We start from the raw sequence: 144,179 nt of genomic DNA on the forward strand, positions 1-144,179 counted from the left end.
CATCTTAAGTGCTAGGTCCTATGTAATAACTGTGTAAAAAGGAACACTTTATTTTACAGTCCTGTTTCCATGCAGTTACCATAGACTTACTAGTGAATGTACCCAGTAATTAATGCCTATGACAGTCAATGGTTGGGTTTGCCTCACAGTGACATGTATATGATGCTACATCTTAGGTGGTAGGTCTTATGTAATAACTGTGTAAAAAAGCAACACTTTATTTTACAGTCCTGTTTCCATGCAGTTATCATGGACCTACTAGGGAATGTACCCAGTAGTTAAGTACAGTAATGTTTCTCGTTAGTTACAGTATACTTACACTATAAGTATGTATCTGTTATTACCCAGTACTTACCTAGAGTTACATAATACATAACTACCAAGTATGTACTACTGGTAAGTACAGTAATGATACCAATTAATTACCATGTAGATACCTAAAAGTAAGTACCACACATTTGTCGTAAGTACAACTTATTTAGCATATATGTACAAGGTAAGTACAGGTACTGTAAAATAAAGTGCAACCGTATTTTTTCTTTCCGTCTTATCCTCGATCCAGGACAATTAAACAAACAGGCCTAGTTCCTGCTGACGTGCAGGTCATCACACCGGTGATCTACTGGCCTTACTTCAATGTGATGCCCAGCCGATGTCTGACCAACGACCACTGGCTGCCCCCATTTCTAATCGACTTATTCGTGTGTATATATGAAGAGTTTGGTTCCAAAACACAATAACTCCATTTTGACTAATTTCGGTTAAAACGTGTTTTCTATACAAGTGACAAGATGAAAACCACAATTTTCTGATACAAACTTTCACATAGCATCTTTAGGTTAAAAAACATTTGATTTTCAAAGATTTTATTATAAAAACTGATTATTTTTCCACAAAATGCAATAAATGCATGACAAGTTTTTTTTTCTCCAAAATGCTATAAATCCATGACAAGTTTTTTTTTCTCCAAAATGCTATAAATCTATTCAATCAATCTATCAATGCATTCATCTTTGCCATTTTATATTCATTTAGCTGTCCATCAGCTGAGTTACAAAGAGTTAAAAGGGGTCAGATCTTACTGTGTGAGGTTAAAACAATGTTAAAAGGATGACAAACAAGTGAAATGAAATTAAATAAGTGTATTTACAAGGATCACAATGAACTTAAAACAACACATTAAAACTTAAGACTGTTAAAAGAAAGGAATACAAGAAAACCAAACCTAAAACAATCTAAAAGTTCAAGCGTGTTAAAAGTCCAAATGTGCAAAGTGTTCTCCAGTGTATATACAATCCAGTTATAGTGTTAATCCAAACTCTGGAAAGGTAAATCCAATAAAAGCAAGTCCACTGACCAGCAACAGTTGAGCTTTAGCATTAGACCCCCATGTGCTCTTTGCTACTTCCTTTTATAGTGTTACTTCCTGTTTCCTGTCATGTGATCACTCACATGACAGGTAGGACATATCAAAATAAAATACATACACACAAATTAAGAGATAAATGGCTACATGTAAAACCTAGTTAAAACTCAAATATACATAAAATCATAAAATATATATATTGAGCGGTTAAAACATGTGTCTTGTGTGGCAGTCTCACAAGTTGACTAGTGGTACACTGATTAAACGTTAATGGCATTAACCAAAACACTTACTTAGTCATATTAATAACACTGTCATTGCTGCGGTTATACTTAGGACGTCGTCGCTGAACTTTTTTCACAACGATCAGCTGTAAAATGTTTTGGTCCTGCACGATTTTTGTTGGCTTCGCGTAAAAACGTTTTTCATAAGATCCCCTGGGGTCAGTGTGTTAGCATGAGATAAGCTTGATGCTGTCCAGTGAAAACAAGCAACCGGCATTTTTCCGTCTCCCGAGTGCCTCTCGCGTTTAGTTGATGGTTTACGTTTTTTTCCTGTCACAAAAAACACCAAGTTTATCAATGCCATCAAAGTATTATTATGTTTGTGTTTATCCAGCAACTTCGCACAGCCATTAAGGAGGAGTGGATCAACATTCCACAGGCCATAATCAACAACCTGATCAACTCTATGTGAAAGAGATGTGTCCCCCCAAATACAGTAAAACTGCACATTTTAGAGTGGCCTTTTATTGTGGCCAGCCTAAGGCACATCTGTGCAATAATCACGCTGTCTAATCAGCTTATGAAAAATATGGGAAAAAACTTGCGGTTATAATTTTGTTCAGTGTAGGAACTTTTATTTATTCATTTATTTATTGTTTGTTTCGAGCAACATCTATGACACATCACAAAACAAAAACAAAACAAAAGCGAAACACATAAATTCACAATACAGCAAGTAATCATCTTACTCACAGCATAAAACCCTCTATTGCTCGAAAAGGAGTGTGTAAAAGTCAAACTTATTTAAACCGACCCCCGTGAATTACAATTTAAAGGAAAAACATGGTATGTGCTTCTATAGAAGTTAACAAAACCCTAACATCAAAAAAATATATATACATATACAATAACATAACCCAAAAAGTACACACACAAAAAAAGGAACAAAACAAAAAGAAAACTAATGCAGATACCACATCCATTACAAATTGCACACGCAATTGACAATATTAATACCAGCAATGGTAAACAGAATACCTGTACGGTAAGATATTACAACCTCACAATACACAACCATATCAGTACACTTCTGAAATACCAACAATGGTAATCTAAATGCCTAAAAGGTAAAATACACAACCTCATAAAACCTAAATACTTCAGTACAAATCTCATAATACCAACAATGGTAAACCAACTATCCATAGGATAGAATAACATAACCTGAAACTACCAGAATGCTACGCACACAATTACACCCCACACTCCTTGTAATTTGTTAAGACCATTTTTAATACAATACTTAATTAAATTGATTTATTCTTTGACATTGTTTGTATTCAAGCCCGAGACTGTTCCATAACTTAATACCTCATATCGTTGCACAGAAACTCCTCCTAATGGTATTAATCCTTGGTATTAAAAAATTGCCGTACCTCCTCAAGCTGTGCAATCTGTATAAATAACTTTTGTAAGTTCGCAGGTAATAGATTGTAATATGCTTTATATGACAATTGTAGTGTATGTAATTTAATTAAGTCCTGTAATTTCAATAACTTTGTTTCAATAAAAAGTGGATTTGTATGATCCAAAAATTTAGCTTTATTTCTAATACATATAGCCCTTTTTTGTAACATACATTATGAATAGATTGCATTTTTATAATTATTTCCCCGTACTTCCACACAATAACAGAAATACGGTAAAATCAGGGTACAATTAAGCAATATCGCTCGAGTAGGAGTGTGATATAGCTCTATATCATCACGGCTGTGATTAGGCCAGAGGCACGTGGCCGTAGGCCGAGTGCCGGAGGCCATCACAGCCGTGATGATATAGAGCTATATCACACGACTCCGAGAGCGATATTGCTTTTATACAACAGTTCGACGGCACACGTTTGAAAAACGAAAACTAGAAAACAACAACGGAGTTATTTTAAAAGCCTTTTTGTTTGAGAACTACTTCTTCCGCCATGGATTTGAGGGCGGCCAGAATAACAGGTAACACTTTCGGCTGCTTTGAATCTCATAATAACTCAATGGACGGATAGGCGTTTCTTTATATTAACGTTTCTTGGTCACAAAGTGTAGTTTTACGATTAGTTCAGTCGAGAATATATATGTATTATATTTAAATCTACAGTCGATTAGTAAAGATAGCGCCTGTTTGAACGTTTGCTTAGTGCAGTGCTTCTCAATTATTTTCTGTCACGCCCCCCCCCCAGGAAGAAGTAAATTTTTCGCACCCCCCCAACTCTCCGCCGCGACTGTAAATAGTATAATTTGTCTATAAAATGACACATCTGCAAAGCATTGTATCCTTATTAACATTAAAGAAAACACAAAAAAAGAAATATCAATCAACTTACAACAAAGAATAACTTTATTAACATTGTTTTTAGTCTGTTACAGAAAAGACTTAAAATGCATCAATTTGCCTGAAATAAAAAATCAATCCTTATTTACAGTATATTTTTTGACCATTTGATACTAAAAAATTAAATTAAATATAATAATATATATAAAATAAATAATAATAAAAAACTTAAAGCGGCTTATCAGCGTGATTGGGGTGTAATGTCTTTAAGTGACGGTGAAAAAAAAAACACTTTCTGAAAAAGTATTTTCCCCCTGGTGTCGCTTCTAGCCCCCCCTGGGGGTCCCGCCCCACTATTTGAGAAGCACTGGCTTAGTGAGATTCGGTACGTATGAGAACCAAAGCATGAGCGGACGTCAGTGTTCACTCGCCCCGCTGACCACCGCCCTCTCTGGGCTACATCTCTGACAGGGATTCCCTGGCTCTGATATTCGCCTTGTTTGTTTCAAAATGAGATCAAATCAGCAGTATTTGGTGTCATGATAAAACTATTACTTGTTTTCTTATTCATATTTAGTGTCTTTTGTGTTGTTATTGTTTTGGCGCGAGGTAAAAGTTAATAAAACTATACTTATATAATTTAACTATTGTTTTCCCATTTACTCTTAACGCGATACGAGCACTCGATTATTATTAAATTTTGTTCTTGTCAGTACTATATAAAACTGTTTTTTATAAGTGTCAGAGAGATGTTTTTGCATGCTGCTTATAAATATAACAGTGGCGATATCTCATAACATGTTTTAATAGTCACGTCACGATTAAATAAATGATCAATGTCCACATTTAAAAGCTGCGGTGCTTACCTGTAGTTCCACGGTGTTTTTGCGTTCTGATAAGAGATATAGCTCCAGAAAAAAATGAGTGTTTACATTCCTCTTTCCAAGTGTCCACACGATGTGACAAGACATTAATCCCATTAAGTTTAACGTAACATCCAAGAGCGCTGATCTTTAACGGAACAATAACTTCCGATTGGGATTCATCAACTGATTTACGAGCTAGTGAACTAATAAGACACACGGAGAGTGTTTAAAAACAGCGCGTCTGTGTTTTTCCATTCAGAGATGAGCCTGTTTAGGACCTCCATTCACTAGGTGGCGGAATGATACGAAAGGTGAAGAGGTTACTGTGCCGTTATCAGTACAATATCGCATAGCTCTTAGCCAATCAGATTCGAGAACCAGAAAGAACTGTTGTATAATACAGTGTACGTAGTATATTGACATCAAGGACCTGTTAGGGATGGGCAATATAAACGATATGCAATATAAACGATAGAAAATTGGCATACGATAGAGATTTTAAATCTATTGCACTATCGCGATAATGTGTGTTGATGACACAATCTACCCGCGAACTTTAGAGCCACGAGCTGCAGCCGAATAAACATGGATGAAAGCGTCAGCGAAACAGAGGAACTCGTAAAAAAGACCGATGCAACATCTATTTTTTGGATTTAAGCCATAAGTTACATAAGTTAACTGCTGCTCCAAGCGCGAAATTAGCATTATGGTCTAGTAATTGTGAAACATGCAGTATATATATATATATATATATATATATATATATATATATATATATATATATATATATTCAGTATAGTCCCCACAAGCATTTAAAGTGTTTAGTGTTATAAAAATAATTAACTGTGTTTTTTAGCAGATAGACCTTGTCGGCTTTATCATTTTAAAAGTAGATCACCACACAAAAAAGTCTGGACACCCCTGCTGTAGAGTGTGCCAGGCAAAAGTTCCAGCTAAGAGAGGTAACAAGACTAATCTGGCCATAACGATTTACTTTTACTTACTTTTTTAGCAGTTTGGCTTTTGTAAGGGTCTATATAACCTGTTCTGAAACGAGTCTATTGAAATTATTATATCGCAATACTGTAATGACTTGTAAGAGACGGAAGCAAACGCAGATGTAAAATGAAACAATGTTTATTAAATATAAACAAGGAGAGAGTATTCAATGTCAAATGCGGAAGTATCCAGTCCGGTGTTGTTGCTGGCAATGGTGACGATGACTACGGTGGAAGTTGGTGTCTTGAGTGCGACGTTGGTGGAGTGGTGAGCAGTGGTGAAATCCAGACTGACACGGAACATCCACACGAAGACGACGACGACAATACACATCCAAACTGAAACACGTAATCCAATGCACACGGAACAACCAAGCAACACGGAGACTGAGCAAACAATAGAATCTGGCAGGGAACAGAAAGTCAGGTGAGTATATATGGAGATGATGTAATGATGAACAGCTGGAGCGAGACAATCAACACAGGTGACAGGGATTGCTCTAACGAGCACATGGCAGGGTAAGTGAACAACACACACATACATACAAACATGACACGGAGGAAAACAATGGATTTTCCTACCGTGACAGTACCCCCTCCCCTAGGAACGCCCCTCGGCGTTCCCAGCCTGCTTTACCTGCTGATTGAATTCATCAATAAGGCGGTGATCCAGTATGTCCCGAGCAGGAACCCACCTTCTCTCCTCCGGACCGTAACCTTCCCAATCCACCAAGTACTGAAATCCGCGTCCCCTCCGTCTGGAGTCCAGAATACGGTTAACCGAATATGTGGTCTCCCCATTAACGATACGAGGCGGAGGGGGAACCGGGACAGGCGGATTAAGACGGGAAAAAATCACCGGTTTAATTTTGGAAACGTGAAAGACGGGGTGAACCCTCCTGTACGCAGGAGGAAGGCTAAGACGCACTGTTACCGGATTAATGATCTTGGTAACAGAAAACGGGCCAATAAATTTGGGAGCAAGTTTATTCGAGACGGAACGCATCGGAATATTCTGGGTTGAAAGCCACACTCTTTGACCGACGACGTATCAGGGAGGCTTCGACCGGTGGCGATCGGCCTTGGCCTTGGTGCGTGACCTTGCCTGGAGCAGAGCTCTGCGAGCTCTGGTCCAGGTGCGGTGGCACCTCTGGACTAGTGCGTTTGCGGAGGGAACCGACACCTCGGATTCAGTACTGACAAAATTAGGTGGTTGGTACCCTAAACTACACTTGAATGGAGACATGCCCGTAGATGACACCGGCAGAGAATTGTGTGCGTACTCCACAATTGAGAGTTGCTGACACCAGGACGAAGGATTCTTGGAAACCAGACATCGCAACACCCTTTCGACGTCCTGATTGGCTCGCTCGGTTTGACCGTTGCTCTGGGGATGAAACCCGGACGAAAGACTAACAGTCGCCCCTAGCAATTTGCAGAACTCTCGCCAAAATTTGGACACAAACTGGGGACCCCTGTCAGAGACCACGTCTGTCGGGAGGCCATGTATTCGGAAGACGTGGTCAATGACAGCTACCGCTGTTTCCTTGGCTGATGGTAATTTGGGCAAGGGAATGAAATGGGTCGCCTTCGAGAACCGGTCCACTACGGTCAAAATCACCGTATTACCCTTAGAGGGTGGGAGGGCGGTAATAAAATCTAGCGAAATGTGGGACCAGGGTCTCGAAGGGACAGACAGCGGTAAAAGTAACCCATCTGGAGGACGATTGGAAGTCTTACCAACGGCACAAACCGAACAAGCCAAGACGAAGTCGTGGCCGTCACGAGCCATACCAGGCCACCAAAATCGTTGCTTGACTAGAAACCTAGTTCTACTAACCCCTGGGTGACAAGCAACACTGGAACCATGACCCCACTGGAGGACGTCTGACCGTAACCCTTCCGGCACAAATAAACGGTTCGGTGGGCAGCGAGCCGGGGGCGTTACCCCTTCTAAGGCTGTCAAAACCTTCGATTCGACCTCCCATCTGAGCGCGGAGATAATGATTTTCTCCGGTAAAATGGGCTCGGGAGTAGCAGTACGATCGGAACGCTCAAAAAGACGGGATAAAGCATCGGGTTTGATGTTTTTGGAACCCGGCCGGTAAGAAAGTGTAAAATCGAAACGACCGAAAAACAATGCCCACCGAGCCTGCCTGGAGTTAAGTCTTTTGGCAGTTCTAATGTATTCGAGATTCTTATGGTCCGTCCATACAATGAAAGGTACACCCGACCCTTCAAGCCAGTGACGCCATTCTTCCAGTGCTAGCTTGACCGCCAACAACTCTCGATTGCCAATGTCATAGTTAACTTCCGCAGGAGATAAACGATGGGAATAATACGCGCAAGGATGAATCTTTCCGTCTGAGGATGCGCGCTGGGACAACACTGCTCCTACCCCCACCTCTGACGCGTCGACCTCCACTATGAATTGACGTGAACGATCAGGGGTAACGAGAATGGGAGCTGAAACAAAGCAGCTTTTCAGTTTGGCAAACGCAGCCTCAGCTGCGTCTGACCACCTGAACGTCAAACCAGGGGAGGTCAAAGCAGTCAGAGGTGCGGCTAGTTGGCTGAAATTGCGAATAAAACGCCGGTAAAAATTGGCGAACCCCAGAAATCTCTGCAGGGCCTTGCGAGACTCTGGGGATGGCCAATCTACCACAGCCTTAACTTTCTCAGGATCCATGCGAACACCCTCAGTCGAAATGATGTGTCCTAAAAAAGAAACAGACTGTGCATGAAAAACGCATTTCTCCGCCTTGACAAAAAGCCCATTCTCTAGCAACCGCAGAAGCACTCGTCGTACGTGTTGCAAATGTTCCTGGAGAGACGAAGAAAAAATCAATATGTCATCCAGGTAAACATATATGAACTGATCTACCATGTCTCGCAACACGTCATTAACGAGTGCTTGGAAGACTGCCGGCGAGTTCGTTAGCCCGAAAGGCATCACGCAGTACTCAAAATGGCCACGAGGGGTGTTAAACGCAGTCTTCCATTCATCCCCTTTCCTGATGCGAACCAAATGATATGCATTACGTAAGTCCAATTTAGTGAAGACGGACGCTCCCTGCAACCTCTCGAAGGCTGAAGACATCAACGGCAAAGGATAGGTATTCTTTACCGTGATGTTGTTCAACCCTCGGTAGTCAATACAAGGCCGCAAGGATCCGTCCTTCTTACCCACAAAAAAGAACCCCGCCCCCGCTGGAGATGAGGAAGGGCGAATGAACCCCGTTGCCAGAGAATCAGAAATATATTTCTCCATGGCCTCCATCTCCGGAACGGACAGAGAGTATAACTTGCCCTTAGGCGGAAACGTACCTGGCAATAAGTCTATCGCACAGTCATAGGGACGATGAGGAGGAAGAGAATCAGCCCGCGACTTACTGAACACCTCCTTCAGGTCGTGGTACTCCGCGGGCACGGTAGACAAATCCACTGCTTTCCCCTGAAACACAGACTCAGACACAGAAACACAAGCAGAGACAAGACAGGACTTATGACACTCCTCGCTCCAGCTGATAACGGAACCCAATTTCCAGTCGATCCAGGGATTATGGAGATGAAGCCAAGGATGTCCAAGAACTATGGGGGCGAGAGCAGTGTCAGTAATAAAAAATGAAATTGTCTCAGTGTGATTCCCAGATGTGATGAGTGTAATGGGTGCAGTGGTGTGCTTGATAGTGGGTAATGGATGTCCATTGAGGGCGAAGGGCTCAATCTGGTGGGTGAGTGGAATGAACTGTAGCTGAAGCTTACGTGCCAGAGAGCTATCGATGAAATTGCCCTCCGCCCCCGAATCCAGAAGTGCGTGCCCAGTGTGTGACTTCGTGGACCACCGTAGTCTCACCGGGAGGAAGGTAGATGTCATAGAGGTCCTCTGTGCGGAGATCCCGCCCGAAAGTAGCCTCTGCCTGGCTATCGGGTGTGGTCCTTTAACCGGGCACCGCGGACATTGGTGACCCAGCTCGCCACAGTACCTGCAAAGTCCCAGGGATCTCCGCCGCATTCTCTCCTCCCGGGGTAACCGAGCTCGACCCACCTGCATGGGCTCCGGATCTGAGAGACCGCCGGCGGACACTTCACTGGATGGACCTGCATCTTCCCCTCTCAACTGGGACGTGGCGTGAGTCCTTCTTCTGACTGAAATGGACAGGCGTGCGTCAACCCGGATCGCCAAATCCACCAGCCCATTAAGAGAGGTGGGTAACTCCGCCGTAACGATCTCTCGCTGAATCCGATCCGCCAACCCATGCAGAAATTGATCCCACTGCGCCTCCTCGTTCCACCTGCACTCCGCCGCCAGGGTACGGAACTCGATAGCATAGTCTGAGACCGACCGCTCCCCCTGCTGGAGATCCGTGAGGAGACGGGCGGCCTCCCTCCCGGCGACGGAGCGGTCGAAAACCCTTCTCATTTCTTCAGAAAGCGAGGCGAACGAGGAACAACAGCTGTCCTTGTTTTCCCATACCGCCGTCCCCCAGAGGGCAGCCTTGCCCGAGAGAAGTGAGAGCGTAAATGCTACCTTGGTTTCCTCGAGGAAGAATGTCCGGGGCTGTTGGGCGAAATGTAAAGAACAGTGAGAGAGAAAAGTACGGCAATAGTTGGGCTCACCGGCGTATTTCTCCGGGATCGGAAGTCTCGGTTCCGGGATGAAACTACCCCCTGGAGGTGAAGATGGTGCGGGCGGCATGGGTGGCGCAGTGGGAGGCGTGATGTCCGGAGATCGCTGAGAGAGCTCGGAAACCTTCGCCACCATTACCTGGACGGCCTTCCGCATATCTTCGATGGTCTTATCCTGATGATCCATACGAGCCATCGATCGCTGGAGAAACTCCTCCAACGCGGAGATTGGTTGACCACCTGCTGCTTCCATGTTGGCCAGATTCTTCTGTAATGACTTGTAAGAGACGGAAGCAAACGCAGATGTAAAATGAAACAATGTTTATTAAATATAAACAAGGAGAGAGTATTCAATGTCAAATGCGGAAGTATCCAGTCCGGTGTTGTTGCTGGCAATGGTGACGATGACTACGGTGGAAGTTGGTGTCTTGAGTGCGACGTTGGTGGAGTGGTGAGCAGTGGTGAAATCCAGACTGACACGGAACATCCACACGAAGACGACGACGACAATACACATCCAAACTGAAACACGTAATCCAATGCACACGGAACAACCAAGCAACACGGAGACTGAGCAAACAATAGAATCTGGCAGGGAACAGAAAGTCAGGTGAGTATATATGGAGATGATGTAATGATGAACAGCTGGAGCGAGACAATCAACACACAGGTGACAGGGATTGCTCTAACGAGCACATGGCAGGGTAAGTGAACAACACACACATACAAACATGACACGGAGGAAAACAATGGATTTTCCTACCGTGACAAATACATATCGCTATCGCAAGAGGCTGCAATGTATAACGCAATATGGATTTTAGGCCATATCGCCCATCCCTAGGACCTGTTTAGCTTTATTTATTATTGCAAAGCTTTTGGAGACTTTAGTTTGTATGTGTCTAATGTGCGTTTTCCAAGTTAGTCTATTATCTATTGTAACTCCTAGCAATTTAATCTCAGAAACATATTCAATTTGTATCCCTTCTATCTCAATTGTTTTGTCTGTTTTACTCGTATAATTACCAAATAATATAGCCTTAGTTTTATCTAAATTTAAAAATAGTTTATTACTATCCATCCATTTTTTATGTTACTTAGTTCCGTATTCATGATATTAATGTCCTTGTCATAATTATCACCACAATAAAAAATGTTGGTGTCATCTGCAAACAAGACACACTTAAATAATTTAGAAACATTAAATATATCATTGATGTACACATTGAATCATTTTGGGCCCAATACTGACCCTTGGGGGACACCACAGGAAATTTCACAACAATCTGAGGAGAATTCACCCATCTCTACATATTAGAGCCCGACCGATATGCATTTTTTGGGGCCGATGCCGATACAGATATTAGGGAGTAAAAAAAGACCGATAACGATATATCGGCCGATATTCTTTATGTGCATATTATAGTACAGTATATACTACAGTATATTATACTACTACAGTACTGTACATAGAATACACTATACATTAACAGAATATACTATATATAAATACTTTTTTGTAATGATCACATCACTCACAAATGTGGTGAACAAACACTTAAAATGATGTGATAAAGATATGTAATATAGGCAGGTGTGTTTTACAAGTTAACAATAAACTATATTATCCAAAATGATTCTGATATAAGTGCACAAAACAGTAAACTTGACTTATTATAAATAACTTTAAAACACAAACAAAACAAAATACATATAACTTAAATAATTGTCAGTTTTGATGAGAATAATGTTATATTGGGCTTATTTTAAAAAATAGAAACTTATAAAGTCATTGTTTATTAGCTTTACAGTAAGTTATACTTCACAAATTAAATAGAAACTTACCGTTCAGACGACAATGCTTGACTTACTGACAATATAATGATGTAGGCTTATGTTTAATGTACTGCACAACGTTTTTATAACACGAACCAACAGTGTTCTGTCGGGACTTTAAACTTTTATAAAACTAAAGTGTCTACACCCTCGCTAAATAAAAGAGGCGGAGAGCAAAGTTGCGCGAGCTTATTTAATCAATTGCATGTTCAGTAACAACACAAGCAGCTGTACTCCCACAGATTGCGCGTCAGTTTAAGCGCGTCCTTTCTCCGCCTCGCGTCATTTCTTCCGCTTGCGTTTTAAACAACTCGCAAGTGGACAAAAGCGACGGATTAAAAACACCAAATGTAAACAGGAATGTGTCTCTCTCGCAAACTCATAATCCAATCGACCAAAGTGCATCTTAATACCAGGTGTAAAATGTTGTAAAGAAACCGCGTGACTGCCGCCACCTGAACTGACTGAAGTGAAAGGGGTGGGGGATTGGCTGGTGTCACTCCAGTGAGTGACCTGGGTCGCCATTAGCAACCAATAGGGCGCGCTCTGCTGGCCAAACAAGTACTTGCATCTTTCAAAAGCATTTAATGTTTTTTGAAAGGGACGTTCATATCGGCTTCATATCTGCGGCTTATACGCCGATACAGATATATCTGCGACATGCTCATATCGGCCGATAAAATCGGCAAAACGATAAATCGGTCGGGCTCTACTACATATTGTACTCTGTCACTCAAGTAGCTTTTTATCCAATTTCCAGCCACCCCACGTATTCCATATCTTTCTAATTTCTTAAGTAGTATGGCATGATTGATAGTATCAAAGGCTTTTTTCAAATCAATAAATTTTCCAATAGTAATTTTTTTGTTGTCCAAAGCCTTTGATAATTCTTCAGTTGCATCAATTATGGCCATAGATGTAGACCTTTTATTTCTAAATCCATATTGACCTTCATAAATCAGATTATATTTTTCAAAAAAAAATTCTAATCTAGTATTGAATATCTTTTTGAGGAAGCAGTGAAATTGGTCTTTAATTAGTAAAATTGTGTTTATTTACGGTTTTAAATAATGCAATAACTTTTGCCATTTTAATTTTCTTCGGGACACAATCATTTGTGAGGGACAGATTACAAATATGTGTTAATGGTGTTTTGATGTCATGTATCACTTTCTTTATTATAGCCATGTGGATGGGATGGCAGTCCATAGAATAGTTATTTTTGGACTTATGGACAATGTCCACTAACTCTTCTTCACATACTATTGAAAGAATGATGGTATTACAATTACTCTCAATTTTTTCTATATTATGCTCAATTTGTACGTCTGGGATTCCTGCTGCCAAATCACGACCGATATTTACAAAAAACTTATTGAAGCTATTGACTATCTTATTCTTACTGCTATATTCACCATGTGCATCTGTAAAGTATTCAGGGTAGTTAGTTTTTGTTAAGCCTTTATTAAAGGCGGAGTGCACAATGTTTAAAAAAAGCTTTGGAAAAGGAGACGGGCCGACTACCAAAACACAGTAAGGAGCGTGTCTACTAACCGACATCCTTGCCGGGTTGCGTATGTGTGGGGCGGGTCTTTTAAAAGAAAAGTCCAGATTCTATTGGGGTAGGGGCGTGTTGGTTTAGGTGATTTCAAATATCAACATTGGCTTTCAAACATTGTGCACTCCGCCTTTAAGAATACAGTTTAATACATCCCAAGTTCCTTTTATATTAGATTTATTATCAAGCAATAATTTCGTATAATAAGATTTCCTTACTTTTCTTATTATATCAGTTAGCTTATTTTTATACAGTTTATAATTTTTCTCTGCTTCTATTAATTTCAGTTTAATGAATAATTTATATAAATTATTTTTCTTCTTACATGCATTTATTAAACCTTTGTCAACCATGGACTTCTTAAATATTTGTTGTGCTTGCCGTAAACAGAATGCTTTTCATAGGAATGTAAAAATATATGTAGTAAGTTATTATAAGGCCCAATCTGTGTCACCTTCTCTATAAACAGAACTCCAGTCTTGTAGTCTCAGGTCGTCATTAAATGGATCAATTGCTTCTTGAGTTAGTAATCTATTACGTCTCACATTACCGATTTCCTTACAATCCTTACAATCATACACAACAAAAACAGGTAAATGGTCTGTAATATCACAAATAAACAAACCCGCAATTAACTTACTAGACAAATCATTTGTGAAGATATTTATGGTTGCACTGTGTGATGTGATTCTGCTGGGTTTTGTTATAATTGGAAATAAGGAAGGACATTGAGTACATTCTTTCAATAAATTCATCAGTTGGTTTATGTTTGTTAGGATTTAAGAGGTCAATATTAAAATCCCCACAAATAAATAAAAGCTTGTCACTGTTACCCTCCTCAAGTCTGGTAAGCTTGAGGGAGTAAGTTGAGGGGCTGTCCACACGGAGACGCGTATCACTGCATACGTATAAATTTGTTATCGTATTGGCGTTTCATCCACACGGATCCGGCGTTTTGGGAGACTGAATCCGCTATTTTTTTAAACCGGGTCCTAAAGTGGATAAATCTGAAACCGACACCCTTGCGGTTTCGTCTGTACAGCCAATCCGTATATTTTGTGAAGCGAAAACGTCATCACATCACGTGTTGGAAGCGTTACACGTAACAGCAACAACAATAACGGCGGACTACGTGATTGTGTTCGTGCTACAGAAGCTACTAAAGCCTACTAGCTTTATTACAGCAAAATCTATTGCTTTTATGCAATTGTGGTGACCAACAATCGATAATAGACAACACCATACGTTGGTTATGCGCATGCTCAAAGTCTTCTTCTCCGTGTATAGTGTATATCTGTGGCAGAATTACAGCGCCCCATACTGGTCCGGCATATATACTACACCGCTTTCAGTCGGTTTCAGTGGTTTCGTGTTTACGGATTATTTTTTTAGAGCAAGGAAAAAAAATTATCGGATAGGGAATGCAGCGGCTTCGTGTGGATATAGCCTGAATGTACCACACTGGCCAGCACTGTAAAGTAATAATAAGAGACGCTGTAAAACCAGAGTACTGGCTGCAGTCATTGACAATGTTTAATTGACTCTGATAGAAATATTGTTAATTAAAGTCAAATATAAAACACTTTTATGTACGTCGCCATTTTGGCCCTGACTCAATCATTCTTACGCAGCCATTTTGGCTCGAGATACTTTCAGTTGCAAACGCATTTTAAACTCATTTAAAGTTTCTCATCCGATAACAATCAACATTATAAACTCTTTTAAAACATCCATGAACACCTTTCACATGTATATTTTATCATATTTCACTTCACATTCATCTATTCATCCATCTTATGTCTAATACATAAACCAGTAACGCTGAATGCGTTTTAATAACAGTATTTCTCAGTGATCTAACAGAAATAAACACATACGTCTTTGAAGCACAGTGTTTTACATTAGTATAAACCAGTTTTTGAAACAGTTTTGCTCACCTATAAAGTAATAACAAGAGACAATGAAAAACCGGAGTACTGGCTGCAGTCATGTTTAATTGACTCTGCCCGGTTTATCACCTAGAAGCAATAATAGCGCTCAGCGCCCTCTACAGGCATCAATTATAAACAGCAACATAGCATTCTTTTTCTACCCAATGAAAAGATGCATGAAAATGATGAATTTACATCAATTTATATCAATAAAATGAACTGATGAATGAAAATGATGCATTTACATCAATGTATATCAATAAAATGAACTTAAAGGAATATTCCATTTTCTTAAAAGAAAAATCCAGATAATTTACTCACCACCATGTCATCCAAAATATTGATGTCTTTCTTTGTTCAGTCCAGAATAAATTATGTTTTTTGTTGAAAACATTGCAGAATTTTTCTAATTTTAATGGACTTTAATAGAACCCAACATTTAATACTTAACTCAACACTTAACAGTTTTTTTCAACGGAGTTTCAAAGGACTATAAACAATCCCAAACGAGGCATAAGGGTCTTATCTAGCGAAACGATTGTCATTTTTGACAAGAAAAATAAAAAATATATACTTTTAAACCACAACTTTTCGTCAAGGTCCAGTCCAGCGCGATCTAACGTAAATGCGTAGTGACGTAGGGAGGTCACGTGTTACATATCTAAAACGCACATTTGCGGACCATTTTAAACAATAAACTGCCACAAAGATATTAATTAGTATCAGTTGACATACAACAACGTAGGAACGGTCCTCTTTCTCAACACTTGTAAACACTGGGGCGGAGTTTCGCGTTCGTCCTTTGTGACCTCTTGACGTGATGACGCATTGCGGTGACGTAGTGGGGTCAGCTGGCGCATCACAACCGGATCTACACGACGAGAAGTTGTGCTTTAAAAGTGTATATTTGTTATTTTTATTGTCAAAAATGACAATCGTTTCGCTAGATAAGACCCTTATGCCTCGTTTGGGATTGTTTATAGTCCTTTGAAACTCCGTTGAAAAAAACTGTTAAGTGTTGAATTAAGTATTAAATGTTGGGTTCTATTAAAGTCCATTAAAATTTGAAAAATCCTGCAATGTTTTCCTCAAAAAACATAATTTCTTCTCGACTGAACAAAGAAAGACATCAACATTTTGGATGACATGGTTGTGAGTAAATTATCTGGATTTTTCTTTTAAGAAAATGGACTAATCCTTTAAGAATATGATGAAAATGCTTTAAACACATAAATGCCACATGACATTTACATTTTAAAGGGGGGGCGTCTTTTTTCTTCCTCTCTACACATATACACATGCATTTTATTTTCAAACACATTCATTTTCATCCAACCCACTACATCACCAACTGTTGAAAACAAATTCTCCATCTCTCCATTGAAACTATCAATACTTGACCCAGGTGATCTATAAACACAACTTATAATAATATTTTTTCCCTTTTGTTACTGATTTCTATAGTAATACATTCCATTACATTATCGAGTGCAATTGACCTATTAATTAGAAGAGAATATTTTATTGTTTTATGCACATATAATGCAACCCCACCACCTGTTTTATTTAGTCTATTCACATAATGCAGATCATAATCATCCATTTCAAAATCAACTCTTTTCTCTTGTTTAAACCAGGTTTCTGAAATGGCTATCACACTGAAAAAAATCACAACATTTTGTAAATATTCTCTTATTGCAATAAAATTAGTGTACAAACTTTTACTATTTAAGTGAATAATTGTCAATTTAACATTATTCATACAGTTATTGATACATTGATCATTTGTATAGTAGTTACAGCTGTTACTAGTAGAAAGGAAATTGTTGTAGGGATCAACATCCGTCTCTAAATCATGCATACTGTTCTCAGTGAATTCCGTAGCACTCAAATCCGTTTGACGAAGTTGTTCAATTCTCTGTAATAAATCTGATATATTTTAAGATATGTCAATACAAGGTGTTTTTAAGGCAGCTCAAACATGCATTTTAGTTTGGGACTAATATAAGCCTTGTGTGGAAAATCGCCCCTTCATCTTGTAAATCATTCAGGGCACACTGTTCTAAAAAAGCAATTCTGTAAACTGTATAAATACATTTGTGTGCTGAACTTTTTCACCTTTATTCTGTATCTCATGCTCACGATCTCAGAACAACACGTGCCAAAGAACAATCCCTTTTAATATTAATAAGTAATAATAGAGGCTTTTAAGAATTAAAGGGACCCTAACCTAGGTGTTTTCAGCAATATAAAAATAGTCTCTGGTATCCCCAGAAAGTGTCTGTAAAATTTCAGCTCACAGTACACCACAGATCTTTCATTATACGATTTGTGGCTGCAATGAAAAACATGCTGAATTTGTGTGTGTGTCTTTAAATGCAAAGAAAGTTTCTGTTCCCCTCCCCATATGTAAAGTAGGGGGTAGAGCGCTTACACATGTGCTTTGGACTACATCAAAACATGAGGCAGAGTCTGTGAGCGGTTATGGTTGGGGCGTAATCAATGTGACATCAACCTGTTTTGTGTGACTGTTGCAGTTAAAAGGAGATTACACAAAGATTAAAAAATGGATTTGTATAATAACGGTATGTTTCTGCACACACACATTTTTTTATAAAAACATTTTTTTTAGGTTGGGGTCTTTGTTTACATCTCTGGATTACTTTGATCTCCTACATCATTTGAAATCAGTTGATTCAGTTTTTTATTAATTTTTAAAGTGCCCATCTTATGACTGCTTTTCCACAAGTTAAATAGGTGTATGAGTTCCATAAAGCATGTTTCAAAAGTTGTTTGCTCGAAATAGCTTGTAGGAAAAGATTGTTACCCATCTCTAGGAGCCTCTGTTTCAGGACAGCAGTGTTGCCAACTATTTTCAATGGAAAGCCGCTAAATGTCGCTAGATTACGTCATTGCCTCATTAGCATACCAGTGACATCATCACGTCGTATTTGCATTCTTACTACATTGGCTGTTTCACGTTTCTCTTTCTCTATGAACTTTCACAAATTTAATTTAAATACACATAAATGCCTAAAAATGTTTTCTCGTTCGTTTATCTGCTTCTGTTCTTATAAAACAAAACATTTGTATGTTTATATTTAAATGTCCAAACAGTCCAGTTTTAAAACATATGAGGATACGCTGATAAATGATGAAAAACTTTGGTACATAGCTCAATAACGCGTTGATCAGCTCCATAACAGTTTGTCTGTTCTGAATGTGCTGCTGCTCAGCTCACTCAAATACATTTATTTTTTTGGTGCGGTGATTTTTTTTTATTCAAAGATCATTTTACATTTACACCCTGCCATAAATGTAAGTCATTGCGGGATCGGCCAGCTCCGGCTTCCCGCATGCACGATTATGCCATCTGAACGCAGAGAGATTAACCACATCTCCTGCCCTGACTGTATGCAGCTTGGAAAGAACTGGTCTGCTGCGCGAGGACTACCCCGCCTGTGTGCTTTGGGATGGGGGTGGAGCATTCGGAAGCTGCGGCAGCTGCTCGTTGAGAAGAGATACGACACGCGCTTTCAGGTCAATCAAAGTCTCCAAAAGTCTCCAACAATGCCAGAAAAAGTCACTAGATTTGTCGCTAGTCGCTTTTTAAAAAATAAGTCGCCAAGGGGGTCTGAAAAGTCGCTAAATCTAGCGACAAAGTCGCCAAGTTGGCAACACTGCAGGGCAGTTCAGATTGTGCCGTTTTGAGCTAGTCATTACATATTTATGAGCTGCTGCTCCTTTGATCACGCCCCACTAATAACGTTGTGTGCGCATGCATAGTGATATCGTGAGCAGTACAGACCATACTGTGTTATTATTTTATATATTATTATTATTAATTGTTTATGTTGCCAACAGACAAATCATCCTGAAAATTATCACTAATAAGTACACTACAGGAGAAGAAACTCATGACACACAATGATTCCAGAGTCAATTGTAATGTAGCAGTTTCAACAATACACTCGTTTTCCCTGGACAATACTAACATATTCCCGTTATAAAACATTTTCAAACGCATTATTTTAAGCTAGCGGGAGGTCCGGACCGTAAAGTTATAAGAGGCTCGGGGGTTAGCCTCGTCAGAAAAGCCGGGGCGGTAAGGCCCGGTCTCGGTTAGTTTGGCAAAACACTTTTAGTTTGGCAAACCACTATTACTTAGTTCATGTAGAATTGTAAAATAAAGCCGTTAAATATTTTTTAACTTTCGAAACCACGCTGCAAACTATATAGCCTGTAAAAAATATCTATACGTTACTGTCTAAAAACAATAACATATACATTTAAAAGGTATAATTTACGGCATTTGCATCAATGTATGATCTCTGTTTTGAGATACAGATGCTCTAGCATCATAAATGTAGTATTTTGTGACAGAAGATGACAACATGCAAAATATAATGTGACTTCTTACCTTTTGTGTTGATACAACGATCGCGAATCGAATCCAGTCTGTTTCAGATGTGTGAATGATCCATGAAAGTCCAATAAAATACATCCAATGACCATTTTTGTCCACAAATGCGTATAATCCGTGAAATATAGATACATAGTCTGTTGTTTACATCAGATTTCGAATTGAAGGTCTTATCGCCTACAATCTGATGACTATTTGCGTCGTAACACACTGTATATAAGATTACTCCGGGTTCCAACAACCACGAGTTAAAACTTTGTTTTTAAAAGTAGGCGGGAGTATAATCCATCCAAATAGCGCTGTTATTTCTGTGAGACATGATAACAGCAGGGTATCAGCGAAGTGACTGAATGTGACGAAACCGTTAGTTATGTAACAACGGAGCTGAGTTTGAAGTCGCGCAATCTGAGACTCAAGGCAGAGGACATTCAGAAACCTGTATCTCACTCAAAACAGCATGGATGGATTTTTTTCCAAGTTTGTATGCGTGTGGGAGCATCAGAGACACAAAATAACACCCCAAAACCCAGAAAAAGAGAGTTTTTCATAATATGGGCACTTTAAAGCTATTAATGGGGGTACCACAGTGGCTCAGTAGGTATCAGTAGGTTGCCTCACAGCAAGTTTTTTTCTGCAATTTTAACTCTGGGTTCTCCCGTTTCCTCCCACAGGCCAAAAACAGGCAAGTTAGGTGAATTGGAGATGCCAAATTGTCCGTCCCCCAATGTGTATGGATCAACTTGTTTATGAATTAATTTGTGAATGGATTAACCAGTTCTCGCCATGAATATAGCCATAGATGTTGTAATAGCGTTAAGAATAAACAAACAAGTGTCACAGGTAGGGGTGGACCCAGATGTTAATGAGGTCACGCCCCTTTCTCCACCTTGAGGAGATTCCCAAAACCACCCCAATGACCAGACACACAAGGTAAGCATAATATTAAAATGTACTTTATTTAATTTACTTAAAATAATAAATAGGGGAGGGGAGAACTTAAAATAACGGCCTCTTCAGGCTCTCGTTTTTCACAGGCTGGGCTCCCACACAGTTCGTTCTCGTATCGCTCATCCTCTCTCTTTCTTCACAGGCAGCAGCTGGGACACAAGACACAGTTAGTTCAACTTGACTTTCTCACCTCTTCGCTGCACACAGCCTACGGTAAGTGTGAGGCTTGCTCTGTTCGTTTTCTCTGGCGTTCACTTCCTCTTTTTCTCTCTCCACAGACAGCGGCTGGGACACAAGACACAGTTAGTTCAACTTAGCTTTCTCACCTCTTCGCTGCATACAGCCTACGGTAAGTGTGAGGTTTGCTCTGTTCATTTTCTCTGGCGTTCACTTTCTCTCTTTCTCTCAATGGGTCAGGGGGGACATGCAGTTTTCCATGTAACGTCGGGGGCGGACCCTCTCGACGAGCGCGTTGGTCACAGAGGGGTGTACACGTCGCACCGTCACACCAAGGCCGAGCGCTGCCCTCTCACGTCACTGTTAGGCGATCTTCCACCGGACAGGGGCGCCCTTTTGTAGGGACCTCGGGACGGGTGGGATTTTCCTACACCGCGTTCTCTGCAACAGTAAGTATTTCGTAGGTCAAGACATCCACAACCACAATCCTTAGTCGTACTCACACATCCACTAGTTTCCCAGCTCTTCACTGCCGCTCTTCACGGCCCCCCAAATGTCTCGACAGGACTCGTTTCCGGGCACCACTCCGTTACTCGTAGCTAGAAGCACACTCACACGTACAGTATAATAGGGTTTCACCAGGGCCGACAGTCTCTTCGTTCTCCCAGACAAAGTGTATGAAGGTGAGGTTTGTCTGACAAGACACACACAGCAATACACAGCAGAATACACAGCACCACGCTATAGTGAAAGTTTCCACAGCACAAAGACTCACCCACCATAATCGTGTACACATAAAGGACGCCCGTCTTCGCCCACTTCACCCGAGTCCGATTGGCGATGAATCTCGCGGCCTTAGTGGTGGTCTCGTCACTGTGGCTGGCTTCGACCAAAGAATCTCCTCGGCTCACCCACCACGCTTCCCTAGGGGTAGGGCCGCTCTCCTTGGTTTTCCCGGAGGTATTTGCTAGAAGATAGGTTAGTAAATACACAATGGCTGTACAGCAATATGGTTACTCACTCGTCAATTTAAAGTGTTTCTTTCCCTCCTTCTTCTCCGTTCCCTTTGACCAGCAACATCAGTACTGCAACAGTACGTCTCTTCAAACCACTTCTACAACTTCTCCACAGTTAGTACTCACACAACTCCGTTGCTTCTCCTCTTAACATGTCTTCAATTTCGTTGTTTACGTTCGTCTTTCAACCTTTAAGGTTTACACTTACTTCAAAAGTCTGTTTCAACTAGAGAGAGAGAGTCCGACCGCCACCAGCAGCGCTTCGAGTGAACCTGCACAATGCCAACAGTCACAACGCCCAACAGTCACAAAAAGCACTTTTCGGGGTGCTCCTTTAAAGATCCACAGCTGCCCCTCTTTCGCCTCCTGTGGCTCCATCTTCTTTCCGCGCGCTTCCTAGCGCAGCCCGGATCAACAGAGCCTACGACTCTTCAAAAGGTGCGTGTCTTTAACTCTGCCTTTGGCAAAGGAGCTTTCCCCGTGTCGATCGCTTCTCGTGTCTGACGTGCTTGTCGTTCATGTTTCTGCAGAGCCTTTTATGTGGCTCATCCTTCCATGGCCTCCAATCACCATCCGCTTCTTAAATGTTTAACACCTGTGGCTCGTAAGCCCTGGTTGCGTTGCCCTGGAAACCAGGAAGTGAGCAGGTCCGTCCTCGAATGCGGCCCGGTGGGAAACGTTCCGGGTGGAACCAAACTTCCTTAACTTTGGTTCCGCCCTTAAAAAGATCGTCACCTTGTGACACAAGCAAACAAACAATGCAAAAGGTATTAAAAAAGCTGTTCCTTCAAAGGAATTTGAGAAATCATATTTTGCACACAATACATGTTACAAAAATTTTAATCTAGATAAAATGACATACATTTTTTACTTATCTGCTCATTTGATTGTTATTAATCAGTGTTTGTGCAGATTATATAAGATTTGATGCTCTGTTGTGATTATGAGTATGTTTCATGTCATTCTTGTCAGGATGTGATGTTAAAGAAGGGGGTTAAAGTCCAGCTTGTTTCTTATTGGATGGACTGTGTAAAGAGGTTGTGATCACACACAGTATAGTCAGATACAGTGATGGGTGGAGTAAATGCTCAGAGAGGGAAGCAGTAAAAATGATTTTCACTCCAACATCAATACAGGATGGCTCACAGTAGCATCAGTCTCTGACAGTCACATCATCTGATCTGTAGAAGATATTTACAGCTCATCATGAAGGTGAGTAGTTGAGCTCAGTAAAATGTATTTGTAGAGAGCATAAGTTTAACATTAGTATATTTTAATAACTACAAATACGCACAAGGAAATAAAGTATTTGCTATTTTTAAAGCTCATTTAAAATGGCTAAAACATTCGGATGTGGTGTTGACTTTCCGTCTCTTCCTGTATTATAGAGTTGTGACATTATAAAGAATGTATTGGATTGTTCAGGATGTGTTTTGCTGGAAGCCTTTGTGATTATGATGTTCTTTCTTAAATGTGAAGACAAAGGGATTTTACACACTGACTGTCCCAATAAACCAAGAAAGTGTTTTATATCGGTTTTATACATGTTATTGTGTTTTTGTGTTTATGAGTGTTTGAGTAGCACATTTGGGAAACCTGGCTTTTTTTCAACAGAAACACTCTCTCAGTTGAATTACTGTTTTTAGCTCATCTGATGTTGTGAACAGGACATCTACTTCATTGATCAAATCGTAAATATGGTCTAAATCAAAGGCAAGCAGCCAGCGAGAAACATGTGGAGTGATGAGAATATCAGCTTGACATAGAGAGATGGTTTTATCTAAACTGTTTACTGAACAATGATTACAGGTTAAATTCCCATGGAGTACACGGAGGTTAAGTGCTGAGGATAAGATGTTGGCTTTCAGCTCTTGTACAAGGGCAAACTTTTAGTTATGATCTCTGAGATATGCATATGCATATGCATATTGAGATATCCAATATGCAACATCACTTTCTCGGACTGCTCACTTGGTTAAGTATGAGACATCAGATAATTTTTTGTCATACTATTCAGCTGCTTACATTATACTTATACTTAAACATAGTGACCCATACATAATTATATTAACAAAACACTCATTTTCAGCTGGAGAATAGAGAACAGCTGAAATACATTACTGTCATCTGTTATGTTGTGAGGTAATGGATTGGTCATCAAAATTACAGTCACCCAAAGCTGGATTTTCCAGGTGTTCTGGTGTAAGTGTACCTGTACCTGTGGTTGTCATTCAGGAGTACCAGTTCATATAAGGTTCTTATGTTTGGCCTGCAGAATATTTTCTCATGATTGTTGTCCTCAAGTTGTAACAGTGCAGTGGAATTTGTATTCCAGTTACTTTAAATAGTTCTGTTCCTCATCAATAGAGGGTAGCATTACACAATAAAGAGCATTGTACTTTTTGTGTAAGGTTGTAAATATCTTATTCAACATCATGATTTCATGTATTGTGTTTAACATAACAATGTTTAAGATTATTGAAACTTAATTAAAATAATTCCGTGGCAAGAAAAGTATGTGAACATTTTGGAATTTCATGGTTTTCTGAATAAGTTTGTCATAAAATGTGATCTAATCTTCATTTACGTCAATGGGTATTGACAAACATAATGTGTCTGAAAAAAGTAACATAAATAATTCAGATCTTTTATGTCTTTATTGAACACACTCATTCAACATTCAAAATGGCAGTGGAAAAAGTAAGTGAACCCTTAGATTAATAAATGCTTGACCTCCCCCTTGGCAGCAATAACCTCAACCAGACGCTTCCTGTAGCTGTGGATCCTGCACATCGCAGATCATTGCTGTGATGACTGTACCACGTTTTATGTCAATACACCAAAGCCTTAGAACATACATCAAAAAGCTATTAGATTTTGCTGGGAGCATTGGTATATGCTAAATACAAAATTTCATCCAAATAAGACAAACGTTGTATGACATAGTGGACATTTTAGGTTTTGGACAGCCACTGTCCTGCAGAGCTTAGATCCAACCCTAAACAAACACCTAATACAGTTGAAAGAAAAAGTATGTGAACCCTTTGGGCTTACTTGGATTTCTTCATAAATTTGTCATAAAATGTGTTCTGATTTTCATCTAAGTCACAACAATAGAGAAACACAGTCTGCTTAAACTAATACCGCATAAGCATTATACGTTTTCATGTTTTTATTGAACACAACATGTAAACATTCATAGTGCAGGGTGGAAAAAGTATGCGAACCTTTGGGTTTAATAACTGGTTGACCCTCCTTTGGCAGCAATAACCTCAACCAAACGTTTCCTATAGTTGAAGATCAGACCTGCACAACGGTCAGGAGAAATTTTGGACCATTCCTCTTTACAAAAGTGTTTCAGTTCAGCAATATTCTTGGGATGTCTGGTGTCAATCACTCTCTTGAGGTCATGTCACAGCATCTCAATCGGGTTGAGGTCAGGACTCTGACTGGGCCACTCCAGAAGGCGTATTTTCTTCTGTTGAAGCCATTCTGTTGTTGATTTACTTCTATGCTTTGGGTCGTTGTCCTGTTGTATCGTCCATCCTCTGTTAAGCTTCAGTTGGCGGACAGATGGTCTTAAGTTTTCCTGCAAAATGTCTTGATAAACTTTGGAATTCATTTTTTCATCGATGACAGTAATCCGTCCAAGGCCTGAGGCAGCAAATCAGCTCCAAACCATGATGGCCCCTCCACCATATTTCACAGTTGGGATAAGGTATTATTGTTGGTGTGCTGTGCCTTTTGTTCTCCACGCATAGAGTTGTGTGTTCTTTCCAAACAACTCAATTTTGGTTTCATCTGTCCACAGAATGTTTTGTCAGTAGTGCTGTGGAACATCCAGGTGCTCTTTTGCAAACTTCAAACGTGCTGCAATGTTTTTTTTGGACAGCAGTGGCTTCCTCCGTGGTGTCCTCCCATGAAGTCCATTCTTGTTTAATGTTTTCCTTGTTGTAGATTTGTCAACAAAAATGTCAGCATGTGCCAGAGATTTCTGTAAGTCTTTAGCTGACACTCTAGGATTCTTCTTCACCTCATTGAGCATTATGCGCTGTGCTCTTGCAGTCATCTTTACAGGACGACCACGCCTATGGAGTGTAGCAACAGTGCTGAACTTTCTCCATTTGTAGACAATCTGTCTTACAGTGGACACATGGACATCAAGGCTTTTAGATATACTTTTGTAGCCCTTTCCAGCTTTATGTAAGTCAACAATTCTTGATCGTAGGTCATCTGAGAGCTCTTTTGAGCGAGGCATGGTTCACATCAGACAATGCTTCTTCAGAACAGCAAACTCAACTGGTGTGTGTTTTTTATTGGACAGGGCAGCTTTAATCAACACATCCAATCTCATCACATTGATTGGACCCCAGGTTGGCTGACTCCTGGCTCCAATTAGCTCTTGGAGAAGTCAGTAGCCTAGGGTTTCACATACTTTTTCCACCCTGCACTATGAATGTTTACATGTTGTGTTCAAAAAAACATGAAAACGTATAATGTTTGTGCGGTATTAGTTTAAGCAGACTGTGTTTCTCTATTGTTGTGACTTAGATGAAGATCAGAACACATTTTATGACCAATTTATGAAGAAATCCAAGTAAGCCCAAATGGTTCACATACTTTTTCTTTCAACTGTAAATCTAACCACATTTTCAGTATTACTTGGAAATAAAATACTGGTGTGTTTGATTAGGGCTGGGGATAACCAAGCTAGCAAAAAGTCATCTATTAGACGTTGAATAAACGTAAACCTTCAACGTCTAATTTTGTTCCACTGAAGGTTGAAAATGAAAATTGAAAAGACGTAAAATTTTCAACGTTGAAAACAGGTCCACATTAACATACCAAATAACATTTTATAAAATGAAACAAAGCTTCAAAGGGTTATAATAACTTTAATAAAACAGCACATTTTAAATAGTGCAAACAGTCAAGTTACCAACATATTTCACAGTCTGCAATAAACAGGTCGGTCCAGTAACCAACATAGAGTGCAATTAACATATACCAACACAGATTTCAGAGTGCGGTAAACATAGGTCAGTCCTATGAGCAGTCCAGAGCTTTCTGAAATCTGGTGGTTGGTTGGGCTTCTCTTTGTGATGATGGGTGGAAGATTCGCGACACATTCACACGCCTCTTCGCTTCTTCTTCTTTCGGTTTTATGGCGGTTGGCAACTATCTTTAATGGTGCATTAAATTTGCACCTCAATCGCAGTTTCATATTTTTTATAACTTTGACGGAATATGTAAAAATTTAAGATAATAATAAACATGGTTTGGTAATTTGTTTTCTCAATTGTTTCAGCATGTATAACAGATTATCTAGCTGTCTAAGATTATGAGTTGAAAACATGGTCAGTTGAAAACACGTAGTCAAACAGTCCAGCCAAAACTACTTAGTTGAAATCATATTGTAAACCAGTCCAAGGTGGACTGACTTATTTTCAACCATATTTCAACGTTGAAAGACGGTAATTGTTAACTGGGAAACTTCAGGACCTTGAATGCACACCTCTGGTATAGGAGGAGATCATCACCTTTGGACTCGAATTAATATTTTTATTTATTAAAAAGAAACTAAAAGTTTCCAGTTTATGCGGCTGATGTGTATGTGCTGGAAAACACCAGAATATATCAGAAATTTGATTTGGAACAGACTGGAACATAAAACCACGGGTCTAAGCAAAATATCATCTGTTATTGAGCAATGAACAAAAGAGAAGTAAGAAGAAATACTGACATTCAGCCCACTTTGTACTCAACAATAATATTCTGAGCAGCAGAGCTGAGGAGCACTCTCTCTCTCTCATGTGTCTAATGCAGCTTTTATTGATTTATTGAATATAAGATTACAGCTTACAATCAATATCCTACTTTGAGACAGATGGTCTCATTTCACAGTATCAAGTTTGTTGAAGCAAATAATGCTTTGCTTGTGTGTGGTGGCATGTGAGATTATTTACAGAAAAGGGGCATGCAAAATGGTTTTTACTCTTATTGTTCCAATTCTTCAACTCACTGGGTCTTTTGAAAATCAGTCAGTTCTGAGAACTGGTTTTCTATCAGAAATGAAAAACTGTTGCTATTGTTCTGTGGGCTAGAAGTACAAAACAAAATAACAAATATAAAATAATTAATTACACATTTGCCAGATGTTTTTATCAAGAGTGCACTCAATCTATACTTTTTTATATTATGTGTGTTCCCCGGGATCAAACTCATGACACTGCTAGGACAATACCCGAAGGTTAGGCTCATGTTGATTAAGAAGGCAAAAGAATTCAGACCACACTCTTGAAGTTAACTGAGGACCCTGGTCGGATACTACGTCTTCTGGCAGACCATAGATTCGGAATACGTTTTGGAGAAATTGTTTAGCAGTTTCCAGTGTGTAGCTTTGTTATTGGAATGAGACGACAAGCCTTGGAAATCAATCAATGACAGTGAGTATGGTGGTATTGCCTTGTGAAGGTGGAAGATCTGTGATGAAGTCCACTGCGATATGAGAACAGTTGCGATGGGGTATAGAAAGTGGATGCAGCAGCCCAGACAGAGCCATGGCACAGATATTACAGCTGCGAATGAAGGTGCTGGTGTCTGCCTGATTCCCCCAGAAACATTTCCAGAGCAGCTGTACAGTGTATAAAACTTTTGGGTAACCGCTGATTGTAGAAGTGTGAACCCCTGAGTTCCGCTGGTACGTAGGTTAACTCGATAGGACATTCTGGAGGATGTGGATGCTGTTTGGTTCAATTCTTGCATGAGGTTCCACTGAACATTTCAAACTATTTCATTTTCAAATTAGTAACTGTTGCAAAATAAAATACATTTTGCTTTGATAGTTTCTGACACAATGATGACTAGACTATAGTGACAAATATTCTTGCTGAAATGCTGTAATGTAACATAAGGCTCAAAACATATACCCTGAAAGCATAAACTGTAAAAACTTTGACTTATCAACTTGGTTATCATAAACACATTTTACACATATTTAAAATTTTCTGTAAATATTTTTGAAGTGTTAAAATATGCTCCAAGCTATTTCATTTCTTTACATTATGTTGAAATCATTTTATAAGATTAGGAAACTTTCAATTTTTTATAAGAAACAGTAACTGATCAACATGATCAGGATTAAGAGCACTCCTTTTTGCTGTAATGATATCTCCAGCAGTGGAGAACACTCTCTCTGCTGCCACAACTTGTACCAGGGATGCAGAGGGTACATCTTGCCAAGTTTGAAAGTAAAGGAAAAACAGACTGGTGCTCCTTCCACCAGTTAAGTGGATTGTCTGTAAATGGTAATGGCTCTGTGTCTCCGTATTTCCTAACTTCATCCTCTGCCTGGTCACGCAGTGAAAGTGGTGAATTTCGTTTTTTGGGAGTGGAAAACCCATCTCCATATAAGTCCTCAAGAGCTCTCTTTTTATTAACATTATTGTTTTTATAGTATAACTTACCCTTGCATGTGAACTCTTTAATGCCTCCTTTGTTATTTTGGTGTACACCTCCTGTTTTGTCTTTTTTTCCAAAAAGGGCAATGCTTTAAAGCGCAGATCTAATGCTGAAGCCATGTAAAGAAGAGGCATTTCACATTCATATCCCTTACAAAGATCTCCAGACACTGTGCTCTTTATGTCGCGCGTCACAGCAGAGTCGGTTTCTTCAATTCGTGTCCCTTGACTTAACTGAGCATGCAGGGGTGCGATCATAGAGACTGTAGGGGTCTTCTCCTCACACTAACATGCGTTGCGATTTTCAGCAGCTTCAGGGCATTTATAACATCTTCGGCACAGGTTATGTCTGCCTCTGTTAATGTCCAGATATCTTTGGCTGTTTTCCGTACCTCAGATGAGAGTAATGCTGTGCAAATTGCAGACTGTTGTTTTGTGAATCGCTCCAGCATATCATGGGCACTGTTCCATCTCGTGCATACATCACTTACTAGTTTATGGTAAGGAAGTCTGAGTACATTGGGCAAAGCACTTCATGTCAGCCGCTGACATGTTACTTGCATTGTCATTGATGAGTACAGGGTCTTTGTCTTGTTTTCCCAATTCGTGGATCACATCATTTGGCAATTCTGCTATGTTTGCTCCCGTGTGATTTTCAAACATTATTCTAGTCTGTAAAACGTGCAATACAAGTTCCCATTGTGAAGATATGTAATGGCTGGTTATCGTAACATGATTGTGTGGCTCTTGATGTCCAAACGTCGCATGGAAATTGAAACTCTGTTTGCTGAAGAGAGTGACTGTGTGACGTCTCTCATACCAACTCATCATACAACCGGGGGATCGCAGTTTCTGTTAAAAAACTGGCACATGGATATTGTGTATAGCGGCTCACACTCTTGAAGTAATTTCCCGAAGCTGTATTTTCGACAACACTGTATGGCCGTAAATCCTGACATATGAAACGAACTAATGCATTTGTTATTTTTTAAGAGCGAGAAGACGTGGATGTTGTTTGCCTTTGAGATGACACGTGTGTGCTGCTGCTACCTGTTGGAATAGCAGACTGGTCTGAGTGGTGTCTTGTCATATGCAGATGGAGATTTGTAGTGTTGCCGCAGTACTTAACTTTTGTTTTGCAGTACTTGCATATAGCATGACTCATGTCCAACGTCTGACTCTCCGGTTTAGCTAAAAAGCAAAAATTCTCCCATATTTTTTATTTTAGTTTTGCCGGCGGTGACCAAATCCTCTCGTCCATTTTAAAGTACTTTATCTCTCTCCACTGGCCACTGATTGAAGCATGTACTGTATCAGTTACAAGTCACTACAACTCATCTACAGAACTTTCACTGGTACTGCACCCAGGGGCGGACTGGCCATCTGGCAGACCGGGCAGTTTCCCGGTGGGCCGACGTACTTTTTGGGCCGATCCATCTCATACTATCTTTGTCTGAGCAGCCCAGTTAGCATCTTTTTTTTCTAGACAGACCGGCCCACTGACATTTAAGCAGCAGCCCATTGGTTATTTTTTTTAAACGACATTAAGCTGGCCCAATGACGGACCAGCCCAGTCATCGTTCTTTTTTCCCCTAAATAGACCGGCCCACTCACATTTAAGCAGCAGCCAATTGGTTATTTTTTTTAATGACATAAAGCTGGCCCAATCACCGCTTTGGTCTCTGTGCAAGCGAGCGTGCAACGTCGGTCAGTTCACGTGTCAAAATAGAGAGAGAGAGATGGAGAAAAAACTCAAGGGAGGTGCAGAAAAACTGCGCGACAAAAAGAAACAGACTCTTCAGGCAGACACTGCAAAATAACACAACTGTTTTCTTCAACTCGCGTCGCTGGTGATGATGGTGGCGCGGTGGCACTGGCAGCACCAGCACGCAAAATGTCAGTGAGGAGAGGGAGAGAGAGACGAGGGAGAAGTGAGTTGCGGTGAGCAGAACTGCTTTCAAAACACAAGTTTAGATAGATACCCCTTGATAAAACCAAGTCAAAAACACACAATTATGGTGATAAAGCTGCAATAAAATAATTGCACTCTTTGCTCTGTGACTACGAGAGTGTATCTGATTCGTAGATTTTTCGTTGATTGTCTGTTTCAAAACATATCATTTCTCTTCAAGCAAAATCAAACAATCCAGGACATCTGCTTACAGACAAAATATATTATGTATTGTATATAACAACACAATTGACAGATAATGTTAAAAAGCTCTATTACTGTAATCACACAAGTTTAGTTCAGTGAATGTAGTAGTGAATACTTTCCTGTAAGTACTGCAAGTAATAATCAGTTTTCAATATTACTGTAAGCAGCACTTCATCATGTTCTTCATCACAGGGTACTCTTCATCTGCCTCTCAGATTGTTTACAATCCACACAATTGGTAAAGAATACCATTAGAAAAAAGCGTGTACAATTTTGAGTTGTTGTGTTGTTGTGCTTGATGACAACTGAGTTGTAGTTGTGTTCATCTTTAGCAGCCTGAATGTGTTTAGCATTTATAAAACAAGTTCATTGCAGTGTAAAATGTGTGTTTTACTCAGAAGTTTGTTTAGAGTTTAGCCAAAAGAGTGCATGACAAATTTGTTTAGGCCGCTATGAATTTGGTTCAGAGATTGGGGTTTAGTGTTTTAGCAATTCAGAAAAACTGTAATCAACATATAATATGACAGTTAATCAGATAGGAATATTTTTGTTGTGTTCATTATTTATTATAGGCTGCAGTGTGTAGTGAATAGGACCTAACAAAAATGTTTACAAATGTTTTAAGGATGAAGCTTGTTTAAGGATTCATGTGGATTATACAGTTTTACTGCATTAATAAATAACACGTTCTAGAAGTGTTTGTTGTGTCAACTCTCACTCTTTTCTACCTGTTATTAATTGGGCTTAGTGCTTTTATGGAATTGGAGTTCCTATTGCTTAAAGGCGTGCAAAGATGGGTGGTATTTGTAAATATATGTAGTGTAAGGCTGACGGAGAAGGTTGCAGAACTAGAAGCGCGCATCCGAACGCTAGTTGAGGACAGTAAGACCGCTAATGTTAATGTTACAAACACTGTTTCGGGTGCGCCTAGTGTTAAACGTAATACACATGGCTCGGTTCCGACTTCAGAGTCAAGGCGGCTGACTAACTGGGTGACTGTCAGGCGGCCTAGTCGCATTCGGCATCCAAATCACGTTCCTGTTTTAATATCAAACAGATTTTCTCCACTCAGCAATACACCGGCTGAGACATCTGTTAAAGGTGCCCTGGTTATTGGAGATTCTATACTCAGGAACGTTGGCATTGAGGCACCAGCCACCATAGTCGATTGTATACCGGGAGCCAGAGCGTCTGACATTAGATCCAAACTTAAAGTGCTGGCTAATGCTAACCGTAAGTTTTCTAAGATTGTTATTCACGCCGGCACGAATGACACCAGACTCCGCCAGTCGGAGATCACCAAAGATACTATTAAAGAGGTGTGTGAAATTGCAAAAACAATGTCAGACAATGTAATTTGCTCTGGTCCCCTCCCCGCCTACCGGGGGGATGAAACTTACAGTAGATTAGTGTCTCTTCATGGCTGGATGTCAAAGTGGTGCCCTCAGCATAACGTAGGGTTTATAGACAATTGGAAGCATTTCCGGGGAAGACCTGACCTGCTAAAGAGAGATGGCCTCCATCCGTCTCCGGAAGGAAGTGCTATACTCTCTAGAAATCTGACCAATAGTCTTTCTTTTGATATTGTCTGACTATCCAGGGCCCAGGTCAGGAAACAGACAGATCGGCTTACCCATCAGTCTGTTAGCTGCCTTGACATGTCAAGATCACATATATCCCAGCACATAGAGCCTTTTTTAACAGAGTACCAACACATCTCGACTGTGTCTGTTCCTCGAACAAATAAATACAGAGCACCGTTTACCCCGTCTCGCACAAATCTTATTAACATAAAACTAGAACATAATACATTAACAGATGAAACTCAAATGTTAAAATTCGGCCTTCTTAACATTAGATCACTTACCAACAAAGAACCAATTATCAATGAAATAATTACTGACCAAAACTTAGATGCACTCTGTTTAACAGAAACCTGGCTTAAAGCAGACGATTACACCAGTTTAAACGAATCCACCCCACAAGACTATTATTATAAACATGTTCCTCGTCTAATAGGGAGAGGGGGTGGTGTAGCTACAATATACAATAAAATATTCAAAGTAAACCATAAATCCAACCTAAAATTTAATTCGTTTGAAATAATACTGTTAAATATGGAAATAACTGATCGCAACAACAAACGACTTTCGTTCATTTTAGCTACCATATATAGGCCTCCAGGCCACCACACAGATTTTCTTAAAGAAATAGCAGACTTCCTATCTGAGCTTACAGTCACTGTAGATAAAGCTCTTATCGTTGGTGATTTTAATATCCATGTGGATAATCCAAAAGATGCATTAGGACGTGCGTTTATGGATGTTCTAAATTCTCTCGGCATTAAACAAAATGTGTCAGGGCCCACGCATACTCGTAATCACACACTAGACTTAATTCTGTCACTCGGACTCAATATTAATGACATCGAAATATCACCCCAGAGCGATGCCGTTTCAGACCATTGCCTTGTGTCATGCACAATACTTCTAGATAGGACCGCTCAGTCTACAACATGCTACAGATTAGCCAGAACAATAATTTCCACCACTAAAGATAGCTTTATTAGCACTCTTCCAGACCTGTCTCAAATGAAACATGTAGCAGATAATCGTGAAGATCTAGATATTATAATAGAAAACCTGAACAACGTCTGCTCTAGCACGTTGGATGCCGTTGCTCCCATTCGAAAAAAGAGAATCAAAGAAAAACCGCCAGCTCCATGGTATGACCATCATACTGCAGCCCTTAAAAAAGTAGCTAGAAAAATGGAAAGAAACTACCGAAGCACAAAGTTAGAGGTATGGCGTTCAGCATGGAAAGAGAGTGTTCAACACTACAGACAGGCTATTAAAACTGCCAGATCTACCTATCTCAGTACGCTTATTAAAGAAAATCATAACAACCCTCGTTTTCTATTTAGCACAGTTGCGAAACTGACTAGAAACAAAGAACAAACAGAAACCAATAGTAAACTCCAACACAATAGTGACGACTTCATGAACTTCTTTACTAACAAAATTATGTTTATTAGGGAAAACATAGAAACTATGCAAGCAGCCATCACTCTACCCAATAGTACATTTTCCACTAGATTACCAAACGAACATCTTGAGTCATTTAATCCTACTACAATAGAAGAGCTCTCTAAACTAGTAACGTCATCCAAATCATCGTCCTGTATACTAGACCCCGTTCCCACAAAATTTACTAAAAGAGGTATTTCATGTAGTGGCAGACACTGTACTTAATATCTTTAACTCATCTCTAGAATTAGGATACGTTCCAACAGCTTTCAAACTAGCAGTTATTAGACCGCTCATTAAAAAGCAAAACCTTGACCAGGGAGATCTTAATAACTTTAGACCAATCTCAAATCTACCTTTTCTTTCTAAAATATTAGAAAAAGTAGTGGCAAGCCAGCTACGCACATTCGTAGAAAATAATAATACATATGAAAAGTTCCAATCAGGATTCAGGCCCCACCATAGCACAGAGACAGCGCTGCTTAGAGTTACAAATGACCTCCTATTAACATCCGATCGTGGTGAAATCTCAATCCTTATATTACTAGACCTTAGTGCAGCCTTTGACACAATAGATCACACAATCTTACTCAATAGACTAGAAAACTATGTTGGCATCAGTGGTCAGGCGTTAGCCTGGTTCAGATCGTATCTAACCAATCGATATCACTTTGTTTATGTAAATGAGGAAGAGTCATATCACTCCCCCGTTAAATACGGCATACCTCAGGGATCAGTTTTAGGCCCTATCCTATTCTCGTTATATATGTTACCTCTAGGAGACATTATCAGGAAACATAACATAAGTTTTCACTGCTATGCGGATGATACCCAGCTTTACATCTCGTCGCATCCTAGCGAAACCCACCAGTTTCAAGCTAACAGACTGCATTAGTGATATTAGGGACTGGATGGCACAAAACTTTCTTATGCTAAACTCCAATAAAACAGAGATACTTATTATTGAACCGAATCGCTACAAACATAATATGTCAGATTACAAGTTGCCCATAGATGGCTGCACGGTGGTGCCATCTTCCACGGTTAAGAATTTAGGCGTAATGTTCGACAGCAATCTATCTTTTGATAGTCATATCGCCAACATCTGCCGCACAGCATTCTTCCATCTTAGAAATATCTCAAAAATACGCCATATGCTGTCTGCATCAGACGCAGAAAAGCTTATACATGCTTTTATGACCTCTAGAATAGACTACTGTAACTCGTTACTCGGGGGATGCCATGCAAATCAGGTAAACAAGCTACAGCTGGTTCAAAACGCCGCCGCAAGAGTGCTTACTCGATCTAAAAAGTATGACCACATCAGTCCAATTCTGGCATCTTTACACTGGCTACCAGTTAAATATCGTATACAATTTAAAATATTACTAATCACCTACAAAGCCTTAAATGACCTAGCGCCTTCGTATATTAAAGAACTACTATCAGAATACAATCCATCACGTAAACTGCGCTCACAAAATTCTGGTCACTTAATTATCCCTAGAATATCAAAAGTGTCTAAAGGTGGTAGATCCTTTTCCTACTTAGCCCCTAAGCTCTGGAATGATTTACCAAACAATGTTCGAGTATCAGACACAGTCGATCAATTTAAATCTAAACTTAAGACATTCTTCTTTAACAAAGCATTCACATAAAATGTCCAGTAAATGTACATTTCCCGCAGTAGTTAGTTTGTCCAGAACAAAGCACTCACATACCTCATATGGGTAATATACTTATGCCGCAATAGTTAGCCTGTCTGGAACCGAGCCGACTTGAACCACTATAATGTTTGACACTTGCATTGCATGCGAACGGCCCCTACGCTAATAGAATTCTGTTTTTCTCTCCCTGTCTCGTCCTCAACCACGAGGACCATGAGACAAACAGACCCAGTTCCGGTTGCTGTGAAGATCATTGCATCACTGATCCACTGGCTGTCCTTCAACGTGATGACCAGCCGATGCCCGACCAACGACCACCGGCTAAACCAGTTTAATTCGCTTACCCGCCTCCTATCCCTACCGTTTCTATATATATATATATATATATATATATATATATATAAATATATATTAAGTCCTCCCCAGGGTTTTTGTCCTTCTAGGACTTTTTCCCATTGGGTTTTTTTGTCCTAGAGGGTTTTTAATCCCAGGGAGAGTCAGCCAACTTTGGCTTAATTTAGCACTTTACAGTATACGTTACTTTATTAATATGCTCGCTTGTACGGTTTAACCGCTTTCTCTACTTCTTATATTATCTATTGATTTTCTGTGTTCTCCTCTACATCTTCTCATGTAAAGCTGCTTTGCAACAATTAACACTTGTGAAAAGCGCTATATAAATAAAATTGAATTGAATTGAATTGAATTGAATAGTGTGGGCCGGTTTGGGCCAAAATGCCAGGGCCGAATTTTTGTCCCAGTCCAGCCCTGACTGCACCAGTATATTCTCACACCTTCATGCATTCCTAGACCCCATCCAGAACCTTACTTTCAGCAAATGAGCGGCACCTTGTGTTTTCTTCACAAAGAGGCATTACATCATTGTAACAAAGGGGGCTGCTTACACAAAGCGAGGGAGAGAGATAAAATCCAAATGCAGAGAAGTTTATTTATAAATCCCAAAAGAGCAGGCAAACACACCCAAAGGGTAATCCACAAACAATCCAAATAACAGGCAAGGGGTCAAAACCATGAACATAAACAAGAACCATGAAACAAGACAATCAGCTCGTTTACATGCACACCAATAATGTGATTATTTCCAATAATGCGAGTAAGGACTTAATCGCAGTAAGATGTTTACTTGACTGGAGCTAACCTCTTCACTCCGGTTTACATGCAGTTTTTATTTTCGGATTATTCACACATAGCCCAATGCAGAGCACACATGATGAACTCACATACATGGTCCATTGTTTTAATTTACTTACGTTAAATGACAAACACGTTGTTATGGATGTATTTCATTATCCGGTGCCGTGATGAAGATATAAATATGACAGTGCCTTTAAAGGGCGTTCACATTAAAACGTTAAGTAACACAGTCCTCCAACCAACGAGGAGGTCGTCTGACGCGGGTTGGAACCCTTTTAAGAGCTTGAGGAGCTTGAGGCTCCGGAGGAGGCGGATGAAACTGAAATGACAAGTCCACAGCATCCATATCAGTAGTCTCCGAAACAGGTGCAACAGAACGAGCCAGGTGGAAAGCATGCCAGTTCTTTCCATCAGATAACAGGTAAATACACGCACCCAGTTTGCGCTCAATTTGACGTGAGTTAGTAAATCTTGGATGCCCTTTCGGAACACGAGTTGGAATGCACACACAACAGTTATTGCACTGTGCCGATGTAGCAGAGTAAATTACGATCATTTGCGATTTGTTTGATAATATGGTAATAAGTCGGAAACATCCAGCTGCAGGGGAAGGCTTTGCTGCATGTATCGCTTACACAGGAACTGAACGAGTATTCGATAATAATTTAGCTTGTTCACCAGCAGCTTCTGTTTGGATGGCTATAGTAATGGCTTTTTCCAGAGTCAATTCAGATTACAAAAGCAATCTTTCACGAATCCGATGACTGGACACATTCTCCACCAGCTGATCACGCAACATGTCTTCCAGAGTAGTTGCAAAGTCACAAGTAGCCGCTAAGTCCTGTAGAGCAGCTACGTACTGGATTATAGTTTCTCCTGGGGCCTGAACACATTTTCTGAATGCATGTTGCTCAGCCACTATGTTCCGTCAAGGGGTAAAATGCGCTTTCAAAGCCACAATTGCATCTTCCATCCTATCACCTTGATTAGGCAAGGAATAGAACAATCTTTGTCCTTCAGTCCCCAGACAATGCATCAGTAGTGCTCGTTTGCGAGCAAGGGGTCAAAACCATGAACATAAACAAGAACCATGAAACAAGACAATTACAAGATTACAGGAAGCAATAACTATGAAATGCTTGGTAAGGTCGTTGTTACACTGGCAATACTTTGCAAAGTGATGAGGTGACTGAAAAGGCTTTATACAAACAAACAGGAAGTGAAATGTGAAGTAAGACATGGCAAGATTTCAAAAGATTTCAAAATAAAAGACTGGAAACAGAACATGATATCAAAATAAAAGACCTAGCAACAATACACAAGACAAAATCATTACAATCATGTTCCCGCTCATTTTCCTTTACTTCTCCATGCTGATGGAATGACCTTCTTATTGCAATCCGGTCAGCCACATCTCTTGTAACATTAAAAAAATTATTAAAAACCCATCTCTTCCAAAAAAATATTTTACATAAATATTGACCCCATTTCTATCTCTTTTCTTTTTTCATTTAAAAACACTAAGGCTGTGTCCTAAACCGCATACTGTACAGTATGTACTGAATGAGATGAAGTACCTACTTATTGACCGTTAAAACAGTAGGTACTGTATAGTACGAATCCTGGTAGTATGAATGTGATTCGGACTTACTACATCCGCCATGTTGAAACATCTCGTGACATACGTCGTCATCGCATCATGTCATACTAGCGCGAAAACCGCTGCATCGCCGCTTTCACCTCTTCTTCTTCGTTGTATAACTCCGCTCCCGGGGTAACATTAGAATAGTGAAGTGTCCATCGTATGCACGCTGCAAAATCTATCCGGAAGTAGTAGGTCATCCGGGTACTTTTCGCATACTGTTTTTGGAATACTATGTATTCGGACATACTACTCGCCTTGCCTAATACTTTTCACCTACTATATAGTATGGAAGTAGGTGGTTTCGGATGCAGCATAAATCTTTCTTTTTCTCTCAACGGGTATTGTTTTGGAGAATTGAAAAGTTTTAGCACCTTTTGTACTATTGCCTCCCTAAGACACATCGCTTTTGTCTTTATTGTTGTTTCCTAATCTTTGTAAGTCGCTTTGGATAAAAGTGTCTGCTAAATGCCTAAATGTAATGTAAATGTTAATTTCCTTAAAGGTTTGGTCTAGAGTTTAACTGAGTTTCACAGGGATTTCTAGACACTGATTAGACTGGGTGATAATTTTGATGAAACTCCCCCACTCTGATGCTAATTGGGGTGGTCTTGTGGGATAGCTATAGCATCGGTGCCTGGGCTCTCCACAGTACATATAGAGGTTGTCTTTATAGTGTGTCTGTTCTACGCAGACTGAAAGCACTGTGATTGGTCTGCTAGAACCTCGTCAGGTAAAAAAATCTGCATTGGTTACCTCATACGCATTTCTGGTTGGGACTGTAAAAACTAACATGGACCAAGTTGAGGAGCAATATTTAACAAGCCAAGCTGCAACAAAAGTGGCTGTCTATTAACTCCATCATGTCACGGTGTGTAAACACCGAATAATGGAAAATAAAAGGACGAACCCAAACGCGGAGGATGTACAAAAATATAACTATGATTTATTAAATATAAAACAGAAACACCCACGTGGGGGTAAACAGAAGATAAATCAAACACTGTGAGGAACACAAACTAAAACACGGGAAAACAGGAACAGGTCTCAAAATACACACAGACATCAACATGGATATTCCACAACGAACGCGCACAGCACAGAGAACGCGAGGGCATTATAAAGACATCACATCAATGGGGAACAGGTGAACATAATTAATTACGTAAGACACGAGTACATAAGGGAGTAGGGTAAAAGTGACGAGACACTGGGAACCCGTGACACAGATAAATAATGTGAAAAACATGTGTTCCCACACAGACCACAATGCTGCCATGACCTTGCCCTCAGAACACAGACCTGAACCTATACTAAGGTCTGGCAAGATCACGACAGCTACAAGACACTGGGAACATGTGAAAGCCACACACATACAATGTGAATCCACATGTCCCCACACAAAACATAATACTGCCATGGTCCCGTCAGACGCATCCAGACCTAAATCTAACACAGATGTCTGACAAGACCATGACACATCATTACTGATGCTTCTCCAACAATGTACACAACCAGCTGCTGCTGCTTCTTCTGCTTTTGGCTTCCTACAAATACATGCATGTGGACATTGCCTACTAGCCATCTGCATGTGCAATTCCACTTCGATGTATGATGCAGAAGTATAAATGAAAACTGACCCGAGTCAGTCTTCACACAAAGGAGGGCTTTTCACAAAGGCCAGTTATCATTATGTTCTTTAATAATTCACGTGACCCTGATGCTGCCTTTGAAGGACATGCATTTGAAATGAGCATATATTGTTGGTAATGTCCACTTTAACAAATATCCCATGCTCAGGGAGTATGGAGCAGAAGGAAACATCTTTATCAGAGCGCACAAGGAATATAAAGATCATGAAATAGAACTTCAATGGAAAGTTAACATGACACAAAATGAAAGACATAAAACACAGAACATACAGATACCTAATCTGTTACGGCAACTTAGGTTGACGTAACACTCCCAAGATAACAGAGCTCCGTTAAGGAAAACAGCACCAGGTCTTACACTAAATGGTATTTATGTTCACCAGTGTTTTACTTTGCATTAGCCTGCACTGTTGGTTTTCTTTTTTTAAGGGAAAAGTAGCATTAGATCGTAAATAGTATTTGGGGTCAATACATTTGCTGCTCTGCTTTAATTCTCTTGAATCAAAATGTTTGTTTTTATGCATGTGTAACAGTTTTTATCCATTAGAGACTTTATGAGTCTTAGTTGGATAAATGTTGTTCAACAAATATGTTATCTGATTGAGTGTTTCGCTTTCTTTCTGTGATTTCTTGCAGTCTCAGCAGAAATGCATTGTGATCTTTGCTCTGGTGGGTTGCTGTGCTGTCCTCATAGCATTAATATTCTCTGCTGTAGATGTGTGGGGGGATGAAGAGGACGGTATCACTGAAGACAACTGCAGCAAAAAATGCCAGTAAGCATAACCCACACAAGAACTAATCCATTGTTAGTGCTACATTAGCATAAAAGTCACAACTGATAACTAATAAGGAGGAGTAATTAACTAATCAGTAGCAATAACATACTTCTCTTTGGGGTAAGCAACAGTTAGTTACTTGTTACTTACTTAATAGTCATTATTTACTGTATTACTGAATGCTGTGTACCTCATGAAGAACTAGGCCTATATTAACTAATATTTATTTAAATTAAAAAAAGTTAGTTAAAATTAATCATGTTAATACACAGGATATATATGGTCCTCTTTACTAATAATAATACAATTTAACTCATTTTGTTTACTTTCAATAAACTTCACACCATGTGTTACCTATAACCACGGAGTAAACCATAAAACCAAATATTGTAACTCATTCTGGACAAGGTTTATCCTAGTCCCAGACTCAAAAATGCATATTTGAGCTGTGTTATTTTAAAAACAACTTGCACTAACATATCATAACATATATCAGTGTCATTGTTTTGTCCCAAGATGCACACCAGTATTATTTTTTGTAAGGCATGTTTGTAAAAACATCGTAATATAACTAAGGTCTAGTCCTGGATTAATCTATACTCTGTCCGGGAAACTGCCTAAATGTCTTATTATCATGAAATTATGAAATTATGGTGATTATTGATAATGGCAGATTTTTTTATGACTCTGTCCATCAATATATAAAAATATAGACAATGAAAAAGTCTAACACAACCTCAGGTGGGGAAAAATCATTGTAACCCACATAGTAAGTAAACAGACTGAGAAGATTGTTTTCATACAACAACAAGCTCAATGTTTGAATGTGTTGACCTATGATCGCAACTCATGTCTACAAATAGGCTGGACAGTCGTAAACCAGATGGAGCATGTGTGAGTATTGATAATGTGGACATTAAATTAAAAATATGATGTTTCCTTCATGTTTGTTGAAACCAAGTATTGACAAATGCTGGAAGATGTTGCTGAACTCAAATTCAAAGCGACAAAATATTATTATAATTTCCCTTATTATGTCACTGGTTTTGGCTGGGGTGTAATAAACACACCCTGATCCATCCCCGTGGGGGTATGGGTGGTTCAAACAACACCCCCCCAATGCCAAAGGTTCAGATTTGAAGTTAGTTTTTTTTAAGTGTCCTTATAAATTAGGACGGCCAATACAGGGCTCGACAATAAGGATGGCCCAAGAGTAGCGTGAACGATGCTCGGGTCATTTGACAGAACTGTCACTTGTGTGTGACTGTCATAAAGATGTATCATTTGCACATGTTTTGAGGACTTGCCAAATTAATTATTAATTAAATTAATTAAATAATTAAATTATTAATTATTCAAGCAAAGACAATTCTAAAGAAATTTCAATATACTACTAACGCGCTGTTTGAAAATTTTCGGGTGTTCCCAAGTCCCAAGCGTGCGTACCGAACGCTGCATCTTTGATTCAGACAAGGAGCAAATATTGAGTTCACGTTTCCTTGCACTCAAACGGACATACTTACACAAAATTCTCTCAATTGCAGGGTTTATCCTCGTAAACATTGTCTGTTATGTCTTAAGCAAATGTTAAGTGTTAAATAAAACACATGAGCCATGCAATAATTGATTCCACCAAAATAAAAATGATCTAACTCACACTATACTGAAGCCCAAATCTTGTTTTATAAAACGGCCAGTTCTAGTTCTTCATTCTGATTGGTTGAAACGCGTTCTCAGCTGTGATAAAACTCACCGGTAAACCCACGGCTCAAACCGTATTACATAGCTTGTATCACTGCGCCACTGTTGTTGTGTACTGTAGAAAATAACTGTCAAAATGTCGGATTTTGTTGTCAATTTTGATTTATTGGGTGGGCTAATTATATTATATTGTATTAATTATAATCCTCAACAATTGAACAATTAATGGCGATATCCAGATAAGTGTCAATAAATATTGTTTAGTTTTCTTGTTGATTAATCATTAATGCTTCCGTGAGGAGTAGTTGTACCATATATTATCCACTGGGTGGCGATCTTACACAACATAAACACTGATGCTTTCACTCAACACTTTCAAACTCAAGTGTATTTTTTGATCAGCGATCTGAATCGGATCTCTAACAAAAGTCATTCACAGAAATGGAATTATCCCAACATTTTGCTCAAAATTTGAGAGGATAAAAGAACAATTGAAGGTAGGGTGAAACGTTTTTATTTTGTTGTTTGAAAGCAGAGGGTCTGTTCTTTCATTTGATATATTGTATGTTTATATATCTAAAGAACAACATTTTTCTGGAAGGCATTAATGTTTAACTAAAGCTGGGTGGCAACTCTTTTAAAAAACGCTGGCAGGGAAAGTGTTAAGCATGCTTCCAAGCATATTTGATCCACACGTCAACAGTTGCACGGTATAAATGTTAACGTATAAATAAGATGAATGTTAATTTATGAAAATAAACACCACAGTCTTAATGAATCATATTTTCATTGTGTCTTTGCTCCGTCTGTTTTGCTTGGGAACCGCTCTGTTGCAGACACACTTGAGTCTGAGGAACTACTTTGTTTGGCGGAAGACTAATATCTGTACTAATATAATTACAACTTATTTGCTGTGTTTTATTATATGAAATCCTGCTATACATAATTTGAAGCAACTGTTTTATAAACGCAATAAGCCCCGCGAAGCAGTGGGTTACCAGTGCATTTTATAACGGCTAAGGGGGTTTTAGGCACTCCGCTTCGCGTCGTGCCTAACAACACCCCTTAGCCGTTATAAAATGCACTGGTAACCCACTGCTTCTTGGGGTTTATTGCTTTAAAAAGCACCACTTCTGTAATTCTTGTATGCAACATATTTGTAATAATAATAATTATTAAAATAAAAAATGAGAGGAGAACTTCAAAAAGGTTGACTTTTTAAAAAAAAGAAGCCCCCTCCACTTGGCTGGCTACAGTCATCTTATCTACGATGATATAAAGGTGTTAACACTATAGAGGCACATAACTTTTTCATTGGTACTTAAAGCACTTAAATCTTAAATGCTAAATCATAAGGTTGGCAATAGCAGTATTTGGAAAGTGTATTGATCTAAAGTTGTTAAGTGTGTACCGGTAACTAAATACTTGGCAGGGTTTAGGTAAAATGACCTTATAAGTGCTTGTGCTCTGACTACCCATGATTAGATCAACATGATTTAGCACTAGTAGAAAAGACTGCTTGACACTTCTCATCAAAGGCCACTTTCAATAAAAGACAAAGATAGTGTCCCTCTGGAGCCACTAATGGTGCAGTGATTTAAGTGTTGAGTGTGAAAATGCACAGTCTTAAACAGTCCACATCCTTAACCACTAAACTATCACCACTCTCTTGTGAATTCTGTTTATGTTATTTGCTCTAAGCAATGTCTGCAGCTTGACTTTTATGCCCAAAAACAGTTACTAAACACGTTAACTTATGTTACTTCACAAAATCATCTTACTGTAAAAGAACACCGACCATTAGCCCGCACAGAGCGTTCTGCAGAGAATTGTTATGGTATCCTTGCAAATACCTGTGATGAACTGGGGGCGTATTACAGAAAAATCCTAACTTTAAAATCTTATCTTAACTGTTTGGCATGGTAATTTCCGTTAGGACCTCATTTAAGAGAAAAGCAATTACAGACTGACGTTCCTAAATGCATTATCTTATCTTAACTGCAGATAGGAAAGTGTTATTAAAGAAGCATCCTAACTTGACAAAATATCCTAAATGCTGTCTTAAAGGAGGGGTTTAATGGTATTTCAAGCATTCTGACTTATTAACACAGTTATAGAGTTGTTTCCTCATGCTAATCGTAGGCAAAGTGTCAAAAATGCAGTTGGGCGTGTTTCAGAGTATTTGTGTGCCGAATGCACTTCGCCAGGGTTCGTACAAGTTTTGGCTAGTTTTTTTCGATTACGGTTCTAACTGACGGTTCAGGGGTTTTCGCTACGCATCACTTCTTTATATGGGCTTCAGCAGGAAAACTTCCCCCGGAAAACCCCGCCCAGCCGTCAGTCAGCGGGAGAAGCTAGAGCTGCTAACAGCTTATCACGCCACTCAGCTTTGTTTAATTTCAAAAGTCAACAATGGCACAACAAGAAGTGTGTTTTTGGATGTAAGGAGAAGACATCCAGCCTTATGGAAACAATGGATATAGTTTATTATCCGGATTAGCAGCGGAGTTTTGCGTGTGTGTTTGATGCGGTGGATTTTCAGAACCGGGTCATGATGAGTTACACGTGGTAAGTAAGACTTCTGTCTTATGTTGGAAATAGGCGCGTGTATTATAAATGACACAAACATGTAGTGAATCATAAGTTACAACAGTGTTGTATAGTGTTGTATGACTCGTACTCGCTCCTCCCGTTTTATAACTCCTTCTTCATTTTTTCGTACGTTATCGGAAAGATTCGGTAAAGCTAATCTTTCTTTTATAAATTTGATTAAACTAAAGACTCTTCAGAGATATAAAGGATGTCATACTACTCCATAGGTACTCCAGATTAATATCAGAAATGCAGAAACAGCGTGTGTTACGTGAGCTTTAACTTTAGGAGACCCCGACAGGTGTCCTAACTTCAAACTAACGGAAAAGACGAATTATATCTCGGTCTAATAATGGCGCTACAATTATTAATAGTTGAACATGAAGAACGGCGAATTTTAATGGCAGAAAGACCCTGAGGATGTATTTCATTTTGATGACAAAACACTTATTAGTAATTACAGGCTGCCTCGACACATGATACTACAGTTAACGCAGGAATTGCAACCAATGTTACAGAGACCAACAAAGCATCATGGCGCGTTACCTGTAATAGTGCAAGTGACTAATGCTTTGCGTTTTTTTGCAAAAGGCGATTTCCAAAGTGAAGTAGCTTCTATTTCAAAAATGTCACAGCCTGGTTTGTCTAAAAATCTAACGGAAGTGGCAAAGGCGCTTTAGCACCTACCTACATTAGGTTTCCAAGGGGAGAGGAGCTTTCCACTATCAAGACCGAGTTTTTCCGAGCGAGCAGACTGCCAGGGGTTATAGGACTCATAGATGGGTCACTCTTTCCAATGAAGGCCCCTAGTGGCGAAAATGAGGCAGCATATGTCTGCCGAAAAGGGTATCATGCTCTCAGGCCATAGGGGATCACAATATGATCATAAGACATTTAGTAGAAAGGTGGCCTGGGTCAACACATGATTCCTTCATTTTTAATACAAGGTAGGTTAGCATTACTTTACAGATTTATTTACATTAATAAATACGAATACAACTATTTTTATTATTACTATTTAAAAATATCATTGAACATTTTGGTTTGTAATCAAGACAACATACCATTATTATCACCTTTCTGTTAACTGTTTTTCTCAACACACATAAAAAACATTATTATTCCAGAGACATTAGTGCATATCTGGAGGAAAGTGTACAAAATGGTTGGCTTCTAGGAGATTCAGGATATCCTTTAAAACCATTCCTAATGACTCCTGTGCTCAATGGGGAAACACCAGCAGAAATGCGGTAAGACAGATGCAGACCTAAAATTAATAAACCTCTTATACATACTATACAATACAAGCAGTAATATTTTTATTAGCTATATTGCCTATTATATTTTATTCTGCTTACAGATACAACCAGGCACATAAAAAATGTAGGTCCAGGCAGGAGCGTCTCTTTGGAGTTTGGAAGAGCAGGTATTTCTAAATATTTATATAGAGACAATTTAATGTAAACAGAAAACTAAATCGCTTTAGTGAAAAACAAGTTTTTTTTAGATGGAGATGCCATGACACTAGTGGAGGCTACCTCCAATATTCCCCAGAGAAGGTTGCTCTTTTCATCAAAGCTACAGCTGTCTTGCACAACATGTGCAGAATGGCAAACCTTCCTGACCCAGAAGTGGATGTAGTAGAGGAGGATGAAGCAATACTTCCACCACAAGGACCTAACCCTGGGCTCCACATGAGGAATCAGCTTATTCAAAGATTTTTTGCACAGTAAAAACAACTGTAGAATGCCCAAAATAAAAAACAACATCACTTTTTTAATATATGCATTTTATTAGGTTAACAAATATTACAGTGTAGACTTCCAAAAATAATAAGTTACATTAAATCACTTGAATTACATATTTTATTATTTAAAGTGACACCATGTAATTTTTCAACCTTCATAATAAATTTTCAAGACCCTTGTGATAGTACATCGACTTTAAATAGGTTGAATGACATGTCTACCATAGCCTGACGAGGTCTGTATCACTTTTACTCGTATTTTAAAACTTAGGGTTTGTGGTAGTAACCAGAGCACCAAAAAAAACTACAAAATTCGACTGCTTTACGGCATACGTCACTTCCTCCACACAATTTGTTTTTAACGTGAATTTTGCTGGAGGCTACTTAAGGAGTGCAGAGAGCAGTCTCCACCACGTGACTCTGTGGCACAGCCTTTAGTGTCACGGACCTATGACACGGGCGACCCGGGTTCGATTCCCCTTTAAGGCAATTTTTTACATAAACTGTTGATTCATACATAAATGCGATGTTCTTTATAAATTACGGCGATTATATTGCATATAGTTCCCTGTATTCAGATGCTGTGTTCACGTATTTACCTTTCTTTTACTGTGTCTATGATATTTTACATTACAATCCATGTTGCTATAGCACTCAAACTTGCTCACAGTGTAAAACCAAACCCTATTCATTCACCAATCAGATCCGAGCGTTTCTCTCTTCTCTCTTCCTCATTTGCTGCGTTCCGCTGTCACTCGCGGGACGTATTACAAAGCGGCAGACCTAAACGCATCGGTTTACTTGGATTTGGAGCGATTTTCACACAAAAAAGAGGAATAATGAGCGCCATTGCGGAAAATTCTGGTGGCGAGGGAGAGAGAGAGGATGCAACAATATTTGTTTGGAAAAAGGCAAGGAAATACGTCTGGTCGTTTCTGAATTGGAAGGCTGCAGCCTCCGGAGGTCAAATATGCAGGCTGCACACGTCATCAAGCCTGGTTTATTAAGGTAAACTGAGCATAACATTCGCAAGTCATAAGCATACTGCAACAATTTACGATTAACTAAGTATAATAGTCAACTTTGTAATTGTTAATATTGTGAAATAACACAGTCTTGATGACGTATACAGCTTAGAATTACGACATCCGGAGGCTGCAACCTTCAGATTGAGAAATGGCTTCTGCCACGACGAGTTCCTCATCAGAAAGTTGTAACATGACTGCGTTTCTCCCTGTTGTCTCAAAATGTTGATCGTTTAGCATTTTAAATGTTTAGTTTTTAGTTTAGTTTTAAGGTTGGCCAGTTCCTTTCCTTTGCGACAGTGCTGCGGCGCTTGTGGGCTCTAGGGGCGCTAGAAGTGAAAAATACGTGTCTAGCACCCCCTAGTGGCCAAAAAGTTTCATGGTGTCCCTTTAAACAGATATGCAATGTACAAAAATATTACACTGTAGAATTCCAAAAATAATAAATTACATTAAATCACCTGAATTACGTATTTTATTATTTAAACAGAAATTGCAATGCACTAATCAATGTTATTTCATAAAAAATGAACTAGCTTTACAGTTCCTGTCTGCACCTTTTGCACAGCTGTGACCTTTCCAGCTCCAGTCTCTCTCTTTCTATAATCTCTCCTTCTCAATGGTCAGTCTGTCCCTAAACTGCTCAAGTTTCTCCCTTTTTATCTCAAGTAACTGTGCAGCATGACTTGAAGATGTAACTTTTTGCTGTAAAACATAAATAACTACAGATTACATTACACTTAGTCATTTGGCAGACACTTTTATCAAAAGCAACTTACAACTGAGAACGAACATCACTGCTCTGAATCTAGTTAAGGTTAACATAATGCATTTCTTATAGTATTACAAGTTTACAATAAACTCATAACAACGTACATTGAAATGGCAATTGACAAGGCTTTGCTGATGTCCCCTCCATCAGATCTGACATATGTATTGTCGTCAGTTCATGTTGTTCCAGCGCCATCTCCAGTCCTATCTCATAACCACCAGGGATGCCTGTGTCGATAATCAAATTATGACTCCGTTCAGTTTCAAAGTAGCACTAGTAACTATCAGTAACACTATCATAAATTTAAATGTTACAAAACACACGGTATGTTATGACTTACCTTCATAGTGTACTTTGTCAATGACACCTAACATTCTTGATTCTGAGGGTTTAAGCGATGGAGCATCACTTGTTCCCCCTCCCGTTTTCTTCATCTCTCGTGCCTGTAACGCAGCCTTCTTTTTTGTTTCACTTGCAAGGGTGGTAAATTTTTTCTTCACTGACTCGGCAGTACGGTTCATGCCAAACACAGCAGATACATTTTCGGCAACTTTTGCCCACTCCCTATTTTTGTCTTCTTGAGTGAGCGACTGTGAAAACTTGCCAAACAGTATAGGCTTTGACTTCTCTACCGAATCAATCAAAATGTTTATTTCCACCGTAGTGAAATTAAAAGCTCGACGATTTTGATTATCCATTTTGTTTTTAAGCAGCTCGCCCGGTTGGTTGCTAGGAAACGAAACGAACACGATTGAGCGATTTAGGATTTCTTAACTAGAGATGAGATAAGATTTGGTGAGATAAGATGAGAATCCTAAATCAACTTAAGATTTGCTTCTGTAATATGAATTTGTGAAAAATCTTAATTTAACACATCTTATCTTAAGTTATGACCTAAGATAGAAAGTTTCTGTAATACGCCCCCTGATCCATAGCTATGGTTAATTTGGCAGCAGCCAGATGTTCTGTCTTGGCATACACATAATTTACAGTGTTGTCTGCATACATTAGTGTATTGATATCATGGCAAACTGATAGCAGATCATTGATATATAGACTAAACAAAAGCGGGCCAAGTATCAATCCTTGTGGTACCCCTGTGAATAGATTAGAAGCTAATAACCGATGGTTGTTCACAAAAACGTATTGAGTTCTACCCATTAAATATGACTCAATTAATTTGATTGCAGAAGGGAAGAAATTAAAAGTTGACTAATTGTATTTATTGCTGTTTGCTATTGGAGACAGTAATGTACAATAAGAGAGAGTAAAACCCTTCATGGCTACAGTAAACAAATTATTTTCAAATAAAATTGGTGACAGTTTCAGAATGTTTTTTACTGAATCATTCTTTTAGAGTCGTTCAAAGCTATGACTTTTCCATTAACAAAAGTTTTTTTATAAATGAAACACTACATTTTTTAAAAAATGATAGAAAAAATAATCTCAGGTTATATCCAACAACGCTTTGGTGTGTTGACATGAAACTTTACAATGATCATCATCAACAGTGTTCAGAAATATTAATTTTCCACACATTGCTGATGTGTCGTCATCATGACATATTCCCAGTGGTGACCGCAAAGCATTTTGGGAATCCGTGGCACAAACATACAGGCGCCAGACTTCTTTGCATGGAGGGAAGAATGCAGTGTTCAAAATGCAATCTACCTGCTGTGTTATAAACGGCAATAGTCGTTCTCATGATAGTTGTGGCATAAAGCTTTAGAACGGAATATCCTTTTATCGTTTTTCTAGCGTGGAAAAATAATAGTACAAGCCATGTTTCAGTGGTACCATTTAGAGATAAAGTTAGAAGTGACCAAACACATCAACGTTTTTCCTATTTAAGACGTAATAGCACTTTTGGGAGTACTTCGACTCGGTGCAGTAACACCCTCCCTCTCCCATTATGAGAGTGAGAAGGGGAGCGGACTTTTCAGGCAAGTCGAAGTACTCCCAAAAGTGCTATTACGCCATAAAATATAGTTCCTCTTTTAAATCCGCTTAGAAAAGCGCTACATTTTATTTTGTACCATCAAACTTGCTCGTATAACTACTCGTCTTAAATAGGAAAAACGTGGATGTGTTTGGTCACTTCTAACTTTATCTCTAAATGGTAGCATTAAATGAATGGGGCTAAGCTAAATGCTATCGAAGCGTCGCAGCGCGCTCCAGCGCTTACGTGCACGCACACAGATGATAGAGGAATGTATCAACAATTCTTAGTTAAGGTAATAACATATTTTAATATTGAAAATGAGTAGACTATTCCTTTAACACTAACTTTATTCTCATCTTAATTATAAAAAAATTCTGTATAAAATAATACTACCATTAAAACACATTTGAGAGAAAGAGATTTTGGTTGGGTGACAGTTGTAGGTTACAGTTTGACAAGTTTAAAGTCTGACAAAAGCACAATGTTGTGTTTTATTGCAAGTGTACACAAATATAAGTAAACACTTTGCAGTTTGAATGATATCCTGTATAAAAAGATGACGGAGTGTGTTTTTATGTTTCCACTGTTCAATCTCGTCTTTGCATTAGGATTTTGTTTAAGGCGTTATGGTCTGACAATGTTTTCTTTAGCCCGCTGCATTTTGTAGTATTATATTCTGTTTTTCACACATATTTTTCATTATTTTCATGTCAGAACACTAGTCTGCTATGCCAGCCCATGTAAAGGGGCCAAACATACCCATAATTCTTTGCGTTCTGATGATGTTGCTAGCCAGTTGGTCACATGTCTTACCGATCTCTATTGCAATTACAGATTTGTGCTTGTGGAGAATATTCCAGAAGATGTTACCATTCCGTATAAAGGCACCATTCCACTGACCACTGGTCTTCATGACCTTTTAGACAAAGCACATCGACTGGTTGAGATTGTATCACCATTTTGGGATCTCAACTCCACCAAGAATGCTTTTCAACTTCCTCAAGCCAAGCAGGTAACATTTACTGCAATTAAATATATAAACTTATTTTCTGACAATATTCACATTTTTAATTCCTTTCATCCAGAAGATTATATCTGCATGTAAAACAGAATAAATTAAAGAGAGATTATTTTAAAGAGAGCGAGATTAATCCCAATATAACTAGAATTAATATAAAATATTTCTTCTGTGATCTTCAGGGTGAGATCTTATTTCATCGATTTATACATCTGAGGTCTCAGTCAGTCAATTTAAGGGTGGTCAGTGGACCTTCTGATTCCTCAGAGCTCAAGGTTCTCATGCAGCATGGTTAGTATATAATAGCATATTTATTCATTGTAATTTATTTTTCAATGATGGGTTGCTTGAACTCTGGATTTGAACTCACATAGTTGCTCTCATAGAGCTCTCAGGGTCTGGACGCAAGACCAGAAAGGCTAAGGTATAGAAATTCGATAAAGGTTTCTTAACAAAGGAATTTTAAACACATCTCTTTTCATGACTACTGCATGACTTTGCACACATTACTGTATCAATGCACAATATATCCAAAAATAATTTCAGAATACCTATGTTCAGCATTAGCCAGTATGTTTATCACATTTACATTTGCATTTAGCAGACACTTTTATCCAAAGAAACTTTTTAGAAAAGATACAATTTTTCATATTGTGAGGTATGAGGCTGAGCTTGGAAGATAATTCAACCAGTAAGGAATAGTAAAGGTGAATGAGCCCTTTGTTTGCTGACTACAGCGTTCTGGATGTGGTGTGGATGGGCAAAGATATTGTAGAGAAAAATGAAGAGAGATCTGACATGCTGTTATTCGGGATCTTGGAAAACCAATCAAGCTGCTGCATTTTAAATGATTTAGAGTGGTTTGATTGCCTGTGCAGGAAGATCAGATAGAAGAGCATTGCAAAAGTCCGGGCCTGGACAAGGAGTTGTGCTTAGTTAGTTAAGACCTGATTTTTTTCTGATATTGTATGATGCAAATCTGCAGCTGGTTGTCAAAGACCACAACATGGTTTCAGGCTGTTCTGGTTGGGTTATGGTCATTGGATGTTGAAGTTCTGAAGCACCATAGGAGATGAGTATTCATCAACCAAGGTTGCAATGCAAGCCTCTACACTGGGATCATTTGGTTAAAAAAATGTGTATCATCTACATAGCAGTGGTAGTAGCAGCGATGTGATCGAATATTGGTCCTTGAAATATAGTATAAATAGAAAATAGAAGTAGTCCAGTGACCATGTTATGTGATTTTGATGTGATTTTTGTTGAAGTACCTTGGTTATATTGTAAAACACGCTATTAGAACACTGGTTTTTGAAGCAATGAAGATTATTTTAGAAATTGCAATGTTTTAAAAAAATACTGCATGAATCTAATTCTGCTTTCAAACTAAAAATATTTTCTTTCATTTTGATTTATTATGTATTAGTATTTAACAAGCCTAGTGCAGCATTATTAAGTCGTCCCCTTGGAATTATAAGGTTCTATCTAACATTTTTGTCAAAATTGAGTTATTCACATATTCTTACTCTGTGACAACTTATTTACATTATGTGATGTTTTATTTTAAGTTTTGTACATTTTGGGACGTTTTATTAAAAAAACAAAAAGGTTCTATCTACAAAATTGAACTCTAAGTTGGGTCTATAAGGTTCTATCTGCGTGAGCTAATCAGCACTTCAAATGGACAGAAGAGGACCAATCAGGATCAACTTTATGGGGTGGTTTCTCAGACAGGGATTATCTTAAGCCAGAACTAGAACTTAGTTTCATTAGAAAATATTTAACAAACATGCCTTACTAAAAGTATTACTTGTGTGCATTTTGAGGCTAAACAAACGGCACTGATGTATTTTAAGATATGTCAGTGCAAGTTGTTTTCAGTTTGGACAGCTCTTACATTTATTTTTGTCTAGGACTAGTCTAATCCCTGTCCCTATATGTGGTGTTGCCGGCTTTGTCCTTGACGACAGGAAAAATCACAGACACACAATATCTGTGAGGATTATGGCACGCAACCCAAAGTTTTGAAGAAACCTTAAGATCGACAGCCCAAATTTTAGGCGAGTTCACCCTACTGTAAAATCCAGCTTAAACTAGTGAGATGGTTTTAGCTGGTCTCCCAGCTTGGTTTTTGCTGGTATTGCTGGTATAGCAAGCTGGTCTAGCTGTGTTTTGGTCACTTTTTAAACTGGACTAGCTGTGTTTTGGTCACTTTTTAAATTGGTCTAGCTGTGTTTTGGTCACTTTTTAAGCTTGTCTAGCTGTGTTTTGGGCACTTTTTAAGCTGGTCTAGCTGTGTTTTGGTCATTTTTAAGCTGGTCTAGCTGTGTTTTGGTCACTTTTTAAGCTGGTCTAGCTGTGTTTTGGTCACTTTTTAAGCTGGTCTAGCTGTGTTTTGGTCACTTTTTAAACTGGTCTAGCTGTGTTTTGGTCACTTTTTAAGCTGGTCTAGCTGTGTTTTGGTCATTTTTTAAGCTAGTCTAGCTGTGTTTTGGTCACTTTTTAAGCTGGTCTACCTGTGTTTTGGTCACTTTTTAAGCTGGTCTAGCTGTGTTTTGGTCATTTTTTAAGCTGGTCTAGCTGTGTTTTGGTCACTTTTTAAGTTGGTCTAGCTGGACTTATCTGGTCATGCTGGAAGACCAGCTGACCCACCAGCTTGACCAGCTTTGCCAGGCTGGTTGGACCAGCTTACACCAGCTACTGCCACCTTAAACCAGCTACCATCTTATGCTGGTCTTTGCTGGATTTTTCAGTAGGGGCAGTCTTTTTTTAGGTCTTGCTGAGGAGATTGTTTTCATAGTTAGACACCACACTAGCCAGCAGTGCTAGCTTCTTAGTTCCTGAAATTAAGAGGCAAGCACTAAGATAAAAAATACAGAAAAAACGAACTAACCTATCCTACCCAAAAAAAAGTGTGTTTACAGTAAGTTATGATTGTTATGTCAAAATGTAAACATGTGAAAGATTGTTAAAGCAGTTACCTCAGTATTAAAATGATTTCAGAATGATTGTAGCCTGTAGCTGCTCAATCCTACTGAAAAATCCAGCAAAGACCAGCATAAGCTGGTAGCTGGTTTTAGCTGGTTTAAGGTGGCAGTAGCTAAGTCCAGCTAGACCAGCTTAAAAAGTGACCAAAACACAGCTAGACCAGCTTACTACACCAGCAATACCTGCTAAAACCAAGCTGGGAGACCTGCTAAAACCAAGTTTAAGACCAGCTCAAACCAGCTCACCAGCTTATGCTGGTCTAAGGTGGATGTTTCAGTAGGGAATGGTATAACATGCTAAAACAAAATTGTCTATTTTGTAATGAACCCGACATATACAGGAGGATGGGAGAGAAACTGAGGCAGAAGAGGGAAGAAGCAATGTTGTAAAGGAGCAATGTAAAATCAGACTTTAAGAGATAAAAGTGCTAAAAATAAAAATATTAAATGTCATAGAAAGGATTAAAATGTTACTTTCTAACACATGTTAAAAAATTGTTACAACATTAATTTTATATTTAATGTTTAAATAATGTTTTGGCAGATAGAACCTTATAATTCTAAGCGAAAAGTGTTTTTTTAGAATTAGAAGGTTCTATCTGCATTTGACCCATTCCAAAAATCCACATTTAGAAATTTGAGAGGATTTTGATATTGTATATTTAGAATGCATTTAGGGTCCCTGTTATTTTCATGTTTGAAAGAAACTTCTTCCCCATGTAAGTTTTCCTATATGTAATCCAAAAACTTTGAAGCTCAATATCTCAAAACTACTCAGAACGCAGATAGAACCTTATAATTCCAAGGGGACGAAGTGTACTACACATGAACAATAGAAATCCCAATTCAAAATCACCCAGCTAGCTTACCCAGCTAGTTATCTGATGATCAAACCTACATTGTGGCAGTGTAACTCGTTACTGATGACAACCGAAAAAGTGAAATTACTGGATACGTAACTTTTGTTAGTAACAGCAATGACGTAGTTGCCAGCATACATACACAGAATCTACTTCAGCAGGTCACGGTGTTAGCAATGTAGTTTGTCAGCTGTAAATATATTATGCAATGTTCAGAAAGGAACAAGAATCTATAGTGCTCTATTCTGGTTTCTAAGAGAAACTGGATTGATTAACAAAATATTATATTTTGCGGCAGTGGCTCAGTGATTCATGTAGGTTGTCTACAAACCAGAAGGTTGGTGGTTCAATCCCTAGCTCCACCTAGGGTAACCACCTGCATAAGCAGACTCACTGATAGTGGTTTACCCATTTCTAGCACATACCACCTTGTTACGACTGGTTATTGGAGTCAGGACGCAAACACAGAGTTCACAAAAGTATAACATTTATTAAAACAAACATAACCATAAATCCAAAATAAGGCATGAAACAGGGAACAGGCATGACAAACAAAAGACAATGATCTAGCAACCAGGAGAGAAGAGAAACTGCATTAAGTAGGCTGGATCAAATGGATAACAGCTTTGAAAGTGCTGATGAGATGATGATTGGTAAGTGAGTCGAGGTGAGAACAATCAGCACAAAATACAAAGACATACACAGATCACGGTTGTCCCCCTCGAGGAGTGGCTTCCAGACACTCCCTAAGACCAGAGTTCAGCTGAGTGGAGGAACGGAGGTGGATCTGGGGGAGCCGGCAGAGCGGGAGGCCAGGGTGAAGCCGGCAGAGCGAGAGGCCAAGGCGGAGCCGGGAGAGCGGGAGGCCAGGGCGGAGCCGGCAGAGCGGGAGGCCAGGGCGTAGCCGGAAGAGCGGGAAGCCAGGGCGGAGCCGGCAGTGCGGGAGGCCAGGGCAGGGCCGGAAGAGCGGGAGGCCAGGGCGGAGCCGGCAGTGCGGGAGGCCAGGGCGGAGCCAGAAGAGCAGGAGGCCAGGGCAGAGCCGGAAGAGCAGGAGGCCAGGGCGGAGCCGCGGGCAGAACCAGAGACCAGAGCGATGTAGAAACCCATGGTGGTGCCAGCGGCAACAGGAACCTAGGCAGAGGGAGAGAGCAGAAAAGGGCCCTCTGAGCCAGGTTAGTTGTGGCAAAAACCCCAGGGAGCTCGGGGATGGTCCTTTTGGACCAGACAAAGAGTTCCAGGAGCTTGGGGATGGCCATCTTGGGCCAGGCAGAGAATTCAAAGAGCTCGGGGTCGGCCATCCTGGGCAGGACTGAGAGGCTTTCAGCTAAAACCAAAAGTGCAGAGGATCCAGGTTCAGGTCTCTCTCTGTCATGACAGGAGGTTCAGGAGACTCTTGTGGGACAGAAAGACTCTTGTGGGACAGAAAAGCAGAAGGCGGACCACACACACCACAGAGCCTCTCTCTCTCATGACTTGCACATTCTCGAGGACGTTCTGAAGTTGTGTTTGACTTGACGCGAAGCTGCTAGAGGATAATGCGCATGGTATTAAAAACGCGTCATGCAAATAAGCGGTAAAAACCCGGTCGGCAATTTTGTACTCGAGAGCATGAATCCTACCTTTCATAGGAATGAAACACTCGCTTTGCGTCAGTGGAAAGTGGTCGCTTAAATATTACCAGGGTTTCTTTCATAAGATTTGAACTGAGGCGGGTCTGAATTAGCACACGACTGTCTCGTCCGTCTCCATGGTTCTTTTTTCGCGTTCCCCCGCCCATCAATCATCCGTTGCGCGTCTTTATCACCTTGCTTTTTAAAAAAAAATTTACTCAGTAACGTAAAAATACAGATTTTAAAAACTACTCAAAAAAGTAAAAGTACACAAAAAAACTACTTAATTACAGTAACGTGAGTAAATGTAATTTGTTACTTTCATCCTCAGAGTAGGAATAACCTTAACCAGAACAACACACATCAACATATACATTGTCATAAATGAGGACTGACGAAGGAACTGAACTAAATATATGAAGGGAATATTTGAAGAGTTTGGTTCAAAAACGCGATAAACACCATTTTTGAAAAAAATGAGTTACTGCCAAAATCTGTATTATATCAGGTCAGTATTTAAAAGTAAATAATTAATTTTACGCAAAATCCAATATCCGCCGTGTTATTCTGTCATCTTTTCTCCCTTTTTTCCCAAAATGCGACAAACGCCACTCCTCCTTTTTTACAGAACGCAATAAATCCATTCCAGAAATTACAGCGGACCATTCACGCAATGTAAACAAACATGGTGGCGCACTGAGTACACGGAATCCTAGTTTTCCTCATCTACTTTGTACTTCGTGATCAACAAACAAAACTAAATAATACTTTAATAGCATTGCCAAACCTGTGATGGTTTTCTGTGACGGGAAAGATTGTCATCAACATCTAATAATTTACGCGAAGCACTCGGGAGACGGGTGCTTATCTCCCGACAGCATCAAGTTTCTCATGCTAACACATTGACCCCAGGGGATTAATTATATAAAATTTGGAATTTTTCACAATGATATCAATGACTTTGGCATTAACAACATCATCCTGATAAGTAAATTTTTCATACATAAATGCCGTTTTTTCAAATTACGCCCTAACATAACACATTGGAGGAATGAGTTAAATCTCTTTTATAAATCTTTGAAATTGTGTAATAATAAGAATGCTGTAAAACTGGCGTCTTTTATAAACATTCTTATTGATTGATTGCCCTTGTGATTTGGTTTCTTTTGAATATATATTCTATTTATGTTTTTTTTTTATTGCCTTATTTCTATGCCCCTTGTTCTTCTACCCTTTATGTATGTATTTGATAAGATACAAATGTTAGATTTATAGAAAGATATTATATTGTACCTATTTTGTTTGTAATTGCTTTGTAAATTAATAAAAAATAATAATAAAAAAACACATTGACCCCAGGGGATCTTATGAATAACTTTACATTATTTTACTAGAAGTCAACGAAAATCAAGCAGGACTAAAACATTTTACAGCTGATCGCTGTGAAAAATGCTAAGCAACGGCGTCAAGTATAACCGCAGCAATATGACAGTGATCTTAATATAGCAAAGTAAGTGTTTTGATTAATGACATTAATGTTTATTTTTTTATCAGTGTATATCACTGTTCAACTAAATGAACATATAATGGAAAAGATGAATGGACATTTATACATTGATTGAATAGATTTATAGCATTTTGAAAAAAAACTGTCATGGATTTATTGCATTTTGTGGAAAAAAATAACTTGTTTTTATAATAAATCTTTGAAAATCAAGTTATGGATTTGAATTTTTTATGTTTTTATAACCTAAAGATGCCGTGGGAAAGTTTGTAACAGAAAATAGTGGTTTTCATCTTGTCACTTTCTTGTTATAGAAAACACGTTTTTACCGAAATTTGTCAAAATGGATTTATTGCGTTTTGGAACCAAACTCTTCATATACACAATACAGATAATCAAACAAGACACAGGTAATGGCAGTAATTGGTAATGGCAGAGAAGGAGGGGTTAATTAACTAGACAATTAACTAATAAAACTTAAACATAGATAAAAATCTCTTAAAACTAGGAGAACTGTGACAAGGTTTGATAGGAGAACTGTGACAAGGTTTGATAGCAATGCAGTTTGTTATTGTTTTGTTACATAACTGATATAAAAATGGATTCTTTAGGAGCATGAGCAGTGTTGGCAACGTTATACTTTAAAAAAGTAATTAGTTATAGTTACTAATTACTTCTCAAAAATAGTAACTGAGTTAGTAACTGCGTTACATCATTATAAAAGTAACTAATTACTAGGCAAAGTAACTATTGCCTTACTTTAAAAAAGTTCAAATATTTCAAATAACTTGGATGCCCTCAATATAAAATTTGTTAAATGAATGAATTAGACACTAAAGAGAAACCACTAATTTTGTCCTTTACAACCATGTAAGGTGTCGTAAAACCATGGTTTTGCTGATAGCAATCAATACACCAAAAAACCATGGTTACTTCACTTTTACCACAAAAAACAGGGTTAATTTTTTTAATACTTTATTAGATCAGAATTACAGACGTGAAGAGGCTCTTTCTTACAACTTTAAAGAGGACCGGACTGCCTGTCAGTGTCCACACTCTCAGAAATAAAGGTACAAAAGTTGTCACTGGGACAGTACCCTTTCAAAAAGGTACACCTTTGTACCCAAAGAGTGCATATTAGTACTTTGAACTGCCAAAATGTACCTTTAAAGGTACATATTTGTACCTAAATGGTACATATTTGGACCTTTTTTAAAGGGTACTGCCCCAGTGACAGCTTCGTACCTTTATTTTTGACAGTGCAGCAGCAGTTCCCGCTGCTCGTTGAGGAGAGAGAGCGATACATGCTCTCACGTCAGTCTCCAATCACGCCAGAAAAGATCGCTAGATTTGTCCTAGTCGCTTTTTGTAAATAAAGTCTCTAATGTGATTTAGAAAGTTGCTAAATCTAGTGACAATGTCACCAAGTTGGCAACACTGCACTGCACTTCCCGGACTGTGCATATGTTTGTGTATGAACTCTGCCTGCCTCTGGTTGGCTAACGATGGAAATTAAGTCAATCAACATCGGTTATGTGGTTGTCCCACCCCCTCTAACACATACACACCCAAACATTATCAGTGATGTGTATCTCAGCCCCCAACACACACACACACACACACTAGAACAAACATTAGCTGTCTGGATGAGGGAACCTACTCTGGTGAAAATCGCTTTAGTGAGATTAATTATAGTAACGCGCAGCATTTATTGTCAGTAACGGTAACGGCGTTATAACGGGGAAACAGTAATTTATTTGATTACTCGTTACTGAAAAAAATAACGCTGTTAGTAACGCCGTTTATTTCTAACGCCGTTATTACCATCACTGAGCATGCGGCATAAAAACCCAACAAGGACCTGAAGAGACCAGGGCAGGGAGTAAAAATTTTAAGGAAACGTTAACAGCACTTGTAATCCTGGGTTTCTTTTGTTAGGTCAATAGTACATAAGCCTTTTTTTCAAGGTTGAACGACTTCTTAACATTTCTATGCATCATTCGACTGTAGTTAAATGTATGTTTGGCTGAGAATAGAAAGTGTATTAAAAGTGTTTAAATCTGCTCTGTAATGCAGATATATATGGCATCTGATGGCCTCTGCTGAAGGTTTTTGAGGCAACTGATTCCTAGATACAAAGGATTTCCCTAGAGTTGCTTAGTTAAATTGGATAGTAAAATCTTAACCCTCTGGGGTTTAAGGGATCTTAGGGCCCTGGAGAAGTTTTGACCTGCACAGACATTTGTGCTTTTTTCAGTTGCTTAAAAACATATTAATGGCAAAAGTCTTATAACACTGTGTTCAGCATTAACTGGGCTACAATATTATATGAGCTACATCCCAGCCAACATTGCAAGGTCTTCCTATGTGGGCCCTATATGGGTTTGTCCATGGGTTCCACTATGACCCCACGTGGGTTGCCCACATGAATTTGATATAGAAACTGAGTGGGGCCTATGTGGGGCCCACGTGGGCAACACACATAGGGCCCATATTGCACCTACGTAATGAAGCCCACGTTACATATCAGGGCCCAGAATGGATTTTTAATGGGTACTGGACTGGTCCCTTATTATGAAATAATTATACTTTTAATGCTTAATTGTAATTTACTTAACTAATATATTTGTTTTAAATTGAAAACCGATAAAAGCAAATAATTTCAGTTCGGTAAATATCAGATTTCAGCATAAATATTCAACAGTTCATTCATCTGTAACATCACAAAACATGAAGGAGGTGCAATATGAGAAATCAAATAAAAAAAACTGTAAAGGTTCAATATATATATAAATACTTTATTGTCAATTTATAACAATACAATGCTAAAATAATCATGAACATTTCAAAACTGCTAAGGCAGGTAATGACTAACAATTTAACATAACACTTAAAATAAGCATTGAAAGAAGTCAAACTCTTAAACTACTTCGAACTCAAAAACAACACAAACATTTCTCACTCTTCTGGAGATGGTCTTCTGATCATCAATTAATCTTTGCTCAAACGTTTTATGAAGAACTTCCAAAGCATCCACAGCCAAACTCATTAAATGTCCTTGCACGTTTGTTTTGATTCATCCCTGTGCAGTCCGTGTACTTGTACCGTAGTATTACATTTTCTAAAAACACAACTCAGGATTAATTACAAGTGTAACAGTTGTGAGAGACTCCTGCTGCTCCGATAGAAACCGTATCCTTGCGTCTGAGCGGAAATTCTTGTAGTTCAAATGTTTATCATCTTTATAGTTGTAATTTTAAAAGTCTGCCTATTTTAGCAAATATTATTTAAAATATTATATTATATTATGTGAAAAAAATCACAATTAAAAACATTTGAAGCAGGACTACTTTGTCAAGCGTAATGTGTCGTAGCAGTGAGCAGATCGTAATGAGGTCTCCTTATATGAAACACCTGACTCCACTAATCAGACTCCTTTCAGAATGTTTGAAACATTTCTTTAATTAACACACTTATCAAACTGATGAACTTTCTGACATTTCTTATTTTCACTCTTGCTCAGCTGTGCAAATTAAAATTAATAATTGGCAGGTTAACATTACAAATATCACAAATAAATGCATAACAATAATGCATTTTTATTTAAAATGTTTTATACTGATCATATCCTATCTGTGATATTATTTGCTCCATGTATAAAAGTGACTATCAACCAAAAGTAATAATTTTAAGAGTTTAAGTGTGTATAAAATGTATTTCAAGCATAAAAATGTTTTGCCCACATAGGTGCCATGAGGGCCCCACATTATTATCCAACATGGGCATACCTGTATGGGACCCACATAGTCAACCCACATGGGACCCATATATATTGCCCATGTTAAGCCCATGGCCATATGAAACCCATGTTGCCCATATGGGACCCATGTGGGGTCCACATATGAATGGAAATTAAATGTAAAAAATAATGAATTTTTATTTAAAATGTTTTATACTGATCAAATCATATCTGTTATATTATTTGCTATTTGTTTAAAAGTGACAATCAACCAAAAGTTATTATTTTAAGATTGTAAATGTATAAAGATGTATTTCAAGCATAAAAATGTTTTGCCCACATAGGTGCCATGAGGGGCCCACATTATTATCCCACATGGGCAAACCCATATGGGGCCCACATAGGAAACCCACATGGGACCCACATATATTGCCCATGTGAAGCCCATGCCCACATGTAACCCATGCTGCCCAGATGGGACCCATGTGGGGCCCACATGTCAATGTTGGCTGGGATGTTTGTATTTTTGAGAGAAAAATGTTTATGCATGGTTTTTGAAAAAGCAAAATTTTTAAAGTTACTGATATAAGTCCACAAAACTCATTCTAAACCTGTTTTCCCAAGACTTTTCAAAACGGGATCTATAGTAGTCTAGAGTTTTATCTTTAAAATTATGTGAAAATCATTCAGCCTACTCATTCACATAAAACAATATGTTGATTTACAATTTCTAAGACACTTTGCCTGGGAGTATGCGAAGAGGCTGGAAAGCTCCTGAATAATCTGTGATTGACAGCTGAGGAAACAAAAGACTTGCATAATGAGCTGCATAATGAGCCTTGTAGGAATGTAACTTTAACTGTAGTAAAATGGCATATGTTTTTTTTTTCTATTTAAATAGTTTGTATTAATTTCACAAGTTTACCTTTAAAAACCATGATTTTACTACAAAAAAGTGCAACCATATTTTTTGGCTACAAATACTATAGTAATCGTGGTAAATTTACTAAGGGATGTAGTGTATTGAGTTGTTATTGCACTCTGGTAAAGGTACTGTTGGGTCAACGTAAAAATGAACACAGGGTTAGTGTTTGGTTGGCCAGCGAGAGTTTTACTTTTGCACAGTAAAAAGCATACAGGATGAACTGACCGTCGTTGTCTGGACTCTTATTTGTGTTTTTATCATTATAGTAGAAACACAACAAGGGATGAGTGAGCATGGTCAACTTATCAATGTTTGTTAACACAGCGGCCATTGCGGCATCACGTGTTGATAGTGAAAGTAGCACAAAGGAATGCGTGGACATGCATGTGATCCTGTGTTTAATAAACTTGCTGTGTGGAGATATACGCATAGACGCAAGTAAATAAGGATTTAGTGCTGTTTGCAATCGCGTCTTTTATAAGATTACTACAAAAGCAAGTCAAATTTCCTGACTTGTGTGTTTGTGTATGTGTGTGCCCTTCATGTGTACTGTTCGACGTAAGCACCAAGAAAACACTCGCGTTTTGAGATAGTGACACCTACGCAAGTAAATAAGTATTTAGTTGTCATGTTTGGTGCACTCGGATTAAACAACTCAGCATATCAAGGAATGGAGAGACTGTATTGGGGATTGACTGCAGGCAGGAGGTGAGAGTAATGCATATTGATGTCTCTGCTCGTTCACTTCAATGGAGCGGGGCGTTGGGATCTCAGCTCATTTCAGATAATGAGCTAACAAGAGAAAGACAGTACTTCTCCTCCTTCTCATACAGTTTACACTGAATGAGAATATTTGTTTTCGATTCCAGAGTTTAATGTACTCGGCTTGTCTGGTTTGTTAAGGTGAACCATTTTAAAACATTATTTTTTTCCTAAATGTTAATATTTTTAAGTAGTATATTTTGAGAATTTTGACAATTGCTCCTTAGGTAAAGAACATTAAACACTGTGAAGAAACAGGTTGAGGTAATCACTAACAACTGTACATTTCTCCAGGTGCAGATGTGCATTACCTGAACATGAAGGCCCTCACTAAAGGTCAGCTCAACTCTTCCTTTTGGGTAGTGGACAGAAAGCACATATACATGGGAAGTGCTGGCATGGACTGGAGATCATTTTCAACGGTACAGAAGAACTCATGATTCATACATTTGTCTTTTATTGAATATACAGTACTGTGCAAAGGTCTTAGGCCACCACCACCACACTTGTTGTTTTAGAAGTTTTAATGTCCATCCATATTTATTTTTCAATCTATTTTATTAAGATACAAACAGAAAATACAGGAAATATGTAAACAATATATAAACAATTTTATTTTCAGGACAATGGGGTGGTTTCCTGGACAGGGATTAGCTTAAACCATGACTAGGCCTTAGTTTAATTAGGAAATATAACTAGTTTTAACAAACATGCTGTCAGGCACAAAACACAGAGGATCCCAATGCAGTTAACAGAAGGTTTTATTTAAACAATAATGACAGCAAACAGACAATGGCACGTCTGGGCATATAGCCACACCAGGGCAGACGGCTGAGACGGGGAACACACACAGGCACCGGAACGATGAACCACACACGCTCGGGCTCCGGCCAGACAACGAACGATGGGAGGAAGTATGGAGACCCCGATTCGGGGTAGGGTGCGTAGACCGCTCCCGTGAGCGCCGCGTCACGGAAGCCACTGGGACAGGGGTAAATCCTGCGGCGGGCAGAGGGAGAGAGAGAGAGCGTTAGAGACACTGATGAGAGAAGCTGGACAGCTCCAGTGATGAAGGACCTCTCCAGTGGACAGCGACACTGCCGCGATGAGTCTCCGCAGTAAAGTTATAGACCAGTCTATAAATCCAACAATGGTTGAAGACAGTCCGTAACAGGCAGCAGAGAAACAGTCCAGAGAGCCGTAGAGTAATCAGAGTCCACAGGAAAACTCTCGGGTAACAGTGAGCTCAGACTGGGGTAGGGAAATAAATCCACAAACTAGAATCAGACACAAAACAAGACTAGAAACTAGCGTAGCTAGAAATGGCGAGAACATACGTCATGACAGACGAGTATATAGACAAACTTTGACAAATTTTGACAATCTTGACAAACGAACTTGCAAAGACACACTAAACACACAGGGATTAAATACACAGACAAGATGACGGGATAACAAGCAACAGGTGAGGAAGACATGATGAGGCAATCACACAGAGCAGGAACACCTGTGAGGAAGCACACGTGAACCTGTAAAACACATACAAACACAAGACAACCACAATACAAACAAGACAAAACCCTAAATATATTCATATATAAATAAATATATATAAATATATATATACACATGAAAACAGAACACTAGACTAAACAAGACATAAAAACAAAGACTGGAAAATGCAAGGGAGCGGGGAAAAGTCACAAGACACGAGAAAAGCGTGGTCTGATATGACAATATCAAAACCACGTTCTCCCCCACAAAACATTGTACTGTTAGGACCCTGCCATACAAAACTAGATATAATTACCAACAAGATTATGGCAGAGTCCTCACACATGCCTTATTAAAACATTACTTGTGTGCATTTTGAGGCAAAACAAAGATCACTGATGTATTTTAAGATATGGCAGTGCAAGTTGTTTTCAGTTCGGACAGCTCTTACATTTATTTTAGTCTAGGACTAGTTTAATACCTGTCTGGGAAACTGCCCCTAAATGTCTTCTTTAGGGATCGTCAGTGTTTAGTGTGACCTCTCTTGGCACTAAACTCATCTTGAGCGTTTTTTAGCAGAATGAAGTAAAAAACAAATTTCTTTAAAATTGGAATTTAATTTTATTTAATGTTTAGGAGATCCTGCAGTTCCCTGTTATTGCTCAAGTGGAAGTGGAGTTTACCCTAAAAACTTGACACATCAGTTTAAATTTTTATACAGTTTTTAATACTATATACACATTTCTTGTATTTTCTGGATGTATTCTATTAAATTTCTTTGTTCTGATTAACACAGAGGAAGATATTTTAAGGAATCTCAAAACCGATCATGAGCCCCATTTACTTCAATAGTAGGAAAAAGAATACCATGGCAGTGAATGGGGCTCACAAATGGTTTGGTTACAATTATTCCTCAAAATATCTTCCTTGGTGTTTATCAGAACAAAGAAATATACTCAGGTTTGTAACAACATGAGAGTGAATAAATGATGAATAAATGAATTTTCATTTTTAGGTGAACTATCCCTTTAAGAAACCCACACTTAATCCTGCACTTCTAGACAATTATAGACCAGTGTCTATCCTTCCATTTATTGCTAAGACACTCAAGCTTGTTGTTTATGACCAGCTCTCCTCCTATATCTCACTGAATAACCTCCTGGAGTCAGAGTCTCATCATCTCACTACTGAGGTGCCTCAGGGCTCAGTACTTGGGCCACTGCTTTTCTCAATTTACATGACATCCTTAAGTTCTGTCATTCTGAAACATGGCTTTTCCTACCATTGCTATGGTGATGACATGCAACTTCATCTCTGATTTCACCCTGATGATCCTACGGTTTCTGATTGGATTTCCACCTGCCTAAGTGATATGGGATGAAGGACCATCACTTGCAGCTGAGCCTTGCAAAGACAGAACTACTAGGAACCTTGAAGTGATTATTGACGACCAGCTGAATATTTCAAAGCTCTGATGTTAGCCTACAAGACGGCCACTGACTCCACTCCCCTATACTTGCATACACTAATTCAGTCATACACGGCCTCCAGATGTCTGCACTCTGCAAGTGAACTGCAGCTTGTGGGTGCCTTCACATAAAGGCACAAAATCACTCTCATGCATGTTCTTCTAGACTTTTCCCTGCTGGTGGAATGATCTGCCTATCGCCACACGAGATGAGCAGAGTTGTTTGCAACCTTCTAAAACCAAATGAAGACTATGCACTGCCAGTACTTACTATTTCTCCTAGTCTGTTCTTTCATACGCTTTACTTTACATACTCATAATCTTTAAAAAACTCTATGTTCCTGCTTCGTGTACTGCGTTAGGTTAACCGAGACAATATTCAGAGCAGTTATGTACCTGTTGCTCTTTTGTTGATGGGATTGCTTCTATTATTTTCCTCATTTGTAAGTCGCTTTGGATAAAAACGTCTGCTAGAGAACTATATGTAATGTAAATGTAAGAAAGCATTACATTTTTAAAAACTTAAAATATCATAGGTAAAAACGGTCAGAATGATACGCTACTCTCTCGCTCTCTCTGAACCAGTGGTCAACAGTGGAGACGTCTGAGGGTTCATTGGACCAGGGATGCACTGGAAGTATGCAGTAGAAGGATGTAAGCCCTGTGGTGGTCTGTTTGAGGGAGATCATACTCGGCCCAGGGAAGGTGGCGATTCCAGATGTGTTGATTGTTGTGACAGTAGGACCGGAGGTAGCAACTGATGTCTTGGATCTTTAGGTCAGTCTGGCTATTAGTTTGGGAGTGATATCCTGAGGAAAGAATAACAAATATCTTAAGAAGGTTGAAGAATGCTTTCTGTACCTGTGAGGTAAACTGGGACCCTCTGTCCAAGATGAGGTCCTCTGGTATTTAGAAATTTCGGAATAGGCGCTGAAACAGAGCATCTGGGGTCTCAAGGGCAGTAGGTAACCCTTGGAGAGGAATTAGTCGCCAGGCCTTGGAAAATTGATCCACTGCAACCAAAAAACAGGTGAATCCGTCTGATTTAGGCAAGTCAGTTACAAAGTCAACCACAATATGAGACTGGGGATGTCTGGGAATAGGTAAAAGGACCAGTTTACCTGTGGTGGTGTTTTTAAGATTTAAAGCTCTCAATGGGCCAGAAAATTACAACCTGACCTGGCCCATGGCTTTTAAAGTCCAGACCCGATGTAACCCGATACATCAACATGAAATATTTGCCTGAACCTGGCCGCAGCCCGAAGCTGCCGCCCCCCACCTTTTTTCTTCTTCTCATTATCGTAGGCTATTATTATCCTGACCAGCAGATGGGAATTCAAATCAACCTTTAATGTTCACGCCTTTTAACAATACAAACAACTGAAACGATAAACTTTAAATATATAGATAGGCTATATAAATATACCTTTAAAAAAATCACACAAAAATAAATAAAAATAACTCAAACATGTACCCAGCCTGTAGTAGCGACAGTGAATTCACCTGCGGCAAGGTTACTTTTCTCCAACTCTGTCATCCTCTCCAGGCTACAGGTGTTCACGCAGCAGCAACAGGTCTGCCCTCGCCCCTCTCTGTGATGCACGTTGCACGCAGCAGCCAGACTTTCTTACAGTGAACAGCAGCAATGATTTATATATTTTTTTCACTGAGCGGAAAGATTAAGCCCGAGGTCCAACCCAACCTGAGTCATTTGCTTATATTTTTGACTCGAACCATGCCCGAACCCACGGGTCCTGTCGGGTTTGTCGGGCTGACTCAACCCGTTGAGAACCCTATTTGAGATAGCAAAGACTGAGCACCCTCTGACATGTTGGTCAACATCTCGAGTCATGTTAAGCCACCAGTATTGAGTTTGGAGGAGTCAGAGAGTGGCTGTGTCCCAATTCAAAGGTTGCGACCTTCTAAGGACGTATTTTAAGACCGATTGCGTCACAGCAGCGCGACTTGAAGCTAGTAAGGCCGTCCCAATTCAAAGGATGCTTAGAATGAAGCCTCAAAATGCGTCCTCATTTCTCCGCGCTGTTAAGGATAGAACAAATGGATCATTAACAGCTGAGGATATCCCAAGAGTTATTGCGCGTCTGCAACGGCTGCATATAATGGGTGAATATTCTAAAATAAACAATTAAAACCTTTATTAAATAAAACTGTATTTATCAGAAAAAAATTCTTGTCACTGTTTTAGTATAAGTTATGGTTTGTGTTAATATTATTCTTTTTATGTTGCATATATTTCTAAGGTTGATTAATTTGATTTACTGTTGAATAGTTTAATCTACGTCAACGTGTCATATTTTCCAAAATAAATGAATATTTTTCTGATTTCATATTTATTTTAATAAGTCAAAAATGGCTCAGCTGTGTCCTGCTGACAGGTGCGGTGGGCGCGTGCAGCAGGTGACGCCAATTATGGGTCCTCTGAAGGTTAGACCGTTCATTTCAGTTCTCTTCGCAAACTTCTGAGGCTTCCGCCTTGAAAGATCTCATGCTTATAAGGTTGCAGCCCTTGAAGTGGGACACAGCTAACATGTTGGCTGCCTGGGTTTCTAGAGCCTGGAGAAGCTTGAAGGGTCCTTATGTAAGGTGGTCAACACAGAGATTTTACCTTCTGGGCCTCCCAGTGGAGCATGTTTGGGGTTATGTCTCTTAGTATTCCGAAGATACTCAAGGTTTTTGTGGTTGGTGATTACTGTAAAGGGGTGATGGGCTCCCTCCAGCCAGTGCCTCTATTCTTCCAACACAAGCTTAATAGCTAACAGTTCCATTTTATGTCATAGTTCTGCTCCGCAGGGGAAAACTTTCGTGAGAAATAAGCACAAGGATTGAGAAGTGCAGGCTCTCCATGATGTTGTGATAGAACAGACTCCAGTTGGTGATGCAACCACTTCGACGATAAATGTGAGTTCCAGGTTAGGGTGAATGAGAATGGGGGCTGTACAGAATGCTTCCTCTAGCTGTTGGTAAGCAAATTGGGTTCCAGTGGCCAGGACAGAGACTTGGGTTTGTTAAGGAAAAGGTTTTTCAGTAGGTTTAAAATGAGGCTGAAATTGAGGATGAATTTATGGTAAAAACTGGCAAAACGTAGGAAACATAGGAGTTCTTTGATTTGGGAAGGGGGCCAGTCAGGGATAGTTTGAACTTTCCCCTGGTCCATCTAAATGCCATCTTTGGTGATATAAAAAAGGAAGTAAAAAGAGGGACAATGAAAATCACACTTCTCAAATTTTAGATAAAGTTGGTGATCTTTGATTATATGTAGTACCTTTTTGACATTATGGCAATCTTCATTCATGAAGCCTTCGAAGATACATGTTGAGCTGGAGAGTCCATATGGCATGACCTGGTATTCAAAGTGTCCTGGGGAGGTTATGAAGGCGGTCTTCCATTTGTCATTTTTATGGATATGTACGAGGTTGTAAGCACTTCTGAAATTCAACTTAGAGAAGATGCGGGCTCCACAAAGTTCCTCTGGGGGGGGCTGGAATCAGGGGAAGTGGATAGGGAAGTTTCTCTGTCTGTCTGTGTGAGTTTACGGTAAGGCTGTGCAAAAAAAAATCACCTGCGAATCTCATGCGTGTTTCATCAGTAAAGCCGGTTCCTTAATTAGTAGTAAATCACCATCACCTGTTTTTAGATGGAGTGGCATTTACTACACAGAGACTGAGCTTACCGTCAGCTGGACTTTCTATGAGTGTAGAATGAAGCACTGGATTATTAATTGGTATGCGATGAAGAGGCAGTAGGCAGTTCAGAAAACATGCAGGACTCCAGCTCAGGATCTAGCTGGGTTCCCATCTGATCATAGAGGAGTGTTGGTGTAACCAGGGAAGTCCGAGTATAAGGCCTACAGTAGGGTCCTCCAGCATCAGAAACAAGATGGTCTCTTTATGTAGACAACCAATGAGTAGCATGAGAGGCGAAGAGGCTACTTTAGATCACTCAGTGAGAAATTTTTGTGAATTCATTTCGATGTTTAGGGATACACGGAGTAGAAAACTGCTATATACAATCGCCTCATTGGAATAACTGGATGAAATGGCCATGGGACTGGCAGAGACAGATCGAGGAACTCGGTCCGGAGAATGGGACAATCAAAGAACACTGACCAGTTCTTTAATGGGATTTCGGCAGTTGGTGTTGAAATCTCCATCTCTGGACTGACTGGCAATCGTCCATTTGATCATCATTGTAGGTGCATGTCCACTGTGAGAGACATAATCTAAAAATATCCAGAAATCACAATGTATGATTTTTTAACTATTTATTTGTATGATACAGCTGCAAATAAGTATTTGAACAACTGTCTATCAGCTAGAATTCTGACCCTCAAAGACCTGTTAGTCTAAAATGTCCACCTCCACTCCATTTATTCTCCTAAATTAGATGCACCTGTTTGAGGTCGTTAGCTGCATAAAGACACCTGTCCACCCCATACAATCAGTAAGAATCCAACTACTAACATAGCCAAGACCAAAGAGCTGTTCAAAGACACTAGAGACAAAATTGCACACCTCCACAAGGCTGGAAAGGGCTTTGGGGAAAAAGCCAAGCAGCTTGGTGAAAAAAGGTCCATTGTTGGAGCAATCATTAGAAAATGGAAGAAGCTAAACATGACTGTGAATCTCCCTCAGACTGGGGCTCCATGCAAGATCTCACCTCGTGGGGTCTCAATGATCTAAGTAGTGATGGCCAAATGAGGCTTCCTGAACCACTGAGGCTTTCCAGCCCATTGGTTCACCAAAAGGTTCATTTACCTGAAGCCTCATGAAACAGTGTGCTCTCTAGTGACACCTGCTGTGCAAAGCAATGTATCGCACACAAATCTATTCATCCTGAGCAACCAAATTGTCATGGTGTGGACTTTTTCTATTGCCTGTGTATTAAATAAAATATTTTACTCTGCTTGTGTTAACCTATGTACACACAACTCACACACACACACAACTTTTTGTTCAACTATTCAGTAGTTATTTGGGTTAGTGATAACAGTGAATGCCTCAAATGAGTGTAAAGAAATTATTGTTACTGCAGTGCTGACTGGGAATGCAATAGTGGAGTGCTTATAGGACTGGGAGTGCAATAATATAGTGCTTATGGAATTGGGGGTACAATAGTGGAGTGCTTATAGGACTGGGAGTGCAATAATATAGTGCTTATGGAATTGGGGGTACAATAGTGGAGTGCTTATGGGACTGGGAGTGCAAAAATATAGTGCTTATGGAACTGGGGGTGCAATAGTGCAGTGCTTATGGGACTGGAAGTGTGGAAAAGCAAAATGCAACATGGAAAAGTGTTAACTGGTTTTTATTTAAAAACAAAAGTTTTTTCACAGTTTTTGGATTGAGGCGGTTTCTCTTTTTAGAAACCACCTCTCCAGCCTTAGAAAACACCCTTTCACAGGGCACCGATGATGCTGGACAACACAGGAAGGTCAGTGCCAGCTTATATAAATTGGGATATTGGAGCTTCTGTTTGTTCCAATATCCCAATGGATCCTCTGTCCTTGCCAGATTTGTCTCTGACAAATAACGATCGACTTCAATTGTTGCATCTGCGGTCACACTGGAGCTCCGTCTGCTGTTATCCACTGTGGTGTCCAGCAGATGCCAAAGGTCACCTATAATTATAAAAAGGAAAAAAAGCTCACTTCTCAATGGTTCAGATTACATGTCATTACAAGTGTGAACATTCACATAATACAAAGACTACTTGCCACAGGTTGTAGATTGCCCAGCTTGTGAGGCAGGCAGCTGAGCTGGGGGTGGGGTATCAGAATTTCTTATCACATTCACACATTCTGACTTTAGTCTTGTGATGGCATCTTGTAGCTTCCCTGGACTTAGGAAGCCTAGTTTTTTGAACCTAGGGTCCAGCAATGTAGGCATTGTCATCACACTTATTGATTCTATTTGCAATGCATGCTCTCTGATGCGACGGACAAGGTTGTCAGCCAGCTGCCTCGCCATATTTGATGTTAAGCCCTCTGATTTTGTTAAAATGGTGTGGTTTAGCATCTTCAGTAGGGGAATAACCTTTGATGCTGACACTATTTTCTCTGCAGAAAGCTCTACTGTGGCCTGGTGGAATGGGGCCAGTATTTCAAGAGCATCTTTTATGGTGTCATATTCCAATGAAGAAGGAGGGCTTAAATCTGTCCTTAAAGAGGCCAAAGCTGCCCCCACTGGCTCTCTCAAGTCGTACATCCTTTCCAGCATGCTGTATGTGCTGTTCCAACGGGTGTCCACCTCAATAATCATTTTTAGAGTTGGTCTCCCCATCTGCACCTGCACTTGGGCCAGTCTTTCTTTGCCTGTTGTGCTGGTCCTGAAGTAGGTAACAAGCTTCCTCCATTTGGTGCGAAGCTGATTTAAGTCTGGTACATCGTCGAAAGACTTTCTGACAATTAAATTTAATGCATGTGCAATGCATATGGCATGCCTAATATTTAATGCCCTGACGCAGGCAATCATATTGGCAGCAGCATCCGTGACAAGGCACCTCACCTTGTCCTTTATGCCCCACTCCTCCATGACCATAGTATGAGCAAAAGCCAAGTTCTATGCTGTATGGGTGTTTGGGAAATGTTGCACCCCAATCAAGATTGTCCCAAGCTGGTCATTGGCATCAATGAAATGACATGTCACAGCCCGGTAAGCCTCCATGTTTATCGATGTCCACATGTCGGACGTAAGGCTAACAGCAACAACATTGTCCAATTTCTCTTTGGCCTTCTCCTTAGCCTCCTCATACCTGCTATCAACCATGGACTTCAAAGCCTGAGAACAAAAATATGAATTGTTACTATTCATTATGACTGTATAACAATAAACTACTTTACTCTATTCACATACAGTACCTTTCTTGTTGGAAGAACATAGGATGGATCCAGCACATGCACAAGCTCTCTAAACCCCACGTCATCCACAACAGAAAAGGGTTGGGAGTCTTTGATGACCATGTTGACCAAAGCCTCATCCACCATTTTCTTTCTGTAATCTATAACACAGTACAATACTGGTGTATTGTAGGAGCCTGACACATGATTAAAATAATGAAATAAAGATTAAATATTACTTTGACTAGTGTCTGGTCTGTTTGCAGCAGGTTGCGCATCCTCATGCATTGCACGATAATGCCTAAGCATGGAGGAGGTGTTGTTGCTGTAAGTCAGCTCTTTGTGGCACAGCAAACATTTCACCTTCAATATGCAGAAAATACACATTGTCATTATACAGTCATATGGTGAGGATTATGTGATATTATGACAATAAACTATCTAAATGCATACAAACCTTGTTATGAGCAACCAATTCAAAATGCTCCCAGACAGGAGAAGTTCTCCTCTTTCTTGCTGGCTCCATTATAAGACAAAAAGGCCTCTAGGTTTGCCAACGTTTGCACTAGACTAACTTTCTAGGCTATCCCTAATACAGTCTAGTCTTATAATAATAATAATAATAACTGCAATAATATATATATAATAATAATACCAATATAGGCTATATATATATAATATATATATAATAATATAATTACGTATTATAGGTATTATACTAAATATATGCTAATTTACTCTAATGATCTACTGAACTAGGCTATGTATAATTTAATCTAATAATCTACTAAACTAAGTGTAATATAATATATAATACAGGCTATAATATATAAAGATAACTATACTACAAACTCACTACAACTTACTACAAACTTACTACAAACTCACTACAAACTCTCTACAACTCGCTACAACTCCCTACAACTCGCTACTACGTACAACCAACTCCTCAACACCAATGCAAACGCCTACTGCAAACCCCACAAGAGGGCGCGAGTTTCGAACCATTTTTATCCGGAAGCGATACTCAAAATGAAGCAATGACGTATTCAACAGAAAACAAGGCCTCGTTTGTCATCGTCACGTGATTTTCACGGAAACGATACAAGCCTCGAATCGGGGCTTTATCTGGAACGCCCCTTTTTGCTCGACACAAGCTCCCGAGCCTCGCTTCAGATGTCCCATCACTAATCCTAAGAAGGCTGAGAAATCAGTCCAAAACTACACGGGAGGAGCTGGCCAATGACCTGAAAAGAGCTGGGACCACCGTTTCCAAGGTTACTGTTGGTAATACACTAAGACGTCATGGTTTGAAATCATGCATGGCACGGAAGGTTCCCCTGCCTAAACCAGCACATGTCCAGGCCCATCTTAAGTTTGCCAAGGAGAATTTGGATGATCCAGAGGAGTCATGGGAGAAAGTCCTGTGGTCAGATGAGACCAAAATAGAACTTTTTGGTCATAATTCCACTAAAAGTGTTTGGAGGAAGAAGAATGATGAGTACCATCCCAAGAACACCATCGCTACTGTGAAGCATGGGGGTGGTAGCTTGCTTTGGGGGTGTTTTTCTGCACATGGGACAGGGCGACTGCACTGTATTAAGAAGAGGATGACCGGGGCCATGTATTGCGAGATTTTGGGGAACATCCTCCTTTCCTCAGTTAGAGCATTGAAGATGGGTCAAGGCTGGGTCTTCCAACATGACAATGACCCGAAGCACACAGCCAGGATAACCAAGGAGTGGCTCTGTAAGAAGCATGTCAAGGTTCTGGCCTAGCCAGTTTCCAGACCTAAACCCAATAAAGAATCTTTGGAGGGAGCTCAAACATGTTTCTCAGTGACAGGCCAGAAACCTGACTGATCTAGAGAAGATCTGTGTGGAGAAGTGGGCCAAAATCCCTCCTGCAGTGTGTGCAAACCTGCTGAAAAACTACAGGAAACGTTTGACCTCTGTAATTGCAGACAAAGGCTACTGTACCAAATATTAACATAGATTTTTTTCAGGTGTTCAAATACTTATTTGCAGCTGTATCATACAAATACATAGTTAAAAAATCATACATTGTGATCTCTGGATTTTTTGAGTTTTGAGTATTCTGGATTATGTCTCTCACAGTGGACATGTACCTACGATGACAATTTCAGACCTCTCCATGATTTCTAAGTTTCGAATTACTTGCAAAATAGCAGGGTGTTCAAATACTTATTTTCCTCACTGTACGTGATAATAATGAAACAGATTCATTGAGTACAGGGTAATAATGGCAGTGGTGAAGGTTTCTGGGGTGAGAATGCAGGTGATTGTAATGTCCAGGATGAACAGCCGGTTTGGTAACAAATTTTCGTACTTTCCAGGAAATCTACTGGGAAAAATAAAGCAATGGGACAATGATGGACGAAAACTACGGAAAGCTGGGTACACAGTGGGTCGGTGACACAAATGGGATACTTAAGACCAGAGGGTGAGTGAAGTGCCAGATTTATAGTGCTGGCTGATGAGGGTTAACAGGTGCGTGTAATCAATACTCAGGTGATGGTGATCTGTGGCTGATGGAGGGTAGTGTTTTGGTTGACTCCCTGACAGTGTGACAGCAACAGGTGGAGAGTTACATATTTTAGTGAATCAGTTAAATTCTGTAGGATCCACGTAGAACTCAATGATGTAGCATTACTCTTTACCAGTTACTTCAATTTCATTTTATAAAAAACAAAGAAATGACATACTTAGTCTGCCAGAACCTAAAAGCAATCTGAAAATCGAGATCCTGAAACACAAGGTTGAGGTTGGTGTATGGTCACAAGTTCTTGATGAGCATAATGACCTTAGAAGGTAAGTCTAGTGTTTGGACAAAAAAATATAAAATTTAAGTGAATTTGTGCTTAAAACAAGCACAAAAAAGTCTGCCAATGGGGTAAAACATTTTTAAATGTTCTTGAATTAAGTGTTTAAGAAAAAGTAAACTTATTTCAATATTTTTTCTTACCCCAATGGCATTGATTTGTGTAACCGGGGCAGCCACCATTACAAAATGCAAATATTACATTTATAACATTTACATGTATGCACATAGCAGACGCTTTTATCCAAAGTGACTTACAGTGCATTACAAGGTATACATTTTATCAATAAGTGTGTTCCCTGGGATCGAACCCAAAATCCATTTGCTTTGCTAACACAATGCTCTACCACCAAGCTACAGGAACACAGTTTTCTTGGAACTGTCAACAAGATAACTGTTAAGTTTTGTTATCCATATTCTTGTCTCCACTGCCCTGGAACAACTTTGAAGAGCCTTGGTTGTCAAAAAATGTCTACACTGGCTTCTTGACTCTCCTTTAACAACAGCCTTCCACCCCTGGTTTTCCTCCTGCCAACAGCCCCACCACCTCACCGTCCTGAAGGTTGCCTGGTGGCCTACAGTCCAAAAGGATGTCTGGGCATTTGTAGGGAACTGCCCAGTGGTTGTTCTTCAATATTGTTTACCAATGGAGAGTTGCTTGGTAACTGATGTAACGTTTTTTTCTTTAGCTAAAATAATGTTTCATCAGCATGGCACCTAGAAAGGCTTTAAAGGGCTCAGCAAACTACATTTGAGTATCACATTTAATGATTTATTTCAGAATTGTAGAATCTTGCATGTTCTTTTATTATTAAGATAGGAATTTAGATGTGTATGTTTTTTTTTTACAGATGAAGGAGTTTGGAATCATCATTTATGACTGCAGCTGTCTGGCAATGGACCTGAACAAGATATTCAGCCTCTACTGGCAATTGCAATATAAAGACTTTGTGCCATCTATATGGTCCAAGAAACTGACTGCATTGTATAACAAAGACAAGAGTCTTCAACTGTATCTGAATGACACGGAAGCAAAAGCCTACATTTCTGTGAGTCGAATTTTCATGAAAAAACATTAATGAGATTGAGAAATTGAGAGTTATGGTCTCATGTTTTTGGTGGTGATTTAATAACCTTGGGCTTGGCACCAGTGTAATTGCAAGCATTTGCTTGTGTCCTGCTGTTGCCCAGAAGGAGGCTTCAAGCATAGGGCTCACAAATGGATTTTGCAGAGGGGTTTGAGAAAGGCACTGCTTTAAGGGTCCATAATTTCACCAAGTAAGATGTGATCCTAGATCAAGATTTTTTGTTGAGTTTAAACGTGGGTCCATTGATGAGTCCTAGTGGTAGTGTCCTTGAATTAGACATATTGCTAGGGTCACTGTCACGTTTAAACACATTTACTTACCTCACTCTCCATTGTTTCCAATCCATCTTCATTTTCCATCTCCATCATCTGCTTCATTGTGCATACTCCAACCCTTCCTCTCATACAAAGACAATACACTGTTACTGGCTAAGTTAGGTTTGAGCTAAACTCTCATTCCCTCAACTACTCACATGATTGTTGCATCTGCCATTTGTACCATTACGAATAAACTCTGTTAACGATTATACCTGTTTATACAACAGTTCTTTCTGGTTCTCCAATCTGATTGGCTAAGAGCCATACGATATTGTACTGATAACGGCACAGTAACCGCTTCACCTTTCGTATCATTCCGCCACCTAGTGAATAGAGGTCCTAAACAGGCTCATCTCTGAATGGAAAAACACAGACGCCCTGTTTTTAAACACTCTCTTGTGTGTCTCATTAGTTCACTAGCTCATAAATCAGTCTGTGAATCCCCAATCAGAAGTTATTATTCTGTCAAAGATCAGCGCTTTTGGATGTTACGTTAAAGTTAATGGGAGTAATGTCTTGTCACATCGTGTGGACGATTAACACTTGGAAAGAGGAATATAAACATTCGTTTTTTTCTGGAGCTATATCTCTTATCAGAACGCGAAAACACTGTGGAACTGCAGGTAAGCACCGCAGCTTTTAAATGTGGACATTGATCATTTATTTAATCGCAACGTGACTATTAAAACATGTTATGAGATATCGCCACTGTTATATTTATAAGCAGCATGCAAAAACATCTCTCTGACACTTATAAAAAAACTTTTATATAGTACTGACAAGAACAAAGTTTAATAATAATAATCGAGTGCTCGTATCGCGTTAAGAATAAATGAGAAGGCAATAGTAACGTTATACAAGTATAGCTTTATTAACTTTTACCTCGCGCCAAAACAATAACAACACAAAAGACACTAAATATGAATAAAAAAACAAGTAATACTTTGATCATGACACCAAATACTGCTGATTTGATCACATTGTGACGATCATAAACAAACAAGGCCAACATGAGAGCCAGGGAATCCCTGTCAGAGATGTAGCCCAGAGAGGGCGGTGGTCAGCGGGGCGAGTGAACACTGATGTCCGCTCATGCTTTGGTTCTCATTCGTACCGAATCTCACTAAGCAAACGTTCAAACAGGCGTTATCTTAACTAAGCAACTGCAGATTTAAATATAATACATATACATTCTCGACTGAACTAATCTTAAAACTACGCTTTGTGACCAAGAAATTGTAATATTTAAAAACGGCGAATCCGTCCATTGAGTTAATATGAGATTCAAAGCAGCCGAAAGCGTTACCTGTCATTCTGGCCGCCCTCAAATCCGTGGCGGAAGAAGTAGTTCTCAAACAAAGAGGCTTTTAAAATTACTCCGTTGTTGTTTTCTAGTTTTCGTTTTTTAAACGTGTGCCGTCGAACTGTTGTATAAAAGCAATATCGCTCTCGGAGTCGTGTGATATAGCTCTATATCATCACGGCTGTGATGGCCTCGTGCCTCTGGCCTAATCACAGCCGTGATGATATAGAGCTATATCACACTCCTACGCGAGCGATATTGCTTAAGTAGTCTTCTTCTGTCCATATCAGAAGACCAGACCATTAACATAGACCCAGCAGGGACCTTTTCTTCAAATATGAATGTCTTTTCAATTGGTCATATTTTCAATTTGAAGGGTAATGGAAAGCAGCTACTGCCTGGCCTCATTAGTACCTACCCATCTTGTTCGGGGACATTACTACAGGGATTCGTTTATGGACTTACGTTTATACTTACATGTTGTTGTACTTACCTCACTCTCCATTGTTCCCAACCCATTTTCATCACCCATCTCCGCTGGCTGCTTCATTGTCCATACTCCAACTCCTTTCCTACAAAGACAATACACTCTTATTGGCTAAGTAAAGTTTGTCAATGTCAATTTAATTTGAACGAAACTCTTATTCTCTCATCTACTCGCATGATAGTTGCATCTGCCATCTGTACCATTTCAAATAAACTCTGCTAATGACCCATGTTGTCATCTTCTGTCCATAACATTTATGGTATTATTGAAAAATAATGCAATGTAATGTCAAACTCCTATTCTTGTATAACTTTTTTCTTTTTTTTAAGTCATGTCTAGTTTAATATGATGCATGTTTAATACTCAGTATAAGTATATACTATAGTATGTCATTAGATTATAATCTATTTATAAGGATAATATAGCCTGCCATATATTTCAAGTGTCGTGAAGACATATAGAGAGGTTTGGTAGAAGACAAACAAAAATATAATAATGTAATGTTTTTATAAAGTGAGCATACAGTTTGAATGACACAAGTAAATAATGACTATTTTGAATTTGGGGTGAACTATTCCTATAAATATATATATATATTACTTCACAGGATAATTTTGTACAGTTTACTGCATATTAAAACACTAATATATGATTTATTATTTTGATCTTTGTGTGTTGTGGTAGAGTTCTCCAGATGTTTTCTGCCCTAAAGACCGCATGAAGGACATTGAAGCCATAAACAGAGTAATCCAAGATGCCAATACATTCATCTACATCTCTGTAACCAACTATTTACCAGTACTTAACAGCGGTCAACCCAAGTGAGTCCTTTTAAACTATGAATTTGTGAACAGTATACTATTACAGTAGATTACCAAGTAGATTGCCTTAGTTTAAATCATAGCTTAAGTTTAGTAAAACTACACTGCGCTAACATATATGTGCAAGAGTGTCAGATCAGCTGCCAAACCTCCCTTCACATAGCGCTGATCCGTCTCCCCTCGTGTTTAGGAAACCAAAACATTTGTTTTTTTGGATGAGGTACAGTATTTGTTTTTAGTCACTTGTCAAACCATTAAACAAAGAGAGACAGAATGTTAAGAACTTAGATGCATAACCACAACAACATGCATGCATTCGATGAAAGCATCTATAATATAACTGCCTTAACCTCTTTGAGAATAAATCACAACTTATAGTTACATAAACATTAATTAATCAGCCTTAAATCCTATGAAACTGACAGACAATAAAATAGGATTTGTGATTTTTATATAAACAAAACAAAAACTCAAACATACATTTTACTAAGATTGAATATTGAAAAGAAGAACAACAAAAGCATACAAAAAGAAACAAACTACACAGGCAGCCTGACTCAGCTATTATCACACAACTTAATTTGATGAGGACGAAATGAAATGAATTAAAGTCTTATCTGAAGTCTAATGATGAGGAAGGCAGCAATGTAATGCTGAAGAACTTAAATAGACCCAAACCAAGTGGTAGGCAGTCCAACATGCAATTAATCCATACAGAAAAAGTCATATCCTCATGATTATTGTTTGGTAGCCCCAGAGCTCCACATGCCGAAGTGAATAAAAGGATTCCAAAGAAGTCCTTCTTTTTTATCTTCAAACACTGCATGTATACAGTAGGTTTGCTAGTGGCAAAAAAGAATCCTTCTAAAATTATTAACATGAACAATGAATCTAGTTAACACACCCAAAAAACCAACATGTATTGAATATGAATACATACAAAACTAAATACATAGAATAAAGAAAGAAAAGGGAAATACTCCTTACTTTGATTGAGCTTAAAACTAGTGATGTTACATTTGAAGCGGGGCTTCGGAGCTTGTGTTGAGCAAAAGTGGGCGTGCCAGATGAAGCATCGATTCGAAGCTTGTGTTGTTAACGTAGAAATCACGTGACCAATGACAAACGAAGCTTCACTTTCTTCACAGTCACGTGCGCGCTTCGCTTTGCGTGTCAGAACGTTTGAACCCCAGAGGTTTTTTAGCAGTTATTTGTATTATTCACATTTTAGTCCAAAATAATACTGAATATATAGTATTGTATGTACATATACTTGTGTGTGTGAACATTATTCAATAAAATACAATATTGAATCGTATGAATATTAACTTTTATTAATTAATACTGACATTTTTGCCACACTTGAATGAGTAAATACATTGATTACACTGACCATTCACACACATGTTGTCTAAGCTTATTGTCCACATAATATTAATATTCATCTGAATTTTATTAGCTTGTTGCTTCACTGACGGAGCTTCTTCCAGAAGCGACTGCTATATGTTTTATCAACCAAAAGATGGCGCTGTTTTCGACACCCTCGTTGAGGCTTCGAATCATGGTTCGAAACAGTAAGGGAAGTATCGGTGCTTGATTCGATGCTTCATTTACCCATTACTACTTAAAACCCAAAGTTTCCCAATCAGGACTCAAAACAGTTTGCAGTAGCACAGCAGGTAAGCCATGCTGCCTCTGACCCACAAATCTGACTCACTCTACTACCACCTGGGATAAATACAAGAAGACACTGGAGCACCCTAGTGCCCCTAGTGGTATTTATTATTATTTTCCTAAAAAAAACATTGTAACAGGGGTAAGCCTGTTACACCCCCCCCCCCCCCAGAAAGATGCTTACTAGAACCATAACACATCTTTACATTTTGCACATGGTAGGTGTCAACATTTTGGACATCACTAAGAAAAGAAATTGAATCATTTACAGGTCCAAGGCATTTAACAACCTTGGCTGGACCTTTCCATTTTGTTAAAAGTTTTGAGATAAACCCTTCATCTGCTCTGGACAGAGGATGGGTTCGCACCCAAACCACATCTCCCACCTGAAAGTGAGTTTATTTGCGGTGTTGATTGTAGTAGCATTTCTGTTTGTCTTGGGCTCGTTCAATGCTCATTCAACCAAGCTGATTAGGTTTTGTTGTCTTTCAAGAGTAGGATAAGCAAGGTTATTAGGGTCAGGCGGTCTGTGTAAGGCTCTTTCCAAGGTTTTTTTCAACTTGTGTCCTACAGCCACTTCTCCTAGGGTATAGCCTGTGCTCTCATGCCACGCTGTATTAATTGCGAATTGAAACTCAGGTAACCACCTATACCAATGACGATGTTGGTCCCCAACATATGATGCTATCATTGTTTTTAGATTACGGTTCACCCGTTCAGTCAGGTTTGTTTGTGGATGATAGGCTGTGGTCAACTTTTGTATTACACCCCACTGTTTACATACTAGATTAATGAGGTGAGAAGTGAATTGTGCCCCACCATCAGACAAGATAAGCCGGAGTACCCCATCTTGTGAATATTTCCTCAACAAGAACCTTTGCTATTTGTGGTGCTCTCGCTGCTCTTAAAGGAAACAACTCAACCCACTTGGAACAATAATCGACAATGACAAGGAGATGTTCGTGTTGTTTTGTACTTCTAGGTTAGGGTTCCGCAAATCTTACCCTGGAGGTCCAGAGCACTACAGAGTTTAGGTCCAACCCTAATCAAACTTACCCACTTGTGATTTTCTAGTGATCATGAAGACCTTGATTAGCATGCTCAGGTATGTTTGATTAGGGTTGGAGCTAAACTCTGCAGTGCTCTGGCCCTCCAGGGTAAAATTTGGGGAACCCTGTTCTAGGGAATTATCCCATCAAGTCAACACTAAACATATGTCCTGGTTCTATGACAGGGGTAGATTGCAAATGACCAGATAGTTTGAGAAAGAGGACTTGTATTTTTGACAAGTTGGACACTCTTTACAATATTTCCATCTTTACATCTATTCTCAAGCTAGGCCAATACACTAACTCTAGGAGTCGTAGAAGAGTCTTAAACCTTCCCAAATGACCACTGAGTGGATTGTCACGCACGTAGTGTAAAAATTCACAATACCTTGCTGGAATGACTAATTGCAACTTCTGTCCTTTTTGACCATCAGGTACACTACGAAACAAAAATCCATTTTGTAAAACATAGTGGACCCGGGAAGTATCATGAATGGTCTGTGACTGTGCCATACTAATTAACTCTTGACATTCCACATCCTCCTGTTGAGAGGTGGCAATTTGAGGTCTACCGGGATGTCAGTGGATAGAGTTGTGGTCTTGGTGGCCTTAACTACGGCAATTATATTAGGTGAGGTGATATTCTTTTGGGTTCTGGATAGTACATCTAGTACAACATTGCATTGTCCTTTTTCGGTATTTGACGATAAAATGGAACTCTTGCAAGCGAATAGTCCAACGTGTATGTCATGAAGATGGTTTTGGATGTTGAATAACCCAGGTGAGAGCTGCATGATCTGTTATCACTTCGAATGGATGACCTTCGAGGTATGGCCTCCACTTCTCGACAGCTCATCCAACAGACGCACATTCCTTTTCTGAAACAGAGTAAGCCTTCTCTGGTCCTCGTAGAAGTCTGGAGGCGTATGCTATCACATGCTCCTCTCCTCCTGAATCTTGTGTAAGCACAGCGCCCAAACCAAGCTCACTAGCATTGGTTTGGACTTTGAAAGGTTTCTCAGAGTCAGGTGGTAACAAGACAGGTGCTTGCGCTAGATCTTATTTGATAATCTCAAACAAATGTTGGCATTGTTCAGTTCAAGACCAGGGGGCATTTTTCTGTTTCATGTTATGCAAAGGTGCAGCTTTTTCAGAGAAATGGGAAATTAACCCTCTGGGGTCCGACCATTTTGGGACACTGGCAGAGGTTGTCACATGCTCTTACATTTGGTCTTTTTCATTTGCTTTAAGACATAATAACGGCAAGTCTACATGTATGTACATGTTTGTATTTTTGAGAGAAAAATGTTTATGCGTGGTTTTTAAAAAAGCAAAACCCAAACTACCCATACTAAGCATGTTTTCACAAGACTTTTCTAAACAGAATCTAGTAGTCTAGAGATTTTTCTTTAAAATGATGTGAAAATCATTTTGCCCACTCATTCACATAAAACAATATATTGAATTAGAAATTGTAAGACACTTTTTGTTTAGAGGGGCTGTATGCGAGAAGGATTGATTAACAGCTGAGCAACAAAAGACTCGCATAATGAACTGCATAATGTGCCTTTAGGCAGGAATGTGAGAGGGAACTACAGAAAAGAATGTGAGAACAAATGTATACATGTTTGTTTGAGGTTTATTAACTTAAGTTAACAATATAATCAAAATAGAAATGAAGGTTAGTGGGAAATTTTAAGTTTATTTGGAAACAAACCCTATTCAAAAACTTGTATAAACTAAGAAACTGATACACAACAGAGCTGTAAACTTCATGTGGCTCATGTTACCATATAACTATGTCCAAAAAGTGTGAATATGATTTTCCACTTCATAGTATTGTACTGATGAGAGGGATGCAGACCTGTAAGAGAGTTGTAAACAGCTGTTAGCATAAATTGTACACAGAAAAACCATTACATACATAACATTAACTGATGGGTAAATATCACCGATAGCACTACATTCAGATAAACTATCATGTACATAAACTAAATTCAGAACATCTCAGATAAACATCTTCAGTGATTAGTTATATAAAAAGACTGTTTTCAGATGCCCATCGACTGATCGTCTAGCTTCTGTTTTAAACGCGTTTCTGTAAGCGCGTATGAACTTTAAAAAGACATCGCATATAGTGTCCATGTGTGCGAGCTCGCATCTCGCGCTCATAAAAAACAGTGTCGCGTGTAAAGCGCATTGTATGAAATTGCGTTGCATGTAAACATATTACAGCAAATCCCGTTGTGCAGCCTTACTGAAAGTTGCCATGAAGGATACAAAAGTAAATTACTGTGTTTAACACTGTACAGCATGTAACAGTTATCCGCTATTACGTGAGTTCACGCATCCTCGTTTGTAAACAATGCGAAAGTTTTTCAATCCGAAGCATGCAATCTGCCGAGGTCGCTTATGTAGGCTGAACTGCACAAGCCATAAGCATATTACATGATAGCAAATATAAATGAGTATAAATAACTTACTTTCTGGAATATATCCTCCTCCAGTGCGTCTTCCATTGTTCTTCTTCTTAGGTAAAGTTAACGTTAAAGATAAACGCATCTCTTCCTCAATGTCTTGACATAAATGAAGATACCTCACATTTGTGTATAAAGTTTATCGATTGTGACTGTTGTGGGTGAGTGAGTTGAGAACCTGGTGATCACGTGAGAGGCGACACATTAAGCTCATCATGTGGCCCATCCTGTATAGTCAGCTGCAGTTTCTTTGTCATTCAACAAGTTATTTGAAAACAAGTACAAACCATATTAAACATTTTAATAAATTACATTTATTCACTTTTGTTTTTGTTTTATGCAAAATAATATTACTGATATATAGCTTCTTTCTGATCTCAAAGATGGCCGTTCCCACATTTACGTAAAAATAAGGTGGAGAGAGCTTTCAGAAGTATTTAAAGTATATTCTTATAATCCAACAGTTCTTTGTTTACTGTGTAATCCAACAGGTACTGGTCACGAATTGACAACATACTTCGGGAAGCCTTGATCCTGAAAACACACATCAAAGTGCGTTTGTTATTGAGCTGCTGGGAGCAGACAGACCCTCTGTCCTTTAACTTTGTATTGTCTCTGAAAACTCTATGCATGGAATCGATTAATTGTTCGCTAGAGGTGGTAAGTGTACATCCATCCAATTAATTTAATCTTTAAATATTTACACTTCATATGCAAAGTATTTTACTTGTCCTGTGCACATAAAAGAGTTTTGATCATTTGTTCAAGATCATTTTTACTTATTATCTATTGTCCTTAAAAAGAATGATGTTTCAGACTGCTTCTTCCTGTATAACACAATGTTCTTCTGTTGGATAGTCAAAAACGAATAGTCCAAAAGTACGCGTCTCTATTTACATTTATTCATTTGACATTTTTATCCAAAGCAGGGGTGGGCAATCCTGGTCCTGGAGGGCCACAGTCCTGCCGAATTTAGCTCCAACCCTAATCAAGCACACCTAAAAAATCTAATCAAAGTTTTCAGTATCAGGTGTGCTTGATTAGGGTTGGAGCTAAACTCTGCAGGACTGTGGCCCTCCAGGACCAGAATTGCCCACCACCACTGGTGTAGAGAGAAGTGTTCACATTATTTTAGTATCGTGCCGTATGTGGTTTATTATTTATGTTTATGGTCAAACAAAAATGAATTAGTTTAACACACTTATGAAACTATTATTCTCCAGCAGAGATGAATTGATTCTGCTGGGACATTTTTCTAACTGGCACCCTAAATTGAAGGAAAGCTATAATGATTTTTATTGTTTAAATACTTTGTTCCCTGATGTAGAAGTTCTTCAGAGGAATCAATCACAACAAATATATGGTGACAGATAACTCTGTGTATCTAGGTGAGTAAATCAGACATGTCCCATCATTTTTATGTCACAACTGCAGTTTTACGCAATACGAAATGATATGCAGAAAATAAAGCCTCCTTAATAATTTCTTTTGAATCTTGTTTTTGTGTTCACAGGGAATTTTAACTGGGTGGGCAATGAGTTTTTCTTCAACGCTGGTGTTGGTATGGTGATAAGTCAGCAGGTGAATGAGAAGAACTCCTCTGTAGTGGAGAAGATGAAAGTTGTGTTTGAACGAGATTGGAATTCTCAGTACAGTAAAACTCTACAACCAGACAAGATCCCAGAATGCAGAACTCTTCTCCAAAACTCCAGTGATTGGAAATGACACACAAATCATATCGCTTGCCATCATTTTTGTCATCACTAATTATTTTATCAAGAGATTGTTGTTACACAACATGCACTTTTCTATTACATTTGTTGAATAGGCAAAGTTGTTATTTTATTCTATAGAGCCCCTATTACGTTGCTAAAAATTACGTTATTTTGTGTATTTGGTGTAATACAATGTGTAAGCTTGGTTTATGATTCAAAAAACACATTATTTTCCACATAATGTACATTATTATGCTCTATGATTCACAGCTATTATTCATTAACAACTGGCAAAACCAACATCTCTCTTCTGACTTAATGTTTTAACACTTGTTAAAGTATATTATGGAAAACACTTTTATTATTCTCTTACATATTGCATACATTTGGAGTAATATTACATTAAAATATTAAGTAGATTGTGGTTCCTTCCTGCCTAGCAATGTGTGTTTATATTAAAACTTGACTTTTAATGTCAATTTTTTCAGTGTTTTATATCAATTACAACATTAATATCAATGTTTTTAATGGCTTTTTGGTTTCATCTATTTAAATAAGACTGACTGACTGACTTACATAAATTATTATGCTGATAATGCATTTAACAAATCGAGGGAAAAATAAATGAATTACAATTACCGTATTATGTTGTGTATTGTTTAATGAATTTGCATGTATACCATGACAGATAATTAACTACACTTGAAGCTTTTGTAAAAATGAAAAATAAAACCCCTAAAACTGTATATGGAATTATGAATTCTAATTATCTAGGCCAGCACTCTTAAAGTCCAATAACATGTACATTGAGTAAAGCCTGCTCTTATCCTCATTTACCTGTTATAAAAACATGAATTTATAATGTTTATAGACCCCTTCACGGTTCACGTCACAGGCAGTTTCCACTGCGCATGTCGGGGTCAGAAAAGTCATTACAGCAGATTGAGTTGCGTATTACTTGGTATCGTAAATGCCTACTTACATTGTAGGCTGTGAAAATCGCACCAGGTCTTCCGTTAAGTTTTCGCGATTCGTGCAGAATCTCAAAAACAAAAAACTACAACATCTGCGGCTGCAAGCAATTAACGTGCAGACTGGAACAATGTGTCACAGGCAGGAAGCGGAACGCCCCTGTCGCGGGTCACGCTCCTCCTTCTGTTCCCACCCCGAGGAGGTCCCAGAACACCCCAATGACCAAACAGACGAGAGGAATCAAATGTAACAATTTTTATTAAATGTTAAAAACAACTTAGGGGGATTTAAATACTTAAAAAGAGTCTCAAGTCCTTTGCCCATTAGGCTCTCACGGGGGAGGAGCATTCAAGCCGGGATACAAGTCAGTACACTGGGCTCTTGGCTTTGGGCGTATAGGTGGGTATACAGGGGTGATACATTGGGCTCTTGGCTTTGGGCATACAGGTGGGACTACGGGAAAGTACCCTGGGCTCTTGGCTTTAGGGGTACAAGTGAGTATACAGGACGGTACACTGGGCTTTTAGCCTTGGGGGTATAGGTGAGTATACAGGATGGTACACTGGGCTCTAGGTTTTGGGGCGTACAGGTGAGTCTACAGGCGTTCAGCTCGTGGGGCATACAGAAAGGGTATAAACATGCACACAGGCCTTTGGCTTTTTGACGTGCAGGTAAGTACACCAGTGAACCCCCAGGCGTTGAGTTCCCAACCTCTCGTGGAAACAGTCCAACGGTGATTCCGAGCCCTTAGCTCAGGACCTGCAGCTGACAGCAGAGAACACACACACATACAATTCTTCAGGTGTACACACGTCAAAAAGACTCACCCACTGCACTCCACACACTCTCTGTGAATTAGGGTCAGAACGCCACGTTGGACCGGGAACTAGTCCTGAGTAATCGAAGGAGTTGGTACAGCGGATAATCAGATAAGGACGTCAAGGCCACGACTTTTCAACACGCCCCTTCTCCTTCTTAGCTGGTTCCGGCTCGCCCACCAATCCCTTCCACGGGTGGGGCCGCTTACACACTGATCACACTCCCAGGAAGCACCCTGGGATACAACATTAGCAAGGATAGCACTGGCAAGACGATAATTCAGCGTACTCACAGTTCTGTTGACACGTAATCCTCCCCTCTTTCTTCCAGAGGTCTGGTGTGTACGAGGCCAATAGTGCAATACTTATTCGTTCCTTTCTCCTCTCGCTTAGTTTCCGGTGACTTCTCAATGTACACAATCTCCTCGAGGTAAGTAGTACATGTCAACACAAATGCTTCAATAGGGATGCTCTAATACTTAACTTCGTGTATCTTCAGCCCAATCCTCTGTTTTACTTCGCCCAGTCTGCAATATCCACAAGAATACATCTCTCCAAGCACCCAAATCGCTCAGTCTCACCCACAGCATTCGACGGAATAAACTTCACTTTCGCCGTTTCCCGAAGCCAGAATTTCGAGGATGCTACGTCATCGACGTCCGTCGAAGGACTGTTCCGATGTCGAGGATCCTCGGAATTTCAGCCAAGGACTGTCCTTCGTTCGAGAAATATCCCATATACAGGAAAGGATGCAAATGTGTATCCTTCGCGCGCTGAAATCACCCACAATCCTATGCGCGCAGCGCTGAAAGCACACCTTTTATTGACGCAATGACGTGCACTTAGCCTGTTCCATTTACGTGTTCTCCGAATTCTCAAAAGGAGCCTCGCCTAGCCTTTGAAGGAAATGACTTGTAAGAACTAGTCCTGCCAAGGAAGTATCCTTGACATTGGGGCTGCATCCAAAACCGCATACTGTACAATAGGTACTGAAAAGGATAAAGTACCTACTTACTTGGCGTTAAAACAGTAGGTACTGTATAGTATGAATCCTAGTAGTATGAATGAGATTCGGACGCACTACATCCACCATGTTGCTACATCACGTGACACGTGAATTAGTATGTCCCAAATCGTAATATGTTGAAATGGGTATCCCAAAGATACCCGGATGGTCTACTATTTCGAAGTTAGAATTCAAAGTGCAGATCAATGTATAATATACTGTGTAGCTGAGGAATGATTTGATACATTTAACTTTAAATGTAACTTCAATTTAAACTTGTATCCAGCAGCAGTTAAATCTTTTTCTTCAAATTTAAGTTCTACAAGTTTTGGTTACGATACACAAATGACAGTTCTGAATATTATACATTTGAGGAAAAGAACCTGTTTGCTGATTACTTAAAATAAAACTTTATTGAGTCATTTCACAAATCATCTGTACATCTGTGTAGTGAAATATGCACATATTAAATAGTATGCAAGCGTACACTTCTGCGCTGACCACATAATGCAATACAGTAAAACAGTCACTGGATTAATAAACAGATCATGCAAGGACACCGTTTAACATTTATTGTAATTTAACATGCCTGGCACAAAGCCAGTTTGACTGAATATCATTTTAAAGGTGTTATATAGGTAAGTTCTAAAAAACAGTTGAAGATAATGTCAGACAATTCATAGAGTTGGCATAACTAGACAAAAAATATAAATTAAGTCATAGAAAACTATATACTTGATTCTTTTGGATGAGGTGCAACAATAAAACCGTAATCTCAAGCTCCACGGCAGTATAGTTCATTTCTTGCTATAAATCTCAACATTATTTTTTGATCACTTCTTCTTTCAGTTTCTCTGCAAGGTGTTTTCTTTTCTGCAACTTCTTCTTCTCCTCAACAGACATTTCCTTTAAAAAAACAACAACAAGACAAACAATAAGTACACATTCTCAATCTCAATTTAACCACACACTGAAGCTTGTTCAGCACCCAGCAGGATTTCTGTTGTTTATCTTATGCATCACAGCAATACGCATTTATTTTTTGCATTTGTAAAAGTAGAAATAATTGTTAAATATTTATAGTTTTATAGTTTGAAAGCACCTAACCTGCACCCCAACCAAAGTAAACATAACACACAGTCCCAAAAAAATGTATTGCATTAACTGACAAAGAAACAAAATTACAAACAACTCTCGTTACAAGTTTTCAAAAGCCATATGATGACTTTACATGAAGTGGAACCAGTGCTCGAATTGAGGGGAGTGTATGGGGATCCGGGAACCCCATAAGGCATAAAAGTAGTCAAAATTATACTTTGGGGGGTCCCCTCAGATATTCTTATTCAGATATTCTTATTTTATTAAAGATAATGCTGACAAACACGTTTTTTTTGTTATGAAGGTAAATTCTGATCTAGTTTAAGTCTGTAAATTATGGATTGCTTTTCCTTGTATCGATGTTACATAAATCATACATTTGTGTTCAAAGGTAGTAATGTGTTGCCATTTTGGGTTTGCTGCTATGTCATGATGGGGACCCCCATAAGACTTGATTCAATTCAAGCACTGAGTGGAACTTAACAGAATGGTGTCAAAACCATTGACGCTGAGGGTTCAATCAGAAAAAAATATTTAATTACTTATTACTTTCTAAATCCTACTTAGTAAATGATACAAAGATAGGCTTAAAATGGCTCGAAATCATATAAAAGTACATAAATTATTATTTTCAAGGTTTAATTCTCACTATTTACTAACTACTAAAGATACAATTTGTAGAATCCGCCGCTAGAGCACAATCAAAACAATAAGAATGACGTAGACTAGGGGTGTGACGAAACACTTAATCCACGAGACGAGACGGGACACGAGATTGGGTTCACTAGAACGAGACTATATTTTTACACTTTTTAAGAAACCCTCAATGATAAAATAAATGAATAAGAAACTGAAATCATGTTATTTTTAAATGTTTTAACTAATCAAGGACTGGCCCTAACAATTATTTTTCTAACTGATAATGAAGGTATTTGTTATTTTTGGGTGATAAAAATATACCCAAGTGAGCAGTAGCCTTTAAAATGACATAATAACGAAGATGCAATAACAATTGGTTCAAATAAAGTATTAAAACCAAGTTACATTAAACAACATTAACAAACACATTACATTTGTGGTGTATAAATAAAAAGCATTATGTATATATTATAACAAATGCCTGCAGGGGGCGATAGAGGACTCGTCTCGCGCACACTATCTTCACTTTCACTTTAGACGGAGAGAAACGCTTATTTTTAGCCAAACAATGTTTAAATCCATTTAAATATTTAATATATGTCCATTTCTTTACAATAAAAAATGATACAGTCACTGTCATTTTTGAGCAAGAACATGCAGACATTAAATCATGTAAACTCTGTGATGGTTTAATCTGCTGAGACTTCACATCTGACACTGATCAACAAACGAACACAGCGCGTCTCAGCCTTCATACGAGTTCCCAAACGAACATTATTGGAAACCCAAACAAAAAAGCAAATGCAGTAAAAGAGAATATAATGCATGCACTGTAAGGGGCTAATCACACCAACCGCGCTTTAAACGCTTCGAAACGCAAGGCGCGACCAGGGGGCAGGGTTTCATATTTTATTGAAGCCTCCCTGGGTTCCGCCATTGATTAGCCGACCCCCACCTGCTGTTAGCATTCCATTGACTCCCATTCATTTTGGGGTCACTTTGACAGTGAATTACTTTACATCTGATGCGTTTTAAGACTTCATTTGTCCATTAATTATTTCTAAAGAAACACGAAAATATATAAAAGGCTCCATTACCATGTATCTTACGTTATGGCCCAGTAGAAGCAGTTTTTGTAAAAATAGGCTAACGATTGCGTCATAACCTGCGACTCTCTGTCGTACAGTAGAGAAATTACCGTATGGACAGGAGGAGAAGCTCATAGGCAATCTTTAACTGTTTATGAGGCAATCGGGTGGACATGGACGCATAAAGTCAAGGGAGATTATTAATCAGAATACGTACCAAAATGTGTTCCTGTTCACGCTCACCGTCTCTGCAAGATTCGGTGGGTGATTGAGATTTCTCTTGGCACGGCTATTAGAAGACTTACAATTGTCAGACCGGTTGCTCACGTGACATCTACGTCATCAAGCTCAGTTTGAGTCTGCGCAGTACACTCGACCCCCAGGAAGTGCGTGTTTCTAATTGACTTCACTTGTCTTCATTGAATCCAATGGGGTTTCTGTGTCCATTTCTTTTACTGTTTATGGGCGCGACACACTGCCTTTTTTTAAAAACCAGCAGTGCGACGTGGATTTTTAATCAAATATTCAATCAATCTTGTCAACCAAATATTGAAGTGTGCGCTCTTTTGCTGTTAACTGTCATATTAGCAGAAACTTTAAAAAGAGGACGCTTGCTCTGACCTTGTTTGGGGGTGAGAGGTGCAGAAACATGCAGGAGAGAGTGAGCGAGTGGAGTCCAGTTCTTCAAAGCAACTGTAAACTTCCCTCACCACAACGTAAGGCCCGTCTTTCCCCTCATTCGATTGGACAATGGAAAGACAAGAATGACGTCGGGCGCTTCTCCACTCTCACCGTTCCCTCAAAGGCGCGTGCTGCGGCCGGCGGCAAAAACCGCAAGGCGCTCAGCGTGCAAACGCTCCCTGCCCATAGAATATCATTCAAAAAAGGCGCCTGCAACTGCCATAAACGCTTTTGGTGTAACTGGCCCCTAAAAGGGTCAAACAGAAAGCTGCATCCTCCGGAGGTCGCATATGCAGGCTGCATACGTCATCAAGGTTTATTTCAGATCATTGACTGAGCATTACATTCGCAAGTCGTGAGCATATTACAACAATTTGCGATTAATTCAATAATTAGTAAACTTTATAATTGTTAATAGTCTCTAATAAGACTTTATGAAGTAAATGCCGTTTAAAAATGCGACCTCCGAAGGATGCAGTCTTTTATTTGAGAAACGGCCAGCATTTCACCTCCACAAGAAATCGTCGCACGAGATCTCGTCACACCCCTAATGTAGATGCTCAGATGTTCAGATGCTCTGAAGCAGGGTGGAATGATGGGATTTGTTGTCTTTAACTCAACCGCTGATGAACATCAATCAGATGGAAACAAGAAATAACGGATGAGGTAATCAAGTTTTATAAATGCTGTGTTTGATGACATCGTTTTATTTCATTATGTAAGGTTTCATGTAATGTTTAAGACGCAATTGTTAGTCATAGATGTTACAGTATTAGTCCAATACAATGGTGTGTTAACCAGGGTATGTGAGCGGCGCGGCGTGGGAGCGGAGCAAGGAGTGGAGTGGCGTGATTTTGCCAGGAGCGAGGAGCGGATTTTTTGAATGTCGGAGCGTCGTGATTTTCTCTCGCTCTGAAAAAGCTCCACTATCACTCAATCACGAGCAAGAACCAAAAACACTGTGAGACAAGAGAGGGGCACTGAAAATGTTTCTAAACATATATTTTGCATTTGTCTTGTATTGTTTAACTATATTTATATTTTACTGACCCCCTCGTGATTTCTGCCTTTGCATTATGATGGATGAATTCATAAGTTATTAATAAGCACAGTTAAAGAAAGACAGAAATAAAGAGTTTCTGAAATACTACAGTGCAAGGGGGGAAAATACAAATGTATTTTAAAAGTTAATGATGACAAAGAAGAACGCGGGTGTGGGGAGGTGATTACAACATCAAAAGATTCCTTGTGTAATCTTAAAACGTGTCAAGAATAAGGGTGTCACGATTTCGATTTTAAATCGAAATCGATCGAAATTAAGTCACAGCTTCGAACTTCGAATTAAAAAATGGGATCGTCGATGCTGCCACGCCCCCATTTCACGTCCGGTCGGCTTGCCAAGCGAGGAAAAAAAACTCTCAGAGATGCCTTTAAAAACATCTGTCCAGTGGAACGCGATCATATTTTAAAAACGAGGGATGTATTGCTAACTCCTTGAAATGCATATCATAAACAGGATTAACAGTGATCTGACTTTGGACAGAGTGCAGCTCTCTGCACGTGCGCGATAGTGAGGGAGGCGCAAAGATGCAGCGGGTTAACTTATATTTTAAACAAAAGGATAGTTTTCCTCAGCTCGCATGAAACGCATAAAACTGAACAAATACGTAAGGATTACTACTTTAGTTTATGTTCAGACTTCGGACAGATGCGAGCACGTGCACGTGAGACAGAGAGAAGCGCAGCTGCTTATTATGCTGGATTTATTTCAGATGCTATGAGTCCAAGACACGCGCATTAAGTCCATGTGCATTAAGTCCATGTTAGAGATGCGCGGATGGACTATTATTTCATCCGCAACCGCATAACAAAACTCATCATCCGTCCACCATCCATGCGCACCACCGTTTCTGACCAGTTTTCAAAACTGCACCCGCCCGCCATCCGCTGACTGGGCGATGCAAGGCGCTGCTGATGACAGCCGCGAGACTAGAAATCTCTTGAATATCAGCAGTGAACTCCGTCTCCGATCGGCGCACAGGGACAATAAATAAATAAATAAATAGCCTAAATTAAACGCACAAATTACATGGCCTGCACTGGTGTCATCCTGATTTACCACTTTGTAAAACTTATTCCAGGCAACCCTTTTGACATTCTATTTCCTTTGTTTTTAATTCTCATTTTTTGAGTTTGTGACGTACCCTTCGCCGGCGTTGATAAGAGCTGTGTCAAAATGCGTCCTCATTTCTCCGCGCTGTTAATGATAGAACGAATGTATCCTTAACAGCCGAGGATATCCCAAACAATTAAAAGCTTTATTAAATAAAAGTGTGTATTTATTAGAAAACTTTCTTGTCACTGTTTTAGTATTATAAGTTATGTTTTGTGTTAATATTATTCTGTTTATGTTGCGTATATTTCTAGGTTGATTATTTTATATGCTGTTGAATAGATTAATCTACATCAATGTGTCATATGTTCTAAAATAAATTAATATTTTTCTGATTACATATTTATTTTAAGTCAGAAATGTCTCCGCTGTTTTCTGGTGACAGGCGCGGTGGGGGCTACTGGGGGCGTGTGCAGCAGGTGACGCAAATTTTGGGTCCTCAGAAGGCTAGACCGTCTCATTTCAGTTATTTTCTTGAACTTCTGAGGCTGCCACTATGAAAGACAGAGAGGTCGCATGCTTAGAAGGACACAGCTAATAACTAGCAGTCGATCCGGCACCCGCCCGAATTTAATTAAAATATTATTTTTCGTCACGTCATCCGCCCGATCCATGTAACTGCCAACCGCGCATCTCTAGTCCATGTGCGTGCAAAAAGGAATCCTCTCTCTACAAGCTCTCGCGTTAAGTGAAGCCCACAAACCCCCATGCGAGTTGTGCAATGTGCATGTTAATGTTAAAGTATTATAACGATAATAATAAATAATGGCATATCATTTTTGTCTAAATTATATGCCATATAAAAAATATGTAAAAATCGAGAATCGGATCGAATCGTGACCTTAGAATCGAAAATATAATCGAATCGAGGATTTGGAGAATCGTGACACCCCTAGTCAAGAAAAGTTTTCTGCTTACACTTGAAAAGAAAATCTAAAGGTCGGTATTAATACAGCTTTAACAACCTAAACCACCAACACAGAAAAAAAGAAAAAGCCATTTAAATTTGCAAATAATTTGCGGCATTTACCTTGCTACAGCGCGGTCCTTGACACAGTTATGCCATATGCTTTATTAGAGTTGGACAATAAATTGCACATTTTGCAGAACTGCAATGGACTCTGATATTTTAACGAGCCAACAAGGTTGGTTTTGTTTCAAAAGAGAATTAAATTTTAGAATGGAGCAAACACGGAGTGAGGCGTTACTAAAGAGGGCGTGGGGAGGGAGCGAGGAGCAGAATATTATACACCCAGAGCGGAGTTATTATGAAATTAATTATTTCCACTCCACTCCGCTCACATACTCTGGTGTTAACATAGCACAGAATAAAGTGTTCAGATTAACAACCTTACCATAAACAAGCGAGTGGCCCGACAGACGCTATTACTTCCGCATTTGTCCACGTCGCTGTTGTCATGTGGTTTTTACGTCAGAAAAGGTGGATATGGATATTAACATCATTGACAGGCGACTGCACTGCCCTGTAACACTGTTTAGAATGACAATTTTCTCATAATTTACAAGTAGTTGAAAACATTACAGATATTTTAAGTAATCAGCTGGATAAAATATATAATAGTGGGCTAGTGGTTTTTGAATATTTTACTGCAAAAATCTTACAAATTGCACCTTTAACTACTTTTGCCTTAGCCTGGGTGCCAGCCAATCTTAGCCCCGCCCACCACATTTTGAAAAACAGGAAGATCGGTCTGGCGTTTTTCCGTTGAGGAGCTACTATGAGAGTCCCAAAACTGGTCGACGAATCAAATTGTGAGGGCGGGCTTTATACAATGATGGACAGATGATCAACAGTAACGTATCAACCACGTCACCAAAGAGCGCGTGTGTTGAATCTGTTTACAATGAAATGTCTGCCGCTGGTGAATTCAGATGTGTGGATTCTGACATTGAGTCTGTTTTAAAAGATATCGACAGAGCATTGATTTAAAAAGAGGAACAGAGAAACGCGATCAAGGCATTTGTTGATCGGAAAGATGTTTTTGCCGTCCTTCCTACGGGATTCGGCAAAAGTTGGTTGCACTTATGGAGGACAAAGTTAAAGAAGCAACTGAAATGGGTATCACGGCAATGCAACTCGGCGTGCACGACGAGATGGATATAATTAGCGGTCGTTGCCAGCTTCTTTTCGGAAGCCCGGAATCGTGACTGCTGAATAAATGGAGGGACATGCTAGGCTACGATATTTTTCAAGCCAACGTAAGGGGTAGCTATCGTCGTGGATGAAGTTCACCTAACGTACAAATGGTAAGAGATAGTCTTACTGTATGACTTAGTAAATACTTATTGTTGTGATATAAATGAAATGTTGTAAATATAGTAGGTGTTGATGTACGTTCGCTAACTCAGACTTAGTATAATCACAATGATGTTAGTATCATTGTAGCGAAATTACTAGCAGTTCGGTCAGGCTGCAAAAGACGACATTTCAACATACGTCACACACTCCATTGCTCTGATTGGTCATAGGTCTATCCAATGAGTGGAGAGGCATTTTTCGGTTGAGACACGCCTCATAATTTTAGCTCAATGGAGCGGTATCAGACTCAAATTCTGACTAGAATTGAGTATGACAATGTCAGGCTACTTTTGCCTCAATATAGTCCTAATTACTGCTTATTAATACTTAGTTAAGTAGTTGTCAAGTTTAATTATTGGTGGGGGTTGGGTGGGATTAAGGATGTAGAAAAAGGTTTTGCAGAATCAGGCATTAATATGTGCTTTTTAAGTATTAATAAACAGCCAATATCTCAGTAATAATAATGCTAATAACCAACTAGTTAATAGTGAGAATTGTAAACTACACTAGAGTGTTACCATTATTTTTTAAAGTGTAAAGTGTATTTAAAGTGAGGATACATAAAAAACATGCATTTTAACCTTAGACTTTAAGGGCCGGTTTTTCCGGACAGGGATTAGACTAGTCCTAGACTAAAAAAAAAAATGTAAGAGCTGAAACTGATAACAAATTGCACTGACATATCTTAAAATACATCAGTGCCTCAATTCAACACACAAGTAAGGCATGTTTGTTAAAACTAGTTATATTTCTTAATTAAATTATGGCCTAGTCCTGGCTTAAGCTAATCCCTGTCCGGGAAATCACCCCAATATTTTTATGTTAAATCCACTATTGTTATCATATATAATTGATCTGCAGTCCATACACAGTATTTACTTCAATTACATCAGAAGTAACTGTATTTAAGTAAGTGATTACTCTTATTTTTCCCAGTAATTTAAAGTAATTAAATTACAGTAACTACTTAATTAGTAAGTAGTTACACCCAACACAGGTTGTAATATATTTGCAGTTAACTCAAGGCTGTTGAATTGTATAGTCAATTGTATTAGATATTTGTCACCAGGGGAAATGTTTTGATTCTGTACAGATGGTTTGTATATTTTGGAAAGTATTTGAGAATCAATAAAAATTTGTTAATTATAAAAACTAAACCATCGTATTGTGTTGTCTGATCGTATCATAAAGATGAGCATGAACTAGGAAGTAAAACATGCCAACTGCATGCTGATATATACACAAAACATAGAAGAGCAGTTCAAATAAGTTTAGATGATGAGTATTGTACCTGTGTGAGGGGTCTGGGGTCCGGGGTCACAGGAGTTGTTTCTGTGGTGTTCTTTAGTGTCTGATCTTTCTTCAGAGCCTGCAGTTTATCTCTCTGTGCCTTCAGATACTCAGAGCGCTGCTGTAGTCCCTCTTCTTCCTACATTAAATGATTTAAGACATGCTTTTTTCAGCGTTAAATAATGAAACAAATACCACTATTATCACATGCGCAAACATTAGTAAATCATGAATCATTTAAATAATCTCCTCCCAAAAGGGAAATTCCTAGAAATGCATATGCAATAAGATCAGTTGCAAAAATAACTAGACCACACCTTTTCAGCACCAATTATCCACTGCGCATCTTTAGTAAATCCTGACCGTCATTATTTAACGACAAAATGATGGTTTGTGCTAGCGTAAATCTGGCCCAATATCACAATTGTTACGGATTCACCAGGCTGCTCACTCAACCTCCTCAATGATCTGCGTCACCTGAATTCTAATCACCGTCACATGTTCACAATCACCTGACCGCAGTATAAAAGGACTGCCTCACACACTCATTCCCCATCCGTTCACATTAAACGCACAGCTCATCCGAGTGTATCCTGATATTGCCTGACTCTCTTCCTCAAACCTTTGGATTACAATTATTGTCATTGTTGGATTGTTTTCATCATCGTCTGTCTATTGTCTACGTTTAAGGAAAGTGTTCTTTGTTATTTTGTGACTGTCAAGAAGTGTTTGTGTTTGGAGTTGCTTGTTCCACCATCTGCATTCATTCATATCTGCCATTTACCATCACCACTGTAGATTTGTGTTATATGTTTTAATAAACACCATGTTGGTTTTACTTTCGTGTCATCTCCTTCTGTCTAACATACCAACAAGATTTCTGCAAATTCTAGACAAAGGGTGACTGATGATGATCAAATTTACCAATGATTTAGTTTTCTTTAGTCACAACGAGTGTTGTGTAAGTTACTCAAAAAAGTATTTAATTACTTATTACTAATTACTTTTCTAAATCCTATTTAATACATGACACAAGGATGGCTCGAAGAAACAATATATAAAAGTACATCAATTATTCTGCTCCCACTTTAGGGTCCTATTCTCTTTATTAACTAACTATTAACTACTTTTGCCTCAATATACTCCAACTACTGCTTATTAATAATAAATTAGTTGTTTTTTTAAGTATTGGTAGAAATGGGGAGAGTTAAAAATGTAGAATAAGGTTTTGCAGAATCAGGCATTAATATGTATTTAATAATAAATAAATAATAAACAGCCAACATCTCAGTGAAATTAATGCTAATAATCAACCAGTTAATAGTGAGAATTGTAAACTAAAACCATGTTAAATCCACTATTTATTATAATAAACATAATTGTTCTACAGTCCATACACAGTATTTAGTTACATCAGAAGTAACTGTAATTAGATTACAAGAAAAATAAGAGTAATCCCTTACTTTGCTTTTCGAGGGAAATTTAATTAAATTACAGTAACTAAGTACTTAGTAATTAGTTACACCCAACACTGGTCACTGGTCAACATGATTTCAATAATTACATAGTTGTCATATTTCATAGTTTTGATAAGTTTTGAATGTAAAATACTTAAGCAATATCGCTTGAGTAGGAGTGTGATATAGCTACGGCCTCGTGCCTCTGGCCTAATCACAGCCGTGATGATATAGAGCTATATCACACGACTCCGAGAGCGATATTGCTTTTATACAACAGTTCGACGGCACACGTTTGAAAAACGAAAACAACAACGGAGTTATTTTAAAAGCCTCTTTGTTTGAGAACTTCTTCTTCCGCCACGGATTTGAGGGCTGCCAGAATGACATGTAACACTTTCGGCTGCTTTGAATCTCATAATAACTAAATGGACGGATATGCGTTTCCTTATATTAACGTTTCTTGGTCACAAAGTGTAGTTTTAAGATTAGTTCAGTCGAGAATATATATTTATTATATTTAAATCTACAGTCGATTAGTAAAGATAGCGCCTGTTTGAACGTTTGCTTAGTGAGATTCGGTACGAATGAGAACCAAAGCATGAGCGGACGTCAGTGTTTACTCGCCCCGCTGACCACCGCCCTCTCTGGGCTACATCTCTGACAGGGATTCCCTGGCTCTGATATTCGCCGTGTTTGTTTTTGATGGTCAAAATGAGATCAAATCAGCAGTATTTGGTGTCATGATCAAACTAGTACTTGTTTTCTTATTCATATTTAGTGTCTTTTGTGTTGTTATTGTTTTGGCGCGAGGTAAAATTTAATAAAACTATACTTATATAATGTTACTATTGCTTTCCCATTTACTCTTAACGCGATACGAGCACTCGATTATTATTATTAAACTTTGTTCTTGTCAGTACTATATAAAACTGTTTTTTATAAGTGTCAGAGAGATGTTTTTGCATGCTGCTTATAATTATACCAGTGGCGATATCTCATAACATGTTTTAATAGTCACGTCGCGATTAAATAAATGATCAATGTCCACATTTAAAAGCTGCGGTGCTTACCTGCAGTTCCACTGTGTTTTCGCGTTCTGATAAGAGATATAGCTCCAGAAGAAAAACCGAGTGTTTATATTCCTCTTTCCAAGTGTTAATCGTCCACACGATGTGACAAGACATTAATTTCAATTAAGTTTAACGTAACATCCAAGAGCGCTGATCTTTAACGGAATAATAACTTCCGATTGGGGATTCACAGACTGATTTACGAGCTAGTGAACTAATAAGACACACGGAGAGTGTTTAAAAACAGTGCGTCTGTGTTTTTCCATTCAGAGATGAGCCTGTTTAGGACCTCCATTCACTAGGTATGATACGAAAGGTGAAGCGGTTACTGTGCCGTTATCAGTACAATATCGCATAGCTCTTAGCCAATCAGATTCGAGAACCAGAAAGAACTGTTGTATAATATAATATATTAACTATATGCAGATATCATATAAATGTGAAGAATGATTAAGTAACCCTAAAGCAGTAATGTAGTTAAGAAGTGATGTAATGAAATAAGATAAGACACATGGACAGAGTAAATGGGTGAGATTCTCACAGTGAAACCTTTGGAGCTCTCAGTGTCTTTCAGGCTCTCTGAAGTCGTACAGTTGGCAGATCCAGGTGCAGAAACCTTCACAGCAGCTAGTTTTTCTTTACCTGTCCAAACATACACACACAATCATGATCAAACACTGATCCCACATTGTTTAGCCAATCAGATGCTTTGAGGCATTTCCTAACTGTCAGATCATATACATGCAGCAAGAATCTAAAGCACTTTTCACACCGACATTACGGAAAATACACAGGAAATGAATCCGGGATCGTTAAACTTTGGTTCATTCACACTGCCAATGATTTGCCGGAATCTGTGTGTGCGATCACACAGATACCATAAATATCTTGGAAAGACATGTGACGTGAATTCCTGCACTTGGTTGTTTCTCAAACATTTCTCAAAATATCTTCCTTTGTGTTCATCAGAACAAAGACATTTATACAGGTTTGTAACAACATGAGAGTGAGTAAATGATGACAGAATTTTCATTTTTGAGTGAACTATCCCTTTAAGGGCCATTCACACTCTAATGATAACTATAACATTAATTATAACAATAACTATATTAGTGTCCACATCACTGGACAATAAAGATAACTTTGTTAATTCATTCTTGCATGCTGTACCACTGTGTCATCTGTCATTTTAAATGCATGTGCACTTGAAGTTTAAATAGATTTGATTGGCTGCCAATGGTTTATCGCACATCAGTTGAAAAAAAAAACACACGCTCAAAGTTACACACGCTATCGTTCATTGTATCTTTATCGTTATAGTAGTGGTGTTAACTCTTCTATTCCCTTTAATAAATAGTTAAAAACTATATTTTTAGTTATTGTTATAATGTGAACAGCCCTTTATTCTTGTCTTATGCTTTTTTTAAAAATGGCAGCAATAGCAATATTCTGCAAAGTAATGTTGATGATTTTAATTGTAATTTGTTGTATTATTGTACAGTTTAACTGATAGAGTTCCCAGATACATATGTATATTAGCTCATTTACAATGACTTCAAAGGTGAAGATTTCAGAGCCGTGTTAGAGCAACACGGAAGAACAGTAAGACATAGATCTGAATCTCACATGATGAAGTCGGTTTGTCTGAACTCTTCACTGCTGCAGTATCTGAATCCTTCAGCTCTTGATCTTCTGAAGTGCCATTCATCTGTGGAGAGTTACACAGTCAGTATAGCATCAGTATTACTGTCAGAACGATGCACAAGATCACAGACAGCATGTCTCTTACACTGTTTATTTGCTGTGTCACGGCGGTTCCCTGTAACGTCTCAGATAAACTGCTGGATGTGGAGGCCACTTCTTCTTTCTCCTCTATCCTGTGAGCTGCCTCCAGCTCATACTCCTCCTTTGACCTCCTGCAGGAGAACACAAATCCAGCAATTACATCCATTACTTTAAAATTAAGCGCTGAAGTGCAATAATCTCGTAAATCAATTAAACAATAAAGCATTTTTCCTGATATGGTTACTTTGGCTGTATGTGAAGTTCTAGTTCAAAATACCCCACAGATAATTTATTACAGCATTATAGCAAAATTGCCACTTTGTAGGTGTGAGCAAAAATGTGCCGTTTTAGGGTGTGTCCTTTAAAATGCAAATGACCTAATAAAATGCAAACACTGATCACAATTATGATAGTTTGTTGAAATTGTCAATTATTCTCTCTCTCTCTCTCTCTCTCTCTCTCTCTCCTTAATGGCAGTGTTGTGGTTGGATAGTCCAGATTAAGGGGTGGTACTATTGTAAGTAGCCTTTCTAGCTACATCACAAAACATGCAAAATTTAAACTACCTATTTTTTCACACGCTTATTCTTTTTTGGGTTTTCTAGGTTGACAGAAGCACTGGGGTGACACTTACAGCACTTAAACATGAAAAAAGTCATATTTTCACGCTATGACTCCTTTAAAAGATTAACTAAATAAAGAATGTCAAAAGTTCCTTGATGACTCTAAAATTATCAAGAAGTATCAATTAGATATAACAGTATGAAAAAATCCTACTGTATTTTGATTATAGTGACCAAAATGATCACGGTTATCATCAGCATTATCATGGTTTTGTCAGCATGTCAAAAACAGCAATTATCTGTCAGCATCGGTCAGCATAAGCATGAACAAGAGGTTCATATGCTTAAACCAAAACTGTAGTTATTTAAAAAAAAAAAGAAAAAGAGAAAGATATGTCGTCGGCTTTTTGAACGACTTTTATGTACTATAAAAGTCCCCTCAAAGTAATCACGACAGAAGTGGACGAAAGTGGACAAAAGAGATGTATTTAAATAAATCGGATTTAAATAAATGTGTAAACAGAATGTGTCTCTCTCATCCACTTGTGATCCGATCGACAAAAACACATCTTAATACCAAGTGTAAACAGCCCCAGAGTCTTTAAGAGACAGAACCGGACTCTGTATCTCCATCTGCCCTAAAGTACCTTGTTGATCAGCTTTCTTCAGCGTTTACAGATATCTTTAACACCTCACTGGAGATATGCCATGTGGCAGATTATGAAACATTGTAGATTCTTTTGTATAGCTTTCTTTGCTCATATTTACCAAGGATGCAAACACTTTTGGCCATGACTGTAACTTATACAAGTTGTTTTAACTTCATGCTGCATTTTTACAGTGTACTCGTTCATCATTTAGGTTAAGCTGCTTAACTTGCATTAGGGTTTTTATATACTTATTAATTTACTCTGAATGGAATCAATCTTTTGTTGACATGCGGTCTGGGTCAGGTGTTGAGGTGAAGTTACCTAAGGACCTCCTGAAGAATCTTCATTTCTTGCTTCTCCAATTCACTCATAACATCCACACCATCCGTCAGACACTCAGGCAGTCCACCTACCACATACAAACAGATCACAACGCTGTAAGAGCTGACACTGTTGAATTATTTGATTCATGGTTTTACATTTCCTTAGGGGTATAACGATATTACAAGCTGAACCAAAAGATTGCGATAAACCCACCCATGATACGAATCGTGAAGGGTTTATGTCACTCATTTGTGACTAACTAATCTACAGTGGCAGCGGTGACTTCTCTTTTCGAAGGCGCTCAATGCGAAGTTCGTCACAACATGTATGTAGCCCGTCATGTGTGTGGTTTGTAATTTCAAAATATGTGTTCTGCGCTTTGAGAGATCCTGTGTGCATCACGTGCCTTGTCAAAATAAGTGCCTGATGCAGATGCGTCTAAAGGGTTTATGATAAAATAGACGCTCGCTTTTGCCAGATACTCGCATAATCTCATGCGTAATCAGAGTTTACTGTTAAGGGAGTGTCTTGCGTGTATTTTGTGAATGTGAGCGCCTCTTTTTACACGCATTCTTTTTACAATTATTTATAGGCTTTCCAAATAGACCCCTTCACGGTTCACGTCACAGGCGGTTCCCACTGCGCATGTCGGGGTCAGAAAAGCCATTACAGCAGATTGAGTTGCGTATTATTCGATATCGTCAAAAATCAGAGGTGTAAAGTACTTGAGTAAATGTACTTCGTTACTGTACTTAAGTATTTTTTGGGCTACTTTGTACTTGTACTGAGTATCAAAAATATAGGCAACTTTTACTCTCTACTCAATTACATTTTTGATTGGGTATTTGTACTCTTTACTCCACTACATTTGAAATGACACTTAACGTTACTCACTACATTGTTTATTCGTCAAATAAAAACGAGACGAAAGTGTCAGAGGGTGATGATGGATAGAGTCTGTGGTCGCGAGGTTACACGCACACACACAACTGAGGGACTTCATTTGGCGCCACGCAGGGCAATCGTATGAAATCAAAGTACTGCGAGAGCGAATTAAATGCATATGGAGAAGTCTGGTCTCGCGGTACTTTGATGTCAAACGCTGAATGGCTTGCGTTGAGCCACCGTAGCGGGACATCTGCGTGCTGCGTATGTCATAAACTGTAGAGAAAAGTTCTCGTCTGGTCTGAGAGAAGAGATAAAGAGCAAACATATGGATGCATATCACATTTGCTTCAGTCAAGGGACCCTTTGTTAAACATGTGATGCTACAATCAAAACAAAAGTGATGTGCGATTGCAGGAGGGTCATCCCGCAACTCAAAGGCAAGCACAAATGTTTATATAGTCTGATGCTACTTTATCAGCTAACCTGAGCTGGTTGATATAACTTACTATATAAGCCAAAATAAACCAGCGAGGTCCTGTAATGATTGCCCGAGTAACTTAAGTACATTATAAGATTGATAATAAGTGTACAATTTCACTGTCCTCACATTTAATCAAGTATGCTGTAATGTATTTACTGTAAAGAGGGATGCATGACGGAAGAAATGTAGTGTAATGTGAGATAGTGGTGGTACTACATGTGTTTACAATTAATCTTTCAAATGAACAACTTCACGTTTTTAATATGCATTATCATATTTCTGTTAATGTAACTTTAGTTTACTTGAATTTTTTAAATAATGGATATATAAGAATATATATATAAGAATATTTGGTAACACTTTACAATAAGGTTCATTAGTTAACAGTAGTTAATGTATTAACCAACTTGAACAAACCATGAGCAATACATTTGTTACATTATTTATTCATCTTTGTTAATGTTACACTGTAAAAAAAGTCCGTAAAAATTTCAATGTTATTGCAGCTGGGTTGCCGGTAATTTACCGTAGATTTACATTTATTTTATTTACTGGCAAGAGTTTGTTCAAAGTTAAATACATTTTAAATATTAACAAGTCTTTATCTTTACAGATTAAAACTATACAATAAAAGCCTCATGCAAAGCATTCTGGGAACCAGAAATCATCATCAACCTTTTTCAGTTTTTTGCTTCAGATTTTGTTTCCCAGAATGTTTTGCTTGATGCTGTTTTTTAGTTTTACTCTGTAAAGACAAAGACTTGTAAATGTGTAATGTTCATTTAACTTTGAACAAAATGTTGCCAGGAAATAACATAAATTTAAATCTACGGTAAATTACCGGCAACTCAGCTGCAATTTCTACGGATTTTTTTTTACAGTGTAGTTAATACAAATTTAAGCTTTAATTGTTTGTTCATGTTAGTTCAGAGTGCATTAACTATATATTTTTCAGCATGGCACATTCAAGTACACAATGACACTAGACTCAAATTAAATGGGTTTAAATTAAATTGAATGTAGATTTCTAGACTAAAATCTCATGGCATTTAGTTGAATAAAATTAGACTAAAACTAAATCAATTCAGATGACAAAAATATGACTAAAACTTAATTCAATTTTTGTCAAAAGACTATGACTATGTTTAATCTGTGTTTGTTCTGCCAGGTCAAAATTTTGAGGTGTTTGATTTCTTTTCTATATAAGGAAATAAAACCTCATAAATAAACTCTTAGTTTTTACTGGCCAGACCTACCATGTCTCTTTGTGTTGAGGACTAGTGCATCTTTGAGCCAACATTCAGTACGAGTAAAAATACTTGAGTACTTTTAAATTGGGTTACTTTAATACTTTTACTCAAGTCATATTTAAATTGGTGACTTGTAACTTGTAGTGGAGTAATTTTTACAGTAAGGAATTTGTACTTTTGCTCAAGTATGGCTTTCAGCTACTCTTTACACCTCTGTCAAAAATGCCTACTTACGTCGTGGGCTGTGAAAATCGCACCAGGTCTTCCGTTAAGTTTTCGCGATTCATGCAGAATCTCAAAAACAAAAATCACCCTGGAGAAACTCAACAGCAGTACAGCACATGAAAAGAACATGCAGAAAAGCTGAACGTATGTGGCGGAAAACAAAACTTAAAGTACATTATAGCATCTATAAGGACAGTCTTCGTGCTTTCAATGTAGAACTGGGCACAGCTAGACAGACCTTCTTCTCAAACATTATAAACAACAACACAAACAACACTCACACTCTTTTGCTACTGTAGAGAGACTAGCAAACCCTCCAAATCAAGTGCTCTTTGACAACAAATCATTCCAGTATATATACCTGACAACTAAATGGCTCTGTAATGTATTAAGAAAGAAATATGTATGAATCCAATTCATACATACCTTTATGTATTGTTGGGGATGTTTTCTTCCCCTATGGAGTGTTTTGGAGTCTTTATTTGGCCACAACTTTCTCTGTGTTTCAGCAAATGGAATAATTTTTGGTGGCAAATCTTATACTGAAACATATTTTGGGAAACTCAACAATAAACCATGGGCAAATGAACTACCCTTTCGTGTTGATCGGAATGAAAACATCCAATAAATTCAACTGCAGTAAAAATGTATGAGATCAATTTTTGTTCAATTTTTTGCATAAATATGTTAATCAACCTCAGTCCTGATCAAAACTACTAAATGTTTACAAAAATTCTAGGATTTTAACTCTTTAATTGCCAAGTTCATAAATGATGTCACTAATTTGAAGAAAAAACCCACAAAATATACGTGATTGTGGCCTGGATTTTTTTACCTTTTATCACAGTCTTGGGCATGTCAAAGATTAGTAAAAACATTAGTTTTTATGTATTGTTAGTTTTTGTGCAGCATCAGATTTTATTTTATTCTCCCCCATTTAATGTTCATGGCTGTTTTTGCCCCTTCCATTATAACAACATTTTTTGATTGCAAAGCCATGACACCTTATAACAGTGGTCACCAATCCTGCTCCTGGAGGGCCGGTATCTCTGCAGAGTTTAGCTCAAACCTCACTGAAAAAAATGGACTTAGTGGGTCTTTGAATTTAAATAAAATAAACATGTATATGCAACACAAAATATTTATATTCCTTGTGTAAACATAATTTAATTGATTAGGATTAAAATGTTTTGTTTGAATGTAAAATGAACACATTATTCTCACATTGATTAAAATTGATTGAATTGAATACTTAAAGCAATAAAATTGGGTTTGCAAGCAAAACGGCACCTCCTGAGCAGCAGGGGCAGTATAGCTCAATGAGAAGGACATCGATTGCCATAAAAGAAGAATAAAGATCGTTTGTTTTGGGCGCCAAAATGAAGACTCAGCAGCAGTCAGTCAGAAGAAGAACTCTCTCAGACGGACACCACGTTATTAAAGTAAGTTCTATTATTTATTTATGTTCGCTTCATACGTGATATATCTTCACTAGATAGACTATTTTTGTTTACAATATGTAGCCATTGCAATGACTTGTAGTAAATATTAGGTTGGTGGAGTAAGTTAACAGTCAGTCAAGCTCATAAAGAAAAACACAGCGTTTTAAAAATGTCAGCTGTTTAACGTTATTTCACGTTCGGTAGTTTTATCCGAGTTGAAAACTGTCAGCTTTGAGTTGACTTTTGAGGCACTTTTTACTCAGCTTTTCTATGGAAACGTATCAGGACAAATAAAACGCTAACCAAAAGTTATTCTGTCCAGAGTAACGTTATCCATGTAAGTAATTTACCAGATGATATCAATTGACTACATTAATAATGACATTGCGTATGAAACAAACGGTCTGCTTAATCAGATTATCAGACCCGCGTCAGTTATTCATGACTTCGCTACACCACGAGCAACATTTGATTCTATTAGAAAAAGCTTTTTTAAATGTCTCGCGTGACGTCTGGTATATTACCTGAAAAAAAAACCCGCTTTGAAGTGCCACACCTTAAAGCTGACGTTTTCAGAAGAGAACCTTGTTGTTTTAAGATCTCATTTTGTCCAACATTGCGTCCTATGACAGATATAATACTTATTTCATTATTGTTCTGTGTATGTGTGACCTTCATCATTTGAGGTTGTGTGTTGATTTCACCTCTGAATATTTCCTCTTATAGGTCCATCATCCTTGCATGCGCTACACAATCAAAAGCATTGGTAAGTCATTTCTTTCACTTTTGCACTGCTTTTAGGAGCTATATCTTATTTTTGTAACTAATATACATGTATTATTCTTTTACTCGCAGTACTCAAATATACAATGGTTGCTGAATTTAAAAGAATCACTACTGTCTAATGTTCCTGCGTGTCACCTGGACCTCCAATCCAAAAACCTGAAGAAACTCTTCTATCAGAAAGGATGACAGCTAGCAAAAAGACTTCAAACAATTAATGATCAAATGACAGAAGTAAGTAATATAGATTCATTGACATAAAAATGTGTAAACATTGTTGGAAGTACAGAACGTTTAGTATGTTTTAGTTACAACATCTTTTGGCACACGGGTCATTAAAACACCTGGGAAGATTTAAAGGGGTAGTTCACCCAAAAATAAAAATTCTGATCACTTACTCCCTATCATGTTGTTACAAACCTGTATAAATGTCTTTGTTCTGATGAACACTAAGGAAGATATTTTGAGGAATGTTTGTAACCAAACCAATCCTAAGCCCCATTCACTTCCATAGTGGGGAAAAATAATACTATTGAAGTGAATGGGGCTCATGAACAGTTTGGTTGCAAACATTTCTCAAAATAAATATCTTCCTTCATGTTTGTCAGAACAAAGACATTTATACAGGTCTGTAACAACATGAGAGTGAGAAAATGAGAGAATTCACTTTTGATGTGATTGTCAGGTGTGGTAGCACACACTCGAAACGTGGCCTCTTTATTTAACTCATTCCAGTGTAGTGAACACTAGGGATGCTCCGATCAGGATTTTTGCAGCCGATACGATCACCGATTTGTAATCTTCGTGATCGGCCGATACCGATTCTGATTTTTTTAAAGCTGATATGCAAGCTCTTTGATGACTGTAACTGTTACATTTTTTCTAAATAAAATAATACCACGGATGTTGCCTTTGTTATATTACTTGCAGTAATTAGGTATATTATTGTTTTAATAGTGACTCAAATAAATAAGCACAACAAATATTTATTCTGCATAGAGAAATTAAATATGGCTTTAAAAAGGCTTATGTCTCCTAAAAGTACTGAAAATAAAACACTTCACAGACTTTACTGTATTAATTAAATATACACGCATTCGTATGAAGTATAAAAGTTCTTTAGACAAGAGCAGAGAGTGATTTTATTGAGAGATGAATTAGGTTACTGCAGCTTTAAGACGTGAGAGAGAGAGATCGCTCTGTTCACGTGCACTGATGACAGGCTGCTGTGTGTGTGGGCGGCGGCTGAAAGCAGACAAGCAGCTGTGAGGAAAATTAAAGTTTAAACGCTCAAAACTATAAAACGCATGCAAATAATAAACTTTGGGCATGAGGATGCAATTGTCCGTGATAGATATGTGTTGTATACACTGTTTGATGGGGATGTGAAGACGCCTCGTGCTGTTGACCGGAGCGCGTCTTCATAGAAAATACACATATCTCTGTAAAGGCAAAGAGAGACATACAAATCTGCACGCCGCACATGAGCAAAGGGTTGTAAAAATGCTCGTGCTACGTAAAAAAATTTCTTTAATTGCAGCCACATTCAGGATCCTTTTGATGACAAAAGTAAACAGAAAGATCGGTTTATGAGATCGGCAGATTTAGCGAGCACCGATCGAGTCATTTAATGCCATTATTCGCCGATCTATCGGAGCATACCTAGTGAACACACACACACACACACACACCCAGAGCAGTGGACAGTGCAGCTGCCTTGCTTTGTAACCCATGTATTTGTAACCAATTGTAACATGCTGTGGCAATGCACATGGGTCTGTATAATTACATTTATATTTGTTTGCATTGTACTAATTTCCAATGACACTTTTATTGTAACGGTAACCTTTTTTCTGTTTCTTTAACTACATTTGTTTGTTTTGTACAGGGCATGGATGAAGTCAGCATCAGTGAGGTCATTTGAAGACACCAATGTTGGGATTTGTGCTCTCAAACAACATGCTTCTTGTGATGAAGAAGAGGATCTTTGTATAGTCCTGGAAGCCATGAAGGTGTTGCAACATCGTGTTTGAGCTGATGTATGCCTTAAACCTGAGCTATCCTGATCTCCGCTTTATTTTTGAGGAAATCCAAACTGCATTGAGAGTAACTGTCTTTCAGTGAAAGGATCAGAAAGACTGTGCTGCTCATTTTTGAATTTTTTATCTGTTTTAAGTGTTTTCTCTTATTAATACATTAACAGTTTGCTGCTCAGAGTCGATTTTGGAAAATTTTTTTGTATTTTGTTTTTTTTGAATAATTTATTAACAATTTATAAATTCTGTAGCTCTGACTTTCTGAAGGAGTGATATTTTCCAGTTTGTAAATTCATTTTATAAATAATAGTACTTACTGTTTTGCATGTCTCTTTGGAATGCAGTGTTTGTGCTTTAGCACTTCTAAATCTACTGTGATAGTAACTATTTTAAACATTTGGGTCAGTTTCACAGATGGGGCTTTTCCTAGTCCCAGACTTTTGCAATGCCATATATCAGTGCCATTGTTTTGTCTAAAGATGTACTCCAGTGTTGTTTTTGTAAGGTAGGTTTGTTTGTAAACTTTATTTTTGTAAAAATATCCTAATATAACTAGGGCCTAGTCATGGATTAATCTACAACCTGTTTGGGAAATTGCCCCTTTATGTATGTACTGCATGTGCTGATTGTTGTAATAGTAATTGACTGTTAATGAATTAATGTGTAGTGATTTAAATGAATTGATGATCTGAAAGCAGTGGTTTGCCTCAATATCACTAAACATTTGTACAAAACTCTTTGCTTTTTATGCCAATGCAAATGTATTTTGTATTTAAAAAGAAATAAATAACATTTGGATAATTATGGGTGATTATTCTGGTGCCAGAGACATAATGAAATTGCTTTAGAGTTACATAATCCCATAATATAAGCATTAAAAAAGCATGTTGGAATTAGAGATGAAAATCTAGTCCCCTTACATAATAAAATTACTTAAACATTACAAAATAAATGTGTTATAGTAAAGAGAAATAGCACTTTGAGTCAACATATTTCTATTAGACTACTTAAAGTAATTAAAATGTTTTGGTCTGACACATAAAAATTAATTTGAGAAAATTATTTTGGTTTTAAACAATCGGATCATGTGGGACCGATGTACACATTAAAATTACGTAAATTGAAAGGATTTTTTTTTTCAGTGCTTAATCAAACACACCTGAAGCAGCTAATTAAGGACCAGGAATGGTGAACCCTGCATTCTTGATTTATCATTCTTGGTGGTTTCCTGTTGAAAAGTCCACAATTACTAATTACTTTCATTTTGTGTGTTTTTCCTCAAATCATTGACATCACTATGAACTTTTCAACCAAAGAGCCAAAATCCCTGAATTCTGTAAACATCCGGTAGTCTTGACCAGGACTGAGATTGATTAACAGATTTATGCAAAAAAAATCTGATACATTTTTACAGCAGTTTAACCTTGTGGATGTTTTCATCCCAAACAACACGAAAGGGTTAGCCTGGGTGCCAGCCGATCTTAGCCCCGCCCACCACATTTTGAAAAACGGGAAGATCGGTCTGGCGTTTTTCCGTTGAGGAGCTACTATGCGAGTCCCAAAGCTGGTCGACGAATCAAATTGTGAGGGCGGGCTTTATACGATGATGGACAGATGATCAACAGTAACGTATCAACCACGTCACCAAAGAGCGCGTGTGTTGAATCTGTTTACAATGAAATTGTTGCCGCTGGAGAATTCAGATGTGTGGATTCTGACATTGAGTCTGTTCTAAAAGATATTGACAGACATTGATTTAAAAAGAGGAACAGAGAAACGCGATCGAGGCATTTCTTTATGTTTTTGCCGTCCTTCCTACGGGATTCTGCAAAAGTTGGTCGCACTTATGGAGGACAAAGTTAAAGAAGCAACTGAAATGGCTATCACGGCGATGCAACTCGGCGTGCACGACGAGATGGATATAATTAGCGGTCGTTGCCAGCTTCTTTTCGTAAGCCCGGAAATGTGACTGCTGAATAAGTGGAGGGACATGCTAGGCTACGATATTTTTCAAGCCAACGTAATGGGTAGCTATCGTCGTGGATGAAGTTCACCTAACGTACAAATGGTAAGAGATAGTCTTACTCTATGACTTAGTAAATACTTAATGTTGTGATGTAAACGAAATGTTGTAAACATAGTAGGTGTTGATGTACCTTCGCTAACTCAGACTTAGTATAATCACAATGATGTTAGTATCATTGTAGCGAAATTACTAGCAGTTCGGTCAGGCTGCAAAAGACGACATTTGAACATACGTCACACACTCCGTTGCTCTGATTGGTCATAGGTCTATCCAATTGAGTGGAGAGGCATTTTTCGGTTGAGACACGCCTCATAATTTTAGCTCAATGGAGCGGTATTTAGAATTGAGTATGACAACATCAGGCTATGAAAGGGTAGTAAATTTGAACAATGGGTTAAGCCTCCTGTGATGTTTTTTTTTAGGTGTTTTCAGTACACAGATGGTGATATGAAGTATGTGCTCTTCAGTTTCTGATTGGCTGTGTGTTGCTAATCATCAAGTCATAACATTCTAACCCCGCTTCGTTTCACAATGCACACATTTGGGTAAAACCACAAAAGCAATGCTAGCCCTGCTTCAGAGCTTCATAACCCTGGGTTAAAATACACTGCTTAATTTTTTATGATTTTCACAAAAGTTTAATGCCTTCTTTAAATATATAAACATACAATCAAATGAAAGAACAGACACTCTGTTACATTAATTAATTCTCTATTTATCGCCTCTCAAATATGGGTAGGTTTCTTCAAAAAGACCAAATATTAAGCAAAAAGCTGAGATAATGGCATTTTTGTAAAGGACTTTTATTAGAGATCAGATTCTGAGCAATGATCAAAACATACACAGAGTATCAACTGTTTGGCCTTAGTGGATGCTTAAGTGTTTTATAAGTTGGGTAAGAGCACCACCCGGTGGATAATAGTGGAAAAGAGGATTGTGAGGGAAGTGTTTTCTATATATTATATTAGGGGTGGGCGATATCTCGGTATTTAAACTATGACGATATATTTTTAAACCACGAAATTGATTTTGGCATATCGTGTATATCGATATGTTTATATTTAATTCTGATTTTGCTACTTTGCTTGTTTGCCTTCTCTGTGTGCTGTGCCTCCTTGTTTTTGTTCCCTCTCCCCTCATTTAACATGGCGGCGCCCGTAATGAGCCCAGAACTACAGAACTCGTCGCTCCATTAAATGAAAGACAGAGTGGTGTAGCATCACAGAGTCCGTGGCATTTCATATAGCGGCGAACATGGCACCCATTGCCGTCGTTGAACAACGTGGCTTTATACGCATGCTAAAAACACTTGATCCAAGATACAGTTTACCTAGTCGGCATTACTTTGCGAGACAAGAACTCCTTTTCCTATATGCACTGCTTAGTTGAGTTGTTTTACTTTTGAATAAAAAGAAGCCAATATATATTTTCTTATTTTTTTAGTTAAATTATTATTTTTGTATACAGGGATTTTTTTATGTTGCAGAAGCGCTTTGTTCCTACGTGAACTACCTATTTGCACTTCAATAAAAAGCCCTTGTGGAATTTGGCATATTTGTTTTGCGGTAGTTTTTTTGAGGAGGGTATTTTTCACGCAAAGCCATCGAGATATACATCGTCAAAAATGAGATATAGCATAATATATCGAGATATACTGTACATTTCATGCCATATCACCCAGCCCTATATTATATTGTTTTTTTATAATATATTAAAGTAATTTGTTACCTTTTTAAATTTTGTCTCACTCAGTGCAGATCTACTTTCACTACGTGTTCACTGCATGCATTGCTTCTCTCAAACTGATAACATGTCTGATGCGGGCTTAAGTGAAGCAGAGCGGGCTAATTTATTTAGGAAAGTTCTGACAAAAACGTTTTGTGTAATGAAAATATGCACCTTGGTTTTATTCAGTTGTGTTAAACAATCACGAATAAGCTATACACAACTTAAACCTAAAGGACTTGTGCGCTAATCTTTTTGGAAAGATTTGATTCTGTGATGGTTGTGCACGCTCCTTTAACGCTGCAGTCAGACACTTTTTCCAGGAATGTAAATAAGCATCTTTAAGCAGCACTATGTAGTTTTCAACCTTAAAATAATGTCTCTAAAATAATTTCAGTGGAAGAACAACTCTTAACTGGACGAATTCTGCTGCTGCAACCTGACTAACCTCCTAACTGCTACAATCACACTCTGTAAAGTCACGTGGTACTTGCAGACCCACAGGCTACCTTACCTGCTTCAAATGACTTTCTGCATTCAGTGGTTCTGTCTACAAATTCACATGTATTGCCATGCCCACGGCAAGGCTATACAACAACAGTAATTACAACACTGATAACAGACATTTGCGTTTTTCAACCACACGCGAGAGCTGTAAGTCAGTCTTACATAATGCTGCATTAAAATATCATCAAATAGCACAAGCACTTTGTTAAAGGGATAGTTCGGCCAAAAACGATATTAAACCCATGATTTACTCACCCCCAAGCTGTCCGAGTTGCATATGTCCATCGTTTTTCAGACAAACACATTTTTGGATATTTTAGAAAATATTTTAGTTCTTTCTGTTGATTAAATGTAATGTTACGGGGTCCAGCAATAGTCCACGACCTTCAAGTCCAAAAAAAGTGCGTCCATCCTTCACAAATTAAATCCAAACGGCTCCAGGATGATAAACAAAGGTCTTCTGAGGGTAATCCGTGCGGTGTTGTTGTAGAAATATCCATATTTAAAGTGTTATTAACGTAATTAACTACCTTCCGGTAGCGCCACCATCTTAGAGTCATCCGCATTCAGGATGAGCGCTTACGCAGCATCCAGCGGTTTCTCTGCTGCTGCTCTGTCCCCCCCGCCCTCCGAATTTGTCATACGTCACTAAGAAAAGTGCGTACACTACGCTAATACTCTCCACTGAGTCTAAGATGGCGGCGCAACCGGAAGGTATTTAATTACGTTAATACAATTTTAAATATGGATATTTCTACAACAACACCGCACGGATTATCCTCAGAAGACCTTTGTTTATCATCCTGGAGCCGTTTGGATTTAATTTGTGAAGGATGGACGCACTTTTTTTGGATTTGAAGGTCGTGGACTATTGCTGGACCCCGTAACATTACATTTAATCAACAGAAAGATCTAAAATATTTTCTAAAATATCCAAAAATGTGTTTGTCTGAAAAACGATGGACATATGCAACTTGGACAGCTTGGGGGTGAGTAAATCATGAGTTTAATATCGTTTTTGGCCGAACTATCCCTTTAATGCATCTGGTCATCAGTAAGCTCCCTACAACCACCATTATATACCATCCAAAAAATATGGGCACTAGTCTGGAATCACAAATACTTTTACATACTCAGTTTTCTTTTTTCTATATTTACCCAGAACTAATAATCACTTAAATCAAATTGCATACTTTTCTATACCTTTTCATACTGCATAGCAAGATCTATTATCACGTCACAAATAGCTATTTAGAATAATTGAATTATGAAATAAAACAAGCAAGATCCATAACTTTAAATTAGGGCTGTCAAAAGATTTATCGCAATTAATCCAAAATAAAAGTTTGTGTTTACATAACATATGTGTGTGTACAGTGTGTAAATATTCTGTATATAAAAAACACACACATTCATGTATATTTTTAAGAAATATTTGCCTTTATATACTGTATATACATTTATATAATTTATATTATATAAAAATATAAATATTTTATATATTATAACCACTTTTTCTTAAATATATACATGATTGTTTGTGTTTTTATATATAAATAATAATATACACAGTACACACACACACGTTATGTAAACACAAACTTTAATGCTGGATGCGATTAATCTTTTGACAGCCCTAATTTAAATCTAAAGTAAGAGGGAGACTCACTAGTCCACACATATGCCATTTCAAACATATGCCGCTTTTCCATTGGAGGGATTATAGGCGTGTCGTTATATGCCTACTGCTGTGACATCATACAAGTGAGAGTTCATTGTACATTTCCATACATTTATTTATTTCTCAGTCCGCTACAAAATTAAAATTGGCCAACACAAATGTTTGCACATCGTGTTTATCACTACCTCTATATCTAACATGACAGTTTCTGTTCAAACACCCATGGCGTCAGTCGACGGCGCTCCGCTGAGCCTCATTTAAGTTGCATTTAAGCATATAATGCTGACGTGCTCGTCGCGAATGTTCCGCCACAAACTGCAAGTCTGGAAAAAACTGTTCTGGTGTTCCTGATTCTCAACCTGTGGATGTTTTTCATCGCTACAAGGGAGTTTGGGAACTTATAGCAGAGCACAGATGACAACATGTTTGCTCGAGACAGCGCAAGCTAGCACTAAAGGTAAAGCTAATCTACATTATAGCGATGACGCTGTAGTGACGATTCTCTCAGACTAATCAGTGACCTACAGTGTTTTTGTGTCACGTTTGATATCAGCTCGGGTCGCTTGGAACCCTAACCGAGGTGGTACAAAAAAAGTATTGGGTACTACGTACTGCACCTAATGGAAAAGCTCCCAAAAGTAAGCTGACCCAAACCAAACCGTGGGGTACTATGCAATGGAAAAGCGCTAATACACTCTTATCTGGTAAATTGCAGTTAACAGATCATGTGTGAACCGAACCTGCGCGTGTGTACACCACATTTTTGTATTTACTAGTCATTCTATTTACTGAAATTATTGTGTAAAAGAGGTTATTTATGTGAGTACCGTTTCTTTCTTTAATGACGTGTAAAGCCTGCAGCTGTAATTCCATGTTCTTCTGAACCATCAGAGAGCGAAACATCTGGAAATCGTCCGTAGCAAGAACTGGCTGAAAAACGGCCTGTAAGACAAAAAAACATCTCATAATTTACACTGTCAATACGATCATATAACCGATATAGAATTTACACACAAGGTTGAAAATAGATTGTGTGTCAGTTGTCGAGTGAGGTCTGCAGAGGTGAGTAAGTGACAGTGGTTCTTCCATTAATGAGCAGTGAGAAGGACATTAAAAAGTGAGCACCACGGACGGCACCTTTACACTGTATGCGATGTCACTGCTGAAAAGCTGCTTTTTTGTCTGCTACATAAGCTGCTTAGATTTTTGTGTTTGTGTAAAAAAAAGTTTTGTTTAAAGGTCCCATTCTTCCTGTAGTTTTAAAGCTTGGATTATGTTTACAGTGCGCAATATAACATGTGTTCATGTGTCACGTGTAAAAAAACGCTGTACTTTTCACACAATTAACTTATCTCTAAAGCGCTGTTTTCAATGTAATAAAAATGGGCTGATGTCTTCCTTGTTCTATGAAGACCCTCCTTCAGAAATACGTTTGATTGTTGTGATTCGACAGCAGCTTAGCTTAGCCTGGGCCATTTGAGCTTAGGTGGCGACTGACATATTCCTGTGGGCGAAATTTAGTCAAAAACTCGTATTTTGACGTCATTCAACCGAGAAGTAGAGGGTTGTAGTCCAAACGAGCCGTTCACTGTTGGATTTGAAAAGAGACTTCTATTAAAGAAAATATACATTACACATTAACTAAAGTTTGAAAAATGGGATCAGGAAGAACGTGACCTTTAACAAATAAACTTTTGTTTATTTGTTTTTTTCTTATAACAAATAACATGTTCATTTGTGCTGGGTACCACTCTCATTCAAGTATTAATAAAGAAGTAAGTATTAAAAATACTCACCACACTGCAAGAAAATTAATGTATTAGGAGCCGTAAATGTCTTTAGGAGGTGGTTGTTATTTTGAATGGTCTACATGGTGTGACACACAATTTTTTCCAGGCGCATCGGTGCCGTAGGAAGTTGAAAATACTTTTACAATGCCACGTCGAAAATGCATTGGAAAGGAGGAAAAGATGAACATTTTGGAAAGTTTTACCCTGAGAGTAAAAATGTATGTGTGATTTTCGAATGTCCTATCCAGCCTCTTGTGTAAATGACTTGATCCCCGCAATTCTCAAAAAGGAATATATAATTTTTAAATTAACTAAAATAAGAGCGTGTAAAAGTACAAGATCATTGTCGCAACTTAAGCCAGCTTTCCACACGACATTCGGACAAAACTGTCGGAGTTCGCCCCATAGTGGCAGTCGTAATGAAGTTTCAGTTTAAACGTAACATGGAAGAGCAGCTCATTCCTGCGCAAGAGGCTTCATTCTAATATTTAACATAGTGGAATAAATAAATTAATGCAAATGAATGACACAATAAACAGCTATGCATACATGACAAAGACTGCCAATATTTTTTGCAGAGAACATATGGAGAAAAGATTAAAATTAATAATATATTACTTATCAGTAATCAGTTGTTTTTAATAATCGCACAGGGTTTTGATTAGAATACACTGAAATACATCACTTCCGGTAGGTGTATTGAATGCGGTGTAGTCGCACAGGTAAAAAAATGTAACGGATGCAACGCTCAAAACAGATCCGAAAATTGCGCATCCGCAAATGGTCATCACTTCACGCAGCAACTTTGTGACGCTACATAGGAAATTAATGACTTTCGGTTTATCCGCCGTAGTTTGTTGTGTACTGTGGAAAGGCGCCTTCAATGTTATTTACATTTAAAAGATTCTAACTCATGGAAGTCTTACGGCGCATTCACACGGGGCGTAAGCGTTAACGCTCAACGGAACGCTTGTCTGAACGCTACACATGCTCCGTTCTTCCATAAACGTAATTGGCTGGCTCTGTCTAGGTAATTTGCATAAGGCAATCTGATTGGCTGACGCACGCGTTGCCGCTTGAAAAGTTGAGAAATGTTCAACTTTTGCCGCGAGCAACGGCACTGACGCAGCGCCGACGGATCCACAATTCAGTTCGGCAACGCATGACGTCACCCATTAAAAGTGAAAGGAAGCGTTAACGCTGACGCCCCGTGTGAATGCGCCGTTATACTTCATTAAAAACCAATCATTTATTATGTCAGTGGTTCTCAACTCCAGTCCTCGGGACCCACTGCTCTGCATATTGTGCATGTCTCCCTTATTTAACACACCTGATTCAGATCATCAGCTCGTAAGGATAGATTCCATGAACTGAACTGAGGCTCTGTTTACACGTACATGGTTATTTTTAAAAACTGAGAGATTTACCTTCGTTTGTGCCCCTCGTTTACACGCAAACGGAGAACTCGCCTCTGAAACCGATTGTTTCTAAAAACTCCGGCCAGAGTGGAGATCTTGAAAATCTTCGGTTGCACGGTTGCATGTAAAGTGAGACAAACGGATGTTTAAGCAGGCAACGTCACAGAGTATGCGCCAGAACTCGCACCTACGTCAAAAGTGCGACCCATGTTTACATGTGACTGCTACTCTGAACGCTTCCAAGATCACATTTATGTTCGTGCAAACTCGTTTCGTGTGTTTGTATTTGCAAATACAGCTGCTCCATTATGTTGAGGAGCAGAGACGAGTGCTCGGAGGTCAGCAATTTAACGCGTGTTTGACTTCATGCGGCGCTGCAAGAACCGACAGACAGATGATGTCAAAGTACGGCGAGAGCGATTCGAAATTACACCTCTACGTGTGATTCCTCAACTCGCTCTCGCGGTACGTTGACGTCATCAATCACCTACTGCAACAACTCCTCCCTCCAACATGAAGAACCAGTTCACGTCACCACCAGCGCGGCCGGTGGTTGGCTTGCGTGGGCTTGGGCGTCTCTTGGCGGCGGATATGCACGGGTGCGTGTGAATAAACACTTTTCTGAAAACTGACATGTGTGCACGATATTGTTTTTGAAACCGGAGAGGTTGAAATGTCCGTTTATGAAAATAGCTGCCCACGTGTAAACATAGCCTGAGTGTGTCAGATATGAGAGACATCCAAAATGTGCAGAGCAGCGGGTCCCGAGGACTGGAGCCGAGAACCACTGACATAATAAATGATTGGTTCTTGTGAGATGTAACATAACCATAGTGGGTGTTTGTGTAACATGAGTAGAGTATCTTTACCTGTAAAGTTTTAGACCTGGTTAAAGCTGAAGAAGCTTCTAGAAATTGCTCCTCATGAATCCCAACCTCCTGCATGTAGTTCTCCAGCAACCTCTCCACCTCAATATCAAATGTGATATTAAAACAACAATGTTAGTAAACAATGTATCTGGTCAGTACAGTTTGATTTTAATGTTCTGCAGCCAGTTGCAAGAAATCATTTAAGAACAATAATTTTACAATAAAGATTCCTAATTTTCTTGAAATGAAAGTGGATATTTATGGTCTCAAATATGAAAATCTCACCAGATGTTTGTATTGCTGATGGATCTCTGTGTAAGTCAGTTTATTCTCATCTTCATCATCAAACACTGAAACGAAATGACAAGTTAATATACATTTATAACCTAATTTTAAAAAGGTAAATAATGTTTGCAGAGCTGTTATTCAGTATGTCAAAAAGCCCCAAATTAGACCAAACAACAATAATAGTTCATTAACAATTTAAAGCCGGCAAGGAAAATATTAATTCATCTTTTATTTATTCATATTTATACAACAGTTTTTTTTTAGTTCTTAAATCTGATTGGCTAAAAGCCTTTTTCCAGCAATGCAATATTCTACCAGTATTGGCACAGTAACATCTTTACCATTGGTATCATTCCACACAATTATTCTGTCTTTGGCGCAAAAAGTCACTGAAAGTTATCTGCCCATTTAGTTGTCTTTTTTCATATTATTGACCTCATCTTTGTCATAGACTTTAAAGAAGAGGTAACTTGCGCACGCATATCTCTCTCTCTCATATCGATTTTATCTAGCTCTGCCGGTGTTAATTCTTTGTGCCGCTTTTGGTCATTCAACGTCTTCTCCAAGTCTTCTATTTCTCAAAATTGCCATTTTCACCATACAAATTAAACGCTATGCAAAAATATTCCATTTAGCCTATCTAAATAAACTTTTCATGTGTGTTACTATGGTTACCATTGTTTAAAGTAGCAGATTTATTTCGAACTGTAATCAAACTGACTGGAACTACCTGTGCATTAAACGATTTTAATGCACACCCTCCAGCCAATCAGGATCGAGAATTTAAACAGCCCGTGGTATAAATGTATTTTTATAAATATATGTTATCTATGCAAGGTGTAGGACCAAAAAAAAAAAAAAAAAAACGGGCTCGGATCGATAAAAGTACAGTGTGAGTGCGTGCATCTGGGGGAGTAGGGAGGGGTGACAATCACGCTGGAACATGGTTTGGTTTGGATAATGTGAGTGCACCCTAAGGGGAGTCTGCGCTAAATTGCCACATTAATAAAGCTCCTTTGATGCCCCGTCCAGACCACCAGCGACAAGCAGTAGCAGAGCAACCCAATCTCATTCATTTCAATAGAAGCTTGCAACTTCTGGCAACACGAGAAAAAAGTGACTGTTGGTGGCCAGATGGGCGTGTCTAGCGACATGAGAAAGTTAAGAAAAGTTTACATTTATTCAAATGATGAGCGATTTTCGGGAGTGACTGCCAATGGAAACGGAGCAGTGGAGTTCCCATCATTCTTCTCTCATCACTTACTGGAGTGGACGGTACTCATTTGTTTATGACAACCCGATTTAGAAATGCCTCATTGAAAGAGAGGGGCGACACACAGTGAGAAAGTTGCTGGTGGTCTGAACGAGGCTTTAGTCATGTGTGGAATTAAAGATTGTAATACAAGACTGTTTGTAATATTTTTTAAGGAGTTGATAAACAGATCCAGTGCAGACACAACATTACCAACTTATTTCATTTGAAATTTCCTTTTGAGTTTGAGTAAAAATTTTACTTAAATGCGTGAAAATGAATAAACAATGCCAATAAACAGCTGTTTAAATTGAAGTCTGCGGAGGCTTTGACCAGGAAATGGTATTCCTTACGTCACAAGTTAACAAGCGGATTACTTTTTGATAAATCAAAACTACAATTTAAAGAAACAAACCAAACAAAAATCACTGATATTCCATGACTTGGACAAAAAACTAAAAATTCCATGACTTTTAATGTCTGGAAAAGACCGTTTAAAAATCCATGATATTCCAGAAATTCCATAACCCGTGGGAACCATGTTTAACGCATGCGCAATATCACAGCGCGCAAATGCTAACTGTTCGTGCTTTTTTGCACTTGAACTGACATATTGACACATAATAATAATATAATGTTGTGATTGTTCCCATAAACCCTCCCTGTTACATCTTAAATACATATAAGCAGTTGAGAAATAAAACGCGGTGTGTAACTGTATATTGAATCTTCTGTGCACTTGTACTTTTGTCGATTGTTTGACGGTTTGTGTTTGTATCTATTAAATGTTTGGCGGCTGGTGTTTGTATCTCTTGACTGTTTGACTGCTTGTCTTTGTATTAACTTACCCGAGCAATTCTTCTCCATGAAGTCTGTGAGCGGGATGATCCACTCAGGGCTGCTGAGATATCCCGCTATGCTCTCGAGCACCCACTCACTCTCCTCCGCCATGATCGTCACACAAACAACATCACTCTACTGTACACAAAATGTATATCTTGTATTTTAGTTTTGTGGGGCTTTAGACACTTTCCTTCTTTTTATATTCCCGCAGAGAAAAACAAACGCCATCTGGAAAGCTGAGGCCCGGATGTGTGCATAATCTGCAACCATAGCAACCCATGACGTCGCAGTTCTCCTGCGCTCAGCAAGTGAGTGCACGCTGATCTGTTGATTTTTTTCTCTTTTATTAAAAATTATCACAACAAACATCACGCAGGCTTGTACTGCTCACAAACATGTTCACGGGGCGGGGTATGAATACTTATATCAATGACGGGAACTTAAATCTGCAGTTTTCTAAGGGGATTTGCGTGTGTGGGATTCCGGCAGGTCTGCTTTGCATTCAGACAGACCATGACCATGATCGACTTGCTGGGTATGACATCAGAGTACCGCGAGAGAACAGTGGTAAAGGCGGTCCATTTTTTTTTTATTTCGACTCTCGCGGTGCGCTGATGTCATAGGCCGATCGCAGCTTCGCATAAAGTAAAACACATCCTTTGACTGTGGCAAAGTACCAAGCAAAGAAACCCCAAATTACCCTTATCTCAAACCTAAAACCTAAACATTTTACCCCTCAAACAGTGTGAAATAATAGTTTGAAAATAATTTTTAAAGCCCCTAACCTTATTACTTAAGATAATAACTGAAGATAACAATTATTCTTAGCGTTAACCAGATGAAAATAATCCACAAGCACAGACATTTACTCGTCTGTCAATTCCTCTAGAAAACAGCGTGAGGCGCACTTGAGAATTTATTTATTTCAGACAGTAATCTTTTGGAAATCCAATAAACTGGATTTGTCCCAGTTTATTGCAAAACCGGGACAAATAATGGACAGTGTCGCTTTGTGGCAGCGCAGCACGAGAATCTTAAAGTTATGTAGTATTTTAATTTTAATAAAAAAAACAAGGGACCCCCATTTATATTTTTGTGCTTACACTTTATTAAAACGTTGATACCCATATTTGCTTAATTGCAGTAATTAAGTTCTGGGACTACTAATATATACATGTTTATTGTCATTTTCTCATTTTATAACCACAGAACAAGTAACATGCTTACACCTTTTCACATATACATATTCAATTAACGCTTCTCAAAGGTAAAGAAAATAATATTAATAAATAACAAAAATAATAATAAAAAATAAATAAATAAAAAATAAAAATAATAATATACTTATATAAAATATACTAATATATACATCTTATTTAGAATTTGATGCACAGAGTTTTGATAGTTTAATAGAGCTATTGTCTATTAGTTTTTTGTAGTGGAGTTTCCTAATGTACTTGTGTTTTTAATAATTCTGTATAGCATATATATTTTAATCTTATTTTTTTATTTACATTTACCTGTACTCTGTATTTTCTGTAAAACTGCTACAATGCATACTAGTGAAAAGCGCTACAGAGTTTTCAAATTTAATGAACTTTTATTTTGAAGTGAAGCGTCGCGTGTGAGTGTTCAGTGCTGTTGCTGTGTTCACACAGCTGTCATGGCAGCTCAGTGACCGGTGTGTGTTTGTGTGTCTGTGTGGGCATGTGTGTGTAACTCACTGTTGTGTGTTGACGGTCATGAGTTGTGTGATGAGATCCCGGTTAGGATGGCTTCGGTTCGGTTACAGGAGTTTTCATCAGAAGAGTGCGGCGGTCAGTCTCGGGGACCGGTGAGATTATCAATAACTTTCATTACTGCTGGGCTGTCAGTCATTCATTCAGCACGAGTCATGTCATCATCATAAAACAATGCACACTCTCTACGGTATTATTTTAATATGACTGCGTCATGTATCATGGTAAAGGTGTATAACACTGGTGTTCATATCACTTTGTCTTTATATTTAAAATTAAATTATGGTAACCACGTGTGCTTTATGTTCTGTTATATTGTTTCTCTTTCAAGTGTAAGAGTACAGTGTAAACAAAGATTTACAGAAAGAATAAACACAACGTTAAATAACTGAATAAAGCTGCAGTAATATACATTAACTATCTACATATATCGGAGACTATTTCTCAAACGTATTTTCTCTGTGATGTGTGCAGGAGGCTGGAGATCTCCACAGGGACGTTGGCCAGGTTTGCTGATGGCTGCTCTGTGGTCAAGGTGAATACTTAATTGATTATTTAAACTCTATAAATCTGCTGTTGTCGAGAGAGTGCCATGTTGACTGTATTTCTTTTTGATTTGTAGCTGGGTGAAACATCTGTGATGGTCACAGCTGTCAGTAAGACCAAACCGTCTGTCTCTCAGTTTATGCCTCTTGTGGTGAGCAACACTGCCGCATAATACTTATAAATAATAATAATCATTGCAGAATTAATAATTGGATGATTTCCAGACGTGGATGAAGTGTTTTTAATTATTGTGACATCATCAGGTGGATTACAGACAGAAAGCAGCGGCTGCAGGTCGAATCCCCACCAACTACCTGAGACGAGAGCTGGGCACCACAGACTCGGAGATCCTCACCAGTAGACTCATCGGTCAGCAGTCTCACTGAAACACGTCCACATTAAATTTTAAGCCCATTTAGGAACAAAGTTTCTTTTTGACTTATTTTTATGATTATCTGATTGCTATTAAATTGGTTATTAAATGTAGTCTAGTACAAGAAATGTTATTTCATTTAATGAATTCTAAATATATAAAATTACATTACAAATGTTGTTTACTGAGTTGAAGTTTTGTTTGTTGTATTCGTCCTTTCTGTCTGATAAGTGTGTTTTTATCTGTAGATCGCTCCATCAGGCCATTGTTTCCTGCTGGATACTTCTATGAGACACAGGTGTGAAAGTCACATGACACTTTATTATTATTTTGAGTTATTGAAGAGCTTTACTCAGTGTGGGTTTTTCTGATGTAGGTGCTGTGTAACATATTAGCTGCTGATGGGGTGAATGATCCTGATATTCTGGCTATTAATGGAGGTATGAAGTACATTATCTGTTCTGTAGACAGTTCTTGTGTTCATCTCTGACTTTTATTAATTATTCCTCAGCGTCTGCCGCTCTGGCTCTGTCTGATATTCCCTGGAATGGACCAATCGGTAAGTCTACAGCTTGTGATCCTGTGGATTTATTTCACAGTAAACGTAGTCTGTGATCAGTGTTGGGTGTAACTAGTTACTAAGTAATTAGTTACTGTAATTTAATTACTTTTCCCTTAAAAAAGTAAAGTAAGGGATTACTCTTATTTTTCTTGTAATCTAATTACAGTTACTTCTGATGTAACTAAATACTTTGTATACTATAATATGATAGTGGATTTAACATGGTTTTAGTTTACAATTCTCACTATTAACTGGTTGATTATTAGCATTAATTTTAATGAGATGTTGGCTGTTTATTAATACTTAATAGCACATATTAATGACTGATTTTGCAAAACCTTATTCTACATCCTTAACCCTCCCCATTTCTACCAATACTTAAAATTAACAACTTCTTTAGTATTAATAAGCAGTAGTTGGAGAGGATTGGACCATAAAGTGGGACAAGAATAGTCGATGTACATTTATATATTATTTATTTGAGCCATTTCAAGCCTATTCTTGTATCATATACTGAATAGGATTTAGAAAGTAATTAGTAATAAGTAATTAAATACTTTTTGGAGAGAGTAATTTGTAAAGTAATCTAATTACATGATTCAAGATGTAATTAGTAACTAGTAATTAATTACTTTTTTTGAGTAACTTACCCAACACTGTCTGTGATGCAGCCCGTCCGGTCTGTGTTTTTCAGGTGCGGTGCGTATCGGTCTCGCAGATGGAGAGTTTATTGTTAACCCGACACGCTCAGAGATGAACAGGAGTGTGTTGAATCTCGTGGTCGCTGGAGCTGCCTCCAGTAGCGTGGGTAAGTTCATGACATGTATTTAATTGTGTGTGTGTGTGTTTGTGTGTGTGTAACTTTTGATAGTTTTGTTTAATGTGTCCAGTGATGCTGGAGGCGGCAGCAGAGAATGTACTTCAGCAGGATTTCTGTCACGCTGTGAAATTAGGAGTCAAACATGCACAGCAGATCATTCTGACCATTCAACAGATGTCAAGAGAACTGAAAGTAACCAAGCGAACACCAGGCAAACTCTTCACTGCTTCAGCTGAGATGGTGGAATACGCCCGACAGTAAGACTTTAATTATAATCAAATGGAAACCCAGCTAACAATTTTTGATTCCTAAAACATTCTCCTAACATTAATTTTTGGTTTCCAAAATGTTAAAGGACACACCCAAAAACGGCACATTTTGCTCACACCTACAAGGTGGCATTATAAACGTGCTATAATAAATAATCTATATGATATTTTGAGCTAAAACTTCATATATGCTCTCTTGGGACACCAAAGTTGTATTTGACATATTAAAACTGTTAAGCGTCGCCGTCCCGAATACGGGACACCTAAGTTTGCATTAATATTGTTGATGTAAATTTTAATCTATCACTACAAACTATATATCGTTGGAAAGGTCTAAGCCTCCAGAATAGACATTTCAGCAGTGTTTTATAAAATAAATTATGTAGGGAGCGTAATTGTTTCGTTTATGAAGAGAGTGTGCCTCAAAACATTTATTTTCTGCTAAATGTCATTGTCCCACCAGCAGGACGCCTACATTTACTTCAATGTTTGCATATGAATTCTTATCTAATCATGACAAACTGTATATTGTTTGAAAGCTCCAAGAGTGTAGATTTAACTCAATAGGGTGGGGTGACGCATAAAAGGTTAAAAAGTCTTGTGAAACGTCCCCGTTAATGTACGTGATTATTGCGTATGTGTGTGGAACATATGTGTGAATTTTACTATTTTTCAGACACTTGACATTGATTAATTGTGTGTTAGTTTGTTAATAATATCTGAAACAACAAGAGTTAATATTAATCGTTAGGTGAAGAGAACAGATGTTACAGTGGCTCCCAAATTCATGAAGGTCCACATTATAAAGTCTTGATTTTACTTTTATACATTCCTGTGGTTAAGGTCAATGCAGCTTGTTTTTTAAAACAGTTCCTCATTATTTGGTTTGTAATATATGGATTATCGATTGGTATTTCCCTTAGATTGGCATCTGATAAAATCTATGCTGTATTTACAGACTTCACACATGACAAGGTGAGTGTCATTTTACACTAAATTGTTTTCTGTCAAATCTGGAACTGACTCATGTGTTGTGTGTCTCACAGATATCCAGAGATGAAGCCATTAATAAAATTCGTCTGGATACAGAGGAACTCATCAAAGGTTTGTAAAACACACGCATTTATAAATCAGATGATATGATGTATATGTGTATTAGTGATACTCTGTGATGTGATGTTTTCTAGAGAAGTTTCCACAGTCCGAGTCATTTGAGGTGATGGAGGCGTTTAACAGCGTCTCAAAAGATATATTCAGAAATCTTGTTCTTCATGAATACAGACGGTAAAAATCCTCACTTAAATCTCTATTATTTTGTCAAAATGTTATTTCTTTATTATACTGACATGAGTTTATGACAGTAACACGTGTCTGATCCTGACAGGTGTGATGGTAGAGATCTGACATCATTGCGGGACATTTCCTGTCAGGTGGATATATTTAAACCGTTGCACGGCTCAGCTCTCTTTCAGAGGGGACAGACACAGGTTAGCACATATGCTCTCTAAATAACTAAAAGGTACATAAAGTACAGTTTCAAACTTCTCAATACCCTTTGAATGGACACACTTACAAAATCATATGCGCTAAATCAACTTAACATAAACCAAAAATGTATCACATTTAAACACACATAAGAACTGTTTGTTTTAATTGTTTTTTAATTAAATTTTTACTGGCTGTAAATGCATAATTAAGCCATGGTGAAATAAAGGCTTTTTAACTTTTTCTTTACTCTTTATTTGAGTGCCTTGGAAATTTGTTATTTATTGAGTTAAATTAACCCTTACATCCAAAGAGCACAGAGATAGGAATTCACATCCTGTGCGGCACTTCTTTTGCATTCTTTGCTTTGATACTTTTTGCATCTATTTTAGGGTTAAGGGACAAGACTGTAACTGCATGCCAGCATTTATTCAATGTTTTGAGACTATGGGCCAGATTTACTAAACTGGGCAAATTAGCGTGAGAGCACAATGTAAAAAAAAGTACAGATGGAAGTGGAAATTTCTGACAAAGTAATTTACTGACAAGAACACTTGACCCTTACACAAAAAACAGTCACTTCCACTAAAGTGCTAAAATTTTGATTTATGACTGCGATGATAAAATCATCATTCACCTATGTTAAAGAGCAGCTATGCTGAGATTTCAGCTATATTACTTTACAGCACACAACATCTGTCTGGGTAAGAAAAAATAGCTGAACGTTTAATGTACATAAATTACATTTAAAACAAACGAGGAGCAAACTATATACAGATAAGTGCAGACATTAAATAGCGTCATATGAGCTATTGAAACAAATGAATGAATTACACCTAAAAACTTATTATTGAGAATTTGAGTCTTGTTAGGCAGGGTACACTTTAATATACATATTATAGACATTTTTTGTGATTTTCTACATAAAATCATCCTTCGTAATGTCAAGAACATTTTGTGTAAATCTAATCTTGATCTCTTTAATATTGACTGAGTAAGATTATGACAACGATTGACATCAATGAAAGAAATCAAACTTTGATCCAAATATCATCATTAGATTATGAGACTTTAGTCTGGATTTCACAGACAGGGTCACATATAGGTAAAGAGTAGTTAGTAACTAATATAAAGTGGGACCCTTTCAACAATACAAAGTGTAACATGATAAAAGTAACTTTAACTTGATATATGGATGGTCAACCCTCTTGGATCCACATTACCGTTATGTGCTTACAGAAAATGAATACATTTGTAAATTTTGTCAGTTGTGTAATAATGTTGTGGTATGATCTAGTGTAAATGTTTTATTTGATGTGTTTGTACAGGTGCTGTGCACGGTAACGTTTGACTCTCTGGAGTCCAGTATTAAAACAGATTTAATAACCACAGCACTCAGGTAAGATCCTGCACTTTAATTCAGATTTAATCCAGTCATCCAGCTGAGGCTCGTCCAGGTTTAATCATCAATCTTTTTCTTTTATTTTCTTTAGTGGCGTCAAAGACAAGAATTTCATGCTGCACTATGAAGTAAGTAAACAGAGAAAATCCTGCTCAATTACCATTGTTTAAATTCACAGCTGTTTATACACACAATGGCCTTTCATCTTTTTTACTGTTAAGATACCAATCAAACATCAATACCAAAATACTGATTAATGTCATGAACTGTGGGTTTTCTTCGTGGTTATTATGGCAGCTCCGCTGTTTTAGTGTTGAAATGTCAGGGTTTTACTTTGTAAATTTATGTTGCTCATATGTTTGTTGGTGTTTTTATTTTTGCAACATTTACATGTATGCAGTTGATCTTTACCCAACGTCGTTGTATTGGACTGTTTTGGTTGTCACAGCATAATCTCATCATCTGCATCAGACTAATTGGCCTTAAACACATAGCATTATAGCAATATACAACTTCACATACTGGAATATTATACCAGGATTCACTTACTGGTATTTTCGAAAGTTTGTGTTCGCACAATCTTCAAAGCCAATTTTTTTTAAATAATTTTTCAGTAAAGATTGTATTTTTGAAATCCACTGATGATATGCTCACTTTGTTTTTATGAATGTCTCAGTTTCCTCCATATGCAACAAATGAGATCGGGAAGATGAGTGGAATGAACAGACGAGAGCTTGGTCATGGTGAGTGTTTTATTCTGCAAATATCTCAGTTCAGTCTGGTATCTTATTTAACCATCAGGATCGACGAGTGCTTTACTCTCTTGTCCTAGGGCTAATACAAAGTTTATTTTAAAATTTAAGGGAAACATTTGGAATAGTAAAAACAACTCAGTCTCATTTCATATTCATTGAGAGCCATATTTACAATTATCAGCTGAAACAAACAGCTGAAAACATTTTTTACATAAATATCTTACACTTACAGAGTAACTCTGTAAGGCTTTTCTCATATTATTGCCTCTCTAAAGCCTTTGCTAAATTTAGGGAAATTACCTATGGTTTAATTTCAGGTAAAATTTCAGTTTCATTCTTTGTTAAATACCAGTTGCGGCCGGTGACTTCTTTTTTCGAGGGCGCTTGATGCAAAGTTCGTCACAACATGTATGTAGCCCGTCAGGTGTGTGGTTTCTTTTTTCAAAATATGCGTTCTGTGCATCGAGAGATCCTGTGTGCATCACGTGTCTTGCCAAAATAAGAGCCTACAGACGCGTCTAAAGGGTTTATGATAAAAGAGATGCTCGCGTTTGCCAGACACTCTCATAATCTCATGCGTAATCAGAGTTTAGTGTTAAGGGAGTGTCTAGCGTGTATTTTGGGAACATGAACATCTCTTTTATCATAAACGGTTTTGACGTGTGTGCAGCAGGCACTTGTTTTGACAAAACACGTGATCCACACAGGATCTCTCGACGCGCAGAACACATATTTTATAAAAAGGAACAACAAACGTGACACTCCGAACACTTATTTTGAATTAGCGCCCCTCGGATGAGCAGTCACGAGCCTATTAAATACACAATATTCAGAGCTTACTTTACTGTTTTGTTTTGTGCTTATTTTTTACTCATTTATGTTAACGCTGTGGTGAAGAACTGAATATACCACACTGCAGTCTAGCGCCATCTATCAGATTTTGATTGTGTTTGTGTCATTTTTGATCGAAATCCAATGATATTTCATACATTTTAAAAACTGCCTCAAGGCCTGAATTTCACCCCCATCTCTTACTGGAGGGGCCTGTACAGTAAACACATCACTCATCTTTCTCAAACTTGCCCTGAAACTTTTCCTCACCTTAACATATCCTTCTGTCCCATAAACTGTAGATGGACGACGTGTCTCTATAGACATCCATTGTATAAAAATAAAGTAAAAATGTCAAAAAATGGGTGCTGACATCTTGTGCCAATGGCGTCATTTGAAGCCAGAGTCTGCGCAGTAATGATCATGAGGTGAAGCCGTGGTATCAAGGCTTCACCCATATTTCCGTTTGACTTAAAGATACACAAATCAAGTCATAACATTACTTTTTAATAGCATCTAATAACTAATGTAAACCAAACTTATTAGAAAACAAACACTTAAAAGTACATCAACATGATAAAAAAGAACTAAAATAATAGAAACTGTCATTGGGAAAAATGTAAGTGTAATTTGATTTTAAAGTTTGACTCTCATTCCATTTTTTACATGAAGAGGCAGGGTTTCTGGCTAGCCACCAGGGGGACAATCCTTGTGTAATTTCTGTCATTATTTAAATTGTTGTAGTTATGTTTGTGTGTGTGTGTGTTTTTGGTTTTTTTTAGGGGCGTTGGCAGAGAAAGCATTGAGACCTGTTGTTCCTAAAGACTTTCCCTTCACCATCCGTGTCACATCTGAGGTGCTTGAGTCCAATGGTACCTATCGCTTAATCATAAATCACTGATTTTTAATATATTTTCTATTAGTTGTCTTCATTTATTTCCTGGTGTTTTTTCTGATGTTTATTGTTCTCTTGTATTAAACAGGATCATCCTCAATGGCATCTGTGTGTGGTGGGAGTTTAGCGCTCATGGATTCAGGTATTTACATGAAGAGCTGGCAACACTGCATTACTTTTAAATAATACAACATTTAGGTTTAGTCCAGTGGTAAAGAAACATTTTTAATCCAATACAGGTGTATTTACTTGGAAATATAGGGGAAAAAACACACTTCGTTCATTATTTTTTCTTGTCATTGTAAGAATCAATTATACATTTACCTACAATACCAAAATGCCTTACAGTAAAATATAAAATCTATTGTAAAAAATGGTTAATTAAATTCAACAGGTTATTAACACTAGGAGTAAAAGAGTACCCTACTTCTGTGGTTAAAGGATAAATCACACCAAAATGGTTTAAACGGATTTTAAAATCTTAAATCACACACATCCACACTCCTACTGCATTTTTATTTCATGAGCTTTGTGACATCACATGCTTGATTTCCAATCCATTCACATTAGAGTTATGAAAAATTATAGACTACAAGATTTCTTTTAAAGTCATTGGCACAAAATATTAAACATGTTTGATATCCACAAATTATCATTTACCAAAAGATAATTTTTCACAGTCAATGAGTCATTCATTCTTTGATGCACATTAAAAGGATAGTTCACCCAAAAATGAAAATTATGTCATTTTCTCATCCTCGTGTTGTTCTAACCCTGTATCACTGATCTATATAAATGACTGAATTGCGCATGACGTCACACTTGTGAAGCCACCGCGCCGCCATATTGGTATGCCCAAACATTCTATTAAATCAATGGCCATTATCAGATTTTAAGATAAATCATCACTTTACAAGTCTCTGTTTTATATACGAAGTCTCCCTGTACATTATGTACATTATTACAACGCAAACATCCTAAGCATGTACATAGTTATTTACCGAAAGTTGTACATTTTGCTTTTTAAACAGTAAGTTACTATAGATGATTTCAGCAGTAACAACATAAACAAGTGTCTGTTGTGGTCATCACGTAACTTCCGGTAAACTCTGCTAGGAATAAATAACAACAAAGTACTTTAAACGTAGTTGATTTATATAACAAGCAAAATAAACAACACATAGGCTGTTTCTCAATATGCGTTCTTCAGTGATCTTGCATCCTTGTGTTCTCGCTCTACGTCATCATTAACGTCGAGGTTCAATTCCAATTCTCAAGAATGCAAGTACAGAGGACGCATGAAAATACCCGGATGTGTTCTTGATATCGAGGATGCATCGAGTGCAGACTTGCTCGCTGAAATCACGTTACGCCCAAGAAGTCATTGCGGCAAAACAATGGCGGAGGTCAGGTGACCAACAGGAAGATCGCACACATCTCAATTCTTGTAAGTGCATTCTGTGTTCTCGCGACCTTCTGAGTTCGTTCTTATGAGGTCGCCTGGCAAGACCGATCTCCACGAGAAAGCAAGTCCGTTCTTTGCGTTCTTGGAATTGAGAAACACCCATAGATTACCTAGGAAACCAAAACATTTGTTATTTTTGATGAGGCATTTGTTCAAGAGTTCAGTTTAGCAACTAGTCAGACCATTAAAGTGCCATATTATGAAAAACTCACTTTTTCTGGGTTTTGGGGTGTTATTTTGTGTCTCTGATGCTCCCACACACATACAAACTTGGAAAAAAATCCATCCATGCTGTTTTGAGTGAGATACAAGTTTCTGAATGTCCTCTGCCTTGAGTCTCAGATTGCGCGAGTTCAAACTCAGCTAGCCGTTTCGTCACATTCAGTTTGATTTTTCCCGCCCACCATCCCACTCGCAGGTTTCCACCCAACAGGTAGCTAGAGAGCACAGAGCAGTCCCTTCGCTGATACCGTCTGTGCTGTTATCATGTCTCACGGAAATAACAGCGCTATTTTGATATTATGGATTATACTCCCGCCTACTTTTAAAAACAAAGTTTTAACGCGTGGTTATTGGAACCCGGAGTATTCTTATATACAGTGTGTTACGACGCAAATAGTCATCAGATTGTAGGCGATAAGACCTTCATGCGAAATCTGATGTAAACAACAGACTATGTATCTATATTTCACGGATTATACGCATTTGTGGACAAAAATGGTCATTGGATGTATTTTATTGGACTTTCATGGATCATTCACACATCTGAAACAGACTGGATTCGATTCGCGATCGTTGTATCAACACAAAAGGTAAGAAGTCACGTTATATTTTGCATATTTCTGACAAGGCTAACCCCCGAGCCTCTTTTAAATTTACGGTCCGGACCTTCCGCTAGCTTCTAGCAATAAGCACGCGGTCCACAAGCAGTATACATCCCCCGCCGGGTCTTAATTTCTGTAATTTGCGAAAATGATGCATTTGAAGATGTTTACTAACGGGAATATGTTAGCATTGTCCAGGGAAAATGAGTTTATTATTGAGACTGCTACATCATAATTGACTCTGGAATCATTGTGTGTCATGAGTTGCTTCTCCTGTAGTGGACTGACTTATAAGTGATACTTTTCTGCATGATTTGTCTGTTGGCAACATAAACCGTTAATAATTATAATATATAAAATAATAAGACAGTATGGTCTGTACTGCTCACGATATCACTATGCACGCGCACATGACATTAGTAGTGGGGCGTGATCAAAGTTGGGAATACCAAGATGGCCGCTCACTGGCTTCACCTTACGCGGTTACATTAAGCGTTCAATGCGCAATCCAGACATTTATATAGATCAGTGCCCTGTACGAGTTTCCTGAAAGAAATACAGATTTAGAACAACATGAGGATGAGAAAATCCATTTATGCTAAATCCATTTTTACAATGTGTGTTTGGTTGGACATAAATGTGTGTTAGCAGTTTGTGAACACAATCACTCTACAATTAAAAAAATCCACCCGCTCCTTGTGTTTTAATCCCCATTAAACCAAAGCAGTCTTATTAGACATGCAGTTTTGATTCTCTTGTTAATGTGACATCACACAGATAAAGCTCCGCCCACACCCATTAACTGACAGGTTATTTTTACCCAAAAGCTTTTCTAAATTTGTTTGTTAGCACATTAGATACTATTGTATCAGACTGTATTTGGATGAATCAGATCTATTTTAATTAAACGCACTCCCTGTCTGTTGGTAATTGAGGAGCTGTAGCTCATTTACATTTAAAGGAACAGCGCTTCTGTTCCCACCCAAATAGGGTCATTTTGGACATATAATGAATGATCTGTGGGGTATTGTTACTAGAGACTTGAAACTTATATCACATGTAAAAATGGGCATAATATGTGCCATTTAACATCTACAAATGAGAATTATAAACCAGTATTCACTTAAAAACATGACACAACACAGCAAAGAGTATACAGTATATGTGAATAGCTAATTTCATGTGTTGTTATTTCAGGTGTTCCAATCTCTTCTGCTGTGGCAGGAGTCGCCATTGGTCTGATATCTAAACCCAGTCCTGATAAAACATCTGAACTAGCAGACTACAGATTACTGACTGATATATTGGTATAAAGTTCAACATTCGTTTATTTTACTGTATAATGAGATTGATGTTAAAGTGATCATATCTGATGTTTAATGTCATGTTTTTATTAATAAGGGAATAGAAGATTATAATGGTGACATGGATTTTAAAATGGCAGGCACCAGTAAAGGGATCACAGCTCTGCAGGTAAATCACTCATTTAAACTGTGCTGTGATGTGCTGTAATGTAACCGTGAATGCTCAGGATAATGTTTGTTCTGCAGGCGGATGTAAAAATCCCTGGACTTCCTTTAAAGATCGTCATGGAGGCGATACAGCAGGCCACAGGTACATCTCATCTGTCCTCATGTGCCCATTCAATATTTATTGTTATTCATACCGTGGGGTACTATGCGATAGAAAAGCACCACCAATGAATATAGCTTATCAAAGATGAATGCACATTTATATATTGATTTAATAGATTTATAGCATTTTGAAAAAAAAACTTAAATAAAATAATCAGTTTTTATAATAAATCTTTTAAAATAAAATTATGGAAAGATGCTATGTGAACGTTTGTAACAGAAAATGGTTTTCATCTCGTCACTTTCTTTGTATAAAAAACATGTTTTTACCGAAATTAGTGTTTTGAAACCACACTCTTCATTTGTAGCCTACGTAATAAAAACCAGCATTATGTATTATAACAAATGCCTGCAGAAGGCGCTAGCGGACTCACTTGCGTTACTTTCACTTTAAATTGAGAAACGGTTAGTTTTAGCCAAACAAAATTTAAATCTATTTAAATCTTTAATGTTTTTTTCAATTCTTTTCAATAGAAATGATACAGCCACTGTCATTCTTGAGCAAGAACATGCAGATATTAAATCATGAAAAGTCATAGTGAGGGTTTAATCTGCTGAGACTTCACATCTGACACTGATCAACAGACAAACACAACGCATCTCACACGAACACTATTGGAAACCCAAACAAAAAAGAATATGCAGAATAAGACAGAATATAATGCATGCACTGTAAAACTAAACTCTATGCTGATATCAGGAGACAGAAAGCTGCATCTTCCGGAGGTCGCATGTGCAGGCTACATATGTCATCAAGCTTGGTTTATTCCAGTTAACTGAGAATTACATTCGCAAGTCATCATAACCATACAGATGCGACATTTGAGGATGCAGCCTTTTGTTTGAGAAACGGACAGCATTTCACCTCCACGAAAAATCTTGGGACATAACTAATCTCGCGACAAGATCTCATCACATCCCTATTGATATATTATAATATATTTCACACAGCACAAATGTGAGTCTCTAAGGAAGGGTGCACACCAAAACTTTTAAACGTGGCTGAAAACGCCTGGAGGACGCCGAATGCCAGCTGTTTTTTAGCTGAGCGCTTTGGTAGCTGTGAAACTTCGTCTGTGAGCCGGTTGGTTGCTGTGGTAATGTCCTGCCCCTCCTGCAGTGTGATTGGACGGCCGTGTGAGAACTGACATTGACGAGCAGAGCTTTTCACCCAAAGTTGAATATTTTTCAACTATCGGCGCTCAGCACTGACGTGGAAAAAACACTGAGCACCAGTTTTCAGCGCGGAAGAAAACCAAGGCCAAGCTTCCATTGGAAACAATTGAATACATGCCCGGCCACGGACGTAAAAGCTTTGGTGTGCACGCACCTTAAGGCTACAAGTTTGTTTGGTACTCAGCCCGACCCCCTTTTCCAAAGTGTTTTTCAAAAATCATGCACTCCACCTTTAACACTTTAGTTCTTATATTTACATTATTTGGCACAAGCATCTCTTTAGATTCTTATAACTTCAGCTGCAGAGAAAAAAAAGACATCATGTAAAGTTCCTCTACTCTGCTTGTGTTCATCGTATATTTTGTCAATGAATTTTACACGTCATGTCATTTGCTGGTTTTGTTGTTGTTGTTTACAGTGGCTAAAAAAGAGATTTTAGGTATCATGAATAAGACAATATCTAAACCGAGGAGCTCCACAAAGGAGAATGGGCCACTTGTTGGTATGTATGTTTATGTCATTTCAGCTTGAGGTTTTTACAGCAATATTCACTTCCTCTGATGTCATCTTAAATTATTTCTATAGAGAACGTCAAAGTGCCTTTGTCTCGAAGAGCTCGATTTGTAGGTCCAGGTGGTTACAATCTCCGCAAACTACAAGCTCAAGCAGGTAAGGTCCTGTAGTTTATTTCTTTAGCTGCTGTAGTTCATCAATGTTTCCTGTGACATGTGGATCTCTCATCGTAACGTCTGACAGGTGTAACAATAAGTCAAGTGGATGAGGAGACGTTCTCAGTGTTTGCACCCACACCCAGTGCCATGAATGAAGCCCAGGAGTTTATGAAAGAAATCTGCAAAGATGATGTAATAATCAAATACACATCAGATGATGTACTGTTTGTTTGTCATCTGGATTGTGTTCTCATGATGTCTGTCTGTCTGTCTGTCTGTCATGCAGCAGGAGGAACAGCTGGAGTTTGGTGCCATATACACAGCCACCATTACAGAGATCAGGTGACATTGCGATTACATCGGTTTTACCATTCTGAACATCACTTGGAGAATACATTAAATTATTTTTGAGCTGTGGACAAACACATTAGACATATTTCTGAGTTCATAGGAAAAACAAGAATTTTATTCATGGAAGCTGGTTGGATGGTGTAAAGTAATCTCTGAATAGAAAGATAGTTTTAGAGTTTGAGCAAATATTACACTATAAGATAATAAAGACAAATGTTTTTTTTTTTGCTTTGTTTTGAAATAACATAAGACCAGGAACATTTATTAACTCTTTCACCCCAGCATTTTTTTTTTAAAATTTTGCCAGCCAGCACCAGCATTTTTTTATGATTTTCACAAAACTTTAATGCCTTCCATATATATCTATATATACATATAATATATCAAATGAAAGAAGAAAAAATTGTCTCTTTTTATCACCTCTCAAATATAGGTAGGTTACTTCAAAAATACAAAATTTTGAACAAAAAGCTGAGATGATTGCGTTTTTGTGAAGGACTTTTGATAGAGATCAGATTCAGACCTATACACAGAGTTTGGACTGTTTTCTCTAATGCTGCGTTCACACCAGTTGCGGTAGAGGTGTCAAGCGCGAGTGATCTCAATGTTAAGTCAATGTGAAGATGCGTTGACGCGCGTCTAGACATGTGAACTAGCGCCGCACTAAATGCCTCATTCGTGCGTCTAGTTTGCGCGAATGGCGCGAATTGACCGTTTCCGCGGCAAACGCGTGAGTTTAAAAATGTGAACTTTGACGGAAAAACGCACCACGTTAACCAATCAGGAGCTTGCTCTAGTAGTGACGTGATTACAGGAAGCGAGTGGAGTCGCAGAAGCCTATGGAAGGCCCTCCCTTGAGGCGAATTTCTGCGTGAATGTCTCGATGACTAGAATTTCACGCGCGGCTTTCACGAGTAAACTCAAAATCTTCAAGCGGCAAACTAGACGCGGTAGACACGATTTTGACGCCTCAAACGCGGCTGGTGTGAACCCACGGTAAGGGAATACTTTCGGGTTTTATAAGTTGGGTAAGCGCCACCTGGTGGATAATAACGGAAATACAAATTGTCAGGAAAACTCGTCAAACTCGTTTTCTCTAAATTGACGAGTTAACGAGGAAAGAGTTAAGACAATCAAATCTGAGTTGTTTAGACACTAAAGTTATAAACGCATAATTTTCTTGATGTTTTTAGGGACATTGGTGTGATGGTGAAGCTGTATCCTAACATGAGCGCTGTGCTCCTACACAACTCACAGCTGGATCATAAAAGGGTCTGTAGAGTTTCTCTACTGTGTAATCTAAAAAATAAAACAATACAAACAGACAGTCATTGAGATGATAGTGGATATAATTCGGATGGATTAATCAATAACTTTCTGTTCTGTTTCTCCAGATAAAACATCCCACTGCTCTTGGATTGGAGGTTGGACAGCAGATTCAGGTATCCAGACAGCAGTTATAGGAGTTGTCTGCTGAAACTAGTTGAGGAACACAACTGTGTTCATATATTCACACATAAGAAACTGACATTTGTTTTCACCATTGTGAGCAATATGTTGAGCTACTACTCTTAAGTATTTTGTAGTTGAGAGGTGCTACAGCCTGTGATTGGACAAACACATGATGTACAGTCCAGTGAGTCATGAAAACATCACAGTAAAATAAGTCTCATGTAGACTCACTGTAGAAAATCTGTACTTCAGAGCAGCTTGCATTGGTCATTGGTCTCATAACGCTTGTGTTTTCAGGCGGACTGTTATAGAAATCTTGCAAAATAATTTCAATCAGATGACAACATCTGCACTCTTAAAGGGTTTTCAATTTTGTGTACGTTATACATCAAATGTTCACCACAGTCGTGACTTCGGAGAGCCAGACAACTACAGAAAGATTAGAGACGTGCGCTCGTAGTCTAGCAGTTAGAGAGTTGCCGGTTCGATTCTTATGACCATCAGGAACCGACTAAAGTGCCCTTAATGTCCTTGATCAAGGCATCTTTCCTCCAGTTGCTCCCCACAGTAAATGACGTCACAACTTACTTGACTAGGTTAAGTCAACACAGGTTCCTGTTGTTTGTGTGAATAGAGAGGTGGAAATGTAGCCAGTTGTGTGTCTCCTCTTTGGAGAGCACTGGTTTGGGACGTGAATCCTTCACAAAGTCTTTATTTTACTAAGACTCTTGTCAGAATATAGTCTCATCAGGGTCTGTGTTATCTGACCGAAAGTTTTTTGATTGATTATTTGTCTTTTAATTAGTTAAACATTGTTAACTGTGTCAAACTCTTTATGGGTGTGTGTGTGTGTACAGGTGAAGTATTTTGGCCGAGACCCCACAGAT

General features: G+C 38.4%; 3 protein-coding genes and 2 long non-coding RNA genes across 5 annotated transcripts in view; 4 read left to right on the forward strand and 1 right to left on the reverse strand.

Annotated features, from left to right (window-relative positions):
* Positions 1 to 23,362: 23,362 nt before the first annotated feature.
* Positions 23,363 to 89,064, forward strand: LOC129416391 (inactive phospholipase D5). The gene is made up of 10 exons (XM_055170697.2): positions 23,363 to 23,503; positions 41,688 to 41,824; positions 52,441 to 52,618; positions 52,807 to 52,915; positions 65,306 to 65,433; positions 78,522 to 78,719; positions 81,550 to 81,686; positions 87,378 to 87,546; positions 88,214 to 88,274; positions 88,400 to 89,064. Exons 1-10 carry the CDS (start codon positions 23,498 to 23,500, stop codon positions 88,609 to 88,611), a joined length of 1,335 nt encoding a protein of 444 aa, XP_055026672.2. The 5' UTR covers positions 23,363 to 23,497; the 3' UTR covers positions 88,612 to 89,064.
* On the forward strand, positions 46,825 to 48,253 carry LOC141368766 (uncharacterized). The gene is made up of 3 exons (XR_012372012.1): positions 46,825 to 47,370; positions 47,481 to 47,546; positions 47,628 to 48,253. It is a non-coding gene; the product is annotated as an uncharacterized lncRNA (long non-coding RNA).
* Positions 89,065 to 91,783: 2,719 nt separating the features above from the next.
* Positions 91,784 to 126,355, reverse strand: cfap36 (cilia and flagella associated protein 36). Its single transcript, XM_055170701.2, has 10 exons — positions 126,048 to 126,355; positions 123,945 to 124,009; positions 123,660 to 123,758; positions 120,410 to 120,524; positions 106,536 to 106,623; positions 105,006 to 105,132; positions 104,843 to 104,924; positions 103,758 to 103,858; positions 100,688 to 100,825; positions 91,784 to 92,303 (listed from the first exon to the last, which is right to left on the reverse strand). Exons 1-10 carry the CDS (start codon positions 126,148 to 126,150, stop codon positions 92,220 to 92,222), a joined length of 1,002 nt encoding a protein of 333 aa, XP_055026676.1. The 5' UTR covers positions 126,151 to 126,355; the 3' UTR covers positions 91,784 to 92,219.
* Positions 110,189 to 113,739, forward strand: LOC129453503 (uncharacterized). The gene is made up of 4 exons (XR_012372283.1): positions 110,189 to 110,824; positions 111,551 to 111,590; positions 111,680 to 111,841; positions 113,496 to 113,739. It is a non-coding gene; the product is annotated as an uncharacterized lncRNA (long non-coding RNA).
* Positions 126,356 to 127,666: 1,311 nt separating the features above from the next.
* Positions 127,667 to 144,179, forward strand: part of pnpt1 (polyribonucleotide nucleotidyltransferase 1, mitochondrial) — a 16,950-nt gene continuing 437 nt past the window's right edge. Inside the window, exons 1-28 of the mRNA XM_055170694.2 lie at positions 127,667 to 127,876; positions 128,256 to 128,316; positions 128,404 to 128,478; positions 128,591 to 128,696; positions 128,949 to 128,998; positions 129,077 to 129,140; positions 129,212 to 129,259; positions 129,957 to 130,070; positions 130,153 to 130,339; positions 131,275 to 131,326; positions 131,398 to 131,455; positions 131,539 to 131,635; positions 131,736 to 131,838; positions 133,165 to 133,235; positions 133,330 to 133,366; positions 133,915 to 133,981; positions 135,607 to 135,696; positions 135,808 to 135,861; positions 139,206 to 139,315; positions 139,410 to 139,481; positions 139,559 to 139,622; positions 141,237 to 141,320; positions 141,404 to 141,487; positions 141,575 to 141,681; positions 141,776 to 141,831; positions 143,034 to 143,112; positions 143,235 to 143,282; positions 144,150 to 144,179. The exon at positions 144,150 to 144,179 is cut by the window's right edge and continues 437 nt beyond it. Of these exons, the coding sequence (XP_055026669.2) occupies positions 127,785 to 127,876; positions 128,256 to 128,316; positions 128,404 to 128,478; positions 128,591 to 128,696; positions 128,949 to 128,998; positions 129,077 to 129,140; positions 129,212 to 129,259; positions 129,957 to 130,070; positions 130,153 to 130,339; positions 131,275 to 131,326; positions 131,398 to 131,455; positions 131,539 to 131,635; positions 131,736 to 131,838; positions 133,165 to 133,235; positions 133,330 to 133,366; positions 133,915 to 133,981; positions 135,607 to 135,696; positions 135,808 to 135,861; positions 139,206 to 139,315; positions 139,410 to 139,481; positions 139,559 to 139,622; positions 141,237 to 141,320; positions 141,404 to 141,487; positions 141,575 to 141,681; positions 141,776 to 141,831; positions 143,034 to 143,112; positions 143,235 to 143,282; positions 144,150 to 144,179 (2,160 nt within the window). The 5' untranslated portion in view covers positions 127,667 to 127,784. The remainder of the gene's footprint in view (positions 127,877 to 128,255; positions 128,317 to 128,403; positions 128,479 to 128,590; positions 128,697 to 128,948; positions 128,999 to 129,076; positions 129,141 to 129,211; positions 129,260 to 129,956; positions 130,071 to 130,152; positions 130,340 to 131,274; positions 131,327 to 131,397; positions 131,456 to 131,538; positions 131,636 to 131,735; positions 131,839 to 133,164; positions 133,236 to 133,329; positions 133,367 to 133,914; positions 133,982 to 135,606; positions 135,697 to 135,807; positions 135,862 to 139,205; positions 139,316 to 139,409; positions 139,482 to 139,558; positions 139,623 to 141,236; positions 141,321 to 141,403; positions 141,488 to 141,574; positions 141,682 to 141,775; positions 141,832 to 143,033; positions 143,113 to 143,234; positions 143,283 to 144,149) is intronic.

Source organism: Misgurnus anguillicaudatus, chromosome 11 (assembly GCF_027580225.2).
Source record: "Misgurnus anguillicaudatus chromosome 11, ASM2758022v2, whole genome shotgun sequence".
Lineage (NCBI taxonomy): Eukaryota > Metazoa > Chordata > Actinopteri > Cypriniformes > Cobitidae > Misgurnus > Misgurnus anguillicaudatus.

What these genes read in the sequence shown, in the direction of transcription:
- LOC129416391 (XM_055170697.2), top strand. An exon ending in ACTGGAGATCATTTTCAACG is followed by an intron (nt 65,434 to 78,521) that starts GTACAGAAGAAC and finishes TTTTTTTTACAG; the next exon opens with ATGAAGGAGTTTGGAATCAT. An exon ending in CTTAACAGCGGTCAACCCAA is followed by an intron (nt 81,687 to 87,377) that starts GTGAGTCCTTTT and finishes GTAATCCAACAG; the next exon opens with GTACTGGTCACGAATTGACA.
- cfap36 (XM_055170701.2), bottom strand. Translation starts at nt 126,150, where the DNA reads ATGGCGGAGGAGAGTGAGTGGGTGCTCGAGAGCATAGCGGGATATCTC. An exon ending in ATTCTTCAGGAGGTCCTTAG is followed by an intron (nt 105,133 to 106,535) that starts GTAACTTCACCT and finishes GTTCTCCTGCAG; the next exon opens with GAGGTCAAAGGAGGAGTATG. An exon ending in TGACACAGCAAATAAACAGT is followed by an intron (nt 104,925 to 105,005) that starts GTAAGAGACATG and finishes AACTCTCCACAG; the next exon opens with ATGAATGGCACTTCAGAAGA.